Source organism: Ahaetulla prasina, chromosome 13 (assembly GCF_028640845.1).
Source record: "Ahaetulla prasina isolate Xishuangbanna chromosome 13, ASM2864084v1, whole genome shotgun sequence".
In the NCBI taxonomy this organism is placed as follows: Eukaryota; Metazoa; Chordata; class Lepidosauria; order Squamata; family Colubridae; genus Ahaetulla; species Ahaetulla prasina.
This window is the reverse complement of record NC_080551.1, coordinates 404,458-544,547: the sequence shown is the minus strand read 5'-3', so window position 1 is coordinate 544,547 and position 140,090 is coordinate 404,458. Positions and strand designations below refer to the sequence as shown.

Below are 140,090 nucleotides of genomic sequence, written 5' to 3'. Positions count from 1 at the left end.
TCCATAAGCACACTCTCACACACCCATATATACATACACACACATACTGTATATGTGTGTATAATTTTATTAAGAATGATTATAATAGTAAAATCTAATACAAACTAAAAGCAGAAAAAAATGAAAAAAGGGAAAGAGAAAAGAAAGAATATAATAAAGAGGAAACATATAACAGTATATATAATAAAGTGATTTCCAACCTTCGTTACAAGTATAAGTAAAAGTAGTGATCTTTATCTCCTCTAACGTTACAAACAATTACGGTATCTCTTAACCCAATATCCCATTTCTCCTTTCTTCTACTACTAAGAGTCTTAAGCTTTCATTCATTCAAATATTGTTATAGTATTTAATTTCCATTAATTTGTCCTTTGCCTCATTGCACCTAATTCTTGAAGACTTTAACAAGCCTCTTTTTTCAGTAGGGAATAATTATCCAGGTCAATCTCTTGAGTTGTCATTTTATTTTCCTATAATAATAATAATAATAATAATAATAATAATAATAATAATAATAATAATAATAATTATTATTATTATTATTATTTAATTTGTATACCGCCCTTCTCCCGAAGGACTCAGGGCAGTTTACAGCCAAATAAAATAACAATCAAGACACATACATTATTGCTAAAAACAATAATTAAAAAAACTTATTAAATTTGGCCCAAATTTTAAAGTACATTCAAACCCTAAAAAACTAATTAAAATTTAAAACCCATAAAATCATCTAAAAAATTAAAATTCAAGCCAGTCCTGCGTGAGAGAATAGATATGTCTTAAGTTTGCGATGAAAGGTCAGATAGCTGTCGAAGTCCAGGGGGAAGTTCGTTCCACAGGGTGGGAGCCTGTGTTTAAAAACTTAAAGTCTCAGCAAATTTATTTTATAAATCCAGTAATTCTAAGCCATTATCTTGGCCTGACAGTTGTAATAGCTTAGAAGTAATTAATGAGAAATGTTGTGTTCAAAAAGAGTGATTTGCAAACTTAGTAGCCTTTAAAAGTCTCATTGTGGTTGTGAGCAAGATGGCTAATCCTATTATCTCCCACTGATGGCATAGAAAACAATTGTCCTCTGGTCTCCTCATGAGGAGCAGCCACCTGGGTGGATTCTTGTCCTCCTATTATCCTCCCCAGTTCCTTGGTCTTTGCTGTGATCATGGGATCTACTTTTGCTGAGTTGTCTTCAGTTTGCTATACTTTCTCCAGAGGTCTGTAAGCAGGATATATTCTAAGGAATAAACAGACATCAGTCATGGACAGCAATGTCAGCAGGATACTAAGGGGACAACATAGTTCTACCAAATGCCCCCCTCCCAATCAAAAAATGGCATTGTGAACAAAGCAAACCTGAGCCACCTTAAAAGTCTGACACAATGCCCAGGCTGCCAGCACTCAGGACTGGCATAAGCCCCCAAGGGAGACCCCTGGCTGAGTTGTGATGAGGTAGCCCCAGAAGAGGCTGTAGCAACTCTCCTGCCTGCGGAAGAAAGCAATGCCAAGTTATTTATTCAGATATGCTACAACACACACACACACACACACACACACACACCCATGGAAAGAAGCTCAACAAAAAGGATACCAAAAGGAGACCGCCCACATCCCAGGCCTGGAAGTACCAGGGAAGAGCCAAGGACTGTGTCAAGCATTATATCAAAAGCCTCCAGCTATCCAGGTGCTGATGTAGCCAGAACTGGGGGGGAAAGTTCAGAGCCGATTTCCCAGCCTTAGGATGGGAACATGGAACAGCTGCAGCATGAACCAAGAAAGCTGGTTGATATTAAAGGAGTATTACATTGTGTGTAACAGAAATCTAGAGTCAGTGAATTCATACGGATGGGCATGGAAAACTTGTCATCAGATGAATTTGGAATTTTCTATTCTGGAAATGAAACTTACAGAAAAAGTGAAATAATATCATTGTCCCAAAAGAAAATTGCTGCAAATTAGAGATAATATATGACAAGCGTTAATTAAAATGAATGTATTGCCGAGAATTTTGTTTTTCTTTCAAACAATTCCCATAAAATTGGAGAAGAAATATTTTGAGAATTTGAATAAAATGATGTGGAAATATATATGGCAAGGGAAAAAAAGCAAGAATTAATATTAATAGTTAATATTAAACTGCTTCAAGACTCTAAGACTAGAGGAGGATTTGGTCTACCAAACTGGGAACTTTATCATCAAGCAGCGATGTTAACCTGGGTTAATGGATTTTATTGAGAAATACAAGATTATTGACTTGGAAGGACATGATTTGCAACTAGGTTGGCATGCTTTCCTATGGTATGGCAAAACAGGATACATGGATATTTTCAGAGACATGCAAGAAATGGCTTGTTAACAATATGGGAGAGAGTGAAAGAAAAACACTGCATTGAAATATCAATGTGGCTTTCAACGATAGAAGCGTTGACACATCCGAATATGATTAATATGAACAATATTGTATGTTATAAAGACATTTTAACTGAGAAGGGAGAGTTAAAACAGAAGCAAGAATTAGAAAAACAAGGGACTGAGACTGATTGGTACACAAGATTGCAAATACAATCAAGATATGATAAAGACTTGAAACAATATGGTTTTAATTTGGGGGAATCAGAGTTGGATCAGATACTGACTGGAAAGGATGAAAAAATTATTGCAAGTTAGACTAGAAGATGAAGTAAAAGAGAATGATAACTTGGGCGAAAATTTTTGGTTATGCAATAGAATTAGAGAAATGGCAACAACTATGGGAAAGGAATTATAAATTGACAATGGCAACGGCATATAAGGAGAACCTATATAAAATGTTTTATAGATGGCACATGCCACTAGAAAGACTAGCAAAATGTTTATAAAGATAAATCAGCTAAATGTTGGAAATGCTCGAATTTGCCGGGGTCATAGTATCATATGGGGTGGACATGTATAGAAGCAAAAAAATATTGGTTTAGAATACAGACATGGTTAAAGGAAATGCTACACAAATCTATAGAATTAAAGCCAGAAATTTTCTTATATGGTATTTTGCCAAAAAGATATAACAAAGAAGAAATGTATTTAATTATCCATGTAATAACAGCAGCAAGACTTGTATTTGCGCAAAATTGGAAGTTAGAGAGAATCCCATCAGAAGGTAAAGTAATAAAAAACATCTTAGATTGTGTGGAAATGAATAGATTAACTTTAAGAATAAAAGACAAAGAGGAATCGATGTATTTCAAGACATGGAAAAGATTTTATGTATGGTTAGAAAAGAGACAGAAATAAGAGACAATAAATATGATTCTGCGCATGCGCAAGATGGCGCTGTTCTGAAGACTCGGCTCCGGCGAAGAAAAAGGCCCCTCCGATGCTGGCAATGTCCTGGCGGCCCGTCTAGCCGCTTGCTGCCCCCGGCCCGGGAGATCTCTTTTCGAGCAGCCATGGGAGAGGTCTCTAGACCTTCTCTGATACATGGCTGCCGAGCAGGCAGGTAGGCGGGCGGGGGATTCGGAGGCCATGTTCTGAGGCTCGGAGGTGGGGCGATGAGTCGGCGTTTTCTAGCCGGCCGTTTTTCGGCCGATTCGTTTCGCTGGCGGGCCTCTAGCCATTGGACTCGTCTTCCGGCCCTCTTCTGACCATCGACTTCGGACTTTGGGGGTTTCAGCCTCTGCAACTTGGATGAGAGCGGAGGTATTACATCTACCCTTACTACTGCCATCGTCAGCCTTTTATATGGGCCTGGCCTCTTGGGGGGATAAGGCTGGAGAGACCTGGCCTCTGGGGTGGTTAGGATTTATTCCTGGCCATGTCTGGAGGGGGTTGTTGGAGGTTTGCGGGGAGATGATGGAGGCATTCCGGAGCGGCTCCCCTGTAACCAGTCTGTGGTTGTGACTGTGATAACATCATCCATGCCCCCCTCGGCCTTTTTTGGGACTTCTTTGGCCGTTTTTGGTCCTATTAGGACTTTTTGGGGGAGACAATGGGACTTATTTGGGGACAGAGGAAGACGGAGGAGGATGTGCCCAAGGACTGGAGTGCCATCTCCCCTCACCCCCGGTTCCAGGATGTTTTGGACTATACACTCGACAGAATACCACCTAGACTGTCATTTGGTGCCTATCGCTGTTCCATTCTGCGTCCGTCCTCATTCTGGACTAGTACCATCTGCTACCACCTGCCATTCGGAGATGGAGCTTTTGTTTTTGCCGATTCTTAGTCTCAGCTGCTACGCGCTATACTCATGAGGAACTCTTGCGCCTGCGAGGTGCCCCCGCCTCGCAGGAATGGCCCTCCTCACTACCGAGGGCCGGCCTCCATGACGGGTCTTGGGACCCACAGAGGTGGCATGCGAAAAAGAAGAGCTTGTGGGGTTTTTTAGAGAGGGAACTTTTAAGGGGTGGGAGGGTAAGGCGGGCAATGGGGTAACCCGTCGGGTGAGGCCAGTCTCTGCACATGCTCATGGCGGTCTTTCTTTATCAGGTTCGGAGGTTATGGGGTGGAGGTGTTCCTATTGATGAGGTGGTTCTATTGACACGGTAAGTGGGAGAGGCAGATATGGCGGGCGAGGGTCATACCAAGTTTCGGGAGCGCGTGCTCGATGTCTGAAAGCGATCATGCGCTCCGACCCTTGGACTTCTCCGTTCCCGGATGGTCAGGATCCTCAGAGCCGGGCCTTGGTTGATGTTGTGCAATGCTCGGTCCGTGGTGAACAAAGCCCCTTGTTTGTGATCTTATTCAGGGGTTCGCGGACCTTATAGGCATTACGGAGACCTGGTTGGGCACGGAAGGGGTGTGCCCTCGTGGAGATGTGCCCGCGGGTTTCCGTGCATTCCATCAACCGAGGCCCAGGGTAGGGGTGGTGGGGTGGCGGTTGTGATTAGAGAGAGTCTAGAGCCGAGGGAGACCACTGTGCCTCAGATTGCGGGTGCGAATCCTCTTTGTGAGATGGGGTCATAGGTGTCAGATGGGTTTGCTGATCGCGTACCTGGCTCCTTGCTACGTGACAGCTGCCCTGCCCGAGCTCCTGGAGGTGCTGGCGGGGTGGCAGTTGAGACCCCAGACTTTTAGTCATGGGGACTTTAACTGCCATCTTCCGGCCCGTCATCGACAGCTCGGGAGTTCACGGCTTCCATGACGGCCTTGGACCTGACCCAGGTAATTGATGGCCCTACTCACATTGGGGGTGGCACTCTGGACCTGATTTTTCTCTCTGGTCAGTGGTTGAGAGATCTGGACTTAAAGGAAATAGTCACTGAACCTTTGTCATGGTCAGATCACTCTTCTTCGCCTGGACTCTCTGACCGCCATCCACCCCCGCAGGGAGACGGAGCCGATTCGTTGGTTCCGTCCCAGGCGCCTGATGGACCCGGATGGGTTCCGGACGGAGCTTGGGCCATTTCCTGAGGGTCTGGCTCACGGCTCGGCCGAGGAACTTGTTGCGGCCTGGGAACGGGCCGCGGCGGGGGCCTTAGACCGTGTCGTGCCTTTGCGGCCTCTGACCCGGCGCAGGGCCCAACCGGCTCCTTGGTTCTCCGAGGAGCTGAGGGGATGAGCGCGGAGAAGCCGCCTAGAGAGTTCCTGGAGGTCTAGCCGTTTGGAAGCTGATCGGACACTAGTGAAGTCCTATACTAGGACTTACCTAGTGGCATTGAGGGAAGCGAGGCGTAGCTACGCCTCCTCCCTCATTGCATCGGCAGATAACCGCCCGGCCGCCCTGTTTCGGGTGACTCGCTCCCTCCTTCATCAGGGGGAGCGGGATGACCCGTTGCAGGGACGGGCTGAGGAGTTTAACGGTTATCTATACGATAAAATCGCTCAGCTTCGGGATGGTCTGGACCAAGATTGCGGTGATGCGGGTGAGATGCTCGAGGGTGGTCTTGGCGACATTGTTTGGGATGAGTTTGACCCTGTGGCTCCCGAGGACATGGACAGGTTGCTGGGTAGGTTGAATGCCACCACGTGTTTACTGGACCCGTGCCCCTCCTGGCTGGTGCTGGCCACTCGGGAGGTGACACGAGGCTGGCTCCAGGCGATTACGATCGCTTCTTTGGTGGAGGGTGTCTTCCCGGCCGCCTTGAAAGAGGCGGTGGTGAGGCCCCTCCTTAAGAAGCCTTCCTGACCCAGCTGTTTTAGGTAATTATCGTCCGGTCTCCAACCTTCGCTTTGCGGCGAAGGTTGTAGAGAGTATGGTGGCATATCAGCTTCCCTTGCACCTGGATGAAACTGTCTATCTAGACCCGTTCCAGTCCGGTTTCCGACCCGGTTACAGCACGGAGACGGCTTTGGTCGCGTTGGTAGATGATCTCTGGAGGGCCAGGGATAGGGGTTGTTCCTCTGCCCTGGTCCTATTAGACCTCTCAGCGGCTTTCGATACCATCGACCATGGTATCCTGCTGCGCGGGTGGGGGGGATTGGGAGTGGGAGGCACCGTTTATCGGTGGTTCTCCTCCTATCTCTCCGACCGGCCGCAGTCGGTGTTGACAGGGGGGCAGAGGTCGTCCCCGAGGCGCCTCACTTGTGGGGTGCCGCAGGGGTCGATTCTCTCGCCCCTTCTGTTTAACATCTACATGAAACCGCTGGGTGAGATCATCAGTGGTTTCCGTGTGAAGTATCAGCTGTATGCGGATGGTACTCAGCTGGACTTTTCCTACACCGGACCACCCCAACGAAGCTATCGAAGTGCTGTCCGGGTGTCTGGAGGCCGTACGGGTCTGGATGGGGAGAAACAGGCTCAAGCTCAATCCCGCCAAGACAGAGTGGCTGTGGATGCCGGCATCCCGGTACAGTCAGCTAAATCCGCGGCTGAACATCGGTGGCGAGTCATTGGCCCCGATGGAGAGGTCCGCAACAGGCGTCCTCCTGGATGAGCGGCTGTCTCTAGAAGAGCATTTGACGGCCGTCTCCAGGAGAGCGTTCTACCAGGTTCGCCTGGTACGCCAGTTGCGCCTTTCTGGACGGGATGCCTATCACGGTTACTCACGCACTCGTGACGTCTCGCCTGGATTACTGCAATGCTCTCTACATGGGGCTCCCCTTGAGGGGCATCCGGAGGCTACAGTTAGTCCAGAATGCAGCTGCGCGGGTGATAGATGGAGCCTCGTGGCTCCCATATGACACCTATCCTCGCAGACTGCACTGGCTTCCTGTGGCCTTGCGGGTGCGCTTCAAGGTTTTGGTGACCACCTTTAAAGCGCTCCATGGCATTGGGCCGGGTTATTTACGGGACCGCCTACTGCGACCGAATACCTCCCACCGTCCCGTGCGCTCTCACAGAGAGGGTCTCCTCAGGGTGCCGTCAGCGAGGCAATGTCGTCTGGCGCCGCCCAGGGAAGGGCCTTCTCTGTGGGGCTCCCACCCTCTGGAGCGATCTACCCCGGACTTCGTCAGCTTTGGACCTTGGACCTTCCGCCGGGCTTAAAACATACTTATTTAATTGTGCAGGACTGAGCTAGATTTTAAATTTTGGGTTTTAAATTGGGTTTTATTTCTATTTTTAATTGGACGGGCTTTAGAATAAGTTTTTTAAATGTTTTATATTGTATTTATATTCTATTTATCTGTTTTTAGTGCCTGTAAACCGCCCTGAGTCCCTTGGGAGATAGGGCGGTATATAAATACGATTAAATAAATAAATAAATAAATAAATAAATAAATAAATAAATAAATAAATAAATAAATAAATAAATAAATAAATAAATAGATAAACAATGTTAATAAATGGAAAATAAATGAGAAAAATGGTTATGAAGAAATAGAAACCCAGATACTGCCAAAATAGATGGAAAAGGGGGAGGCGGGGTGAAGAGAAGATTATAGATATTTATTTATTTATTTATTTATTTAGACTTTTATACCACCCTTCTCCCGAAGGACTCAGGGCGGTTCATAGCCAAAGTAAAAACAACACAATATATACAGTAAAAACAATAATAAAAATCTTATTAGATATCAGGCCAGATTAAAACTATTAAAACATAAAAACCCCAAATTAAATCAAAATCTTAAAACTGCTAAAAATTTATTTTTAAAATTTCTATGCCAGTCCTGCGCGAATGAATAGGTAGGTCTTCAACTCGCGGCGAAAGGTCCGAAGGTCAGGAAGTTGTCGTAGTCCTGGGGGAAGTTCATTCCAGAGGGTGGGAGCCCCCACAGAGAAGGCCCTTCCCCTGGGGGCCGCCAGCCGACATTTATTTATTTATTTATTTATCAAATTTTTATACCGCCCTTCTCCCGAAGGACTCAGGGCGGTGTACAGCCAAAGATAAAACACAGAATATGTACAATTAAAACCAAATTAAAAAATAGCAAATTACAAAAAAAGGCTGATAATCAAAATTTAAATTTAAAATTTTTTAAAACAAATATTAATAAAACCCCAATTTAAAATCAACTATTATGCCAGTCCCGCTTGAATAAATAAGTATGTTTTTAGCTCACGACGGAAGGTCCGAAGATCAGGCACTTGATGTAGGCCAGGGGGAAGTTCATTCCAGAGCGTTGATGCTCCCACAGAGAAGGCCCTACTCCTGGGGGCCGCCAGCCGACACTGTTTGGCGGACGGCACCCTAAGGAGACCCTCTTTATGAGAGCATACGGGTCGGTGGGAGGCATAGGGTAACAGCAGGCGGTCTCGTAAGTACCCGGGTCCTAAGCCATGGAGCGCTTTAAAGGTGGTAACCAAAATCTTGAAGCGCACCCGAAAGACCACAGGAAGCCAGTGCAGACTACGGAGCAGTGGTGTTACGTGGGAGCCACGAGTGGCTCCCATTACTACTCGCGCAGCCGCATTCTGGACTAACTGCAGCCTCCGGGTGCACCTCAAGGGCAGCCCCATGTAGAGAGCATTGCAGTAATCCAACCGAGACGTAACCAGAGCATGAGTGACTGTGCATAAGGCATCCCGGTCAAGGAAGGGACGCAACTGGCGCACCAAGCAAACTTGGTAAAAGGCCCTCCTGGAGACGGCCGCCAGATGTTCATCAAAGGACAGCCTACCATCCAGGAGGACGCCCAAGTTGCGAACCACCTCCTTTGGGGCCACTAACTGTACTGGGGTGCCGGCATCCACAGCCACTCCGTCTTGGAGGGATTGAGCTTGAGTCTGTTTCTCCCCATCCAGACCCGTACAGCTTCCAGGCACTTCGACCAGGACAGGACTTCGACCGCTTCGTTGGGGTGGTCCGGGGTGGAAAAATACAGCTGAGTATCATCAGCGTATAGATGATAACTCACCCCGAAACCACTGATGACCTCACCCAACGGCTTCATATAGATGTTGAACAGGGTAGGCGAGAGAATCGACCCCTGAGGCACCCCACAAGTGAGGCACCTCGTGGACAACCTCTGCCCCCCTGTCAACACCGTCTGCGACCGGTCAGAGAGATAGGAGGAGAACCACCGATAGACGGTGCCTCCCACTCCCAAACCCTCCAACCGGTGCAGCAAGATACCATGGTCGATGGTATCAAAAGCCGCTGAGAGATCTAATAGGACCAAGGCAGAGGAGCAACCCCTGTCCCTGGCCCTCCAGAGGTCATCCACCAACGCGACCAAAGCCGTCTCCGTGCTGTAACCGGATCAGAAGCCGGACTGGAACGGGTCTAGATAGACAGCTTCCTCCAGGTGCCGGGGGAGCTGCCACGCAACCACACTCTCTACAACCTTCGCCGTGAAGTGAAGGTTGGAGACTGGACGGTAATTTCCCAAAATAGCTGGGTCCAGGGAAGGCTTCTTCAGGAGAGGTCTCACCACCGCCTCTTTCAAGGCGACATTGTTTGGCGGACGGCACCCTGAGGAGTCCCTCTCTGTGAGAGCGCACGGGTCGGTGGGAGGCAATCGGTAGCAGTAGGCGGTCCCGTAAGTAACCCGGTCCTAAGCCATGGAGCGTTTTGGAGGTAGTAACCAAAACCTTGAAGTGCACCCGAAAGACCACAGGTAGCCAGTGCAGTCTGCGCAGGAGCGGTGTTACATGGGAGCCACGTGTTGTGCCTCGTCCGCTTTCCCCGCAGCCGGGCCCGTCTTATCTGCTTCCGAACGCTGAGGAATGTCCTAGCATGTCTCCCGGCCCCAGCCCTGGCTCCATGCCCAGATCGGCCGAAGAAGAAGTGCCTCCAGCCCCCAGCCCTGGCTCCATGCCCAGGCAAACGGAGCAGCAAGACCCCTCCCCCTCCCCCACAGCATGTGAGCCTGAGGAAGGTCAATTACCAACAGCTGCAGACTGGAGTGACCCTCGCTTCAGGAGAATTGATAGGCGGCGTCAACAGAAGGAAGGGAGGGGCAGGCCTTAATGAGTGCTGAGTCATGGAGCCACACCCCATGGCCTATATAAAGGATCTGCTTTCTGGCATTCTCTGAGTCAGGCAAAGTCTACCTTATCTTGCTGAAGTCACTTTCTGGTCTCCTGCCCACCTTGAGAACTTTGCTAGGACTTTGGCAGAGCTGCAGAGGCACGCCTGATTCGGATTTCCCTGACCCGGTCCTCAGCGGAGGAGTGGGACACGACACCATGACCGGCTCCCTCTATCACCCGTGCAGCTGCATTCTGAACCAACTTAAGCCTCCGGGTGCTCTTCAAGGGGAGCCCCATGTAGAGAGCATTGCAGTAATCCAAGCGAGAGGTAACCAGAGCATGAGTGACCGTGCATAGGGCATCCTGGTCTAGGAAGGGGCGCAACTGGCAAATCAGGCGAACCTGATAAAATGCCCTCCTGGAGACGGTCATCAAATGATCTTCAAAAGACAACCACCCATCCAGAAGAACACCCAAGTTGCGCACCCTTTCCATCGGGGCCAATGACTTGCCCCCAACAGTCAGCCGCAGCTGCAGCTGACTGTATCGGGGTGCCGGCATCCACAGCCACTCCATCTTGGAGGGATTGAGCTTGAGCCTGTTTCTCCCCATCCATACCTGTACAGCTTCCAGAAACCGGGACAGTACTTCAACCGCTTCGTTGGGGTGGCCTGGGGTGGAGAAGTGCAGCTGCGTATCATCAGCGTACAGTTGGTACCTCACTCCAAAACCACTGATGATCTCACCCAGCGGCTTCATGTAGATGTTGAACAGGAGAGGCGAGAGAATCGACCCCTGCGGCACCCCACACATGAGGCGCCTGGCGGTCGATCTCTGCCCACCTGCCAACACCGTCTGCGACCGGTCAGAGAGATAGGAGGAGAACCACCGATAAATGGTGCCTCCCACTCCCAAACTCTCCAGCCGGTGCAGCAGGATACCATGGTCGATGGTATCAAAAGCCGCTGAGAGGTCTAATAGGACCAGGGCTGAGGAATAACCCCTGTCCCTGGCCCTCCAGAGATCATCAACCAACGCGACCAAAGCCGTCTCCGTACTGTATCCGGGCCGAAAGCCGGACTGGAACGGGTCTAGACAGACAGTTTCCTCCAGGTATTGGGGCAGTTGACGTGCCACCACGCTCTCTACAACCTTCGCCACAAAACGAAGGTTGGAGACCGGACGATAATTTCCTAAAACAGCTGGGTCCAGAGAAGGCTTCTTGAGGAGGGGTCTCACCACCGCCTCTTTCAAGCGACATTGTTTGGCGGACGGCACCCTGAGAGTCCCTCTCTGTGAGAGCGCAGGTCGGTGGGAGGCAATCGGTAGCAGTAGGCGGTCCCGTAAGTAACCCGGTCCTAAGCCATGGAGCGTTTTGGAGGTAGTAACCAAAACCTTGAAGTGCACCCGAAAGACCACAGGTAGCCAGTGCAGTCTGCGCAGGAGCGGTGTTACATGGGAGCCATGTGTTGTGCCTCGTCCGCTTTCCCGCAGCCGTCTTATCTGCTTCCGAACGCTGAGGAATGTCCTAGCATGTCTCCCGGCCCCAGCCCTGGCTCCATGCCCAGATCGGCCGAAGAAGAAGTGCCTCCAGCCCCCAGCCCTGGCTCCATGCCCAGGCAAACGGAGCAGCAAGACCCTCCCTCCCCACAGCATGTGAGCCTGAGGAAGGTCAATTACCAACAGCTGCAGACTGGAGTGACCCTCGCTTCAGGAGAATTGATAGGCAGCGTCAACAGAAGGAAGGGAGGGGCAGGCCTGGATAAGTGCTGAGTCATGGAGCCACACCCCATGGCCTATATAAAGGATCTGCTTTCTGGCATTCTCTGAGTCAGGCAAAGTCTACCTTATCTTGCTGAAGTCACTTTCTGGTCTCCTGCCCACCTTGAGAACTTTGCTAGGACTTTGGCAGAGCTGCAGAGGCACGCCTGATTCGGATTTCCCTGACCCGGTCCTCAGCGGAGGAGTGGGACACGACACCATGACCGGCTCCCTCTATCACCCGCGCAGCTGCATTCTGAACCAACTGAAGCCTCCGGGTGCTCTTCAAGGGGAGCCCCATGTAGAGAGCATTGCAGTAATCCAAGCGAGAGGTAACCAGAGCATGAGTGACCATGCATAGGGCATCCTGGTCTAGGAAGGGGCGCAACTGGCAAATCAGGCGAACCTGATAAAATGCCCTCCTGGAGACGGTCGTCAAATGATGTTCAAAAGCCAACCGCCCATCCAGAAGAACACCCAAGTTGCGCACCCTTTCCATCGGGGCCAATGACTTGCCCCCAACAGTCAGCCGCAGCTGCAGCTGACTGTATCGGGGTGCCGGCATCCACAGCCACTCCATCTTGGAGGGATTGAGCTTGAGCCTGTTTCTCCCCATCCATACCTGTACGGCTTCCAGAAACCGGGACAGTACTTCAACCGCTTCGTTGGGGTGGCCTGGGGTGGAGAAGTACAGCTGCGTATCATCAGCGTACAGTTGGTACCTCACTCCAAAACCACTGATGATCTCACCCAGCGGCTTCATGTAGATGTTGAACAGGAGAGGCGAGAGAATTGACCCCTGCGGCACCCCACACATGAGGCCCGATCTCTGCCCACCTGCCAACACCGTCTGCGACCGGTCAGAGAGATAGGAGGAGAACCACCAATAAATGGTGCCTCCCACTCCCAAACTCTCCAGCCGGTGCAGCAGGATACCATGGTCGATGGTATCAAAAGCCGCTGAGAGGTCTAATAGGACCAGGGCTGAGGAATAACCCCTGTCCCTGGCCCTCCAGATATCATCAACCAACGCGACCAAAGCCGTCTCCGTACTGTATCCGGGCCGAAAGCCGGACTGGAACGGGTCTAGATAGACAGTTTCCTCCAGGTATTGGGGCAGTTGACGTGCCACCACGCTCTCTACAACCTTCGCCACAAAACGAAGGTTGGAGACCGGACGATAATTTCCTAAGACAGCTGGGTCCAGAGAAGGCTTCTTGAGGAGGGGTCTCACCACCGCCTCTTTCAAGGCAGCAGGGAAAACCCCTTCCAACAAAGAAGCATTTATAATCCCCCGGAGCCAGCCTCGTGTCACCTCCTGCGTGGCCATCACCAGCCAGGAGGGGCACGGGTCCAGTAAACACGTGGTGGCATTCAACCTCCCCAACAACCTGTCCATGTCCTCAGGAGTCACAGGGTCAAATTCATCCCAAACAGTCTCGACAAGACGAGTCTCCAACCTCTCACCTGGATCTACCCAATCTTGATCCAAGCCGTCCCGGAGCTGAACGATTTTATCGTATAGATAACCACTAAACTCCTCGGCCCGCCCTTGTAAGGGGTCCTCCCACTCCTCCTGATAAAGGAGAGAACGGGTCACCCGAAACAGGGCGGCCGGGCGGTTATCTGCCGACGCAATGAGGGAGGAAACGTATAAACGCTTCCCTTCCCTCAATGCCATTTATTGTATAAATGTACAATCATAAAATGATGGATTGGGTAAAATAGAAAAGAAATTGAAAAGAAAGTATATATTATCAGAAGATTGGAGTTGCTCGGATACCAAATAAGGGAAATAATATACATCAAAGAAGAAAGAAAGAAGAGAGGAATAGAAAGTAAGATAGAGGAGGTGAAGGAGAGAGAGGGATGAAAGGAAGGAGAAGGAGAGGAAGATAAGTTAAGGGATAAGAGCAGGAGAGAGGGTGAGAAAGGAGGTAAAGAGAAGAGGAGTGGGGGAGAGGAAAGGGAAGGAGGTATGAGGAAGGAGGGGAGGAGGAAGAAGGGAGGAAAGGAGATGGAGGGAGGGAAAAGAGAAGAAGAAGGTTTGTTGTAAAACGAAGGGAAAGAAAGGGTAGAAGAGCGACTCCAAAGATAATTAAAAGGTTTTATTTTTGTGCTTTCTTTAGAGAGAATATGTATGATTATCTATGAATAAGAAAATGTACATTTATATGTATAAGAAAAATAAAAAATAAATAAAACTTTTTACCAAAAAAAAAAAAAAGGAAGAGCCAAGGACTGTGTCAAGCATTATATCAAAAGCCTCCAGCTGTTCAGGTGATGATGTAGCCAGAACTGGGGGGAAAGTTCAGAGCCGATTTCCCAGCCTTAGGATGGGAACATGGAACAGCTGCAGCATGAACCAAGAAAGCTGGTTGTTGTTAAAGTAGTATTACATTGTGTGTGACAGAAATCTATTCTGGAAATGAAACTTACAGAAAAAGTGAAATAATATTATTGTCCCAAAAGAGCCTGCTACCTCTGCAATCCACTCAGTAACAGAAAAATTGACATCAGGATTCAAGGACATCACCCAGTTATAGGTATCAACAATGTTATCTGGAAATCGAATCATGGCAACAGGACTTCTTTTCCTTTTTGGGTTGAAACAGTTCTGTTTCATTTCGACTAAAGAAGGTGCTTGGATAAGCAGCAAAACATTCCCATGACTCAGCTTCCAGACAATTCTACCTGGATGACTGAGAAGCTTCATCAACATACACAATATTATTTTGAGCCATATAAGCTTTCTAAATAAATAAACACGCACAGACAGAAATCTTGCTATGCTGCCTCACCCTGGCAGCGATGAATAAAGAACTATCTGTATAGTTATTAAAAATTGATACTGACTTGATAGCATATAATCAAATCAACCACTGAAGAACTGGTTGATACATTCTTTGTATCACAAGTAATAGGCAACACCAAAAAGAATATTCTAATAATTTTTGGCAAATTTAATGCAAAAGTTGGAAAGGAACTGTACTGAGACAAAATAGGGAATTTGGACTGGGAACCCACAATTTGTACAGAAAATGAGCTTTACGTTATTAACACATTATTTCAATAATTCAAATAACAACTATGCATCTGGAAAATGCTGTAATAAAATATTTTATGCTGCAATAGATGATGAAGCTCTCCGCTGAATGGCAAAGCAACACCATTCACTGAAATACACCCCAGAAATAATCTAGTCTCTATGAAATATAATCTTAAACCTACTGCAGAAGAACAGACGATTATGGTTAGAAACACATTCAGAAACCTAGATTTTCTGGACAGAAGTGGGAGGAAATGCAGAAAGGAATTTAAAGGATGCAACAGAGGAAGCTAGAAAGCCAAAGACAACCCTGGAAGGAATCAGAGAACCAGCCAAAGAAATGGCCAAGGAAGGAAGATTGGCCAAAGGCGGAGGAGAGTCTAACTCAAGTGGATTCATCTGCATTATATTCTTTTATTCTCTTTCAAGTTCTCTTCGGTATTTTTTATATGTTTTCTTTTAAGTGTTCCATGGTGGTTGGTGGCTGTTTCTCCACTTAGCAGCTCAGGACTCAGCTACCAAAATGATTTTTGTTGTGCAAGAGAGGTGTCATTGACCCCGCTTGCTTAGTAGTGCCAAAGTGGCTTTTTAGTTCCTCGTACATGTAAGAATTCAAAATAGAACTCAGTGAGAATGAAGGGGAAAAGAAGGCAGAGCTGAGGTTAAGTGCAGAGTTGTTATTTATTTATTTGTCAAGAATGTATTAGGTAATTTATATAATTATAAGCATGAATTGAATAAAAAAATAGATAGAGGAAACATTAGGACAGGGACGGTAGGCACGCTGGTGCTCTTATGCTCCCACCTTATCTCACTTGAATTCCATTGACAACGATCATGGTTGTCAGCTTACCTCAGATCAATGTTTAAGAAAATAAAGACCCAACTACATCATTTTGAAGAGATTGGTAATTTTTACTAAACACGTCAGATTGCAAACAAAGCTAAGCCAGAACTGAAACTATACTAAAACCACAGATGTCATATCCTCTCCTGAACCCTCCTCCCACTAAAGTTCAAACAGTCATAATCCAATGTCGTCTTCCTCCTTGGCCATGTGTAGTTTCACTTCCGATATTCTCCCTCTGTCAATCTTCTGGATGAAATGTGAAGCAGGCAACTCCCGTTACATTCACACACCAAATCAGTTCAAACGTCTGTTTGAAAGACTATCTCCCCCACACACATGCAATGTCAGCCGAACGCTGGCAACAGTGCAAACCTCCCCCCTCCTCCATAAATCATGTAAGACATTCAGTAAGAAGAAAACCTTTAATGAAGTAATAAAACAGTAAAACAGTCTAGTAGGTGAAATACACTTAAATAAAATGGAGCTGACATTCGGCCCTCCTTCGAAAAAGGATGTTAGTCCTGGAAAAGAAAAATGTTAAGGTTTATCAGGATATTTGTCATAAAATTGTGTTAGCTTTTTGGGGGCACGAACATCTTCTTTGTTAACCCATTCTGCTTGTGATAGAGGAAAGTGTTTCCAAGCTCCCAAATATTGGATTTTATTTCTATATTTTCCAGAGTCTAGGATTTCCTTAACTTCAAAATGTTCCCCTTCTATGAGGATCGGTACAGGGGCTTTAGTAGGATTAGCCCTAAGGGGGGATGTGTGTTCAGGTTTGACCAAGCTAACATGGAAAAAACTGGGTGAATTCTTCTCAAATATTTTGGCAGTTCTAGTTGGACAGTCACTGGATTAATGATTTTCAGAATGGGGAATGGTCCCACATATTTGGGTCCAAATTTTTTTGATTTCTGTGTAGTTTGCAAATATTTAGTGGACAAGAAAACTTTATCTCCTACTTGGAATTTTTTCTCAGGAGCTCTCATTTTATCTGCTTGTTTCTTGTGTGCGCGATTTGCATCGTCTATTGCTTTGCGTGTAATTTTCCATGTACTTTGCAATTGCTCTATCCATTCAGCCAGTGATGGAATTGATGGTTTTTGTTCAGGGAGTTCAGGAATGGACAAATTCTTGACCTGAAGTCACTTTGAACGGGGTGAACCCAGTGCTGCTATGAAAAGAATTATTCCGGGCAAAATTTTTTATTTTCCATAATAATTCCCACAATTTGACCAGTGTACAATACAATCACTTATCCAACAATCAATCATATACTCAAATTATGCTCAATCAGGCCTGCTCGACCGCCACTCCCTTCCTTAATCCTTTCTACCCTTCTCATCCTTCTTCTACTTTCCCCACCATCCTTCTCCTCGCTTTCCTACTTCCCCTTCTGTTTCCCAATTCTCACGACCATCCTTTCTAACCCTCTATCTTCCCCTCCTTCTTCTCCTCCTATCCTTTCTTCTCCCTCCCTTCTTTCCTACCTACCTACCTGCCTACCTACTTTCTTCCTTCTTTACTCCTCTTTCCTTGCCCTTTCCCTTCAGGAGTGGTTACCGAGCAGTCCCGACTTTACACCATTCCAACTTGTTTAATTCTACCATTATTCCTGTACAATGGCAATCAATCAATTTATAATCTTCCCCTTCCCCCCCACCATTTTCCCCCTCCCCCCCCGAGACTTCCCAGAACAGAATACAGGGTATAGTAACTAACAAACATAATCTAAAATATAACATAAAACATATTCCATTTCACACCATCACACTATCAATTCCCTTCTTTCTTAAACTCTAATACATAGCAATTCCTAACTTCACTCAAAAACTAATTGATATTTTTTAATCTGATACTTATTTTGAATATAATCGATCCACTTTCTCCATTCCAAAATATATTATTCTTGTGTATAGTCTTTCAAGTAGGCAGAAATTTTTGCCATTTCTGCTAAATTTGATACTTTACTAATCCATTCTCCAATTGTAGATAAGTCTTCTTTCTTCCAATATTGTGCAATCAATAGTCTTGCAGCAGTTATTAAATTCAAAATCAGTTTTGTCTCTATAACAGTACAATCTGGAATTATTCCTTATAAAAAGAACTGTGGCACAAACTTGATCTTCTTTTTCAAAATGTTCTGCATAATCCACCATATTTTAATCCAAAAAGCATTAACTTTTTTGCAAGTCCACCATATATGATAATAGGTAGCATCCTCACAATCACATCTCCAACATTTTGCTTTCACATTTGGATACATACATGACAGTTTTTTAGGATCTAAATGCCATCTATAAAACATTTTATAAAAATTTTCTCTTAAATTTTGTGCTTGCGTAAATTTAACATTCCTCACCCAAATTTTTTCCCATGTTTCTAACATTATAGGTTGTTGAAAATTTTGTGCCCATTTTACTATACAATCTTTAACCAACTCCATTTCTGAATCAATTTCAACCAATGCATTATATAATCTTATTATTATATGCTGTTGACCTTGATCTTTTATTTGTTTTACCAAGTTATCATCCCTTTGCCTTATACCAATTTTCTGATCTATTTTCCATCTAGATTGCAATTGTCCATACTGGAACCACATATAATTTCTCCCTTCAATTTCTCCCTAGATTTTAACTGTAATTCCCCTTTTTCCATAGTCAAAAGCTCTTTGTAAGTGATAACCTCCATTTTTTGAAATATATTTATATTCTCTATCATATGTCTAGGGATAGTCCATATTGATATCTTTCCATCTAACTTATATTGATATTTTTCCAAACCCTCAACAAAGCACTTCTGACCATATTATTCTTAAATATCTTATCAATTTTCTTGTCATATAATACATATGCATGCCAACCATATAACAAACCATAACTTTCTATATTCAAAATCCTTTCCTCTGTTAAATTAATCCAATCAGAAATTAAAGCTAAAACAACTGCATCATAGTACAATTTCAAGTTAGGCAATTTTAAACCCCCTCTTTCCCTAACGTCTTGCATTATTTTTAACTTTATTCTCGGTTTTTTATCCTTCCATACAAAATTACTAATCCCTTTTTGCCATTCTTGTAAATTTGCATCTTTCTTTCTTCAATATTGGAATCATTTGAAACAAAAATAAAAATCTAGGCAAAACATTCATTTTTATAGCTGCCACTCTTCCCAACAATGATAATTGTAACTTCTTCCAATTCTCCATTTCTTTAATTACTTTTCCCCACAATACCTCATAATTATTTTTATATAACTTTACATTCGATGCTGTAATATATACGCCTAGGTATTTAACCTTTTTAACTACTTCATATCCAATTATTCTTTCTAGTTCTTCTCTCTGATGTGTATTCATATTTTTAATTATCATTTTTGTCTTCTGTTGATTCACTTTAAACCCAGATACCTTACTATACTGATCAATTGTCTCCTTTAGATATACAGCTGAATGTATTGGTTGAGATAAAGAAACAACCAGATCATCTGCAAACGCTCTTAATTTATAATCTTGATTTTTAATTCTAATTCCTTTTATTCCATCTAAACCACGTATATTACTCAATAATATTTCCAAAGTTAGAATGAATAATAACGGTGACAAGGGACATCCTTGTCTAGTCCCTTTCTCAATCTTGAAGGATTCTGTTAATCCACCATTTACTATTATTTGAGCTGTTTGCTTTCGATATATAGCCTTAATTGCTTGAATAAAATAATCCCCAAATTGCATTTTTTCTATTACTTTAAACAAAAACTGCCAATCCAATTTATCAAAAGCTTTTTCCGCATCCAAAAAGAAGAGTGCTGCTGAGACCTGGCTGTTTCTTTCCAAATATTCAAGTAAATTTACAATTTGTCTCATATTATATATTTTTTTTAAATTTTATTTTATTTACATTTATATCCCGCCCTTCTCCGAAGACTCAGGGCGGCTTACAGTGTATAAGGCAATAGTCTCATTCTATTTGTATATTTACAAAGTCAACTTATTGCCCCCCCAACAATCTGGGTCCTCATTTTACCTACCTTATAAAGGATGGAAGGCTGAGTCAACCTTGGGCCGGGCTTGAACCTGCAGTAATTGCAGGCTTTGTGTTCTAATAACAGGCTTCTTAACAGCTTGAGCTATTCCGGCCCTTAACAGATATCTCATCTGTCTCCCCTTAATAAATCCTGTTTGATCATTATGAATTAATTGAGTCATCAGTGGCATCAATCTATTCGCTAGTATCTTAGCAAATATCTTATAATCAGTATTTAAAAGCGATATTGGCCTATAATTCTCTGGTTTAACACCATCTCGATCTTCTTTAGGTATTAATGAAATAAAAGCTGTCCTCCATGAAAATTCTCCTTTGTATTCTGTTAAATAACTCCTTATGTGGTACAATCATCTCATTTTGTAAATTTTTATAATAAGTAGTTGTCAAGCCATCTGTACCTGGTGCTTTATTCGCTTTAAGCTGCTTAATTGCAAACACTATTTCCTCTGAAGAAATTAATTGATTCAACTCTTCCCTTTGATCTACTGTAATTTCTAAGATACCGTGGTCCTGTAAATATCTATCTATATCTTTATCATTAATCACATCTCTAGAATATAACTTAGTATAATATTCTAAAAAAGCTTTTTTAATCAAGTTTTGCTATATACTTAACATAACATAACAACAGAGTTGGAAGGGACCTTGGAGGCTTTCTAGTCCAACCCCCTGCCCTGGCAGGAAACCCTACATCATCTCTGACAGATGGTTATCCAACATTTTCTTAAAAATTTCCAGTGTTGGAGCATTCACAACTTCTGCAGGCAAGTCGTTCCACCTATTAATTGTTCTAACTGTCAGGAAATTTCTCCTTAGTTCTAAGTTGCTTCTTTCCTTGATCAGTTTCCACCCATTGCTTCTTGTTCTACCCTCAGGTGCTTTGGGGAACAGCCCGCCTCCCTCTTCTTTGTGGCAACCCCTGAGATATTGGAACACTGCTATCATGTCTCCCCCAGTCCTTCTTTTTATTAAACTAGACATACCCAGTTCCTGCAACCGTTCTTCATATGTTTTAGCCTCCAGTCCCCTAATCCTCTTTGTTGCTCTTCTCTGCACTCTTTCTAGAGTCTCAACATCTTTTTTACATCGTGGCGACCAAAACTGGATGCAATATTCCAAGTGTGGCCTTACCAAGGCATTATAAAGTGGTACTAACACTTCACGTGATCTTGATTCTATCCCTCTGTTTATGCAGCCCAGAACTGTGTTGGCTTTTTTAACAGCTGCTGCACACTGCTGGCTCATATCTAAATGGTTATCCACTAGGACTCAAGATCCCTCTCACAGTACTACTATTGAGCAAGGTACCATATACGGTACTGTGCATTTTGTTTTTGGCCTAAATGTAGAACCTTACTTTTTCACTGTTGAATTTCATTTTGTTAGATAGCCCAATGTTCAAGTCTGTCAAGATCTTTCTGTAACTTGAGCCTATCTTCTGGAGTGTTAGCTATTCCTGCCAGCTTGGTGTCATCTGCAAATTTGATGAGTTCCCATCTATCCTCGTCCAAGTCATTGATGAAGATGTTGAAGAGTACTGGGCCTAAAACAGAGCCTTGGGGTACTCCACTGCATACTTCCCTCCATGTGGATGTAGTTCCGTTGAGGACTACACGTTGAGTGCGTTGGTCAGCCAGTTCGAATCCATCTGGTGGTGGTGCTGTCTAACCCACATTTTCTACTTTATCTAGTAGTAGGTTATGGTCTACTTTATCAAATGCTTTACTGAAGTCAAGTAAATTATATCGACAGCATTCCTCTGGTCTACTAATTTTGTCATTTTGTCAAAGAATGCGATAAGATTAGTCTGGCATGATCTGTTTTGACAAACCCATGTTGGCTTTTGGTTATTACTGTTTGCTTCTAGGTGTTTGATTCGTTGCTTGATTATCTTTTCCAGAATCTTCCCGGTATTGAGGTCAGACTGATAGGTCTGTAGTTTCCTGGATCTGTTTTTCCTTTTTGAAGATGGGAACTACATCAGCTCTTTTCCAGTCCTCGGGCAGCTCCTGTGCTCCAGGATCTTTGAAAGATATAGTTCAGTGGTTCTGAGATGTCTGCCAGTTCCTTCAGAACCTTGGTGTAATCCATCCGGTCCTGGTGATTTGAACTCATCTAGGGTAGACAGGTGTTCACTTACCATTTTCTTCCTATTTTAACTTGTATTTCTAATCTGTTTTCTGTAGTGCTGTTTTGATAGGTTGGATTGTTTTTCCTTTTGTGTAAAGACAGATGCAAAATATGAGTTAAGTAGATCTGCTTTCTCCCTGTTGCTTGTCATCTTCTTGCCACTTTCTCCCAGCAATGGGCCAATTGTTTCCTTGACTTTTTTCTTGTTTTTAACATGTTGGAAGAAGCTTTTTTTGTTATTTTTTACTTTTGTCGCTAGCCTTTGTTCATTGTGAGCTTTCCTCACTTCATCTTTACAGGCTCGGGCTATTTGCTGATATTCTGCCTTAGTTATTTGCCCCTCTTTCCACTTTTTATATTTGTCCTTTTTGTCTTTCAATTTGTCAGATAGTTCTTTATGCATCCATGCTGGTTTCTTTTGAGATCTATTATTTTTCTTCTTCATTGGTATTGTGTTAGACTGTGCTTTTATAATCTCACTTTTCAAAATTTACCAAGCTTCTTGAGTCGTTTTCCCCCTGAGGATTCTCATCCATTGAATCCTTCTCAAGCTCTAAGTTTATTGAAATTAGCTATCTTAAAGTCCAAGACTCTAGTTTGACTTTGTTCTACTACTTGTATTTGCTTAATGTCGAATTCCAATATTGCGTGGTCACTTGCCCCCAAGGTTCCTGTAGCTTCAACACCTTCTATCATTTCATCTCTGTTAGTGAGAATTAAGTCCAATATGGCTGATCCCCTTGTCACCTTCTCTATTTTTTGGGAAACAAAGTTGTCTGCTAGGTTTGTTAGGAACCTGTTGGATCTTCCACTTGGTGCAGAGTTTGTTTCCCAGTTGATGTCAGGGTAGTTAAAATCCCCCATTACTACTGTGATGTGCTTCCTACATACCTTAGTTAGCTGACTAGCAAAAAGTTCATCTACTTCCTCTGTTTGGTTGGGTGGCCTATAGTATAGACCTATGGCAACTTCCTTATCTCTATATTCTATTTTATCAATTATACGTCGTTTCTGTTTCTTTCTTAATAAATATGCTAACCACCTTCCAGGTTTATTAGAATTATTAAACAAATTATGTTTTGCATATTATAAATTAGTTGCCACCTGATCTGCCAATAACATATTAAATTGACCTCTTAATATATTTATTGACTCTTTTATTTTACTATCTCCTGGATTACATACCAATAACTGCTCCTTCCTTTTAATTTCCTCTTCTAATTCTTTTCGCTTTTTCTGCAATCTATTTCTGTATTTATTATTCATATCTAATAAAATTCCCCTCATATAAGCCTTGCTGGTGTCCCAAACTATCTGTATAGGTGTCCCTTTATCCATATTCAAAGAAAAAAATTCCTTCATTAGAATTTTACATTCATTTACATTTTGTTCGTATTTAAACAAATTCTCATTCATCCTCCACGACCTCCTGGCCTCCTTTTCCCGATCTAGCGCAATCCAAACCGGGCTATGATCAGACAAAGTTCTAGAACAAATTTTTGTCTTCTTCACTCTGAAAAACAAATCATTAGTAATTAAAATAAAATCGATCCTAGAAAAAGATTGATGTCTATCAGAAAAAAAATGTAAAATCTCTCTCTTTTTCATTGCGTTCTCGCCATACATCTCTCAATTCTAAATCTTCCATCAAATCAAAGAAGGCCTTTGGCAGTTTTACACGATTGGAAATATTTCTAAGACTTCTTTTATCTTTCTGGATATCCATCACTCCATTCCAATCACCCATTAATATATGAGTTTTATAATCCCAAGATGTTATTCTTATAGACACAAGAACAGTTTTTTCCCGAAGGCCATCACTCTGCTAAACAAATAATTCCCTCAACATTGTCAGACTATTTACTGAATCTGCACTACTATTAATCGTTTCATAGTTCCCATCACCAATCTCTTTCCACTTATGACTGTATGACTATAACTTGTTGCTGGCAATCCTTATGATTTTATATTGATATATTGATCATCAATTGTGTTGTAAATGTTGTACCTTGATGAACGTATCTTTTCTTTTATGTACACTGAGAGCATATGCACCAAGACAAATACCTTGTGTGTCCAATCACACTTGGCCAATAAAAAATCTATTCTATTCTATTCTACCACTTTTTCTTGAGTTCAACTCTGGTCTGAATTTGGAACTAGAGTTTTAAGCCTGAAACCTTTTGAATTTAGACTATTGCATCAAACTAATATTTTATGTGTACATCATTATATCATTCAGGAGGTTTTCATATACTTCACTGAGATCCAGGGTTTCTTCAAACATTCTGTCTTTATTGCTGAGGCTTGTAATTATGGGCTTGCTTAGAGCCCCTACAGTTATCAGTGATTCAGAAGTAGAAAGTTTTCTGTGACTAATTTATTTTTTTGCTTGAGTGAACCAATTAAAAAAATTAGGGGAAATAGTTATCATTTTGTCAAAGTCCAATTCTTTAAAGAAATGCAAAGTTGGAAGGGAACTGATTTGCACAGCCTTACTCAGTACAGCGAGGAGATACAACCCATCTAACAAGATTGAACATCTAAGAGACTTAGTTCTGATGGAGTGGCTCAGGTGCTGGCCCTGAAACCAGGAAACGGTGAGTTATGTGTCTCCCTAAGGCATGAATGCCAGATGGGGGACTTTGGGCCAGTGACCCACTCTCAGCCAGACCCACCTCACAAGGTTGCTGTTGTGAAGATGATAGGAAACAGAATATTTAACTGTGTAGTAAGAGAGGGAAAAGAAGGATAAAACTATAATAAATATTATTAACAGTAGTCCTTGCTTAAGGATGAATTGCAATTGGCAACTTCATTGCTAAGTGACGTGGTCAAAGTGAGTCTTCATCTGTCCATACTGTTTTAAGATGGTGGTTTCAGCTGTCCCAGTTGCTATTGTTAGGCAAATCCCATATGATCACAACATCAGAGATTGCAAATGGTGATCATGTGATTGCGGGATGCTGAGATCTCATAACAGTGAGCCGGTTGCCAAGTGCCCAGATTTGTGATTACATGAGCAGGGGGTGATGGTTGCACCTACCAGGACCCACTTAAAGACTCCCTCATTCAACACCATCTTCAATTTGGTTGCTGAATGAAAGGTTGTTCAATGAGAAGTGCCTGTATTTTCATCTAATCTAAAAGATTAGATTCTATGGGACTTCCGCTTTGGCTCCGCTTTGTGAAGAAGCAGCTATGATTTAGCTGCTAACTCCCTAGTCTGTAAGCTGTCAGGACATCGTAAATCTGAGTCCGACAGCTGGATTCTTTCCTTCGGGTAAAGGAGGAAAGTTGAGGTTTGAGGTAGAGATGCCCTAATAAGCTTTTAAAGCTTGTGGGAAGTTCTCCTTCTATAACCTGATAAGCTCCTGGCTAGGAGAGGCATTTGCCTTTATGGCGAACAAACGAAGCGTCCAATTTCCACGACAGGAATTGTTTTAATGATGGATTGGAACGTGGACGGAGCAGAAACTGGCGTTCTAGCACCTGTGTGCCCCTGAGGATTTATTTGCTGCGAAGATAGGAGAGAAGAAAGCAAATGGCGGTTTTGTGGAATGTGTGTTCTGAAAACGAAAGTAGAAATGCTTATTAACATCTAGTGTTGAAATAGAAGAAAGAAGATACACAGAAACATACTGACTAAACGGAAGATATGAGAATTTTATGATTTAAATTTTTTCTTTTTCTTTGGGATTATACTGATTTAGAAGAAAGATTTTTTGAAATTTTTTCTTTTCTAAATATTTTTTCTTTTCTATTGACCTGTTATTAAGTTATATTTTTTAAAAAAAAAAGGCTTTTAAGCAAATAGTGCTAAAAGTGTGTTGAAAAAGAAGATATATAGGAAGATACTGACTAATTGGAAGAAATGAGAATCTTATGATTTATATTTTTTCTTCTTCCTTGGGATTATAGTGATTTAGAAGATAAGTTTTTTGAAACTTTCTTTTATAATTTTTTTTCCTTTCTTTTTCTTGGTCTATTATTAAGTTATCCTTTTTTTAAAAATGGCTTTTAAGCAAATAGTGCCAAAAGTTATTAAAAACTTTGAAATTTCTTCAGCTCAGGATTCAAAAATTAAAAGAAGAAATCAAAAGGAAGTAAGAAATTTTTACAGGAGTTTTGGAGAGTCACTTTTAGAAATAGATCAAAATTTGACGAAATAGAAAGAGATGTTGGATTTCAAGGAAGTGGTGGAAGAGCAGAAGAGGAAATGAAAATGGTAAAGGATGCAATTGCAAATATTAAGTTCTTGTTTTCAGATGCAGGATGATCTTGCAGAATTTAATAAAGCTAATTTAGAGCTGCAAAGGAAAATAGAAGAAATTCAAAAAGATCAAAATAATTGGAACTTAGATAATAAGATGGAAGATATAAAGGCAAAGGTAGATAGGGCAGATGAAGAAAGAGTAATATTACAATATAGATTAATGGAATATGCTATAAGGGTGATGGGGTTGAAACAAAATAGGAAGGAAAATTTAAAGGAGATTTTACGCAAGCCTTTGCACAGATAAAGGTGTGGAGCCAGAAGATTTTGAGATTAATATTGAAAGAATTTATCGTGTTAATTCTTGGTGGCAAGACAAAATAGAGTACCTAGGGATGTGGTTATTTATTTTACAACTAAAAAGGTTAGGTATGAAATTTTGCAAGCCTTTTATAACAATAAATTTCAGATATTGGGACAAGATATAAAAATGAAGGAAATTCCTCCTAAAATGTTAAGAAACAGAAGAGAATTTGCTTTTTTGGTGGATGAGCTTAAGAAATATCAGATACATTTTAGATGGGAAGTCCCAATGGGTTTGTCAGTGAATTTTAGAGGTAGAAAGTATTTTCTTAATTCTGTTATGAAAGCGAGACATTTTTATATTAATGTTTTAAAGAGTGGGAATCCTTTGTTGTTAGATGCTAAGTTAACTGGTTTGGAAATGATGGAAAATAGAATGGGAGAGGGGAGGAATGTTTAAGATGTGAATAGGATGATTATGGTTAATTTTTGGAATTGATCTGTTTAGGATATAAATTATAGGATTTGTGTTATTTGCTATTTGTATGGTATAAATCTATAGGATGATATTACTCAATTGTGAAGGTTGAAAAGTGAAATTTATGAATTTAGATAATGTGGATGTGATGATTTTAATTGTTTAATGTTATATTGTGGATGTAGTCTAAATGATTATTTGTTTGATATTTGATTGATGGAGTAGTATTGGAAGATTGAATATTAAATCTTATGACAATTGAAGAAATATATAAGTGATGAAAACTTGAATTTGAGAAGCTGGATTGTAATTTAAGAAATGGATTTATGAAATCTGAAAGAATATACAAGTGGTGGGAAAAAATTTGAACTTTAGAAGATGGACTAATTTTAAAATGGACTATAAGACTATAAGAAGAATGGACATTAAATGTTATGGCAATTGAAGAAATATATAAGTGATAAAAATTTGAGTTCGAGAAGATGGACTGTAATTTGAGAAATGGACTTATGAAATTTGAAGGAATATATAAGTGGAAAAGAAAAAATTGAATCTGAGAAGATGGATTAATTTTAAAATGGACTGTAAGAAGAAGCAATATGTGAAGTTGGTATTGTTTCTTTCTTTTTATTATTCTTTCCTATCTTTTTATTTTTATTGTGAGGATCTATAGTTTTAAATTTTTTAAGGTGGGAGGTTATGTATATTTTGTATACTTTAGTTTGTGATTGTTGGTTATAATACCCGGTATTTGCTCCGGGAAGTCTGGGGGGGGGAAGGGGGGGGAAGGGGGGGAAAATGAATCAACAAGTGATACATGGACTGATTATTAATGTACAGTAATTTTTGAAGACATGAAATTAAAAAATTTAAAATGATATTGGGGATGCTCGACTGCCATTTCGGGAAGAAAAGGAGAGAGGAGTAGAAGGAGGGAAGAAAGTAGATAGGAAAGTGTAGAGAAGGAGAAGGGGAATAAGAGGGTTAGATAGGGTGGAAGAAGGGAGGAGTGGAGAAGGAGGAGAGGAAGTAGTAAAGTGAAGGGGATGAAGGATGGGAAAGTAGTAGAGGGTAGAGAGGGAAGTTGTGTAGAAAGGAAGTGGCAGTCGGGCAGGCCTGAATTAGTAATAAATAAAAATTAATGATTAATGATGGATAATAGTTTGTACATAAATATGATGTTGAAAAATGGAAATAAAAAAAAAATATTTATAGAAAAAAAAATCTATTCTATTCTATTCTATTATTCTTTTATATAAAATTTTTCTTGTTGTTGATTTGGTGCATAAACTCCTATTAAAAGTATTTTTCTCCCCTCCAATAAAAGTTCAATGGCAATATATCTTCCTTGATTATCCGCCTCAATTAATGTTGCAGATAAATTACTCTTTATATAAACAACTAGTCCATTCTTCTTTTCTGTAGCAGATGCAACAAAATGTATTCCCAATTTTGAATTTATCAAATATTTCTGGTCTGATGTTCTAATATGTGTTTATTAACCGCCAGGTCCGCGGTTAATAAAGCCCCCCTGATTTCAGATCTTATTCAGGAAGGGACCACAGACGTTATGGGCATTACGGAGACCTGGTTGGGCACCGAAGGGGGGGTCCCCCTAGTGGAGATGTGCCCACCAGGTTTCCGAGCATTCCATCAGCCGAGGGCCCAGGGTAGGGGTGGCGGGGTGGCGGTTATCATTAAGGAGAGTCTCGAGACGAGGGAAACCACTGTGCCTCAGATAGCTGGGTGTGAATCCCTCTACGTGAAGTGGGGTTGTAGGACTCAGGTGGGCTTGTTGGTCACGTGCCTGGCTCCTTGCTGCGTGACAACAGCCCTGCCTGAGCTGTTGGAGTTGCTGGCCGGGTTGGCAGTTGAAACCCCTAGACTGTTGGTCATGGCGGATTTCAATTTGCCATCAGCCGGCGTAGCATCTTCGGCAGCTCAGGAGTTCATGGCTTCCATGACGGCCATGGACCTGATTCAATTAATTGACGGCCCTACCCACGTCGGGGGAGGCACCCTAGACTTGATTTTTATCTCTGGCCAGTGGTCTAATGATCTGGTTTTAAATGATTTAGTTGTTGAACCTTTGTCATGGTCAGATCATTTTCTCCTTCGTCTAGACTTTCTGACCGCTACCCACCACCGCAGGGAGACGGAACCAATGCGTTGGTTCCGCCCCAGGCGCCTGATGGACCCGGAGAGGTTCCTGACGGAGCTTGGGCCGTTTCCCGAGCACCTGGCCCACGACTCGACTGAAGAACTAGTTGCGGCTGGGAACGGGCCGCTGGAGCTTTGGACCGTGTCGTGCCTTTGCGCCTCTGACCCGGCGTCGGTCTCAACCAGCTCCTTGGTTCTCCGAGGAGCTGAGGGCGCGGAGAAGACGCCTAGAGAGTGCCTGGAGATCCAGCCGCTCTGAGGCTGACCGGACACTAGTTAGGTCCTATACTAGGACCTACCTAGTGGCAATGAGGATGCTTGCCTCACGCTTCCTCCCTCATTGCGCCGGCAGATAACCGCCCGCCGCCCTGTTTGGGTGACCCGCTCGCTCCTTCAACAGGAGGGGCGGAGGACCCCTACAAGGCGTGCCGAGGAGTTTAACGTTATCTATACGACAAAATCGTTCAGCTCGGGACGGATTGGATCAAAATTGGGTAGATCCAGGCGAGGGTTCCGAGACCCGCCTTGTTGAGGTGGTTTGGGATGACTTTGATCCTGTGACTCCGAGGACATGGACAGGTTGCTGGGTAGGCTGAGCAGCCACATGTTTACTGGATCTGTGCCCTCCTGGTTAGTACTGGCTACTCAGGAGGTGACATGAGGCTGGCTCAGGATTACAAATGCTTCCTTGCGGAGGGGTCTTTCCGCGGCCTTGAAAGAGGCGGTGGTGAGACCCCTCCTCAAGAAGCCTTCCTGGACCCAGCTGTTTTAGGGAATTATCGGCCAGTCTCCAATCCTTCACGGCGAAGGTTGTAGAGAGTGTGGTGGCATGTCAGCTACCCCAGTACCTGGATGAAGCTGTCTATCTAGACCCGTTCCAGTCCGCTTCGGCCGGATACAGTACGGAGACAGCTTTGGTCGCACTGGTGGATGATCTCTGGAGGGCCAGGGATAGGGTTATTCCTCTGCCCTGGTCCTATTAGACCTCTCAGCGGCTTTTGATACCATCGACCATGGTATCCTGCTGCGCGGTTGGAGGGGTTGGGAGTGGGAGGCACCGTTTATCGTGGTTCTCCTCCTACCTCTCTGACGGACGCAGCAGTGTTGACAGGGGGCAGATCGACCCAAGGTGCCTCATGTGGGGTGCCGCGGTCGATTCTCTCACCCTCCTGTTCAACATCTATATGAAGCCGCTGGGTGAGATCATCAGTGGCTTTGGGGTGAGATACCAACTGTCGCTGATGATACTCAGCTGTACTTTTCCACCCCGGCCACCCCAGTGAAGCTGTCAAGTGCTGTCCCGGTGTTTGGAAGCCGTGCGGGTCTGGATGGAGGAACAGGCTCAAACTTAATCCCTCCAAGACGGAGTGGCTGTGGATGCCGGCACTGCACAGTCAGCTGCAGATGCGCTGTCTGTCGGGGTGAGTCATTGGCCCGATGGAGAAGGTACGCAACTTGGGCATGCTCCTGGATGGTCGGTTGTCCTTTGAAGACCATTTGGCAACCGTCTCCAGGAGAGCTTTTTATCAGGTTCGCCTGATCCACCAGTTGCATCCCTTCCTGGGCCGGGATGCCTTATGCACAGTCACTCATGCTCGCTACCTCTCGCCTGGACTACTGCAATGCTCTCTACATGGGGCTCCCCTTGAAGAGCACCGGAGACTTCAGCTAGTTCAGAATGCGGCTGCACGGGTTATTGAGGAGCGGTTCGAGCTCCCACATAACACCCATCCTGCGCAGACTGCACTGGCTACCTGTTGTTTTCGGTGCGCTTCAAGGTATTGGTTACCACCTTTAAAGCGCTCCATGGCTTAGGACCGGCTATCTACGGGACCGTTTACTGCCGCCTCTATCTCCCATTGTCCCATTGCGCTCCACAGAGGGACTCCTCAGGGTGCCGCCAGCCAAACAGTGTCGCTGGCGCCCCCAGGCCTTCTGTGGGGGCTCTGACCCTGTGGAACGAACTTCCCTCGGACTTGACAATTACCTGACCTTAGGACCTTTCAGAACTTAAAACTTATTTATTTCGTATGGCTGGACTAGCCTGATTTTTATCTCTAAATTTTAATTGAATTTATGGGTTTTTAAAGTTTTATAATTTTATGCGGGAGTATGTTATTTTAACATTTGGGCAAATTTAAATTAGTTTTTAAAGGGATGTTTTTAACTATTGTGTGTATCTGTATTTTATCTGCCTGTTCACCGCCCTGAGTCCTTCGGGAGAAGGGCGGTATACAAATTTAAAAAAAATATTCATTCATTCATTGTAAACATACAATGTCATTTTTAAATTGCTTCAAATAATGAAATATCTTTCTTCTCTTTTGTGGTGAGTTTAATCCATTAACATTCCAAGATAATAGTCTAATTGCCATTATCAGCGATCGGAAACTTTTGAAGCATCAGCCACAAATCATATCTTTCTTTGGGCCTTGCTCCTCCCACTGTTTCCATCTTGGTAGTAGCAGATTGAGCCTGTTGAGCCTTTTCTTCTTGTTCCTTGCGTTTGACAGCCACTCGTCATCCTTGGCTCTTTTGGAATCTCTGATCCCATCTTAGACACATCCAACACTTGTAAAAGATCTTCTTCCATTACTATCACTTCTTTTTCTTTAATTTCGCCTTCCTTTCTCCTACCATCCGGAGATAGTGGACTTCCAGCTTTAAGCACATAAGCATAAAACTCTCGTGCTTTACTGACTGTATTAAGACGATGTGCTTTCCCTTCATAGTAAACTATTATACTAGTTGGGATGTCCCATCTGTACTCAATCTGACGTTTTTTAAGTTCGTTCACCAAAAAAGCAAATTCCTTCCTACGTCTCAACGTTTTTGGGGGAATTTCCTTTAGTATTAAAATATCTTGGCCAGCCGCTTGAATCTTGTCTCCTTTAAAAGAAGCTTGTAAAATCTCATTTCTCACTGTTCTAGTAGTAAAATAAATGACAATGTCTCTCGGAAGGTTTCTTTGTCTTGCTATCCAGGAATTCACACGATAAATTTTGTCAATATGAAAAGCCACATCTGCTGGCCGAACTGCCAAAATTTCTGCAAAGGCCTCAGAAAAAATTTGCTTCAAATTCTCTTGTCTATTCTCTTTCAGACCACGTATTCTTAGAGCAAATTCCATAGCTCTATATTGTACCAAAACAATTTCATTATCAACTTTATCCATTTTACTTTGAACTGCCTCAATCTTATTTTCCAATTTTAAATTAACTTTCTTTATTTCTTCTACTTCCTGCTCCAGTAAAATCACATTTGATGCCAGACCCTGTACTGCTGACACCAAACCTTCCTTAACTTCTTTATTTCCAATTTGAATTTCTAACATCTGTTTTTTCATCTCTGACATTTCTTCTGTAATTCATTTAAACTTATCTTCTATCTGAGAGGTTTGCAAATTCATAGCATCATTAAGAGATTCTTTCATAAAATCTTTCAAATTATCCTGAAGTAATTCCAAATTTAGTGATTTTGTATCTGCTGTATGTGCTGGAGAAACTCCCGATGTTGATATTCCTGGGGTTTTTGTTACAGTTGTCTTTAATTGTTTTGCTGCCATCTCTTAAAATTTCTCTTTAACTTAATGTTACATATATATCTTCTAAGTCTTTTAAAGAAACAGTCTCAATGTCTCTTCCCCCTTCTCTTTACAATGTTTTAAAAAATCTCCAGCTGGTCTTCAGCAATAAACAGCAAACAGTGAGAATTGTAACACTTTCCTTTTCAACTGCTTAGCTCATTAAAGAACAGCCGCCATTTTCGCTTTAAAGTCAACTCCAAAACTTTAAAAAAAAAATAACAACAGGGAATTGATTTAATTACTTGCTTTTATAGTTAGAGCTCTCCTGTTTCTGTTCAGTCTGGTATTTTCTTCTTTAAGTTAAAATTGGTCGCAGCAGTTGGTCGCGGCAATTAGGTCTGCCGAAGCAGGAAAAAAGCCTCAGATCTGGAGCGCTTTGAAGTTCTGAGGGGACTTAACCCTTCGAGCCCCCTGGTGTCTTCCAGGAGTTCTAGGGAAGCTCTACCTCTGCTTCTTTCGCTCACCTCCTCTTCTTCGCCCGAAGAGGGGGAATTCTGAACCGCTGGGCAGCTGATTGTCGCTGTCTTAGCGGTCCAACACGATCCAGAGGTTGGTGATCAAACAGATCACCTCCATTGCCAACGGAGCCAACCTGGAAGTCTGAACAGAATTATTGTAGGCTACTTCCGCAAAAGGTAATAGGTCTACCCAAGTATCTTGTTGATAATTAATGTAACATCGTAGATATTGTTCCAGTACCAAGTTCGAGCGTTCACAACCTCCATTAGTTTGAGGATGGTGGGAGGAGCTTAATCCTTGGGCGGAGCCTATCAGCCGCAAAAACTCTTTCCAAAATTGAGAAGTGAATTGCACCCCCCAGTCTGAGATTATCCGTTCCGGAACTCCATGGAGTCTGTAGATGTGTTGCACAAACAGCTTTGCCAAAGTTTTTGAAGAAGGTATTTTGGAACATGGGATGAAGTGCACTTGTTTGGAGAACAGGTCAGTAACCACCCAGATTACTGTATTGCCTCCACTTTCGGGTAATTCCACTATGAAATCCATGGATATTTCTTTCTGGCCAGGCTACTGTTTGCAGCAAACCAGGAGGCTTCCCTGGTGGTCTTTTAGCTGCTGCACAAACAGGGCAGCTCGCTATATAGGATTCAATGTCCTTCTTAAGTCCTGGCCACCAAAATTGTCTTTCAGGAGGCGTAAGGTTTTCACGAACCCAAAATGACCAGCCATTTTAGCATCATGACAATGTAGAAGTATGACCTCCCTCAGAGATGCAGGGATGTACAACTTTGCCCCTACCCAAGCCAGTCCATCACGAAGAGTGCACTCATGCGAATGGGCTAAGAACCAGTCGTCCTTGTTTAAGGCTTCCTTGAGCAAATTGGTGAGATCTTCTGGTAATGTTGGATTGGTATGTGCTTGGGTATGAGTAATTGCTGGGGCCGCTAACTGTTGCACTGGGAGTATAGGTCGTGCTACTTCCTTGCGAGTACTGTTGTACTGAGGCAAATGGGAAAGGGCATCCGCCAGAAAATTCTTCCCCCCAGGAATGTATCGTAAAGAAAAATTAAAGTATTGGGCCCATCAAGCTTGTTTTGGCGATAGTTTTCTAGGAGTTTTTAGGGCTTCTAAATTTTTGTGATCAGTCCATACCTCGAAAGGGTGTTTGGCCCCCTCCAAGAATTGTCTCCATGTTCTGAGAGCCCAGTGCACTGCAAAAGCTTCTTTCTCCCAGATGGCCCATCTCTGCTCAGTTTCAGTGAGTTTACGAGATGTGTATGCGCACGATTGTAGCTCACCTTTAGCATTGTTTTGGAGTAAAACTGCTCCGACTGCTACATCGCTAGCATCTGCTTGAACCACGAATGGGGATTCCATGTCAGGGTGCTTGAGGACCAGCTCAGCGGCAAACAATCGGTTCAACTTTTCAAAAGCGGCCTGACAGTCCATTGACCACTCCAGTGGTAAGGATGGTTTGGGTTTAATATTTCCTCTTGTTTTGAGGAGATTGGTGATTGGCAGGGCAATGTCAGCAAACGAGGGAATGAACTGGCAATAAAAGTTAGCAAAACCCAGAAAGCTTTGTAACTGTTTGCGGGTGAGAGGAGGTGCCCACTCCAGTACTGCTTGGACTTTGGCAGGGTCCATCTCCAACCCGTCAGAGGAAATACGGTATCCCAGATAATCGATCTTCATTTGATAGAATTCACATTTAGACAATTTTGCATAAAGTTCAGCGGCCGGTAATTTTTTGAGTACTGCTCTTACTAGCTTCACATGCTCCGCCATGGTCTCTGTGTAGATAAGTATGTCACAAGATAAACAAGAACCCCTTTAAACAAATGTTCATGGAACACTTCATTTATTAGTTGCATGAAAACTGCTGGGGCCCCTTGTAACACAAATGGTAGGACTCGGAATTGAAAGCAACCAAGGGGACAATTGAACGCCGTTTTCCATTCATCCCCTTCTTTTATGCGCACTCTGTAATACGCTTCCCGTAAGTCCAGTTTGGTAAAGAACTTTCCTTTGGCCAAGTGGGCGAGCATGTCTTTCATAAGAGGCACGGGGTATACATTTTCCACGCACACACAGTTCAGGTTTCTATAGTCAACTATCAAGCGAAAGGTGCCATCTTTCTTTTCCCGGAACATGACTGGGGCTGCAATCTGAGGCCTAGCCGGTTGAATGAATCCTCGCTCCAAATTTTTATCTATGAAGTTCCGTAATTCTCCCAATTCCTTCTGGGTCATGGGGTAAGATTTTGGTTTCGGGAGTTTCACCCCTGGTAGAATGTCTATTGCACAGTCTGTGGGCCTATGGGGAGGCAGCACGTCAGAGGCCTTTTCACTAAAAACCTCTCGTAGGTCCCAGTACTCTAGGAATTTTTTCCTCCCCCTCCAGCCGTTCAAACATCGACCCCAGTATCTCAGGGGGATTGGGGTCAGGGGTTTTTTAAATTATCTTCTTCTTTTTTTGTGCCTTTGTGCGGAGTCGCAGCACTCCTGTTCTCTAGTTTATTTTCAGGTTCCATTTTCGGAGCCACGAAAGACCCAGTACGAGAGGCTGGTCCATCCCTGGGGCCACTATGAAGTTTATGATTTCTCAGTGGTCTTCTATGGTCATCTCTAACCATAGAAGATCACTTTGTGTTCTGTCACAAAGTGGGCTGGGCCTCCCCCCGCCACCGACCCATCTAGCTGGCAAAAGGCTATGGGCCTGCTCAATGTTTTTAGTCTTAGTTCCATTTTCTCCACCACCTCGGGGCTGATCGGGTACACCCAGAGTCTAAGAGGGCTAGCATTTCCCCCTGCATTCCTGAGGATGGGATGCACAGTTTTACTGGAACGGTAACGGGGGGCCCTTTCCAACTTACCAGGAGATCCTCGTCTGATTCCAAGGATGGCTCGCTGTCATCTGACCCGGAAGGAGTCCCAAGTTCCTCCTTAATGGGAGGAATGTTCTTGGTGACATCCGCTCCCCTTTTTGTGGCCTCTCACGGTTTTGGTTCCACCTGTGCCATTGCTTTCTTGCCACTAGGGCCTCTGTGGCTCAGGCTGGTAAGACAGTCTGTTATTAACAGCAGCTGCTTGCAATTACTGCAGGTTCAAGCCCCACCAGGCTCAAGGTTGACTCAGCCTTCCATCCTTTATAAGGTAGGTAAAATGAGGACCCAGATTGTTGGGGGCAATAAGTTGACTTTGTATATAATATATAAATGGATTAAGACTATTGCTTGACATAGTGTAAGCCGCCTTGAGCCTTCGGAGAAGGGCGGGATATAAATGCAAAAAAAACCCCAAAAAACTAGGGGTCATCTTTGGCGGCAGTTTCACACGACAATCAGCCGCTCGGTGGCCTTCCTTTCCACATCTGAAACAGCCCGTGGGTTTTGCTTTCCATCCTCCGCTGCAACAGAATCTTTGGCCGGTTCCCTCTGGAAATGAGTTAAAGAGGTTTGCTTTAACTGTTTCATCATTACATTCTTTACCATTAGATCCTTTTAGGAGTGGGATGGATCTCGAGTCTTTAAGTTTGTTGTTTACAAAATTATAGAAAGTGCGATTGGATTTTGTGCGCAGAAGGTCTTCTTCTTGTTTGATGTGGTAATTGGTGTATTCAATCTTTATTTGGTTGCATGTGTTTTTGTAGCAGTTTCTGAAGTTGGCTACATAGCCAGTTTTGTTTTTTCGCCAGAGGGATTTTTTTTTTGGTTTGGAGCTTTTTTATTGATATGGGTAATTTGTTTTTCCTGATTTTGGTGGGGGTTTGTGGTACGTATAGTTTAATGACTCTATTGACTTCAAGTAGGAAAACACTATAGTGGTCTTCAGCAGTGATACAGTTAGAGAATAGAATTTGCCAGTCAAGAGATGAGAGATCGGTGTCTATCAGTTCATAGTTGGCTTTTTTGAAATTGTAGTTTGGTATATCATTATTATGGAGATTATTGTAAGGGCATATATTGAGACAAAAGTCTATCATGCCGTGGTCACTGTTGGAAAAGGGTTCTTTTATTTGTAGTCCATAAATTGAGTTTGCGTTGTTGCAGAAGATGAGGTCAAGACAGTTGTTGAGTCTTGTATTGTTAGTTACTAGTTGATCAAGACCTAGATTTGTAACAACATTGTACAGGGTAGTATGGATGAGTTCAGTTGTACATTCGTTTGTTTTCCAATTATTAAGAGGAAGGTTGAGGTCACCCAGGAAGATGAGAGGATAAGGGCAAGAGGCAGCCCATGTTAGTAGTGTAGTTAACTTGTTCGCATGTGCGATGTCGTAGTTGGGGGCTCTGTAAGCATAGCAAGAAGCGAAGTGTGATGTTAAAGGACAGTTCGCAGACAATAGTTTCTGGAAGAGCGAGTTTTGTGCAACTTGAATATTTTTTAGTTTCAGTGACTTTTTGTAAAAGATAGCCACTCCACCTCCCCTGCGGGTTTCGCGATCGGACCGGAAATCATGATATTCTATGTCTGAAATGATGGAGTCAGGGAGGGATGAGTTCAGCCATGTTTCGCATACAAATATAATGTCGAATGTACCAGTATTTAACAAGAGGAGAAATTCAGGCATTTTGTTTACAATGCTTCTTACATTTATCAGTTTGCATTTAAGTTTGGCAGTGCCTGGTATAGAGGAAATAAGGGGCGTACGTACCTAATTTTGGATGATGGCTGGTTGAAAGTTCTGTACGACGGATGGTTGGATGTTTTGAGTGATGGAGGGTTGGATGTTGGGCAATTGATTGTAGGTTTTTCTTTTTATGCCGTCAGCATGGTAGTCAATGTATAGGTTGGATTCACCTTCATCTTGCCGTTGTTTGAGTTCTGTGCAGAGTTTGCGGGAGCGGATCCGTTGCAGAAATGATAGATCAGGCCGTGATCTAAGTTTGCTATGGTAGGGATTGGTTCTGGCAATGTGAGTTTATAGCATAAATGAACTTTTGTTTGCTGGTCTCGTTTATGCAGATGACGCTACAGGATCTAGGCACCACTGATCCATCACTGTTTTTGTATTCTGGTCCATCCCTGGAGACTTCGATTATTTCGTCAGGGAAGATGGTGCGTGTATAGTTTTCAATGATGTTACGAACCTTAGTTCACTGGTGTTATCTAATCCAAATAATATAGCATTTTGACGTTTTTGTTCTCTCTCAATGGTATCTTTTAATTAATTAATTAATTGATTAATTAATGATTAATTACTGCAGCAGAGGCCACAATCGAGGAAACTTCATTCTAAAGACTTTGTAAGAAATAGTTTCCGAACAGACAATAAATGGCCAAAGAGCCCCCAGTCAGCTGGAAGCATTGGATAATAAGGTGGAGGGGGGTAATGGCTTGAGGGAGTTGTTCAGACCACCTGAGACAGATCAGTAGAGGAAAAAGGAAGGGTTGGAACAGCAGGTACTAGAGGAAATAAGAGGACATTACTGCCACTACTGCTGGAGAGAAGCCTGTTGCTTTCGGCAAAAGCCCACAACCACCAACTAAGCCGTAATCCTGAGCAGGCAGCCCAAGGAACAACCCAGGCAACAAGGAAGAAATCTTGGGACTGTCCATCTTCCTCTGAAGAATACATCTTTCTGCCAAGAAACTTGAAAAATCCAATCTTCACCCTGACCTATTTTCAATCAACTACAGTCTGGTGTGACATTTAGCTGTCACCATAGATTCAATTGTGGTTAAGGAGGACATTAGCTGTCAGAGTTGATAATCATGGTTTCTTGTAGGACAAGAAAAAATGCACTATAGATCGAAAATTATCAGTTTTTTTAAGGTGGTATTTATGGATATCACATATTTGGGAGCGCATTGTTATTTCATTCTGGCTACCTTAACAGGCTTAACCCATGTCATCAATCAAATGACAAACGTTTGCACAAAATTATAAACAATACTGGGATCTTAGTCTTCACTCACCTTGGTTTTCTTCTTGTGCTTTGGCACAAGTAGATAAGTAGCAAACCACAAGTTTGCTGGTTTTTAATGCCAATTTGTGTAACAGCACTCTTCATCTACATTTTAGCCGATTGAATTGTGCAGAATTAAGTTTTGAACATTTTAGATTTTAAATATTACAATATAATTCAATGTTATCGTGACACATCGGGGGAGTCACACTGGACTTGATTTTTATCTCTGGTCAGTAGTTGAAGGATCTGGTCTTGAGGGATGTAGTCACGGAACCTTTGTCATGGTCAGATCACTCTCTCCTTCGCCTGGACTTTCTGAATGCCACTCAACACCGCATGGAGACGGAACCAATACGTTGGTTCCGTCCCAGGCGCCTGATGGACCCGGAGAGGTTCCGGATGGAGCTTGGGCCATTTCCTGAGAGTCTGGCTCACGGCACGGCTGAGGAACTAGTCATGGCCTGGGAACGGGCTGCGGCTGGGGCTTTAGACCGTGTCGTGCCTCTGCGGCCTCTGACCCGGCGCAGATCCCAACCAGCTCCTTGGTTCTCCGAGGAGCTGAGGGGGATGAAACGCCGGAGAAGACGCCTAGAGAGTTCCTGGAGGTCCAGCCGTTCAGAGGCTGATCGGACACTAGTTAGGTCCTATAGTAGGACCTACCTAGTGGCACTGAGGGAAGCGAGACGTTGCTACATCTCCTCCCTCATTGCGTCGGCAGATAACCGCCCGGTCGCCCTGTTTCGGGTGACTCGTTCCCTCCTTCACCAGGGGGAGCGGGATGACCCATTGCAGGGACGCGCTGAGGAGTTTAACGGTTATCTATACGATAAAATCGTTCAGCTTCGGGACGGTCTGGACCAAAATTGGGTGGATCCAGGTGGGACGCCGGAGAGCGGTCTTGTTGAGATTGTTTGGGATGAGTTTGACCCTGTGGCTCCCGAGGACATGGACAGGTTGCTGGGTAGGTTGAATGCCACCACGTGTTTACTGGACCCGTGCCCCTCCTGGTTGGTACTGGTCACTCATGAGGTGACATGAGGCTGGCTCCAGGAGATTACGAATGCTTCTTTGTTGGAGGGGGTCTTTCTGGCCGCCTTGAAAGAGGCGGTGGTGAGGCCCCTCCTCAAGAAGCCTTCCCTGGACCCAGCTGTTTTAGGTAATTATCGTCCGGTCTCCAACCTTCGCTTCGCGGCGAAGGTTGTAGAGAGTGTGGTGGTATGTCAATTTCCCCGGCACCTGGATGAAACTGTCTATCTGGACCCGTTCCAGTCCGGCTTCCGGCCCGGATATAGTACTGAGACGGCTTTGGTCGCATTGGTTGATGATCTCTGGAGGGCCAGGGATAGGGGTTGTTCCTCTGCCTTGGTCCTATTAGACCTCTCAGCAGCTTTTGATACCATTGACCATGGTATCTTGCTGCACCGGTTGGAGGGATTGGGGGTGGGAGGCACCGTTTATCAGTGGTTCTCCTCCTATCTCTCCGATCGGTCGCAGACGGTGTTGACAGGGGGGCAGAGGTACTTTTCCACACCAGGCCACCCCAACGAAGCTATCGAAGTGCTGTCCCGGTTTCTGGAAGCCGTACGGGTCTGGATGGGGAGAAACAGGCTCAAGCTCAATCCCTCCAAGACAGAGTGGCTGTGGATGCCGGCATCCCGGTACAGTCAGCTGCGACCGTGGCTGACTGTTGGGGGCGAGTCATTGGCAGAGGGTGCGCAACTTGGGCGTCCTCCTGGATGAATGGCTGTCTTTTGAAGACCATTTGACGGCCGTCTCCAGGAGAGCTTTTTACCAGGTTCGCCTGGTTCGCCAGTTGCGCCCCTTTCTAGACCGGGATGCCCTATGCACGGTCACTCACGCTCTCGTGACATCTCGTCTGGATTACTGCAATGCTCTCTACATGGGGCTCCCCTTGAGGAGCACCCGGAGACTCCAGGTAGTTCAGAATGCGGCTGCGCGGGTGATAGAGGGAGCCCCTCGTGGCTCCCATGTGACACCCCTCCTGCGCAGACTGCACTGGCTACCTGTGGCCTTCCGGGTGTGCTTCAAGGTTTTGGTAATGATCTTCAAAGCGCTCCATGGCATAGGGCCGGGCTATTTACGGGACCGTCTGCTGCTACCGAATACCTCTCACCGACCCGTGCGCTCTCACAGAGAGGGACTCCTCAGGGTGCCGTCGGCTAGGCAGTGCCGTCTGGCGACACCCAGGGGAAGGGCCTTCTCTGTGGGGGCTCCCACCCTTTGGAACAAGCTTCCCCCAGGACTTCGTCAACTTCCGGACCTCTGAACCTTTCGCCGCGAGCTTAAAACTCATCTATTCATCTGCGCAGGACTGGACTAGATTTTAGATTTTAAATTTAAACTGGTTTTAATGGGTTTTATTATGTATACTGTTATTTTTAATTATTCGGCTATTTGGAATAAGTTTTTTAATTGATGTTTTATTTTGTATTTATATGTATTTTTTATCTGCCTGTAAACCGCCCTGAGTCCCTAGGGAGATAGGGCGGTATAAAAATACGAAAAATAAATAAATAAATAAATAATTCAAAGTGCAGCCAATTACAGATCAAAGCCCCCAAATACTCAGCCTAGAAAGCAGAATTAGGCAGAATTCACTAGCTCGTACAGAAAAATTGGAAACTTAAGGCCAGAGAAACAAAAGCTAAACTAAACACAATATTCTTGACCAGTCACTTTCTCAGTTACTGATTTTTCCTGCAGCAAAACAGCCTTTGGTTTCGAGGCTTATTCCAGGATTCCTCAGAGCCTGCTGAGGTAGGAAAGCACATGCAAAATAACCCCAGAGAGGGGCTGGGATAATCTGATTCTGTACATAACTAAGAGAGGCCCACATCTTGCTGAGGGAAGGTAGGTTGAGAATAATCCTGCAGGAAGGGGCCTATAATCTAAGTAACTCCTGAGAGCTTGGAAGGCAACCACATGCAAAAAAAAAAAAGGGGGGGGTGTCACTCTTTTTCTACATAAACCCAATTGTATTCCTCTGATTGTGAGCTGCTGACAGTCATTTGCTCAAACAAACAAATAATTGTCATAGTTTAAAGTGACTTTGATCTTATTTCCTGTCTTTCAACAGGTCTTCGCTCATGGGACATTGACCTTCAATTCTGTGACCTGAATAAGCAGCTCAAACTCTTTGTTACGTGTCATCTTGCTCACTTTTCATCAGAGGTCAAAGGTCAGAGTCCATTTCTTCATCTTTTGACATTCCAATAAGCATTGTGGATAAGATACTGATAACCAGCATAGGACCCACTTAAAAGGCAGAAATCTCCATAAATTGGTCGGCTTGCATGGAGTCCCCACTTGCCCCTAGACTTCTGCAATGCATTCCACAGGGGGCTGCACTTTAAGTGATCCAAAATATAGCGGTTTGTCTGTCAGCCCCCAGGAGGCAGATCCAGCAGTTTTGGCTGCAGTCACTTGACGGCACATCACTGGCCCTGGTTAAAGAGATGCTTGTCAACTTTCGCACTGGCCAAAAACACTCTGGTTCTGCTGAGCAGTTGAATGCTGATCGCTTTTGGTCTGCCCAGATCAAATTAGACTGTGAATTGTTAATTTAATATTCATTTTCAAAATTGGCCTTCCCCTAGGCGGGTTTTCTTCTTCAAGCATATGACCAGAATTATATGTAATATTCCTGAGATGGTTGCACCATAATTTTGTGTAAGACACTTGCAAATACTAAGCTTATGTGTGTTTGCTCAAGAGTAAAGCAAATAAATAAAGCAAATCGGTTGAAACTTTTATCATATCCTTCGTTATTAATAAGTAAGCGGTTGCATATTAATCCCAAATCACATGAGAAATTGATGTATTATTATAGCTCAAAATAACAAGGAATATATTTTATGGCAATTGGGCTAAACAAAGGATTCCTACTTTAAAATGGTGGATTTTAATCACTGTTTTAAAGATTTTAGGAGGTTGTCTTTTGAGTTTGACATGTTAATACGTATTTGGAATTGGCAACTAAGCATTGTGTCCTTGATGCTTTGGCATTTTCATTTTTAGCTTTTTTAAAGAGAAACTGTGGTTGAATAGAAAGTAAGAATTCATTTTTATGAAGTATTAAAAATTGAAATGAAGTTATTATTATATTCCAATTGATCTGTGAAAGGAAGAATTGGAATATCTGATTTTGGAAAATCAGTAGGTCAAGATATTAAAACGTGAAATATATTTCCTATGATTTAGCAATGAAATTAATTCATAAGAAAATACAGATGAAACTCAAAAAATTAGAATATTGTGCAAAAGTTCATTTATTTCAGTAATGCAACTTAAAAGGTGAAATTAATATACGAGATAGACTCATTACATGCAAAGCGAGATAGTTCATGTCTTGATTTGTCATAATTTTGATGATTATGGCTTACAGCTCATGAAAACCCCAAATTCACAATCTCAGAAAATTAGAATATTGTGAAAAGGTTCAATATTCTAGGCTCAAAGTGTCCCACTCTAATCAGCTAATTAAGCCGTAACACCTGCAAAGGGTTCCTGAGCCTTTAAATGGTCTCCCAGTCTGGTTCAGTAGGAATCACAATCATGGGAAAAACTGCTGACCTGACAGTTGTGCAGAAAACCACCATTGACACCCTCCATAAGGAGGGAAAGCCTCAAAAGGTAATTGCAAAAGAAGTTGGATGGTCCCAAAATGCTGTATCAAAGCACATTACTAGAAAGTCATGTGGAAGGGAAAAAGGTGGAAGAAAAAGGTGCACAAGCAGCAGGGATGACCACAGCCTGGAGAGGATTGTCGGGAAAAGGCCATTCAAAAGTGTTGGGGACTTTCACAAGGAGTGGACTGAGGCTGGAGTCAGTGCATCAAGAGCCACCATACACAGACAGATTTTTATTTATTTATTTATTTATTTAATTTATTTCGATTTTTATACCGCCCTTCTCCCGAAGGACTCAGGGAGTACAGCCAAGTAAAATTCAATATATAAACATTAAGAGAAATTAAAAAGCATATTATAATGTGGCCGAAATTTTAAAACAAATTAAAATCTTAAAATATAAATAACCCCAATAAAAATTCAGTCCAGTCCCGCTTGAATAAATAGGTACGTTTTCCTGGACATGGGCTTCAAATATCATATTCCTCTTGTCAAGCCGCTCCTGAACAACAAACGTCAGAAGCGTATTATCTGGGCTAAAGAAAAAAAGAACTGGTCTGTTGCTCAGTGGTCCAAAGTCCTCTTTTCTGATGAGAGCAACTTTTGCATCTCATTTGGAAACCAAGGACCCAGAGTCTGGAGGAAGAAAGGAGAGGCTCACACTGCAAGATGCTTGAAGTCCAGTGTGATGTTTCCACAGTCTGTGTTGATTTGGGGAGCCATGTCATCTGCTGGTGTTGGTCCACTGTGCTTCATTAAGTCCAGGCTCAATGCAGCCGTCTATCAGAAGATTTATCTATTATCATCTATAATCATCTATTACAATGTCCTTCTGGTCGAAGACTACTTCAGCTTCAATTGCAACAATACACGAGCACACAATAGATTTAAGCTTAATGTTAACCGCTCCAATCTTGATTGCAGAAAATATGACTTCAGTAACAGAGTTGTTAATACTTGGAATACACTACCTGACTCTGTGGTCTCTTCCCAAAATCTCCAAAGCTTCAATCTAAAACTGTCTACTATTGACCTCACCCCATTCCTAAGAGGTCTGTAAAGGGTGTGCATAAGAGCACAAGAGTGTCTACCGTTCCTGTCCTGTTTCCTTTCTTTATATTCAATTAATATAGTTATTACATACTCATATTTATATGTATGCTTATATATTGTATAGTTATTTCATGCTTGTGCTTATATATACTGTGTGACAAAATAAATAAATAAATAAATAAAAATAAATTTTGGAGCACTTCATGCTTCCTTCCACAGACGAGCTTTATGGGGATGCTGACTTCATTTTCCAGCAGGACTTGACACCTGCCCACGTTGCCAAAAGTTCCAAAACCTGGTTCAATGCCCATGGGATTACTGTGCTTGATTGGCCAGCAAACTCGCCTGACCTGAACCCCATAGAGAATCTATGGGGCATTGCCAAGAGAAAGATGAGAGACATGAGACCAAACAATGCAGAAGAGTTGAAGGCCGCTATTGAAGCATCCTGGTCTTCCATAACACCTCAGCAGTGCCACAGGCTGATAGTTTCCATGCCACGCCGCATTGAGGCAGTAATTGATGCAAAAGGGTCCAAAACCAAGTACTGAGTACATATGCATGCTTATACTTTTCAGAGGTCCAATATTGTTCTATGTACAATCCTTGTTTTATTGATTTCATGTAATATTCTAATTTTCTGAGATTGTGAATTTCCGGTTTTCATGAGCTGTCAGCCATAGTCATCAAAATTATGACAAATCAAGGCGTGAACTATCTCGCTTTGCATGTAATGAGTCGATCTCATATATTAGTTTCACCTTTCAAGTTGCATTACTGAAATAAATGAACTTTTGCACGATATTCTAGTTTTTTGAGTTTCACCTGTATTATTTTAGAAGAACACCTCAATAATTTTTAAAGGGAAGATATTAGAGTTCCTATGACCTATGCTAATGACGTAAGAAATTTACATTCTTAATACGGTATATGTCAGAATTTGTCATCTTATGAAGAGTTTTGGTTTTTCCAGCTTTGCAGCACAGAAGGTAATGCTGTAGAACTGGAAAAAATGTTATTATTTATTTATTTATTTATTTATTAGATTTCTAGACCGCCCTTCTCCCGAAGGACTCAGGGCGGTGTACAGCCTTATTTAAAACACATAGATACACAATACAAATCCCAAATTTAAAATACATTTAAAATGAAATATTTAACCAGCCAATTTAAACTAAAACGGTTGAAGACCGATATAAAACCTTTAGAATATAAAATTATAAATAAATTAGTACAATTAAAATTAAATTAAAATTAAATTAACTAAATATTAAATTAAAATAAATATTTAGGCTAGTCCCGCCCGATTGAATAGTAGAGTCTTCAGTTCCCGCTTGAAGGTATGGAGGTCGGGAAGTTGGCATAACCCTGGAGGTAACTCATTCCATAGGTACGGTGCTGCCACAGGGAAGGCTCTCCCCCTGGGGGTCACCAGCTGGCACTGTTTGGCTGATGGCACCCGGAGCAGGCCCGCTCTGTGGGAGCGCACAGGTCGTTGGGAGGCTATCGGTGGCAGAAGGCGGTCTCATAAATAGCCCAGTCCTAAGCCATGGAGCGCTTTAAAGGTGAGCACCAGCACCTTGAATTGCACCCGGAAGGCTACCGGCAGCCAGTGCAGGTCGCGCAGGATAGGTGTTATGTGGGAGCAACGTAATGCTCCCACGATTACCTGCGCAGCCGCATTCTGGACTAGCTGGAGCCTCCCGGTGCTCTTCAAGGGGAGCCCCACGTAGAGAGCATTGCAATAGTCCAGGCAAGAGGTAACGAGGGCGTGAGTGACCATGCGTAAGGAGTCCCCATCGAGAAAGGGGCGCAACTGGCGCATCAGGCGAACCTGATAGAATGCTTCCCTGGCGACGGCCGTCAAATGTTCTTCTAAAGACAGCCGATCGTCCAGGAGAACGCCCAAGTTGCGCACACTTCCCCTGGGGGTCAGAACTTCACCCCCCACAGTCAGCGAAGGCGTAAGCTGACTGTACCGGGACGCCGGAACCCACAGCCACTCTGTCTTGGTAGGGTTGAGTTGGAGCCTGTTCCTCCCCATCCAGACCTGCACGGCCTCAAGACACCGGTCCATCACCTCGACAGCTTTGTTGGGGTGGTTCAGGGTGGAAATGTACAGCTGAGTATCATCAGCGTACAGTTGATAATCCACCCCGAAACCGCGGATAACCTCACCCAGCGGCTTCATATAGATGTTGAACAGGAGAGGCGAGAGAACCGACCCCTGAGGCACCCCACAAGTGAGGGACCTAGAGGTCGATCTCTGCCCCCCTGCCAACACCGTCTGTGAACGGTCAGAGAGATAGGAGGAGAACCACCGATAAACGGTGCCTCCCACTCCCAATCCCTCCAACCGCCGCAGCAGGATACTATGGTCGATGGTATCAAAAGCCGCTGAGAGATCTAACAAGCTGGCTCCAGGGGATTACTAATGCTTCTTTGTTGGAGGGGGTCTTCCCTGCCGCCTTGAAAGAGGCGGTGGTGAGACCCCTCCTCAAGAAGCCTTCCCTGGACCCAGCTATTTTAGGTAATTATCGTCCGGTCTCCAACCTTCGATTCGCGGCGAAGGTTGTAGAGAGTGTGGTGGCACGTCAATTATCCCAGTACCTGGATGAAACTGTCTATCTAGACCCATTCCAGTCCGGCTTCCGGGCCGGATACAGCACGGAGACGGCTTTGGTCGCGTTGGTTGATGATCTCTGGAGGGCCAGGGATAGGGGTTATTCCTCTGCCTTGGTCCTATTAGACCTCTCAGCGGCTTTTGATACGATCGACCATGGTATCCTGCTGCACCGGTTGGAGGGATTGGGAGTGGGGGGCACCGTTTATCGGTGGTTCTCCTCCTATCTCTCTGACCGGTCGCAGACTGTGTTGACGGGAGGGCAGAGGTCGACCTCGAGACACCTCACTTGTGGGGTGCCGCAGGGATCGATTCTCTCGCCCCTCCTGTTCAACATCTATATGAAGCCGCTGGGTGAGATCATCAGTGGCTTCGGTGTGAGGTATCAACTGTACGCTGATGATACTCAGCTGTACTTTTCCACACCAGGCCACCCCAACGAAGCTGTCGAAGTGCTGTCCCGGTGTCTGGAGGCCGTACGGGTCTGGATGGGGAGAAACAGGCTCAAGCTCAATCCCTCCAAGACAGAGTGGCTGTGGATGCCGGCACCCTGGTACAGTCAGCTGCAGCCACGGCTGACTGTTCGGGGCGAGTCACTGGCCCCAATGGAAAGGGTGCGTAACTTAGGTGTTCTCCTGGATGGACGGCAGTCTTTTGAAGATCATTTGACGGCCGTCTCCAGGAGAGCCTTTTACCAGGTTCGCCTGGTTCGCCAGTTGCGCCCCTTTCTAGACCGGGATGCCCTATGCACAGTTACTCATGCTCTCGTGACATCTCGCCTAGATTACTGCAATGCTCTCTACATGGGGCTTCCCTTGAGGAGCACCCGGAGGCTCCAGTTAGTCCAGAATGCAGCTGTGCAGGTGATAGAGGGAGCCCCTCGTGGCTCCCATGTGACACCACTCCTGCGCAGACTGCACTGGCTACCTGTGGCTTTCCGGGTGCGCTTCAAGGTTTTGGTAACCATCTTCAAAGCGCTCCATGGCTTAGAGCCGGGCTACTTACGGGACCATCTGCTGCCACCGACTGCCTCCCACCGACCCGTGCGCTCTCACAGGGAGGGACTCCTTGGGGTGCCGTCCACCAGGCAGTGCCGACTGGCGACACCCAGGGGAAGGGCCTTCTCTGTGGGGGCCCCCACCATCTGGAATGAACTTCCCCTGGGACTCCGTCAACTTCCCGACCTTCGAACCTTTTGCCGCGAGCTTAAGACACATCTATTTATTTGCGCAGGACTGGGCTAGGATTTTAATTTAATGTAGTTTTAATGGGGTTTTATTATTTTAATTATAAATTTTGATTTGGCCTTATTCAATAAGTTCTTTAATTAGTGTTTTATTTTGTATTTATATTTGTGTATTTGTGTTTTTAATAGGCTGTAAACCGCCCTGAGTCCCTTGGGAGATAGGGCGGTATAAAAATGTGATTAAATAAATAAATAAATAAATAAGGACCAGGACAGAGGAACATCCCATGTCCCGAGCCCTCCAGAGGTCATCCACCAACACGACCAAAGCCGTCTCGGTGCTGTAACCAGATCTGTAACCAGATCTGGAACGGGTCTAGAAAGACAGTTTCCTCCAGGTATTGGGGAAGCTGATATGCCACCACACTCTCAACAACCTTCACCAAAAAGCGAAGGTTGGAGACTGGACGATAGTTTGCCAATACAGCTGGGTCCAAGGAAGGCTTCTTGAGGAGGGGCCTCACCACCGCCTCTTTCAGGGCGGCGGGAAAAGTGCCCTCCAACAAGGAGGCGTTGGTAATTCCCAGGAGCCAGCCTCGTGTCACCTCCCGTGTGGCCAGTACCAACCAGGAGGGACACGGGTCCAATAAACGTGATGGGATTCAGCCTAGCCAACAACCTGTCCATGTCATAGGGAGTCACAGGATCGAACTCAGCCCAAATACTATCCACAAGACTCGTCCCCGTCCCCTCGCCTGGATCTATCCAATCAGTGTCCAGCCCATCCCGGATCCAAGCGATTTTATCGGACAGATACTGTACAAAATCCTCAGCATGCCCCTGCAAGGGGTCCTCCCGAGCCTCCTGCGAAAGCAGGGAGCGGGTCACCCTAAACAGGGTGGCTGGGCAGTTATCTGCCGATGCGATAAGAGCGGAGAAATAGGTATGTTTCGCCGCTTTTATCGCCACTAGATAGGTCTGAATATAAGACCTAACTAGTGTTCGGTCAGATTCGGTACGGCTGGACCTCCAGGCACTCTCTAGGCGTCTTTTCCGGCGCTTCATCTCCCTCAACTCCTCATTATACCAAGGAGCTGGGCGAGTTCGGCGCTGGGTCAGAGGCCGCAAAGGCACGACGCGATCCAAAGCCCCGGCGGCCACCCCTTCCCAGCCACCAGTTCTTCGACCGAGTCGTGGGCTAATTCCCCAGGAAATGGCCCAAGCTCCGTCAGGAACCTCTCCGGGTCCATCAGGCGCCTGGGACGGAACCATCGAACCGGCTCCATCTCCCTGCGGCAGGGTGCAGCGGTTTGAAAGTCTAGCTGAAGGAGTAAATGATCTGACCATGACAAGGGTTTAACAATTAATTCCCCTAAATCCAGATCATTTAGCCACTGTCCCGAGACGAAAATCATGTCCAGAGTGTTACCCCCAGTGTGGGTGGGACCATTAACTACTTTGGTCAGCTCCAAGGCCGCCATGGAAGCCATGAACTCCCGAACTGCCGTTGACGATTCTCCCACCGACGGCAAGTTGAAATCCCCCATAACCATAAGTCTGGGGGTCTCAACCGCCGTCCTGGCTATCATCTCCGACAGCTCGGGCAGGGCTGCTGCCACGCAGCAAGGAGCCAGGTACGTGACCAGCATGCCCACCTGCACCCCACGGCCCCACTTAACCAGAAGGGTTTCACAACTGGCTATCTGCGGGACAGTGACCTCCCTCGGTTCTAGACCCTCGTGAATAACAACCGCTACCCCCCCACCCCTACCCTGGGCCCTCGGTTGATGGAATGCCTGGAAACCTGGTGGGCACATCTCGACCAGGGGAACCCCCCGCTTCTGCGCCCAACCAGGTCTCCGAAATGCCCATCAGGTCCGCCCCCCCTCTTGAATAAGATCAGCTATGAGGGGGGCTTTATTTATGACGGACCTGGCATTGCATAGCAGCAACCGAAGGTCCAGGTTCCTGGGGACATAGCCACTCGGGAAATGAGACAAGCTTGGGGGCCCGGAGCGCACAATCGCTCGCAAACAGCGAGAGCGTACTCCCCGCACATGATATGAGCCCCCCGCTTCCGCCATATCTGCCCCTCCCTCGTACCGTGCCAATAGATAAGCCCTTAAATGGTTGAGTTTTAACCTCCTCCACTACCTCCGTATCCAAGACCTCCAAATCAGGAACCCTAGCAGGGACCAGCCTAACCCCCCGTGGGTGTCCCCCCCCCACCCAACCCACCCTCCCTCCCCATAAATGGCTTATTTAAAAATTTAATAAAACACATATTTAAAAAACCCCTAAGCCTCTTTTTTGCTGCATGCCACCTCTCCGGATTCTAAAATCCGTCATCAAGGTAGGCCTTCGATGGGGTTGATGGAAATATCATCAAGTTCAAAAAAGGCATACATAATAAAATAACGCTGTACAAAAAGTATTATTATTTATATTGTAAATCACTATGTTGACCATTGCATTATTCTCCATATTGGTTTATTGTTGCCCAAGTAATCCTCTCATCAATGATTAGAAATGAAATTCTAATAAAATCCAGTTTAGAGAGGTATAGAGAATGAAATATTGAAATTATTCAGGAAAACTCTGGGAATCGATACAGACCAGATGTTGCCAATGTAATGCACCTCACCAAATAAGTGAGGTGCATCACTTGGATTCTGGTTTTATTTCATACATAAAATATTAAAGAAGTATACACGGCTATTTCTTTACTGTTCTTTATTTCCGGTGGCATCTGCATTGAGCCCTGCAAGGTGGAGGCTTCTGGCGTTCCTTCAATTCAATCGCTTCTCTGTTGGGACCCCAGAAGCGCCCCTTCCCTGCAGCGACGTTGGCCTTTGCAATGAGGAGGACCCGCCCCTCCGCCGTTCTGTGGCTGAACTTTTCACCCAGGCCCCTTTTTTATTGATTTTATTGTAATTTCTGGGAGCCCGCAAGCTGAGTAAACGGCTGCTGCTGTGGAAAGCCAACCAGAGCCGGCGCTGAGGCGGGAATCCGAGTTCGGGCATCCCAAGCAAAGGCGTCCCGTACCCCAAAAGGACCCCCCGCCAGACCGAGAATTCAGGCAGCCAGCGGACCTTTCGGCGGAAGGCGCCGGACGTCCAGCGCCTGAAACTTCTGTCTTTGGGGCGTCCAAACCGGCGGGGGGGGGGAGGCAGCGCTGCGCCATCGGGGCCGGGGAGCGAGACCGCCGCAAGGCGAGGAGCGCCTTAGCGGGCGGGCAGCTGGCGGCCTGGCTTTCGAGCCTCCCGGCAGGAAGACCGCCGGCCGGTCCACGCCCCTGTCTGCGCCGGCCTTCGGTCCCCAGCTGCGGCGGAGGAGGGCGCCCATCTCCGCCTTCTCGCTCGCGGGCCTCGGCGTTCAGGCGGCGCCCAGCGGCGGCAGGCGCGGCCGCGGCTCACAAGGGGTTACGGCTGCCTGGGCGGGCGGCTCCTCCTCCGTGCGCTGACAGCAGCAGCAGCAGCAGCTGTCTGGTGCTCCCGGGCCCGCCGGCCGGCTAGTCGCCGCGGGCATCCGAACGGGGGGCGGTGCCGGCAGGGGACCCCGCGAGGAACGCCCGCCGCCGGGCAGGTGAGGCGGGGCGCGCGGCGGCGGCATTTGCGGAGAAGCAAGCGGGCGGGCGGGCGGGCGGGCGTCCCCTCGGCGCATCGGGGCGGCCCTGATCGTCCGGCGCGAGGGAGCTCGCCTCCGTTAGCTCCCCCAGGATCTGCCGCGTTGGGGCCTTTGGGAGGCAGGGAGGGCGCGGCGGTCCGCGAGGGGCGCGCCGAGCGAAGCTTCCTCAGCCGCGGAGAGGCGGCATCTGCCCGCCGCCCTGCGGGGAGGGCTCCTCGGCCAACGCCCGCCGGTCTCCCGCGGGGAGGGAAGCCAGGGAACTTGCTGCGCGCTCTCGCCCGGCGCGCCCACTGCGGCAAATCCCGCAGCTGGCGCCCTCTGCTCCGAAGGCCCGGCGCCCCGCCCATCCCCGGGGCCGAGCAGCCGGTCTCCAGCCGAGGGGTCTCCTGGCCGCGCGGCTGCCTCCCCCTCGAGCGCCGAGGACGCGCCATTGCCCCGGGCGCCTCGCCTCCGGCCTCCGCAGCCATGCCGGGCGTTGGGGGCCCGTCCCTCCGACGATTGGCAGAAGGGCAGGAAATCGGTGTGGGGCCCGTGAAAGAGGCTCCGTGGATCGGGCAAAAGGAAGGAAAGCCCCCCCAGGCCTCGGCCCCGAAAGTCGGAAAGCGCCAGGAGGGCCGCCCTTCTCCTTCCCGGCCGGGGAAGGTCACGGGCAGGCAGGCACAGCGTTGAGCCATCCGCCGGTGGGCTCCTCCGGGGCCTCCGCCCAGGCCCTCAAGGGAAGGCTGGCCAGGGGTGGCGCCTGTCTTTGGGGAGCAGAGCAGACCTGCCTTCTGGGCTCCCCTTAAGGGCCCGGCTCCTACAGGGGTCACTGACCCACCTCCCTTCCCTCATTCAGGCAGGCCAGGCCAGAGCAAATTGGAGTTTGGGGGCAAATATCCTGCCAAGATTACAGGAGAACCTGCTGCCTCCTCCGAAGGAGGGATCTGGGGCATCTTCCACTGGCAGAGAAAGAATTCTTGCCCTAATCGCCACAGGGTAGAGCAAGGAGCCCCTGCGAAGATGCTGCTCAGGGGATCTTTGCAATCCGGAGCTTGATCATTTGCTGAGCCTGCCAAGAGTTTAAAGATGCTTCTGAATCTATTATCTCCTGCCTGGGTAGACCATCGTTCCCATTCTTCCCACTCTGTGAAGGTTACTGGTGGGAGCAAAACTCAGGCGGGAACTTTACACTTTCCAGTTTCAGGTTGCACATCAACCATTTGGAGGTGAAGACAAGGTCTAGCTGCTAGACTCTTAGCATATAGCCACCTCTGTGGATTGGGTGTGAAATTTTGTGTGACAAACCCATGGTTGCCATGATACAGTGAATTTCCAATCATTCCCAGAAATTCCTACTCGGAGGTCGATATCCCACAGCACAGATAGTTGAAAGAACTGGATCCACTTGGCAAGACCTGATTGCGATTCCCAAGTTTTCTCTAAGCTCAGTGTAAGCAGGCCATCCTTCACAATTCATCATCTCCACAAGAGGTCAGTGTTAGATTGTCCCAGATGACCATTAGCATCTTATCACTCTTATAGCATCTGGCAAAAGCAGGCAAGCAGATCTAAGACAGCAGTAGCCCCATTCCCAGGAACCGAGGGTTACCAGGCCCGCTTGCTCACGCGTGACACGTATGGGCAAAGGTCTGTCTGTCTCTCCCTCTGTCCATCTGTTTAATCTATCAAATTTATAAGTCACTCGTGTCCCTCACAGAGGGACTCAGCATTTACCAACAGCAGTATGGGCCCAGACTCCCTTCATTTGGACACTGTGCTGAGGCAGTTTGGTCTGAAAGGGACCAAACAGCCCATTTCCCTCCCCTCGCCACCACCTGCCAAACCTCACCTTCCAGTTTCTCCTGTCTTCCATTGGTTCCAAGCCAGCCCCAATTGGTGATCACAGAGTCGGCGATATTCCTTCTCTGCCACTCCCCCAATTGCTTTATACATCCCTCAGGGGAAGGTAACCATCTTCAATAATACCAGCCCATACCAGTACCTCACCTCCACCTTGCTGGTGTCTTGAGTAGAAGTGGAGCTCTGTGCCCCTTACTGAGCCAGCCATGGGCCCTTCCATCTTGTCTGTCAAGAGTCACTCTCATCTTACTGGTCTCTAAAACCTTTGAAAAATCTGTCTTCAGATATTTCTTGGCCCATTCTTGCCGTTTCAACTTCAGCTTCAATCACAACAATATAAGAGCAAACAATAGATTTAAACTTAATGTTAACCGCTTCTATCTTGATTGCAGAAAATATGACTGCTGTAACAGAGTTGTTAATGCTTGGAACACACTACCTGACTCTCTGGTCTCTTCTCAAAATCCCCAAAGCTTTAACCAAAAACTGTCTACTATTGACCTCACCCCATTCCTAAGAGGTCTAAGGGGCGTGCATAAGAGCACAAACGTGCCTACCGTTCCTGTCCTATTGTTTTCTTTCATTATATCCAATCAATATAGTTATTACATACTTATGCTTATATATATATATATATGTTTATATATTATATAGTTACTTTCATGCTTATGCTTATATATACTGTTGTGACAAAATAAATAAAATAAACTTATGTGCCTTGTTCAGTGGTGGTCGGGTTTCATCCTTCCTTACCTTGGCCATGTCTCTGGGCACTGAACACCTTGTACTTCTGGGCACTTCAGGTAGGTTGCAATTCTGGAATATGACAGCACTGGAGGATAATGGATTCCTAGTAGTTTCACATTTGATTCTTCTCAAATTTTTGGCAGTTAATTCGCATCTTTTGTTCTCAACACATTTCTTGTGGCCCTGATGACTATTTACAACAAAACATTTAATGGTTCTGTGATCACACCCCAATTTCAAGAGTGCTTTATTCCTCTGAAAGACTTTTTACAATTATTGACTTATCAGAGTCAGTTAAATCTCTTTTTTTGGCCCATTTTGTCTGAGGAAAAGAAGCTGCCTAATAATAATTGGGTGTTGATCTCCTTAGGTCACATCCTCCCTCATTTACACAAATACACATCACCTGAATGTGCTTATATTCACTAAGCATTCCAGTTTATACAGCTTGGAGGTAGAAATATGCATAAAAATGATGATATAGTCAACTTAGTCACTTGTCAAATAATTCTGCACGCAATATAATTCATCGGAGATTCTGTTCTGAATCTATTAAATTCCTCAAATATTGTATTTGAAGGAGTGAACATCAAATTTTCTATCTTAGCAATGTAAAAAAGATTGACTCATGATTTGGTTTTACAAGATGCTGGCATTATTTTGAGAAAAAAATGGAAATCTTTTAATGGCAAAAATGTCAGTATGTCGACAAACCTCTAAAACAACTCTGAATCTCAAACAAAATTATAAATAAATTTCCCATTTGTTCAAATAATTTCTGAAGCATATCTGATATGATTATTTTTTTTCCTGAAGATTGCTGTAACTAGCCCCTCCTTGCCATTTTTCTAATATGTATATTATAAACCAAAAAAGAAAATATCTCAAGCAAGCAAAAGTAAAATACAAGCCTGCCCCACTTTTTTCCTTTTTATCTTTCTGTAGCTTTAACAATTTTCTTTTAGTAGAACTCAGTAAGCTACAACAGCACTACATCTCCAAGTCTAATTCATTAGCTTTTTTGTTATATATACTCCACCAATTAGATGTAATCTTTAACATGAAATAGAAAGCATTGCCAAGGAAGTCTGGTCTCTTTAACAGGCTTGGAGCAAATTTATGCCAAAGCACTTTTGTTAAAAGTAAAAATGATATAAATAAGGTTTTTTGAAAAAAACAAAGACTACCCCTAATCCATTTTAAAATTTCTAAAATATTTTCTTTTTTTTTTTCCTTAAATCAAAGTTTCTTTCTCTTTCATTTTTATCTAATCCCAAAAGAAGGTTTAGCTCATTGCAAGGAATCTTATCTTTGCCAAAAAAATAAATCTGTACCTGTAAGATTAAATACTTCCCAGAGTGATTAAGAAATGAGGAAGGTGGGGTTTAATGCCCTATAGCTTACATCAAAATTAAGAGCACAGGTAGAATCATGGAATTTCCAGCAGTTCATCTTTCAAACCCACTGCAAAGCTTCCTTTTCTGCAGTTGACTCATGAGGAGCTGCTGTCCAGAGTGCAATTTATTATACAATTGATCTGACAAGATCACATCAACCAGAAACCAGCTTCCAGACAGTGCTCATAGCTCCTTCAAAGACGTCAGCCTGCCATAATTTCCCACCAGAAGCCCTGAAAACCAAGTGCAATTTCCTTGCAGTTGGTTCATAGTTTAGGAGAATGAACAGGAGAAAATATCAACAGGAGCAGTCATAATCAACTCTGGACATGATAACTTTCCAATAGCCTTGAGTGTTGAAGCAAACGGGACCTATTTTGGCAGATCTATGTTGGAAAACAAAACTTCTCTCCTTCTCTCCAGGTCAGAGGACCCTCCACCACCAGAGTGAGGACCTGGACACAGTCATCTTAGTCAATCCTGACGAGTGGAGCGCTGTGTCAGAGGTAAAAACAGACAAGGCCAGCATGTCTGCTTTTATCAGAGTTTCTGCAACAGAACTGTACCATGGCCTGTCAAATGTGAGCTAAAATGTGTAAATGTCTTGAGCCATTCCAACGGTGTGCTTAGCTATGGCATCCAGGCCCTGCCTTCTAAAAAATAAGCGGACCTCCTGCTCTTCCTCTTTATTTAACTGCAGTGTATTGATTCTCCTGAACAATTTTGGGTGAATATGAGTCCAAAAGCATCGCAGAGCTTGGCAGGTTTTTCTAAATCTTAGGGGAGGTGGGGCACTTCTGTTATAAAATTCTGAAAACCCAGAAGTCGCAAACAGGAAACTGAAATCCATCTCTGATGTGAACAGGTCCGTTCTTTGATATGTGACCCTTCTGCCCACAAGCTGCTAGTCCTGTGTGGGCAAAGCTCTGACCAGGGAGGTGATTTGATTCTGCAGACTGGGACTTTCACCTACCAGAAACTCACCGGGATATTTGCAGATCCAGAGGTAAGCTTCATGAATGGGTGAACTTGGATTCCAATTGAATCAGGTGTCTTTATTCCCTTGTCACTAGTCCCTTCTACCTTGAATTTAATTTTGGAAGCCTAGTAAATTATTTGTCTTAAGCCATTAGTTACCTTCGGCACTAGCAATTTGAATTGTTGCGCATATACAATTTTATATGGCGACTCGCCACATGGCATTAATTCAAAAATATTCAGCATGTTTTCCATCATCTAAAATGTATAAATTATATATTCCAGAGATCTTGGATACTTTCTTAGACTCTTTAGAAATTCCTTTCAAGTAGTTGCTCTTCTGGTCACTATAGTGATTAAATAGTATCTTTATGTGTATCATTCATATAAATGTACCATAAATTTATGTCTATATTTCATATAAATTTAATAAATAAACATGTTTCTACTAAAAATAATTGTAGGTTATCTAGGAGTAACAGACAGATCTATAGATTATTGATTGGTTGTGTAGTATTTTTTTTTTAATTAAGATGAATTTGCATAGTATTCACTAAAATATCTTTTGAACTTAATCAAGAAGATTTCATTATTATAACCTGTTTTAAACTCTTGTAGGTTGCCCAGCTTCGCAGTAATACCGATCCAGCTTCTAAAACCTCCCTCACCATATCGTGCTTGGGAGAAGGAGATTGGAGAAATCTTCGACACTCCAGTTTCCAAGACCGTTTTTGTCTGAGATTTAATCCTGATCCAGTCCTGCCCGAGATGGATGGGATATCTGAATTTGCTGAATATGTCTCTGAGACAGTGGATGTCCCGTCCCCCTTTGATCTTCTGGAACCCCCAACCTCGGGGGGGTTTCTAAAGCTCTCCAAGCCCTGTTGCTACATATTCCCAGGAGGAAGGGGGGACTCTGCTCTCTTTGCTGTTAACGGATTCAACATTCTGGTTGATGGTGGCTCAGACAGGAAGTCTTGTTTTTGGAAACTGGTCCGACATCTGGATAGGATTGACTCAATTCTCCTGACCCACATTGGAGCTGACAATCTCCCAGGTATTAATGGACTCTTGCAGAGGAAGATTGCTGAGCAGGAAGAAGAGCAGTCACAGGGCTCCACTAACTACAGTGACTGGATAAAAAACCTTCTGTCCCCAGAGCTTGGGGTGGTTTTCTTCAATGTTCCTGAGAAGCTTAGAATGCCAGAGTCATCCATGAAAGTCAAAAGAAGCATTGCAGAAGCCAGCCTGACCCTCCAGTATCTCAGCAAGCTAAGCATCAAGCCAGAGCCTCTCTATAGAGTGGTCACCAATACTGTTGAGCCAATCACTCTGTTCCACAAAATGGGTGTTGGGAAATTGGACATGTACATCTTGAACCCCGTCAAAGAGAGCAAAGAGATGCAGTTTCTCATGCAAAAGTGGACTGGAAACAGTAAAGCCAAAACAGGCATTATCCTTAGCAATGGGAAAGAAGGGGAGATTTCGGTCCCCTATCTAACATCCATCACGGCCCTTGTAGTGTGGCTTCCCGCAGGACCAACAGAAAAAATTGTACGTGTTTTATTTCCAGGAAATGCACCACAAAATAAAATTTTAGAAGGTCTTGAGAAACTCAAGCATCTTGATTTTCTGAAATATCCTGTAGCTACCCAGAAAGATATGGCTTCTGTCACACCCTCTTCTATGCTTAAACAGTCCAAGATTAAACAACGGTCAGACAGTAAAGAGAGCCTCAAGTTATCGCTTAAGCCTCCTACAACAAAGGTAGTTGCTGAAGAGGGCTCTAAAGAGATGAAGATGGAGACAGTAAAAGAGGCTAAAACTGAGAGAAAGGGGAAAGAGCATTCTGAAATGCTTCAAGAGAAACCGATTAAAATAGAGAAAGTAAAAATGGACTCCAGCGATGCCCTTAAAGCTGAGAAAAGAAAACTTGGCAAAGACAAAGTTGGCAAAAAACATCCGAAAGAGAAAGTTTCTAAACTGGAAGAAAAGAAAGACAAAGAAAAGAAAGATGTTAAAAAGGAGAAGAGAGAGATTAAAAAAGATGATGGGAAGAAAGAAGAAAGGAAAGATTCAAGGAAAGATGAAAAAAAGAAAGAAGCTAAACCAGAGTTGAAAAAAATTTCTAAGCCAGACTTGAAGGCATTTACCCCTGAAGTAAGGAAGACTTTATACAAGGCAAAAGTTCCCGGTAGAATAAAAACTGACAAAATTCGTACCAAAAGTGAAAAGTGCACCACTGGAGAACAGAAGTCTCCAGCTGTGCCAAAGAAACATGACCAGCCTCAAGGCCCACCGTTTATGACTGAAGAGAGGCTGGTGTTATCTTCACCAGAGGACCTGACCAAGGATTTTGAGGAGCTGAGTTGTGAAGAGCCAAAAGAATCTCATCCTGCATCTGCTCCTTTAGTGACAGAGGCAATCTCCAAGCATGCAGAAAGGCAGGACCCCGGTGCCCTGGCTGCTGAAAGCGGGGTGCTGATATCCAAAGCGACCAGTAGTTCAGGATTTCCTTCTCTGGCCATGCCAGGGGTGGAGATGGCTTCCCCAGAAGGTGAGGTGATGGAAGCAGGCAAATCATCTGAAAAACCTGATGAGAAAGCAACCTTAGCAGAGCCTCTTGGGCAAGAACTGGAGGAGAACGTGGGAAGGAGTGTTGGAGAATTTCCAGGAAAAGGGAAAGATCAGATACCGTCACATAGGGAAGAAAAAACTGCTGCTTCAGGAAGGGATTGGATGTCCCCAAGAGAAGATACAAGCTTGAAAAAGAAAGATGTGTTTAAAAAGGCAGAGCTGGAACGGACATTAGAAGACGATGTAAAGGCAAAAGGCGAAGAGTTAGTTAAAAAAAAGCTTTCTCAAGTTCAGCCGCCTCAAGGCCCATCTTTGCTTTCTGATGGGAAAGGAAAAGAACACAAGACAGAAAGAGTGAACTCAAGCAAAGTACCTGGGAAGTCACCAGGGATAAGGGAAAGGGAGGACTCTCATCTGGGAAGCATGCCTTTCCCATCAGGAGAACATATTTCCTACATTCAAGACGAAACCATTCCTGGCTACTCAGAGACAGAACAGACCATCTCAGATGAGGAGATCCATGATGAGCAAGAGGAGAAGATGGCACATTTCAAGCCAGACATTGGCAGTTATGACATTGCAGAACCAGATCAGACAGACACCTTTGAAGCTGCCAGTGGGATCCAGACTCTTACAGGGCCTGAAGTTGCCAAAGGGTATGCTGGACAGGAACCTGAAATCCTTGCCTATCCTGCAAATCTTGTGGCAGCCCCTTTGGCAGAAGAGGAGCATGTCTCTTCGGCAACATCCATTACAGAATGTGACAAACTTTCCTCCTTCGCCACTTCTGTCACTGAAGACCAATCAGTCGCATCAATCACAGCACCACAGACAGAGGAAACAGGTAAAAGTTCCTTCCTGTTGGATACAGTGAACAGCATACCTTCTTCTCGAACAGAGGTCACTCAAGGCCTAGATTACGTACCTTCTGCTGGCACTATTTCTCCCACATCTTCCCTAGAGGAGGACAAAGGCTTTAAGTCTCCTCCTCCAGAAGATTTTCATAGTCAAATAGAAAATGAGAAGAAACTTGAAGCCTGCAAGAAAGTTTTGCAGCAGCAGCAGCAGCAGCAGCAGCAAGAAATTCCACACTTTGAGAGGCCTTGGCAAGCAGAAGAACATTATGATGCCCTAGTATTTTTACAGCAAGGGCCCCTGGGAGATAGTTCAAGTGAAATATCTATGGAAGGACCTCAAGATACTACCCTTCTTTTGAGCGAAGCAAATGCACACCTGCTGCAGGTACAACAAGGTTCTGGCGATGTTGAAGATCGCTGTGTGAGCCCTGATGATAGCACAGTCAAAATGGCATCCCCCACCCAATCAGGCCCCACTAGTGCAGGGCACACACCTTTTCATCAATCCCCTATAGAGGAAAAATTGGACACTGCAAAAGCTGAGATGTTTGAAAAGGCAGCAAAATCTCCTGTAATGGGGATTGAAACAGAAAGACCCAGCAGGGCAATGAATGTATCCAGAACATTTGAAGGTGAGAGGGAGCATCATGAAATCAAGGAGAGGTGCCTTCATGACGTGCCTGGCCTGGAAGCAGCAGCCATCCTGTGTGCAGGATTTTTATCTGCACCGAATGAAGACAGGAGCCAGCATTTGGAGAAAGAGGAGTTAGCAATAAGCTTCTACCACAAACAAGAAACTATTGATATTTCTGACTTGGATCTTCCCACTAAAGATAACCTTCTAGAAACCTTAAAAGATGCATCATCTAAAAATGTTGGCACTGCTGAGGAAGCATCCCATGAACATGTTAGTCCTGGGACTGAGGAGTTCACTGCTTCAGAAATACCTCTGCCAAAAGGATGGGGAGCAATTTCAGACATATCTAGAGATGAAAAGTCTTCACAAATCATTAATTTACCAAGTGAAGAAAAGGCATCTTCTTTTACAGATGAAATTCCTCGGAAGACATCATGTTCTGATAATTTCATTGAAATATCTCAAGAGGGTTTGCATTTGACAGAAACGGACCTAAAGCAAAAGGAGTCTGCTTCTCCAGAAGATGGTAAATTTGTTCTGAGTCTTCATGAAGAAACCCCTTCCTATTTATTCAAAGAAGAAATTTCTCCAAAAGATGCTACACTTCTGCTTATAAAAGAGAGCCCCACTACAGAAACATCATCGGGCATGCTTGTGGAACAACTATCTCCTAAAACTAAACAGCAAGCTTCAGCGGATGAGAGCCCAAGTACAGATGAAAGATCAGAAGCTGATATCAAAGAGGATGCATGCAATTCCTCTTTAAACTTTCAGCAAAGTCCATTTCTAGATGCCACCATAATAAAGCCTTCAGGAGATCCTTTTCGGGAAAATGAAAGATCAGCTTCCTTAACAGAAAAACAAATTTATAAGGAACTGTCTCCCAAACAAACATCTCGAGACTCAAAGTTGTCCAGCTTCACATCAGTGAGTCCAGTTTTAGATAGCAGTGCCTTGGAAGTTTCATCTGGAGACAAAGAACTTTGTAAATTTCTAGGAAAGAAAGAGAAAACAAATGAACTATATCCAAAGATAGAAAATCCTTATCTGAGAGAAATAAATTACGAGAAGAAAGTGTGGTTTCCAGAGGTAATGAACGAAATACCGTGCAAAGAACAGCAACTGAAATATGACAAAGAAAAGGGAGAGTCTACATTTTTGGATGATGAGGTAGCTAAGAAGGAAGAAAACATTCACTCTGTGGAGAGTGAAGATATTCTCAAACAGGATAGTTTGGATGCTAAACATGGCTCCTTTCAGGAAGACCCTGCCAATGAGAAGGATGGCTTTTTATTTGTAGATGACAAGCCTATGTTGAAAGAAAAGCCAGCTCCCCAAGCACATCCTAATCAAGGTGTTTTGAATTCAGAGAAAGTTGAACTTTGTAGCTTTGAAAATAGTCCCTCTTTTGAACTTGAAAGTGAGCCAAAATCAAGTCTGGAATGGGCTTTTTTGTCCTTTCCACCCGAGGCTAAGACGCCCATTTCAGTACAAGGAAAAGAAGAACCTCTCCCTCAATCTAATCAAGTAATGGAGAAAGTGACCCTGCAGCCATCTTTTGACCCCATGAGTGAAGCTATGGAGTCCCAGGAGGGAAAGCAAAATGCTGATGAGAAATCACCTGAGCATCTTTATGATTGCACAGATGGCAGTAGAAAGCAGCCAAGAACTTCTGCAGCTCTTCTGAATGCAGGTGTAGGGACAGAGGAGAATAAACAGTTTTATCCTGACCAAGATTGCAGAGGAAGCAGGGATCTTGATATCTTTTCACAAGATGCACACTCCTTTGGCCAAAGCATATGCTCTGTGTGGTCAGATGCTCTGGACCCCTCCGGTCCTTTGGAGTTGCATAATTCCAAAGCAAAGGCAGGTGAGAAAGGGCAAGAGAATGAAGAGAGGGAACCAACTCCCTACCCTCATGAAAAAACTTTCCAGTATGCTGATGTTTATAGGAGTGTGGTAATGTCTGATGTTGGCCATCCTGGAAAGGATGCAGTGGCCAACAGTACTCAAGCATTGAGACCTCAGAAGGAGGAATTGCTCTACTCCATTTCCTCCAAAGAAGAAGATTCTTACCTCTCCACTCCTACTGAGAAAGAACTCTCATCCCCAAGTTCTCCAAAGATTACGATGAGGCAATCCTTTAAGTACACAGAGGTTACTGAACAGTGTTTGCAGAATCCACATTCCATGACATCCTCAGACACACAGTCTAGAGAAAGCCCACTCCCAGCAGAAAGCCCAGTGAACCTCCAGCCTGCCTCCTCTTTGGGAGATACGACCTTCAGGGACATGTTTAACCAGAAAGATCTAATCATCTCCTCTGAAAAGATGAGCCCTTCGGATAGAAAACCCAGTAAGGAGCAGGAATCCTCAACAGGTTTTCATCCTAAAGACATTTATTATGAGAAAGCTGAAAGAGAAGATAGTGCTAGTGACTCAGAGTTGGAGAAAGGTGCCAAGGAGACATCAGAAAAAGAATCAGAATCTCCAATGGTGAAGCAAAAAGAATTTTATACTGTTTCAGAGAAGGGCAACATCTCTGTCCCAGGGCAAGAAGTCTATGATGGATCATTGGGAGAGGGAAGTCACTCCAAGCAAACAGCCAGTGACAGCCTTGCCGATCCCAGCAGGCACGAAGGGGGCTCAAATATGTCACAGGTGGCCATTGAGCAACACGCCAAGGAAAAGGACCTCTTGGAAAAAGCCTGTGATGATGTTGACCCCAAAACCTTTTTACTTTCAGCCTCTGCTAAAGACAAGGACTCCCCAAAGGGACCCGTCCTCCTTCCTAAAGGGCTTGATTGTTCTTCCTCTGGATTTGAACTTTCCTGCCTGGAAAAGCATGAGCCATCCATTTTGTTCAGACATGAAGCCCATTTCTCCTCACACTTGGAGCATAAATCTCTCATCTTAAACATGCCTGAACCTGCTTCTTCAGGAAAGGGCCAAGAAGATGAATACTTAGAAGTATCAAAAAAGGGGGATTCCCCCTTTGTAGAACTATATGAAGAAAAAGGAAAGCTCCCCTTGTGGACATCCCCAGAGTATCCAATTCACAAGCAATCATCCACCCCCCCTGAGGAACCTTTCTCAGGGACCCCTCTCTCTGTTGGGCAGCCTACAGGTGGCAGCCCCCTCCCCAGCTTCCAATACATCTCAGGGACCCAAAGCCCACACATCGCATCTCCATTGTTTTCAGAAGAGGATGTAGCCTCTGCCAGCACAAAGGCCGGGCGGCCATCAGAAGCCACTTGCGCAGTTGGCTGTTGTCCACAGCCAGCAAGCCCCCAAGAATGGCCAGCAGCAGTCACTCCCCTTCCTAATGTCCTGGGCGGTTCTCTTCATGGTCAGCAGGAGGCAGGAGCAACAGCTAATGGCCCTACAGAAGTCAGCCTTAGTCCACTCACTTTCTATGATTCATCACCCAGTTCAGAGAAATCTAGGGTGGGGGAGGAGCAAGAGGAGGTTTGTGCAAGACAGAGCCGTCCCTTGTCCCTGGTGAGCCCTTCCCAGGAGGACTTCCCAAGCCCTCGGTTGAGCAGCCAAAGAGAGGAGCATGGGGACCCTTGCCAAGGGTCTAACTGTGGGCAGAAATCATATGAGCGTAAGCAAAGAAAGGGTGAATTATCTCCATCATTCATCAACCCAAGTCCTCAAGAAGACAGTGAGTTTTCACAGGTTACAGCGCCTATTTCAGTAAAAGGAAAGCCACATTCAACTCATGGTGGCCATAGACCAGCTACTTCTGCTGTGGAAGAAACTCCTCCCACCTCTGCCAGCGATTCAGGAACTTCTCAGTCAGACTCAGATGTTCCTCCTGAAACAGAGGAATGTCCCTCTATTACAGCAGAGGCAGCCCTGGACTCAGATGAAGATACTGATTATCTCCCAATAGACAAAGCTGCAGGCAGTTCCCAGCATGGCACAAAGTCTGGCCAGGACCCACAACCTTCTTCCTTGGCAGATCCTCAGCCTCAGCCTCCACATCCAGATGTCTGCATGATGGATCCTGAAATGCTGCTGATTGAGCAGAACATGAACAGACTTGACAAGCTATCCAAGAAGGGCCTGAAGGATAAAAATAAAGCATCGAAGAAGCTATTGGGAAAGTCCAAGTCCTCTTCCCCGTACCAGAAAGTTGATAAACCACTACTTAGTCCCATGAAACAACCATCTGACAGGTCTTCAAAACCGGGGATGGCTAAGAAAGAGAAACTGCTCAAGCCACGCATGGAAGACCGAGAGGAGGGTTCTCGAAATGCCCACACCAGCCCTGGCAAGAACCTCATCAATGTTGTCAAAACTGGCCCAGGTAAGAATGAACAGAGGTACAGCAGAGATTGGGAAGGTTCGGATCCTCTGGAGGGATGATGCTTTGGGCAGAGGAGCTGAGCTTCATCAACCCTTTAGTGCTTCTGAAAGGTCAGCCTCGTTGTCAGGAGACTTTGTGGGGTCACAAGAATTAATGCAATACACAGCATAGAACCTGGTCGGTTCCTCCCTCCTTTATTAGCAATATGGGGGTGGTTACTACTTTCATTTTTATCCATAAAATGTTTTAGACAGAATTAAATTAATTACAGGGGCTAAACAAGCCAGATGCCTCCTCCTTCCTCCATTGCTTTATCTGCCTTTCTGACTACTAGTGAAGCCCCAATAAGTGCCATTCTCTCATATACCCCTTCCCTTTTATGAGGGGTTGGGGTCATTTCCCCCCAGCCTTTGTTTCATTGATTTCTGCATAGCAGAGGGCCTTCTTTGGCTCACTTCCAGATCCAGACAAAAATGCAACTTGGTGCTATTTTCCTAATTAACCTATATGGTTGCAGAGTTAGCATTATTTTGTAAGCCTTCTCTTAACATTATTTCATCTTTTCTGACCAAACTGTGACTCAGTGAAACCAAATTCTTGCAACCAAATTCTCAGAGCCCACTTGGACGATGAATTCCTTCTGGTGTCCTTATCTGTGCTCATTGACATCCATGGATACCATTCCCACCTTATGGCAGGAACCATCTTGAAAATCTAAGCAGGCAGGTTGACCACAAATAGACACTTTTCCTTTTACCTTCTTTCCTTCTTTTAGGGTCTCTTTTCTTCTTTCTAGCTGACCCTCTTTAAAGATGCCTCAGAGGTTGGTTCCCCAAGGTGTTATCTCCAATTCTCTGCCTGCTAGACAGCCAATTCTTCATCTGCCTTCACATCCCAGGGTGATATTCTTGAACCCAGACTGGGTCCGAACCTGGTAGGATTGAGAAAATTGTTCAAAGTTGATGTCTTCTCTATATTAGTTTGGCTATTTTAAATCAGATCCTGAATCCTGACTCGCAGTTCCCTGATCCCTTTCTGCTGATATGTATGTGATGCGACATCATAGTGATACAAAATCTCTTCTTTAAAACTCCCACAGTGCTTCATGTCTCTGCTGAAAATTTAATGAAAATTGTTAAGTGAACCTGGGAGCTAAACATGCAGCCCCTTCCTTCTGAAGCCATTGATCGGCTGTTGTATTCAAAGCCCCTCTGCCACCTTCCAACCCAGTTTTAGTAAAAAGGTGAAGCTCAGGTTTGGCTTGGCCATGTTTTGTCTAAGTAGCACAAAAGCTAACCCTCTTCTAAAAAAGCAGAGATAGGTGGCTCCTCCTCCTCTGTTTGCAAATCCTGTGGCTGTTAGCAGGAGAGTTAGAGCCAAATTCTGGGCGAGGCTAGGGGATGATTACCAAAAAGGCTGGATCCAAAGAAGGCCTTCTTAAGGAAAGGCAGATCAGACCAGATTCTGCTTTTAAGGCTGCAGGTGTAATCCAAGTTCCGGTTACCATGTTCCCACCTGTGTCCTACAAAAAAAGCCAGGAGGGGCACAAGTCAGACCTGTTGTGGTCATGTGTCCTTAGAGCCCACAGCCCAAAAGTAGCCGAAGCAACAAGCAACACAGCCGAATAGGCATAGTAAGTACGGTAGCCAGACAGGAGAAGTAGGTTGCCAACTGAAAGGCTGCCAGTACAGTGAAGTATGCTTTGTCCTCTTACCTTCTCAATCTAGGCTCAAATCAGAGCTCATACCCATGTTTGTTTAAATTGACTTCTAGTCTTCTTCTACCAGCATGCCAAATGTTAACTTTGGTCATTTCGTCTCCCATAGCTCATTAGAAAACCAAGGAGGACCTCAAGATTGGTGCCCTCAGAGTTGGGGGCAATTCTGTCGAAAGACATAGATTGCCTCCTGATGCCAGAGGCCAACCAGGGAATCGACAGAACTGCCTGGCAATTAACTGGGAAACTGCTGAAGCCCTCTCCCTCCCCCATCGGAAACCCTCCCTCATGCTTTTGCTGCCCTAGTTCCTGGCTGCCAGTGAGTCTCAACTTGGCCAGGAAGTTTAAAAGGCTAGATAGAAGGCCTTCCAGATCCAGACCAAAGCAAATACAAGGTCCAAAGTGTATCCACCCTCGTGGATTAACCTAGAGATTACCTGGGGTAAACCCAGGTGCTAAATCCTGCCCCAGGGCTTGGAAAGTGAGGTCAAAGACAAGGAAGCTCCATACCAACTCAAAGATTAAGTCAAGGGTGGCCCACAAACAAGAAGTTATTCAACTCATCCCTATGATCCAAGGTTAAATCTATAGCAATTTGCATCCTGATATTTAGAAAACAGGACCCCTGGTCACAAGGAAGGTCATATACGATCACTGCCACTCCTTCCCATCAGCCTGGCTTTGATGGTGTTGTTTAGAACCTGAAACCCGAAGGATGTCTGAAATATCACCAATATTGGCCAGTCGGGTTTGGTCCTGGTCCACTACTCATCCATAGCCAGATGATGAATGAAAGGAGGGGGAGAGGGAGGAGGAGGAGGAAGATACAAACATCAGGCACACGTTTGTCAGTCAATTTTTCATGGAACATTACAAGATATATTGCCACATAGAAACCAATAAGAGCCTTCTTGTGATATTACCTGCTCTTTATAAACTTGACAGGCTTCTGTTCCCTAATCCTAATGAATCCAGGATTAGGATCCTTTGTTAAGGAAGATCCAAGGCTTATTCACTGCTTTTCCTTGTGTTTTCCTGCTCTTTGCAACTAGCTGATTAAATGACAGTCTCTTTGCCCTGTCATGGAATAAGAAGACACATGGACCTCAAGGATCTCTTCAGAACTAGATCTTCATTATGAATGTACAAAACAGCTCATCGTACTTGTCCATTTTCCAAAGGGGTCTCTGGACAAAGTGACAACTTTTCATATAACATGCTTGACCCAAAATAAATCAGTATTAATACTGATGAAATAGGCAGCATCCACCCAAGGTGCTAAAATGAGTTAAATTATTTGGGTTTACCTAACATATTTGCAAAAATAGAATTTGGGTTAACCACTAAGCAAATTAAGCCCATGTAATGTGAAGATAGCTACCGTGATCTTGAAGCTGCGCCCAGCTTCCTACCAGTGCTTAGACTGCAGGGCTGAGGACAAGATTAAGTAAAAGGACCTGGAGTGAAAATTGGGGCCTGGAGCTGCTGAAAAGAAATGGCTGTTGGCATGTGTCTGTGGAGATACTCAGTCATCTGGGTCAGGGTTGTCCCCTCTTGCTTTTTCAAGAGGCAACTGGACTTTCTTGTTTTTCTTTGAAGACATTTGGCTTCTCATCCAAGAAGCTTCTTCGGCTCTGACTGGATAGAATAGAATAGAATTTTTTATTGGCCAAGTGTGATTGGACACACAAGGAATTTGTCTTGGTGCATATGCTCTCAGAGTACATAAAAGAAAAGATAACTTCGTCAAGACTCATAAGGTACAACACTTAATGATAGTACAAATAAGCAATCAGGAAACAGTATCAATATAAATTGTAAGGATACAAGCAACAAAGTTATAGTCATACAGTCATAAGTGGAAGGAGATGCGTGATGGAAACGATGGAAAGATTAATAATAGTGCAGATTTAGTAAATAGTTTGACAGTGTTGAGGGAATTATTTGTTTAGCAGAGTGATGGCGTTCAGGAAAAAACTGTTCTTGTGTCTAGTTGTTCTGGTGTGCAGTGCTCTATAGCGTCGTTTTGAGGGTTGAAAGAGTTTATGTCCAGGATGTGAGGGGTCTGTAAATATTTTCACAGCCCTCTTTTTTTTTTTATTGAAAAAGTTTTAACAAACAAAAACATTGTTCCCCTTTTCCCCCTCCCCCAAACCCCTTCCCCTCCCTTCCCCCGGCTTCCCAGGTCAATCACAAGGTATTGTTATACATAAACCAAACATAGAGTAAAATTTTCCCTTCTAATCCAATTATTTATTTATTTATTTATTTATTTATTTAAATTTTTATACCGCCCTTCTCCCGAAGGACTCAGGGCGGTGTACAGCCAGGATAAAAAACAGTAAATATACAAAGTTAAAAATATCAATTTAAAATACCTATTCAATAGTGGCCGAATTAAAACCGTCAGATTGACCAACCTAAAATACCCCATATAAAATTACAAAAGATTAAAAAATTTAAAATTTAAAATTTAAAAATCAGTCCAGTCCCGCTTGAACAAATAAATGAGTTTTTAATTCCCGGCGGAAGGTCCGAAGGTCAGATATTAAACGCAAACCGGGGGGAAGGTCGTTCCAGAGAGTTGGTGCTCCAACAGAGAAGGCCCTTCCCCTGGGGGCCGCCAGCCGACACTGCTTGGCGGACGGCACCCTGAGGAGACCCTCTCTGTGAGAGCGTACGGGTCGATGGGAGGCATACGGTAACAGCAGGCGGTCCCGTAAGTACCCGGGCCCTAAGCCATGGAGCGCTTTAAAGGTGGTAACTAAAACCTTGAAGCGCACCCGAAAGACCACAGGTAGCCAGTGCAGACTGCGCAGGAGCGGTGTTACCCGCGCAGCTGCATTCTGGACTAACTGGAGTCCCCGGGTGCACTTCAGGGGTAGCCCCATGTAGAGAGCATTGCAATAATCCAGACGGGAAGTGACGAGAGCATGAGTGACCGTGCATAAGGCATCCCGGTCCAGAAAGGGACGCAACTGACGGACCAGGCGAACCTCATCCAAATCTTTTCATTTAACTGAATGAATTTCATTCATTTAACCTCATCCAAATCTTTTCATTTCCCAACCCCCCCATTACATAAAATAATACTTCCTAATTATTCAAAGGCAATCTGATATTTCTTAATCTGATATCTGTTTTGTAAATAATCAATCCATTTTTTTCCATTCAATTAAATATCTTTCCTGCATATTGTCTTTCAAAAAAGCTGAGATTTTAGCCATCTCAGCCAAATTAGTAACTTTCAATATCCATTCTTCTATTGTAGGTAACTCTTTTTTCTTCCAATATTGTCCAATCAACAGCCTTGCTGCTGTTATTAAATTCAGAATCAATTTAGTCTCAATCCCTGTACAATCCGTTATAATTCCCAAAAGGAAAAATTGCGGCAGGAACTTTATCTTATTCTTCAGGACATTTTGAATAATCCACCAAATTCTTATCCAAAAGGCCTTAATTTTCTTGCAAGTCCACCAAATATGAAAATATATAGCGTCATCACAGTCACACCTCCAACATTTCGCTTGGATATCAGGATACATACATGATAATTTTTTAGGATCTAAGTGCCATTTATAAAACATCTTATAAAAATTTTCCCTTAAATTCTGTGCTTGTGTAAATTTAACATTTCTAACCCAGATTTTCTCCCATGTTTCCAACATTATTGGTTCCTGAATATTCTGTGCCCATTTTATCATACAGTCCTTTACCAAATCCTTTTCTGAATCTATTTCAAGCAACACATTATACAATCTCTTTATATGCTCCTGGGTCTGATTTCTAATTTGCTTTATTAAATTTTCCTCCCTTTGCATTATACCCATTTTTTGATCTTCTTTCCATCTAGCGCTTAGTTGCCCATATTGAAACCAAGTATAATTCCTCCCTTCTTCATTTAATACCTGTAATGATAATGGTCCGTGGTTAATAAGGCTCCCCTGATTTGAGGCCTTATTCAGAGGGAGTCCGCGGACTTTATGGGCATTACGGAGACCTGGTTGGGCACAGAGGGGGGTGTACCCCTGGTTGAATTGTGCCCTCCAGGTTTCCGTGCATTCCATCAGCCGAGGGCCCAGGGTAGGGATGGAGGGGTGGCGGTTGTGATTAAAGAAAGCCTAGAGCCGAGGGAGTCCAATGTGCCTCAGATAGCTGGTTGTGAATCCCTCCTTGTGAAGTGGGGCCATAGGAATCAGATGGGTCTGTTGATCACATACCTGGCTCCTTGCTGCGTGACTACAGTCCTACCTGAGCTCCTGGAGGTGCTTGCCGGGGTGGCGGTTGAGATTCCCAGACTTTTGGTCATGGGGGATTGCAACTTGCCATCGGCTGGCTTGTCATCAACGGTGGTCCAGGAGTTCCAGGCTTCCATGACGGCCTTGGACCTGATTCAAGTAACTGATGGCCCTACACACACTGGGGGAGGCACACTAGATCTGATTTTTATCTCTGGACAGTGGTTTAATGATCTGGAATTAGGAGATTTAGTGACGGAACCAGATCATTTTCTCCTTCGCCTGGGCTTTCGGACCGCCACTCACCACCGCAGGGAGACGGAGCCAATGCGTTGGTTCCGTCCCAGGCGCCTGATGGACCCTGAGAGGTTCCAGATGGAGCTTGGGCCGTTCCCTGAGGATCTTGCCCACGGCACGACCGAAGAACTAGTTGCGGCCTGGGAACGGGCCGCGGCTGGGGCTTTGGACCGTGTCGTGCCTTTGCGGCCTCTGACCCGGCGTAGATCTCAATTGACTCCTTGGCTTTCTGAGGAGCTGAGGGAGATGAAACGCCGGAGAGGACGCCTAGAGAGTACCTGGAGGTCTAGCCGTTCCGAGGCTGATCGGACACTAGTGAGGTCCTTTACTAAGACCTACCTAGTGGCATTGAGGGAGGCGAAACGTTCTTACATTTCCACCCTCATTGCATCAGCAGATAACCGCCCGGCCGCCCTGTTTCGGGTGACCCGCTCCCTCCTTCATCAGGAGGGGCGGGATGACCCCTTACAGGGTCATGCTGAGGAGTTTAACAGTTACCTATACGATAAAATCGTTCAGCTTCGGGATAGTTTAGACCAAAATTGCGATGATCCAAGTGAGATGACGGAGACGCGTCTTGTTGAGGTTGTTTGGGATGAGTTTGATTCTGTGGCTCTCGAGGACGTGGACAGGTTACTGGGGAGGTTACATGCAACTACACGTTTACTGGACCCGTGTCCTTCCTGGTTGGTGCTGGCTACTCAGGAAGTGACACGAGGCTGGCTCCGGGGAATTATAAATGCTTCTTTGTTGGAAGGGGTTTTCCCCGCTGCCTTGAAAGAGGCGGTGGTGAGACCCCTCCTCAAGAAGCCTTCCCTGGATCCAGCTATTTTGGGAAATTATCGTCCAGTCTCCAACCTTCGCTTTGTGGCGAAGGTTGTAGAGAGTGTGGTTACATGGCAGCTTCCCCAGTACCTGGATGAAGCTGTCTATCTAGACCTGTTCCAGTCCGGCTTCCGGCCCGGTCATAGTATGGAGACAGCTTTGGTCGCGTTGGTGGATGACCTCTGGAGGGCCAGGGATAGGGGTTGTTCCTCTGCCCTGGTCCTATTAGATCTCTCAGCGGTTTTTGATACCATCGACCATGGTATCTTGCTGCACCGGTTGGAGAGTTTGGGAGTGGGAGGCACCGTTTATCGGTGGTTCTCCTCCTATCTCTCTGGCCGGTCGCAGACAGTGTTGACAGGGGGGCAGAAATCGACCGCGAGGTGCCTTACTTGTGGGGTGCCTCAGGGGTCGATTCTCTCCCTCTCCTGTTCAACATCTATATGAAGCCGCTGGGCGAGGTCATCAGTGGCTTTGGGGTGAGTTACCATCTGTACGCTGATGACACGCAGCTGTACTTTTCCACCCCGGGCCACCCCAACGAAGCTGTCGAAGTGCTGTCCCAGTGCCTGGAAGCCGTATGGGTCTGGATGGGGAGAAACAGACTCAAGCTCAATCCCTCCAAGATGGAGTGGCTGTGGATGCCGGCACCCCGGTACAGTCAGCTGCAACTGCAGCTGACTGTTGGGGGCGAGTTATTGGCCCCAATGGAAAGGGTGCGCAACTTGGGTGTCCTCCTGGATGGACGGCTGTCATTTGAAGACCATCTGGCGGCCGTCTCCAGGAGGGCCTTTTACCAAGTACGCTTGGTCCGCCAGTTGCGCCCCTTCCTTGACCGGGATGCCTTATGCACGGTCACTCACGCTCTTGTCATTTCTCGTTTGGATTATTGCAATGCTCTCTACATGGGGCTGCCCTTGAAGTGCACCCGGAGGCTTCAGCTAGTTCAGAATGCAGCTGCGCAGGTAATAGAGGGAGCCATATGTTGCTCCCATGTAACACCACTCCTGTGCAGGCTGCACTGGCTGCCTGTGGTCTTTCGGGTGCGCTTTAAGATTTTGGTTACCACCTTTAAAGTGCTCCATGGCTTAGGACCCGGGTACTTACGGGACCGCCTGCTGTTACCTTATGCCTCCCACCGACCCGTACGCTCACACAGAGAGGGTCTTGTCGTGTCCCACTCCTCCGCTGACGGCCGGGTCAGGGAAATCCGAATCAGGCGTGCCTCTGCAGCTCTGCCAAAGTCCTAGCAAAGTTCCCAAGGCAGGCAGGAGACCAGAAAGTGATTTCAGCAAGATAAGGTAGACTTTGCCTGACTCAGAGAATGCCAGAAAGCAGATCCTTTATATAGGCCATGGGGTGTGGCTCCATGACTCAGCACTTATCCCGGCCTGCCCCTCCCCACCTTCTGTTGACGCCGCTTATCAATTCTCCTGAAGCGAGGGTCACTCCAGTCTGCAGCTGTTGGTAATTGACCTTCCTCAGGCTCACATGCTGTGGGGGAGGGGTAGGGGTCTGGTTGCTCCGTTTGCCTGGGCATGGAGCCAGGGCTGGGGGCTGGAGGCGCTTCTTCTTCCTCAGCCTGTCTGGGCATGGAGCCAGGGCTGGGGCCGGGAGGCATGCTAGGACATTCCTCAGCGTTCGGAAGCAGATAAGAAGGCCCCAGCTGCGGGGAAAGCGGACGAGGCACAACAGGTCTACTCAGGGTGCCGTCCGCCAAACAATGTCGGCTGGCGGCCCCCAGGGGTAGGGCCTTCTCTGTTGGAGCTCCTACTCTTTGGAATGAACTTCCCCCTGGTTTACGCCAATTGCCTGATCTTCGGACCTTTCGCCGTGAGCTGAAAACACATTTATTTATTCAAGTGGGACTGGCTTAAAAATTTTATTAAATTTTATTGGGGCTATGTATGAATTTTAGGGTTTTAAAATTGACTGTTTTAAATTTCGGCCATTTATATAATTATGCTTGGTTTTAAGTTTTTTGTTTTAATGTGTATATTGTATGGTTTTATTACTTGGCTGTACACCGCCCTGAGTCCTTCGGGAGAAGGGCGGTATAAAAATCTAAATAAAACTAAACTAAACTAAAAAAAACTAAAAAACTAATTGCAATCTACCTCCTTCAGCATACAAAAGTTCTTTATAAGTAATCATTTCCTGTTTCTGTTCTATATTTATATTCTCTATTGCATGTCTAGGGCTCGCCCATATAGGAATCTTATAGTCTAGTTTATAAGAATATTTTTTCCAGACCCGCAAAAGAGCACTTCTCAACACATGATTCTTAAAAGCCCTATCCACTTTTTTTTCATAAAATAAATACACATGCCATCCATATAACAAGTCATAACCTTCTATATTCAAAATTCTTTCCTCCGTTAAATTAAACCAGTCACTTATTACTGAAAGGGCTACTGCTTCATAATATAGTTTAAAATTAGGCATTTTTAGGCCACCTCTTTCCCGTGAGTCCTGAATTATTTTCATTTTAACCCTCGCCTTTTTACCTTGCCATATAAATTTATTAATCCCAATCTGCCAATCCTCCAAATTTTTATCTTTCTTAATTATTGGTATCATCTGGAACAGAAACAAAAATCTAGGTAACACATTCATTTTGATAGCCGCAATCCTCCCCAATAGTGATAACTGCAATTTTTTCCAGACACTCATATCATTCTGAACTTTTTGCCATAGCAAGTCATAATTATTCTTATAAAGTTTCTTGTTCGATGAACTAATATAAACCCCTAAGTATTTAACCTTTTTTACCACCTCAAATCCTGTTATTTTTTCTAGTTTTTGTTTCTGTTGTATAGACATATTTTTGATTATCACTTTTGTTCTGATTTATTTTAAATCCTGATACCTTTCCATATTTATCAATTGTTTCCAACAAAAATCTACTTGAATTTATAGGATTTGTTAAAGTAATCACTAGGTCATCTGCAAAAGCTCTAACTTTGTACTCATATTGTCTAATTTTAATTCCCTCTATTTTCGTTAACTCTCGTATTTTATTCAATAATGGTTCCAGAGTCAAAACAAACAATAATGGTGATAAAGGACATCCCTGTCTCGTTCCTTTCGCAATCTTAATAACTTCTGTCAGACTACCATTTATTATAATCTGAGCTGTTTGCTCTCCATAAATCGCTTTAATTATTCTAACAAAAGAATCTCCAAATTGCATTTTCTCTATTAATTTAAATAAAAAATCCCAATGCAATCGATCAAAGGCCTTCTCCGCATCCAAAAAAATAAGTGCTGCTGAAGTATTCTTCTTTTCCAAATATTCCAATATATTAATAATCTGTCTAACATTATTCCTCATCTGCCTCCCTTTTAAAAAACCAGATTGATCAGTATGAATTCTTTGTTGTAAAACTAACATTAATCTATTTGCTATTATTTTAACAAAAATCTTATAATCATTATTTAAAAGTGAGATCGGCCTGTAATTACTGGGTTTAGAGCAATCTTGCTCCTCTTTTGGTATCAATGAAATAAAAGATGTTTTCCATGACGGGGGTATTCCTCTCCTAGTTGTATCTGATTAAATAATTCTTTAAGTGGGCCTAGTATTTCATCCTGTAGTTTTTTATAATAACTTGTGTAAGACCATCTGTACCGGAGGTTTTCCCGATTTTTAATTGTTTAATTGCCTCCACTATTTCTCCAGTAGCTATCGGCCGATTCAACTCCTCCCTTTGTTCTAATGTTAGAGTATTAACCTTATAATCTTCCAAATAATCATAAATGTCCCTATTCGATATTTTATCTTTTGCATATAGAGTAGTGTAAAATTCTGAGAAGGCCTTTTTAATTTTATCCTGTTGATATATCTCTTTACCTTTATATTCTATTTTTTGTATGACACGTGCTTTCTGTTTTTTCCGTAAGTTATATGCCAGCCATCTTCCAGGTTTATTTGCATTACAGAAGGTATTATGTTTAGCATTTTGTATATTCGTTGCCACCTGGTCTGCCATTAACATATTAAATTGACTCTGTAATATTCTTATAGCCTCTTTAAGTTTGTGATCTTGTGGGTTTTGAATTAATAATTGTTGTTTCTTTTGAATTTCTTCTTCCAAGTATCTATGCTGCCTTTGTTTATTATTCCTCTGCCTATTGTCCAAATATATCTTTATACCTCTAATAAAAGCTTTACTCGCCTCCCACACAGTTCCTTTAGGTGTCCCCTTATGCATATTAAAATCAAAAAAATCCTTCATCTGTTTCTTACAATGATTTACATTATCCTCATATCTAAACAGATTTTCATTCAGCCTCCATGTTCTACCACCTTTTTTCTCTTGTAATAATTCCATCCATACTGGGCTATGGTCAGTTAAACACCTCGGAAATATCTTCATTTTCTTCACCCTGGAAAGCAAGTCATTAGAAATTAAAATAAAGTCAATACGTGAAAAAGATTGATGCCTATCGGAAAAAAAAGTAAAATCTTTCTCATCTGGATTCCGTAACCTGCATATATCTCTAAACTCAAAGTCTTCCATCATTTCAAAGAAGGATTTTGATAGTTTTGCATGTTTAGGTATCTTCTTAGAAGAGGTTCTCTTATCATTTCTTGTATCAATTACTCCATTCCAGTCTCCTAATAAAATAAACGAACTGTAATCCCAGAGGATCAACCTCTCATGTAACATTTTATAAAACTTTTCTTGTTGCTGATTAGGTGCATAAATACCTATCAGCAAAGTGTTTTTTGCATCTATCACCAGTTCAATAGCAATAAATCTTCCTTGAATATCTGCCTCAATTAACTTAGCTAGTATATCCTTCCTGATATATACAACGATTCCATTTTGCTTCTTATCCAAAGCTGATGCAACAAAATGTTTACCTAATTTTGAGTTTATTAAGTATTTTTGGTCTGATAATTTGATATGTGTCTCTTGCAGGCAAATCACATCATTTTTAAATTGTTTCAAGTAGTGAAATATTTTCCTTCTTTTCTGAGCTGAATTCAAACCTTTAACATTCCATGACAAAATTCTATTTGCCATTACTGGCCTCCTGAAGCTTTGAAGCAGACAATGGAAGATCCTCCTCCGGTATCTTCCGTCTAGCTCCTCCCACAGCTTCCATACTGGGATCCTGACTTTTACTTTGAGACTGTTGCTCTTCTTTACGCTTAAGAGCTCCTCTTGTCACCCTTTGCTCTTGTGGTTCCTCTGATGCTGGCAGCAATGAAGCCTCTTGGATCACCACGCCTCCTTGGATCTCTTGAAGTTTTTCTATCACTTCTATTTCAACTTTCAAAAATATTTTGCCTTTAAAACAGTGTCAATTCTATATCTCTTCCTTGATAAAATACTGTCAGACAAACTGGCACCTCCCATCTGAATTGAATCTGGTGTTTTTTAAGTTCTTGTGTAAAAAAAACAAATTCCTTCCTATCTCTTAACATCTTGGAAGGAATCTCTTTCAGGACCTTCAGCTCCTGTTCTCCAATTTTCAAAGTTGTCTGATATGCAACTTGCAAAATCTGATTTCTCATAGTTCTTTTCACAAAATAAACCACAATGTCCCGAGGAAGCTTTCTCTATCTTGCGATCCAGAAATTAACTCTATATATTTTATCAATTTGGTAAGCTACTTCTTGGGGTTCCACTTCAATAAATTCAGCTAATGCTTCTGATATGATTTTTCTTAGGTCCTCTCCTCTCTGTTCCTGCATACCACGGATTCTAAGAGCTCCTTTCATAAGTTTATATTGCAATATCACAACCTGATCTTCATTTTGATCCACTTTTTTCTGAACACCTTGCATTTTGTCTTCTAAGTGCTTATTTGACTGAGAGATCTGTTGCATCTCTTCTTCCAATCCCTCAATTTTTTTACTCAAACCTTGAACAGCAATCATAATATCTTCTCTTATTTTTGCATTAAAATTTTCCATCATCTCTTTTTGCCTATCTTCAGAAAGTTTTAATTGTTCTTTCAATATATCCTCAAGATTTGGTTCAGATCCCCTTCTTCCAGAAGGCTTTAAAGGTTTAGCTGCCATTCTGTCTTCAAAAGAATCAAAAATTTAAACTTAAAAACTTTCCTTTACTCCTTTCAGTATAAGAGAGCTCCGTTTATAACACTCCACAAATAATGCTACTTGGTTGTACTAAAAAATTCACTTTCGCTTTCAGACGCCATTTTAAAAGTCAATTAATCAGAGACAAAGACAAGTTTCAAATTTCAAAAGCGGGAGTCAGTGTACTTGCCGTGTTGTTTCTACTTCAAAGATCGAACGCTTGTGAAATCCCCGTCTGCTTAGAAAATCAATCAATTTGACAAGTCCTTTTGAGCAGAAGTGACTCCTACTCCCTTTTCCTGAAAAAACAGGAGCACATTTGAAGTCGGAGTATAATGAGGTTCGATGGGACCTGAAATCCAGAAAAATTAGCTCTTAAGAGCAAACCCCCTGGAGAGATCTATCACTCCCCCACAGCTCTGCACACCCCCTTTTGCTCAAGGGGTATGTTAAGGTCAGTTAACAGTGATTTATACTGTTTCACTGACTTTTACGATCTTCTAACGTGGAGCGCCTTGTTAGAGCACCCTGCAGGAGTGGTGACATCACTGGAAGTCAAAGCCCTATTTTTGACTCATGCAGTATACAAGTCCTCAATGGAAGGCAGGTTGGTAGCAATTGCTTTTTCTGTAATTCTAATCATCCTCTGAAGTCTGTGTCTGTCTTGTTGGGTTGCGGAACCAAAGCAGACAGTTATAGAGGTGCAGATGACAGACTCAATAATTCCTCTGTAGAACTGGATCAGCAGCTCCTTAGGCAGTTTGAGCTTTCTTAGTTGGTGCAAAAAGAACATTCTTTGTTGTGCTTTTTTGATGACGATTTTGATGTTAGGATGGTGGGGAATGGAAGGATTCATATATTCCTGGTCATTTCCATTCTTTTAGAAAGTCGTGAGGCCACTTGGAGGTATTCAGGATCACTTGACTCATTGAGAATTTGAAGCTATGCTTTCTGCAGGATGCTTTCTGCAGGATGTCCTTTCACCAAAAGCCTACACGCTGTGTTCAACAGTGAAGAGTTACAGGGCAGAAAACATTCTGCAGAAAGCACAGCTTCAAATTCTCAATGAGTCAGGTGACCCTGGGTTCAAAAATAAACCTCCAAGTGGCCTCAACTAAAAGAATGGAAATGACCAGCTGTCTGCAAGGAATATAAATTCTTCTATTCCCCACCATACAGTCATTGCGGTAGAAGCTTCTTAGATGAGAAGTGAAGTATTTTCAAAGAAAAACGAAGTCCAGTTGTCTCTTAAAAAACACCTTAGGGCAATTGAGCTTTATTTAGACTATGGACTTCTCTTTGTGTGAGCAGAGATCTTGAATGCGGGTGGCTGCCTCTGCCAGGCTCTGAGTTTGCAAGGCCCAAAAGAGGACAGGACAGGAATTGGCCAGCCGAGATGTCAGTCTGAGGAGGGAGGGGGGGAAAAAGGGGGAAAATGTTTTTGTTTTTTAAAACTCTTTCAATAAAAAAAAAATTAACAAAATGAAGAAAAATATAAAAAAGTGCAAAGAAAGGAAAATAAGAATTTTAAAAAAGATATATAAAATAATTACTAACCTCCTTGTCAAGACAAGTACAATGTTAGCAATTTATTACTTTCTCTGACATTTCAACAAAATACCTCTTCTATATCTCATCTCTTAGCTATAAAGAAATAAAGTCTCATCATTAGGATCTATCAGCAAAAGTTGATTAAGGGTTACCAGAAATAACATCATCCGTGTCTCCACTTTCATGCCAAAATGCATGAGAGCAAACTTTTAGTATCTGAAAGGAGCCCAACTGAAGGGAGAGACCTTCAGGCCTTTCAGGATTAGAGGAGCTGAGGAATAGTACCCTTGCCCTGTGATTTACTGGACAGTCTAGAAAATGCCTGGTTGTCTCCTCCAGAATTGTATATTGGAAGTATAGCCATGGGAGAACGAAAGCTCTGCTGGAGGAGCCCATGATTTTTACTGCACGCCTTATTAATGCCTTTGATCTGACCAGAACATTCTCCCGTGTACTTGAGAAAAGCCAAGGAAGGCTTCCTTTTTAGACACAGCTAGAAGTGAAGAGGCAGCTAGCCACTTTCCAAGTTCATGAATATAGAAGACCTCACTAAGAGGAATGATCTTCACAAAAGCATACACTATTGGACTTTTCCCTCTGGGTAGTTCATTTCCTTCTCCAGTGTAGGAATAAGGGAGAGCTCCAGCTTCAGTCCTATGGTAATCCATGCAGGGACAATTTCCTTGGACACTGGGAATCTGCTCATGACTTAGGTTTTTTGGCTGAAGAAAAAAAAAGATATAACAAAGTTCCTGTCTCCTGATACTGGAACTCAAAGAGCGCTTTCTGCATCTGAATGTTAGGAGATTAAGGTCAAACAAGAGGAAGGGATTTGTTTACACGCATACCACATTTTTAACTTGTGGAGTTCAGTACCACAAGATCTAATAATGGCTTTAAAGGTGGATCAAGCAAATCCGTGATTAAGGCTACTAATGGACATAGATTATTTTCAGGAATAGCGATGGCACCAGCTGATGGAAAGCATACATATGAAAGTGCTCTTATGATAGTAGAAGACCCCATGTGGGTGTCACTTTAGCCACTTGAATTGTTACTGTTTTAGGGGTAACTGTAAGGGTAGTCGCTGTCTCTTGAGTTGCAGTCTTGAGGATTTTATACAATTCAGGTGGGGGAAAGAGCAGACAGAGAACAGTCTTCTAACCGTCCCCTTCCTTCCCTCCCAGCAACAATGACTTTGGTCTGGCCAGCAAGGAGAATCCAAGGAAAGACTCTTGTCTTTGGGAAAATCTTAGAAAATCATTCACACATGAGCTCTGGGAGCACCAGAGAACTCTGGAAATCTATTGAAAGACACAGGGGATCTGGGCCCCAGTGACGAATGTGTCTCTCCTTGACCCTAGTGGACCTTAGAGACAGACTCAGCTTTACCATTCAAGAGGTCCTCTTGGAAAGAGAAAGGAGGGGGAGGAGGGGATCAAGCTGGGAGTCTGGGGCACTTGCCCGAAGGCTCTCAACCTTTGGGAGTTTGTAAAAGAATGCCTACCCAGATGGCTTCATTTCTTATGTTTAGTGATCACAGTGGAAGGAAGCTTTTTCTGCAAAAAGTAAACAAGATGAGAGCAATAATTTTCCAATTAATGGAAGCTAAGTTTATGTTTCTAATATAAACTTAAGCAGCAAGCCCAGATCCTGAAATATATGGAGTTTTTCCTGATTTTCAACTGGTCAGCTGTCAAGAAATGGAATTCTGGTTCCCATTGCTAATGGAAAGAATACACAGTGACCTATGGTAGATCTTGGCAGAAACAAGGGTGGGATGGTTCGGTGTGAATTGGCACAAGGTGTGCTACCCCTAAGTGGCAGGGAGAAAAAAATGAGCCCTGTTCCAGTCATGTTTTATGTCACACCAACTTATCTCACAAATATGGACAGGAGGGCACAGCTCCCTTCCATGGCTGATTCACAGCCCTAGTATGCTATTTGCAATAAGGAATTTGTAAACCGCTATTGAGACCAATAAATGCAATCTGTGCATTTGATAGAAGCATAGAATCACATGGTTGGAAGAGGCAAGGCAGGAGTCCTCATATAACCTGAGAAATAGTTGTCCAATCTTTTCTTGAAAACCTCCAGCAATGGAGCGTCCACCATTCCAGGAGGCATGCTAATATTGTCAGGAAATTCCTCTTTATTTCCAGGTTGGATCTTCCTCTGACAAGCTTCCACCCCTTGTTTCTTGTCCAGCCATCTGGTACAGCCTTTCAAGTATAGGAAGACTGCTGTCATGTCTCCCCTCAGTGTTAAGCTGAACATACCTATCTTGGAGAGCAAAGAGCAATCTTTGTTGCTCTTCTCTATACACTTTCTAGGGCCTCATCTTTTTTGTATCATGTTGACCAGAACTAGATGCAGTATTCCAAGCGTGGCCTCACTAATAGAGCAGTACTATCACTTCGTGTGATCTTGATGCCCTCTGCTGATGAACTGCAATGGCTTTTTTGGCAGCTGCTGGCTCATATTCAAAGAGTGATCTATTAGGCCATCTAGATCTCTGTCAAAGTTACTAGTATTGAGCCAGGTACCCTCTATTCTATACCCTATGCATTTGGTTTTTCTTATTTAAGGTTTTCTAAACGTAAGATTTTACTTTTCTCATCACTGAATTGCATCTTGTTGGATAGGGCCCAATGCTCAAGTCTGTCAAGCTCCCTTTTCTGAAGTAGGGTTAGTAGCCATTCCTATTCTTTTGGAACTATTCTAGTCTGCCAAGGCTATTTGGCAAAGTCCAGCTTCCACACCACCAGTTTTCAAGAAACTGAACTATCTCTCCTAGGTCTAAAAGAGGACAGCAGAAAGTTTATTTGCCTACATTTCTCAGCAAACTTTTATAGTGGAAGAGATCATGCAAATCTAGATCAATCTCTATCTAGGTAGTTCATATGGGAGAGAAACTGTGTGCACTCCAGCATCGTTATACAACTATCATTTCGGTGGTTATGAGAAAAAACGATGCCCAAGAAGTTTGCTTTCCACCAAAATGGCACTAAAAAGAATTTTAAAAGATGCAAGTTCAGATCCTCAACCTTGTGTGTGAATGTGGACAGAATAGCAGAATGCTGGTTACAGCCAAGCAAATTGTCCTTTGGTTACTGGGATGTGTCCTGCAAGGGTTGCCTTTGCTTCATGGGGGTTAGAAGAATCCAGGAGGGGCCTTGCAGCCTGGCCAAGCTTTGGGACTATTTCTGGCCCAGTCCCAAGGTCTAAAGGTTATCTAAAGGATCAGTTGAAGTTCTGTTTTATGAAGTGCCTAGCGTACTTTTGCTATTGCAGAAGGTCAGATTTAGTAAAGTGTAAAAAAAAATAGATGTTTCTTAGACTACCTGTTTCTTCCAACCAAATAATAAGAAAAAGTTTCCAGTTGTTGCATCCTTTATCAAAAACCTCCATTTTCTCTCCACAAGTTTTCAGCAGCCCCAAAAGCTCCTCCACATCACCTGGACCACCTGTCTACATGGACTTGGCTTACATCCCCAACCATTGCAGTGGGAAAAACGCAGATCAAGAGTTCTTCAGGAGAGTCAGAGCTTCTTACTATGTTGTCAGTGGGAATGACCCCAGTAGTGGGGAACCCAGTCGTGCTGTCCTGGATGCCTTGTTGGAAGGAAAAGCCCAGTGGGGGGAGAACCTCCAGGTAGGTGCCTGGCTGGCCTCCATTTCTTCAGGATTGGTGGTGGCCAGAATTTCAGTGCAGTCCACAGCCTTTTCACACATGGCCCATATCTATTGTTTCCCCAGGTAACTCTAATCCCAACACATGACACAGAAGTGACGCGGGAGTGGTACCAGCAGACACATGAGAAACAGCAGGAGCTGAAGATCATGGTCTTGGCCAGCAGCAGCACCGTGGTGATGCAGGATGAGTCTTTCCCTGCATGCAAGATAGAGTTCTGAGGTCTGAGCTTCCCCTCCTCTCCTTCCCCTCCCACGCAGCATTTGGAAGACCCATCTGCTCCCCACCGCTTGATTTGTTGCCTTTCTTGAGTGTCAGCTGAACTCAGCAGGAGCAGCACTCCATCCATGTGTGGTTCTTGCTTGCCAGAGCCCCTGAGACCTGTCCCAGACGCCTGGATACATGTGCAGAGTGGCCCCACCACTTGTTTGCTCTCCCTGGAATCGCTACCAAGGAGTTTGGTTCCCTTGATTTGGTTTGTCTGCCTTGTCTTTGCCCTGTTCCTTCTCATCCCATGACTGAGTTCCCTGCTGCTGGATTCGTGGATCTGGCTCTTGCGCAATCCTAGGAGGGAATGTTGGGGACCAGGCTGGAAGAGGACAGAGGCCTGATGGAGAAGGCAAGGCTCGACCTCTAGAGGTGGCCACAAGGCCCTACTTTCTGGGGAAGCTGAACAGACAAGACCGTCTCAAGAGAACAGACCTAAAGTGGCAAATGCTACTTTGACAACCTCAGACCCTTCAGAGAGATGGCACAATCCATCTTCCCCTCTGCGGCACAATAATTTGAATGGGGGAGGTTCCTGTGATGATCTGTGCCCAGGCTGCCCTTTTGCCCTTGTTCGAGGGCCTGAGGCTGGGATGGCGCCTGCCACTCCACCCACAGCTCTCATCCACTCAAAAGCCCAGCTGAAAGGAAAATCTTTCGCTTTCTGGATCAGCACATCCAGGCAAAGCTGTCTGTGCCTGGGATGGTCTGGCAGTTGAGGCAGCAGGCATTGGGAGCTGCCCGGTGCAGTGCTGAGCAGGTTGCAAGAAAGCCTCCCTTTGTCCTCTGCAGGTATAGATCAGCTTGGAAGAAACAGATGATACCTGGCGCTCTTCAGAGGAGAGGGCGGATGAGGAGAAATAGAGTAGTGCTATTTTTTTCTGGTTATTGTTTAATTTATTATTTTTTAATGACGTGTACTTTTTTATGTACAGGTATAGTAGTTTTGCATTTGTGTTTAAAATGTTTTGACTTTTATTGTAGGCTCTTAACTCCCAGGTCACAGGGTACTCATGTTTCTAAATGCTGCAAACTGACAGAGGATGAAGAATTATCCCTCCCCCCCGCATCACTTTGGTAACACACATTTGAATCCTTCGGTCTGCAGGAGCCCAGGTCAGCCTTGGGACATTTGGTCCTGGATGAGGGGAAATGCCCTTTGTGGTTCTCGTGGCTTGAATTGCTGCCCTGCTGATTGGTGTTTAGCTGGCAGACCAAGTGTACGTCTGTAGTTAGACAAGTGAATGTACTGACCCACTTATGAATGTGTCTTGGAAGCTGAAGCTAATGGGGGGGGGAGGGGGACCAAGAACTGTTCCTCTTAGGCAGTACAAGGACTCTGACCCATCTGTTCCTCCTCCTCTTCCTCACAGCCCTGCCTGAGAGTCACTCCAATATTTTGTAATTTTGAAGCAAGCTTCAGCAATCCCCCCTTGCCCATTTTATGGCAAAATTTATTAAAATTATTGCTCATGAGAACCAATTTGATCTTTGGCAACCCAAGGAAAAAAATACCGCTTCTGCTGTTCCTGCATGTGGCAGTTAGTACCCAAGTACTCCTGGTCCTCTGACTCACTTGGCCTCGTGGCAAAGAAAGAGAAGCCACCCATCTGCTGAGTGTGGTGGAAGTCTCACCTAAACAGCACAGTTCTCCTCTGGCCCTTTGGCTCCCTGTTAGATCTGTCCCCCTCCAACATCTTGCCTTCCTTCATTTCTGTGTGCAATACGCTGTAATGCTAATAACCGCAAAGGAATGGGTCTGTGCTGACCAATAAAGCAACATTAACCACATGATTTGTGTGAGGCTCTTCCTCCGGCGCACTGGTGATCGCAAGGTCAAGCGAACCATTTCGGCCCAGCAAGGCATGGCTCCCTTATTTAGTTATTTAAGTGGGGTGCTGCTCCTCTCGTTTGAAGGTGCCTGGCCACAAGAATGGCCACAGAGTGGCCCTGTGACCCCTGCCTCAATCCACCCACAGCTGGGCACGTTAAGAGTTAGGAATGTGAAAAAGCTGAGGTTGGTCCTAAACGGGCTGTGGAATAGCTTGATGTTGTATGTAAGACGCTCAGAGTCAATGGCTGGGTTCCCATAATGGGGATGCAGCCAAGGCTGATCCTGGAGGAGAAAGCAGCACAGAAGGAATGGCTCTGCTGCGGATCTCGCTTCTTTGGGGCTGTGAGTCTGCCTGGGAAAGGGGAACTAGGGCTCACCCAGCCTTCAGGTGGGGATTTCCAACTTTCTCTTTGCTTGCAGTACCCACCATTGTTCTCTCTGTCCCCCTCCCTTCAGATGCTGGCAATGTAACAGCTGGGCAACACTTTCTCTTAGAGGTTGCACAGATCTCCCCCTCAGCCCCCCCAAAGATCCTGAAGAACTCAAATTGGGCTGAAGAAAGGAGCAGAGAGAAATTGCCAGTCTTTATGGGCAGAGATTCCCACGGATTTTGGGGTCAAGAAAGAGGAAATTGGAGGGATCTGATTTGGGAGCAAGTTTGGGGGAAGTGAGAGAGGCCTTAAACAGGGCAACTAAAACAACAGCCCGCCAGTGAAGGCTAGTCAGCCAATGTGAAGAAGGAAGGCACTTCAATATGACAAGCATCTGCGCTTGATCCTGGCCACACCTAGAAGGGATGAGCCCTTCCTCACATTTCAAAGAGTTTGAACTCCCCCACTTCAGGCCCCCAGCCCAGCGTGGTGAATGACCCCTCAAGCATTGCCACAGAATTTGGAGGTGCTGGGCTGCTTCTGTTCGAGTAGCACATAATCCTGGCAAAATGAAATAAATGAAGCGGAAATTATCCTGGCAACATCCCAGGCTTTTCGGCATCCTGCAGCCGACGTGACCAGATAGGTGGCCCAGCCTTATTTTTGATCCCGAGCCTGGCCACTAGGGCAATCTGTCCTCTGATCCCAGAGGGCCTTGTAGGCCTTGTAAGCAATTTCCCTGCACTGGCGCTTCTCATAGATTGGTGTTCCCCCTCCCTGGTATTCTCAGGACCCAGGATCTGAGTTGTGCACAGGACTGTAGCTAGTTCAGCCACTCGCCCACCTCTGCCTCTTGGTTGATCTCAGGGAGTTTCCGCCTCCTCTGTGCTCTGCACTCAGGCACAGTATAGCAGCAATCAACGGGCGGGTCGGGGGGGTGGGGAGGAGAAATTGGCCAGAAGTGCTGATGGGGAGAACTGAAATGGGCAGCAAAGGACACTCCCGGGTCAGAAGTGATCTTTGGGGCAGCTGTGGTGTGCAACAGCTCTGAGTCATCATAGTGTTTAGAAGGACTTCTTTTGCCATTACTGTATGTGATCTGCCCATCCTCCAGTTGCACAGATTCTCTAACATGGCACTTTTTTATTCCAGCCGTCTGTTTCCACCCTTCGTGCAACTCAATCAGAGATTTCAGCACACCACCTTTCCTAGCAAGCCCATCCCCACCCCCCACCTTAACGGCCATCTCAACATCCATAAGTCTGTTTGTCCATAGAGCCTCTGACTTGAACTCCCTCCACTGGGTACAACCAAACAGGGTGCCCTCCTCCCTTCATTCTTCCCCTTCTGCAAGAAAAGGACGGTTAGAAAATTCTCCCCATCTGCCTGACTAGGGGAAAGGGAGCCCAGTGTCTGCCAACGAGAAACCACCATGCCTTGCAGCTGTGGCAAGAATGCCACAGGCTCTCCCGCTTGAGATAACACCCACAAGCATCTCTCCGATCTGCAGTCCCACCTGGCGTGCAAAGTCCCCTGGGCTCCCTCCACCTCACAGTTGCTGCAGCTCAAGCATGGAATGTTATAGCAGTCCACTTTTAACTTGCTTTTTCTGCCTCCTCCTTAGATGCAAACGGTCGACTAAAAAAGCACGGCCAGAATGACCACACCAGACTTTGGAGAAGCAGCCTGTCTGGAACCATTTCAAGCCATTGCCAAGAACCGTGATCCTCAGTCCTCCATTCAGACTGAAGTTGCTTGCCTTTCTGCAGGCTGGAGCCCCTGGAATGAGTTGGCTGGCTCCTCCTGTGCCCACCTGCCTCCCTGCGGCTTCCTTTCCCTGGAAGGACCAATTTGTTCTCCTCCTCTGCAGAGCATCTTTGGAAAATGAGGGAAAGCTGCTCGAAGAGCATCCTCAGAACCACCCCTAAACTTCCTCTCCTGTTGTGGAGCAGGCAGACTTCTGGGGCACATCTGTAGGGGGTCTAATTCCGAAACCCAGCTTCTGGGGTTCTTGTGAACAAATCTGGGCAAAGATGATGCCTCAACCATGCCTCCCTCTTCTTTGACTGGAGATTTGTAGAGATCGGGCAGCCCCTGGCCAAGCCTTGCTCCTTAACATCCTCACCTCCCCTGGCTTTCCAGGGTTCCTCCAGCTCCTTCAAGACAAACTGCTCCTGCCCAGGGAGGCTCTGCTCTTGGGCCCCTTTTCCACATTCTCTCCTGCCTCGCCAGAGAAAGAGACCCCTGTCTAATGAGGCACCACGTCTCAGTCCAGCAGAGAATAATGATGCAATCAGGGCCAAGAGTGCTTTACTACAGATTGTACAGACAGCACAAGGATTTAGAGAGAGTGTCATAATTCAGAAAGAGGGAAACACAGAAATCTTAACCACCAACACTTTGGACATGACATCTGCCCCCCTCCCTCCTCCCCGCAACCATTGATGCGAAGAATATATTACTATTTGCATTTGGTAACACCATCCATCCACCCATCCAGCCTGATTTGTATATTTCTAAGAAAACCTGGTTCACTTGGTGGTTCCAGCAAGGCTGGAAAGGGGCTTCAGGAAAGGGGCTTCAGGGAGCCAGTCCGCTTTCTACGCCATCCAAAGCCCAAAGCCACATTGATCGCTGCTTCAGTGGCCTCACCATGGAAAACCTGGAGTGAACAGTCTACCTGGGCTGCTCCTGAAGCTTCCTCAGCTCCACTGTGGCGATGTGGCTCCATGTTGGAGTCTTCACCACTCTGGGCTTTTGCTGGTCGAATGGCAGTCTCCCAGGTGTTACCGAGGAGCAGAAGATACCTTGCACCCCTCTCCCCAGGCAAGGTCCCTGGGCCCCTTGCTCGGGGGCCATTTAAGCAAGATCCCTCACACCTCTTTGCTGTTCAGCCCATCTGGGCCTGGCTCTGGGCCCCATAGGTCCCACAGCTGCCCCTCTCCCTCCTTTGACTGCTCTTCCTGCTCAGTTGGGGCTGCCTCCAACCGATTTTACTCTGGCCCCGCCGCCTCCTCCTCGCTCACTGCCAGGAGCTCCCCCCAAGGAATGAAGCCTTGCAGGCCCCCTTCTTCCATGCTGAGCAGTTCCTCACTGGGGGGCTTGTCAGCAGGCTGGTCCTCCTGGAAGCAGCTGGCCAAAGAAGGCAAGGGTTCCGTGAAGCCTTTGCCAGTGGCCACATCGAACAGGCTGCTCCCCTCTGCAAGGCAAACATAAGGGAGACTGTCATGGGCAAATCCCTGGCCAGGATCCCAGTGTAGCACGGTCTCTGCAGCACCTTCAGCCAGAAGGAATCAAACACACACACCCCAGACCCTCCTGCATGAGCAGCCCCACTTCCTGCTCTCGTATTGGCTGCCCAAGTGCTCACAGCTGCAAAAGAGAAGCTGGAATCTGGCAACGTTGTCACCCCTTCAGTTCCCTGAGCCAGCCACCGCCTGGTGAGACTCCCCCATCTTCTGGCCACCTCAAAGCCTTTCTTTCCCATTCTCCAGCCTAGGGCAATAACCACTCGTTCTCACCCAGAAAAAAAGGCCATTTCTGCTCCTTTGCAGAAGTTTCGGACAAGCAGAGCAGCAATGTGAGGCCTCCCCTAGTTCCGTTCTGTTCACTAGCTTTATGCGGCTGCCCAACTCACAAATCCCAAATCTGCAGGGCTCAAATCAGATTGACACCAGTACAGAAGTCCCCCCCCCCCACAATCATTTCAGATGGGCACAGCCAGCACCCTAACTCACTTGCAGCTCAGAGGTCTGGGTAGGCAAAGCCATTGCTCCTGGGGCCTCTGGAGCCATGGCAACAGCTCCTTTGGAAGGTTTTCTGCTCATGTTGGAAATTTATGGCTGCTGGGGTGTCTCACATGGACTTCCTTTGGGGAAAGTCTTCAGCTCTTCCAACAGGTGTCTTGCGTTGCACTCAGAGCAAGGCCAGAAGATTTAGCCAAGGTTACTTGCACAAACTCTTTCTTGGTTTGTCGACCCTGGTGCCCCACAGATGGGAAGGTGGGATGGATACCGACAGAATCAGGACTGCTTCTGTGGGTGGTTTGTGAGCCTAGCTTGGCGATCACACAGCGGGGTGCACACAATGCTCAGATGCTCTGCCTACCTGCTGCCCAAGGTTGGTGCTGCAGTTTTAGCTGACATGCAACCAGGATTGCTCAGGCACGGAGACCAACAAGAGCTTTGTGGTTGGCTCAGTGGTTATGGACCTCTGATGGAGCTGCCTGTTGCAATTAAGACTGGAAGGGAGGCTGCTGAGACAAGCCAGCTCTTCCCATTGGCTCTTGCGATCTGTAACAAACTTTCAGCTCTTACCCCAATTGAATCATGACCCTCCCTCCCTGTGCTGTAGCAGCATCCAGGACCTGCTGGACACTTAATCCTCATTCACTGACATCTGACCTTCCTTTGAGCAGCTCCAGGAGTGGAGGGGAAGATTTCAGAACTCTAAAACTTGCCCAATAAAAGAAGCCCCTGAGGGGGCGGGGCTTGAATTCTGCAGACATCTTTGCCATTTGGGCTCCCCGGCAGATTAAAGAGAGCCTGGGGCGGGGGAGGGGGGGCTTTAAATAACCATGATGCTGTTTGTTTTGTCTTGGTGTCCCTTTGGATGTCCTCCTGCTTTGGTATCCATTAGCCGGCAATACAATAATTTCAGAGAATCCCCCTCATGTCTGACCCTTTTCACTTGTTCTGTTCAATACCTGCAAGCTGTCTCTGAACTAGACATGACGGCATGTCTACCACAAAGAGAAACCAAACCAATACAGCTTCGGGGTCAGAGTAACCTCCCAAGGGGTTACCTGTGCAGGGCCTCGGCTGAGAGTCGGCACAGCTCCCGGACAGAGCGGTCAGGAAATCGCTGACCTGGCGAAGGGAGAGGCAATTGTGCAGCGTCTCCAATGGGTAGATGCTGGGCACCATGGAGCAGCCTTCAAACCCTGCAGACCAAACAGCAGCATCAGTGTCAGGGAACCTGCTTCCATTCCGATCACCCCAAATGTCAGCAGCAGCAGCAGCAGCAGCTCCAGCTCTGACCCTTTCTGAGCCTCTCAGAAGGACACCCCCCACCCCCACCCCTGTCAAAGCAAAAGAGCGACAGAGCAGATAGCTTCCCCTTAATGCTGGAGGTTGGGGGGGGTGCATCTTCAATACAAGCAGCCGTCTCCCAGGCCCCATCATTTGGGGAGGGGGGCTGCTCCCAGGCCGCAACCTTAACGTTTTTGGGCCAGAAACCATTGGACAGTCCAGGAAATGCTGCAGCAACAACAGCAGCTGGGGAAAGTGCCTGTCTGCAGATGCCCCCAGGCTTGTCCAGAGCGGCTGTGCTGCATAAAAGCCAAGGTCTCATTCACTGACTTTGTTTACATCTGTGCTGTTTCTATAGCTTTGTGCCATTTCTCCCTGTTTTATCCTAGAGAAAATCTGTTAAGGAGGTTAATGCTGGAGGGCAGCACTATTTGGGGTGCATTGAGCTGTGGTAGCAGCTAACCCTGGGAGCAGCTATTGGGGGCAGACAGAGACCGTTAGGACTGCCTCTCCTTTTCACTCTTTCATGAAAAGTGATTGGCGGCTTTTTTAAAGGCGGCTTTGCACTCTAACGGAAGAGAACTAAAACTGAGATTTTAAACAGGAGTGACCTCACAGCCAGCAGGAGAGCTGCCCACCCCACCCATTGGGACTTAGTGGGGAAAGCAACAGGTCATGGGATGGGTGGGGGAGGAGCTTCTTCTTCCTTCCTTCTGATTTGGGTAGGAATTTCTGAAACAAGATGCTTGGCTCATATGCTCCTCAACTGGTACAGAGCAGAACAAATAAACCCAGAAAAAGCTATGAAGGACACACTTTGGTACTTATACAAATAGGAAGCAGACCACATAACAATTTTTTTTTTGGGTGTGGGGGGGAATAAGAAATTGAATGAGAAATATGCAGGGGTGGATTATAGCTCAATGCCCATTTCCTAAAATACAAAAGAACTTTCGGGGAAGGAGATTTCTAATTGTGTTATATCTTGCAAAATAGCAAAACCAGCCAAGTGTCATTGTTTTTTTTGTGGATCCCTACACCAAGGCTGCTTAAGATGGGATCTGAGTAATTAAGATTTGCATTTTGGAAGGGGGAGCGAGCCTCTTAACAAAATGGTTTCCCTCTCAAACAGGAGACAGGAAGAGGCTGGCCTGGACAACAGAGGGTCCTGTGGTGGCCTTTCAGGTGCTTGTGAACAGCAGCTCCACAACGGGCAGAACAAAACTGGGCCTCTGGTGGCTCAACAGACTAAGCAGTCTGTTATTAACACAGCTGCTTGCAATTACTGCAGGTTCTAGTCCCACCAGGCCCAAGGTTGACTCAGCCTTCCATCCTTTATAAGGTAGGTAAAATGAGGACCCAGATTGTTGGGGGCAATAAAAGTTGACTTTGTATATAATATACAAAGTGGATGAAGACTATTGCTTAACACAATGTAAGCTGCCCTGAGTCTTCGGAGAAGGGCGGGATATAAATTCAAATTAAAAAAAAAAAACACCAACTCCCCACATTTAAAAGAAATCTCTGCAGGGCTGTTGCATGCTGTTGCTGAAGCCCCACAAAAGGTTCCCTCCTCCCTCTGAGCAAAATGGGAGTGGACCCATGTGGCACAGCCAACAGCCGAGAAAGGAAACCTGCTGCTCATACAGCCAAAGAGCTGTAATTTAGGTGATGAGCAGCCACTTTTCTTTTTTGGCATAAACTAGAGGAAAATCTGCACAGAGCTCTCAGAAGCTCCATGTAGGTTTCTGGGCTGGGCTGTTCATGGCCACTGTGGTGAGAATCTCATTCCTTTTGCTACAGTCTTTCACTCTCAGCATTTGCAGCAAGGTAAAGTTGCCCACCACTCAGTCTCAGATACCTTCCAGAGAGTTAGTCATGCAAGGACTGAGATCTGGATGAGCTTTGAAACAAGGCAGAAGCGCTTCCTCCCACTTGAGGTCAGCAGGTACTGCCTCCCAGGGATGTGGGCTGGGCCTTGAAGCACAGGGTCTCTGCCAGGCTTAGCGGGTGCTCTAATGAAGGAGGCCACCTTCCTTGCCCTTCTGAGAGAATGACCAAAACTTTACGCCAAAAAGTTGAATTGTTAAGACCTTCAGGAATATCTGAGAGACTTTGAAGAACCCAGATCAACATGACATCTCCAAGACAGAGTGGCACACTTGTGTCGTCTCCATATTTTGTCCCCTTCCATCACAAGATTTTAAAAATGACACAATGTGGAGTACAAAACCTTGCAAACATTGGAAAGATTCATGTATGTGCTTCAGAGTAAGCCACCTGTCACCTCTGAACGCCTTATTTATAGCTAGGAAGCCCACTCTGATCATGACTGCTAAAAGGGAACCTTAATTCAGAACAATGAAAAATATAGTAAAAGCCCTTAAATAGATCTTCTCCTGTTTTATCAGGATTTTGCTGTCTTTGGGAAACTCCCCACCACCATTTAAAAGGAACTCTTGACCAGGTGAAGGCCCCATTCCAGGGGTGAAATGCTTCCGGTTCACTTTGGTTCAGGCAAACCAGTAGTGATAAAAACTACGGGTAAAGGCGAACCTGTAGTTAAAAAAAGCTACCGGTAGTTTAAAGTTGAACCGGTAGTTTAAAGCTACGATCCAACAATCAGCTGGGCCACACTGCTTAGCTTTGCTAAGCTAAAATGCACGGCACAGCTGATCTCTGCCCCACCCCCCACTGTTCTACTTACCTTCCCAAGCCTCCCTTTCGAGTGTACTGTGCATGCGCGCATGCGCACCACACGCCAAAAAGAGGCTTGGGGAGGTAAGTAGAATAGCGGGAGGGGGGGAATCAGCTATGCTGCATGGTTTGGCTTTGCTAGAAAGCAGGAAATACTGCTTTCTAGCAAAGCTAAACCGTGCGGCACAACTGATAGTCAGATTGTAGCTTTTTTTAACTACTGAACCAGTAGCTTTTTAAATGTGCAGCGCACATTTGGTGCACACTGCATGTGCACGCACAATACGTGTTTGGTGAACACTGTGTTGCAGCACCGTGTGCTTGGCACGCAGCGTGCATGTACAGCCAGCGAACCAGTAGCAAACTGATTCAGATTTCACCACTGCCCCATTCCTGCTCTGGGGAATGACCTTGTCCCACATCCTTCCCCCATCTGTGTTCCAGAAAAGTGCTTCTATGCTAAGGCAAAGGTCTTCAATATGAACAGGATGTATGTGTGTGTGTGTACACTTTGTCGGACTTTCGCAGGGTAGATGTTTCCCCTTCCTCAAAAATCTCCTTCTAATTGAGCTCAAGCCTTGGTGACTTTGTCCGTCGGTCAGTGGACATAATTTCTTGACAAGGTGCAGAAGTGACCCTGCCCCTTAAGCCCACCCTCGTTGTGGTGGCCTCCTTCTGAAAAGAGCAGACAGTGCGGTTGTGAGGCAACACAAGACAACATTATACAAGACAACCAGTCACAAACATACAGCAAGAGGTGAAGACACAGCAAATGCAAGGTAGGGGTAGCTGAGAGGGGAGTCTCAAATTAAGAAGCAAACGTACCATTAGTTGGATGCTTTGCAAATGACACAGAAAATCTCTTTATGGCTGGCATAGATAAGAGCTCTGGGAAAACAAGAAAAAACATCCCTTCAGTGTGTGGGGGGGTGTCAGTTGGCCTTTGCCAAAGCTGCTGCTGGTGGGGAAGCACAAGGGAGGGGCACAAAGGGGGAGAGGCAGCGGAGAAGGTAGGCTAAGCTCACTGGATCCCCAAAATTGTACTGAAAGGTAGGACAGCCTCTTCAGGACACTACGGATGTCCAAGCCCAACTTGAAGAAAAGGAGACAGGACAGAGAGCACCTCTGTTGGCATCTCTTCCCAGCCTCTTCCCTGCTTCAGGCACTAAGAAACAGAGTTAGTGGCCAGCCCTTCCCCACCAGCGAAGCTCAACCAAGGCTCTGCAATCCAAGCCAAGAGCCCAGGACAGGCTGGAGGGTGCCTTCACAGACCAATTATTGGCTGCATCCACCCGTTTAAACTTAAGGCTTATTTATAGGAGGCAGGGTTAGTTTATGGTCTTATTCTGGTCAATATATGGTTTGGTGTGTTATATGAACCCTGAAAGCGAGTTAACTCAGCAGCCACCTAATACCAACTGTGCCAGGACTGCCTCGGTGTCTAATTTCTCCCTTCAGTCCTGTTTGAGGCAGCAATTCCACAACAAAATCTGGAGGATTCTCACATCAGAGAATTTGGCATCAGAGGCCAGATTCCCTTGATGGCCCACCATTCCCAACTTCTCCCAGACCTTCAGACTGACCACACGGTAGAGCTCTTGAAGTGTCTTCCAAAACTATAGACTAACAACAGCCAACCCAAATTCAAACCGACCGAAGCTTTGCTTGAAGGGGGGAATCTCTTTACAGATCCTGAAAGGAGCTGCAGAATCAGGGGAGGGCAAGAGTACAACTTTGGGTTTCTTTGGGCAGGAGAGCAACGTCCAGCTTTTCAATCAGGGAGGAGGCACTTCTTCTGGGCTGACCTTAGGGGACCTGGGCTTCTCTGTGACCCCACCACCACCAGCCCTCATCCCTGCCGGTTCCGAGAAGTGGAGTTGCCCTCCCCTGCACCTTAGGGCCATCTATACTGGAAGAACCAGGTTTCATTTATTCTTTTTATAAATATCTCAAGGCAGCAAATGTACTTAATGCTCCCCTCTCCTCCCCTTTTCCCCTCAACAACAAGCCTGTGAGGTGAGTTAGGCAGAGGTGGAGTGACTGGCCCAAAGTCATCCAGATGGCTTTCATACCTAAGGCAGGACTTGAACTCACCGTCTCCTTGTTTCTAGGCCATCATCTGACCCACTAGGTCAAACTGGCTAAACGTTCTGACAGACCAAACTTTCTCAGAATACCAGGACTTTTTATTAGTACTGGCAGTTTATTTATATTATGCCTGGTAGTGAAATAGAGCGTATGCCATAGAGAATCAGGTTCAACTGAAGTGATCTTCGGCCAGAATAATAATTAAATATTTGTAATTCCCTGTCCTCCAATCATCCTCATCCCTGTTCTTTGAACTTGTTCTAGTCTCTGACTCCTTCTTCATATGTGGTTTCCATAACTAGGTGCTTCAGAAAGTTTTTACAGATGCAAGTTATCCTTGCAAATATGCATTGAGAAATTCCCCACAGGCCTTGTATGGCCAGAGTCCCCATGGGCCTCTTGGGGGGGGGGCTCTCAACTACCAATGCCCTCCAGTGACCTTCCACCTGCCTCTTTGAACAGCTGCCAGGTACAAGCAGCAGCCTGGGCAGAAGAGAGAGGCCAGTCTTTCCCCACATCTCCAGCAACTCCCCTCAGCCTCCACGCCAAGGCGGCCCTGGTTCCCTGGCCCCAAATCAGAAGGCGCACCTACCGTCTTTGTACAGAAAGCTGGAGACAAACTTTTTCCCATGGCTGCGTGCATAGTCCTGAAGATTTGGGGCACTGGAGGAGCCGCCCAGGACTGTGGTGCTGAAGAGCCTTGAGCATGGTGACCCTGGAAAGCAGAGCAGAGTTTTTGCATCCAAGATGGCACTGCTGAAGGCTACCTCGGTGAAATGCTCTCTAATGGTTTCTTTATTTTTAATTATGCTCTGCGACTCACTACGGATTTCTTACTCACGAGACCATCTGCTAAAAATTAAGCAACGTTTCTTTAAGGAGTAGCTTTCTGTGATCTCACCCTCCCCTTTACAAACCGGAGGAGATCCTAACACAGGAAGAAGCAATTTCCCTGAAGCCATGGATTACCAAAAAAAACCAAACGGAGAAAGCGAAGAAGGAGAGGTAAACGAGCAGGAATTCTAATCAAGCCAAGAAATAATAGATATAAATCTCCTCTGCCTTCAATTTTCTTAACCAATGAATGTTCACTTGTTAATAAGATGGATGAAATATTCCTCTTAAACAGATACAATTCTGATTTTTACAATTCAGCAGCCCTATGCTTCTCTGAAACCTGGTTAAATGAATCAATTGAAGATAGCAGCCTGCATATCCCAGGATTTCAGATTGAACAATCAGACAGAATTACAGAAACACCTGGTAAAAAGAAGGGAGGAGGCTTATGCTTATATATCAACAACAGCTGCTGTCAGGATTTAACCATAATATACAAATTCTGTGACGAAAACCTAGAGACATTATCAACTGCAAACCATACTATTCGCTTCATGAATTTTCCTCATTTCATCTAATTGCTGTTTATGTCCCACCACAAGCCTGTGTAAACAAGGCATTACAAACTCTAGCTGACCAAATTATGGAGGCTGAAACCAAATACCCCGATTCACTGGCCATTATTTTGGGAGATCTAAACAAGGCAAACTTAAGGAAAGAGCTACCAAAATACTTTCAGCATGTCAATTATCCCACTAGAGGCAAGAATACTTTAGACCATTGCTACACAATATTAAAAGTTGCTTATCGGTCTTTACCACGAGCAGCTGTAGGACACTCTGATCATTGCATGATTCACTTTGTACTTGCTTACAGGCAAAGATTTACAACCATAAAACCAACAATTAAATCAATGAAAACCTGGACTGAGGAGGCAAAATTAAAGCTACAGGCTTGCTTTGACTACACTGATTGGAATATTTTTGAAGATACCTCTGCAGACCTGGATGAACTCACAGATACTATAACATCATATGTCAGCTTCTGTGAAGACCTATGTGTCACAAAGAACGTGTGAATATACAGTAACAATAAACCTTGGTTCACAGCTAAACTTAAGCAGCTACGTTGTTCCAAAGAGGAAGCCTACAGAAAAGGTGATAAAATGCTGTACAATCAGGCCAGAAATGTATTAACAAGGGAGATCAAAGAAGCTACTCTGAAAAGCTAAAGAATCAGTTCTCAACAAATGAACCAGCAAACATGTGGAAAACCCCTAAAAATATCACTGGTTATGGCAAACCTCCTTCCCAGGCTGAAGGAAATCAACAATTGGCAGAAGACCTGAATGTGTTTTACTGCATGTTTGAAAGGAAACATGCAGAAAGCCACCTATCTCCACAACCCCCATCTCAGACACACCAACAACAGCCAAGCCTCCTACAACTGACCCCATCCCATTGGGTTCACAACCCCTAGTGATCACAGAAAAGGAAGTACAAGACCTATTTCACAGACAAAAGCCAGGAAAAGCTCTAGGCCCAGACAAGATAACTCCTTCTTGCTTAAAAGTCTGTGCTGACCAATTGGCCCCCATCTTCACCCATATTTTCAATAAATCGCTAGAGATGTGCTATGTTCCTTCTTGCTTCAAATGCTCTACTATCATCCCAGTGCTGAAGAAGTCCACCATCAAGGAACTGAATGACTACAGACCAGTTGCTCTAACTTCTTTAGTCATGAAAATCTTTGAAAGGCTAGTGCTGTCCCACTTGAAAACCATCACAGATCCGCTGTTAGACCCCTTGCAATTTGCATACCGAGTAAATAGATCAACAGATGATGCTGTTAATATGGCTTTGCACTACATTCTACAACATCTCCAAAGACCTATGCAAGGGTCCTCTTTGTAGACTTTAGTTCAGCATTCAACACCATCATTCTAGACACTTTTCTAACTAAGCTAAACCAGCTACAGGGACCTGAATAGACATGTAAGTGGATCACAAGCTTCCTAACAAACTGGAAGCAGCAGGTGAAGCTAAGCAGAATCACATAAGATACCTGTACAATTAGCATAGGGGCCCCCCAAGGCTGTGTGCTGTCCCCACTTCTCTTCTCTCTGTATACCAATGACTGCATCTCTAACGATCCATCTGTTAAACTACTGAAGTTCGCAGATGACACAACAGTGATCGGTCTCATTCAAGACAATGATGAATCCGCATACAGACGGGAGGTTGAACTACTAGCTTCGTGGTGCGACTGGAACAATCTGGAACTGAATACACTCAAAACCACAGAAATGGTGGTAGACTTTAGGAGAAACCCTTCCATACTTCCACCTCTCACAATACTAGACAACACAGTATCAACAGTAGAAACCTTCAAATTTCTAGGTTCTACCATATCGCAAGATCTAAAATGGACAGCTAACATCAAAAACATCTTCAAAAAAGGACAACAAAGAATGTTCTTTCTGCGCCAATTCAGAAAGCTCAAACTGCCCAAGGAGCTGCTGATCCAGTTCTACAGAGGAATTATTGAGTCTGTCATCTGCACCTCTATAACTGTCTAGTTTGGTGCAACCCAACAAGACAGACACAGACTTCAGAGAATAATTAGAACTGCAGAAAAAATAATTGCTACCAACCTGCCTTCCATTGAGGACCTGTATACTGCACAAATCAAAAAGAGGGCTGTGAAAATATTTAGAGATCCCTCACATCCTGGACATAAACTGTTTCAACTCCTACCCTCAAAATGACGCTATAGAGCACTGCACACCAGAACAACTAGACACAAGAACAGTTTTTTCCCGAAGGCCATCACTCTGCTAAACAAATAATTCCCTCAACACTGTCAAACTATTTACTAAATCTGCACTACTATTAATCTTCTCATTGTTCCCATCACCCACCTCCTTCTACTTATGACTGTAACTTTGCTTGTATCCTTACGATTTATATTGATATTGTTTCCTGATTGCTTATTTGTACCCTATGACTGTAAGTGTTGTACCTTAGAACTGTTGATGAATGTATCTTATCTTTTATGTACACTGAGAGCATATGCACCAAGACAAATTCCTTGTGTGTCCACACACTTGGCCAATAAAAAATTCTATTCTATTCTATTCTATTCTATTCAATTCTATTCAATTCTTTTTTTATGTATATATCACTGTTTATCAGCTATTCAAGACAGTCCTTTCCTATTATTTACACATATTTTAGTTCTATCTACTTTTATTTATCTACCGTTCCTATTTTCTAACTATTCATACCATTTGCTCCAGACCTTATAATATTCTGTGTCCTCTTTCACTTTAATTTGTTTTGTAAGTTTTTCCATCTCTGCACATTTTAATATTTTTTAAATTAGTTCTTCCTCTGTTGGTGGGTTTTCACTCTTCCAATTTTGGGCACAGGCTATACGTGCAGCTGTCAATATATGGAGTATTAAATATTGCGTATCTTTTGTAGAATTTTCTGTTGGAATCCCTAATAAGAATTGTTCAGGCTCTCCCTTTATTGGTTTCTGTATTATTTCCTGTAATCACTTTTTAATTTTGGCCCAGAATTGTTTCGCCACTGGGCAGGTCCACCAGAGATGATAATATGTTCCATAATTGCTCTTACATTTCCAACACTTTGGTGAGTTACTGAGGAACATCTTCGCTATTCTGGCTGGTGGAAGATGCTATCTATGAAATATTTTCATCTGGTTTTCCTTGTATGCTGTCGATATTGTCAATTTCATGTTTGTTCTCCACATCTTTTCCCACTTCTCTAATTCTATTGTATGGTTAAAATTTCTCACCCATTTAATCATGGTATCTTTCACTATTTCCTCTTCCATTTTATACCGTAACAAGAAATTCTATGTTTTACTAATTAGGTTTTGGTCCTTCCCATATATTATATTATCCAATTCATTTTATTCCAATTGTATCTGATTAATCTTAGAGTCTTCTAAATATTTTGATCTGATTTGGAGATACATCCACCATTCAACTTGTCTATTCAAATCCTGTTCCAATTCTTGTTTCGTTTTTAATTTTCCCAATTCATTTAATATATCCCTGTATCTAATTATTTTAGTCCCATCTATTAAATTTGGGTGTGTTAGTATTTCATTGGGGGAAGCCCAAAATGGTATATTCATATAGTGTTCTTATTTGATTTTATTCCAAATTAATAGTAATGAATTCCTAATTATATGTCTTTTAAAATACCCCTGTGTTTTGTATTTTTCACCCCAGGAGAATTCACGCCATTCTACCTATAGGTCGTGGCCTTCTATCGTTCAGATTCTTTGGTTTCCCAGCTCCATCCATTCCTTTAACCATGTCAGGCTTGATAATAAATTTCCCAATCTGGTAGGGCTATTCCAAGAGGAATGGGATTTTAATGCAGATTATCTGGCCACTAACAAAATGGCATTTCATTTTAGCGTCTCATAAATCAAATTCTTGAAAACAGTAAAATTTAAGAAAGTGGGAAGTTTTTCTTAACCAATTGTTATCCATCATTCCCCTCAACTTTTTTCTCTGATTATGGTGAGTTCTAAAACCATTTCCCAAGTATTGGGATGTTGTTTCTTAAATCTCTAATTATTTACAAAGCACTTTATTTTCGATTATCCTGAGTCAAATTTTGGCATCTGAGTGAATTCAGAATATGAAGACACAAGAGGCTCCAAATGAAAATCTGAATAAAGAAGGGGAAAGCATGTAACAACTGTTGATGAATGTATCTTTTCTTTGATCTACACTGAGAGCATATGCACCAAAGACAAATTCCTTGTGTCCAATCACACTTGGCCAATAAAAAATTCTATTCTATTCTATTCTATTCTATTCTATTCTATTCTATTCTATTCTATTCTATTCTATTCTATTCTATCCTATCCTATCTCTTCACCTCTCATGCATAAGCAAAAAATCCCATTGCACCAGTGAGCAGAGTCCCCTCCTCCTGGGTCCTGCCAGAGGATGGCTCAAGAGATCCAGGAGACAGTGGGGAGAGGGGGTCTTGCCAGCTCTAGGACAGGAAGTGGCTCCAAGCTTTGGGCCAGCTAAAAACAAATGGACGGCAGCCGACCTTGCCTTGTGCACAAAGAGCATCGGCAGAAAAGAGTTGTGGACTGTGACTGGTCCTGGGTAGCAATAATGGAAATGGAGGGGAATTTTTCACATTTGGAACACCTAGCCAGAAAAAAATAGAGGGACACAATACTCAAGAAGCTGTCCATACGCCTAGGAGGAGCCCAGGGAAAATCCTCCAGCAAAGCTCAGAATCAGCTCACAGGAATCTCAGGACTTAATGCCTTTTAAAAGCAGCTTATCAGCTTTGCCAAAAGATGCCCTCCGTGCAGGATGCTTCCTTCCTGGGCCACAGCCAGGCCCCCTTGGCTGCTGTTCTCCTCTGGCCAGAGAGCCCCCAATGAGGAAGGTAAGCATGGCTTCTCCATTGGAGGCCCTTTGGGGTGATCTGCCCACTACTGCCATCACATGGGGCTTTGGCTGGCTGCTGGTTTAGGAGTGTCTGGGCACCGTGCAAGTCGGTCTTGGGACATCTCTGCAGTTTTTTGGTTTGCCATTCAATTTTGGGGCCTGGCCCGGGGTGGGGGGGTGGCATCTCAGAAAGGAAAGGCAAGTACCTTTCTTGCCTCACCTTTCTGAGATGCCCCACCCCACTCCCGGCCAGGCCCCAAGACCAGGGGTGAAATGCAATGGCAGTGGGTGGTTCGGAGAAACGGTAGCAAAAATCCCTGCCCCACCCCAGCTGAACCATGCGATCATCAGAAGGGTTTTTTTTTACTTTTAAAAGCATTTTTTCCTTCTGCCAAAAAAAGCTTTTAAAAGTAAAAAAAAAAAACCTCTGATGATCGCACGGCTCAGCTGGGTGCTAAGAACTGGGGGGGGGAGAATCTGTTTTTCCTCCCAGCAGGCTCCCTGAAGCCTGAAGCCTGCTGAGAGGAAAAACGGATTTCCCCCCCCCCCCACCTGTTTTTTGGTGTGGATAGCAGGCTTCAGGTAGGCTGGGCGGAAAAACGGGGTGTGTGGGGGAGTCATCTTTGAGAGAGAGAGAGAGAGAGAGAGAGAGAGAGAGAGAGAGAGAGAGAGAGAGAAAGGAAGGAAGGAGGGAGGGAGGCAGGGAAGGAAGGAAGGAAGCAAGGAAGGAAGGAGTACAAACCTGGCACTAGACGCAGCTTCAGAGGATAATCCAGGGCTGGAAGGGACCTGGAGGTCATCTAGTCCAGGGATCTCCAACCTTGGTCACTTTAAGACTTTTGGACTTCAACTCCCAAGTCCACAAGTCTTAAAATGGCCAAGGTTGGAGACTTCTGATCTAATCCAACCCTGCTCCAGCAGGACATTGTTAGTGAGTTTCTGTCTTTTGATCCCCCAGTCACATAGCCACACCCACCCAGTTACATGACTCCCCAACAAGCCACACCCACCAAGCCACGCCCACAGAACCAGTAGCAAAAAAAATTAGATTTCACCCTTGCCCAAGACTGAGTGCCAAACGAGCTTGTTCTGGTTTTGGGATTCTTCCCCTGCTTTGGGGGCCAGGATGTGAAAACTCTCACAGGGAGGGGGTCTGGATGGGGGCCAGGTTGCCTGCTAGAGATTAGTATTGATTGCTGGTGAGTTGTGTGTGTTTTAGCTGGGCTGTTTTCTTCATCTGCCTGGAGCTGCTGTATTGTCCAAGGTGGGCAGCCACCTAAATTCTGTAACCAATGAAGGACAGAGTGGCCTGGCACCAGCCGGACACATCCCAACCCAAATCTCCTCTTTCTGTAAAGCTGGACTTTCCTGGGAAACCTGAGCCATTTCTTGGCGCAAAATCTCCAGCAGGAAAGCATACAAGATGGGAGACTAAAGAAAAAGCACAACCAAATCAGGGAGAGACCCAAGCTGTGGATTATGCTTACTTAGCTTTTACATTTGCTGGGTTTTTCTGGCTCAGCACGATGTAAAATATTGGCATAATGTATGACTTTTTTTTACCACGCTCTCCAATACGGGCTTGATCCAGGACTGCCCAAAGGGCAGCTTGTGCCAAGAAAAGCCCTTGGCTGCCAGTGGCCTCACAGTTCTGGCTTTCTTTTCCCCACTGAGTGGGAACTTCTGCCCTCATTCCTCCCCAGCAATCAAGAACATTCTCTGCTGCCAGCCTCAGATCACTGGCAGCCTTTTCCACATCTAAAGTTGATGGGATTTTCTGGAATATTTTTGTCTATCTTGAAACTTCCTTGCAACCAACTGGCAGCCTTGTTGAGTAGGTTGTTGGCACCGGCTCTTCCTGAGAGGGCTGCTCAAAAGCTCAGCTATCCCCACCCCACCCCACCCCCAGCCTCCTTGCAACCATCCTACCCTCCCAGGGAGAGAGGGAGAGGAGGAGGAGGATTTCCTTGGCCCCAAGGAAGCCATCTCTCAGGCTTTTTTGCAGGATGGAAGGCAGACAAGCAGTTGTCAGCATCACCTCCCAACAGGGTGGCTTGTGCCTGCTCATAAATTCTCCTTGCAGGGACGGTTTCCTTCCACTGAACTTCCAGCATGCTAAGGCCCAGCAATCTCCCTTCAACACCCCACCCCTTCCAACAGTTCAGCTCTGGGCTCAGGCACGAGGAGAGCGGAGGAGGCTGTGGGCCACCATACTTCACCGAAAGATGGCTGCTTCCCTGAGCTTGGAAGCGGCCCAGCAGCATAAGCAGGCCGATGATGCCCAGCAGGGGCCAGGCCCCACAGCAGTCTTCCAAGGCAACCCAGCTAACGTGGCTTCTTCCCAGGCAATCTGCAAATGGCAGATTGGGGTTGAGGGTCACTGAGCACTTCAAGGGCCAGGGAGGCAGTTCCCCTTCAAAAGAAAAGGGCGAGGCAGGAGAAAAAAGGAAGATCCTGCTCTCCAGTCGAGATGTGATGCTGCTTTATCTTCAACTGAGAACAGGCCTCTTCCTCAATTGGGACTATCACTAACTCCTCCTAACTCAGCCAATCTAACTCCAATCTTCACAGAAGGGAAGCTTCCTTGGTCTGAGGATGGACAAAGACCCCACAAAGCAAACCGAGCAGACTTCCCCACAGTTCTTCTCTTCAGCAGGAGCACCCCTCCTTCTCAGTTGGATCAGAGCCACTTCAGAGGCTAATAAATGCTGAGTGGCTGCTCCTGCCTCCTGCATCTCGGCTCCCCAGCTGCTCCAAGCTCCCCTCCCTGCGTGTATGTCAGGCCAATCCAAAAGGGAGCAAAAAGGGTTTTTTATGCTTTATACCTAAGCCACTCTGTTTCCCTTCTGACGAATGCCGGGCATAGGAAAAGAGCCGGTACCCGCCGGATTTGGATGACTCAGACAACACCTGCAGAAAGGACACATTTGTAAAGCCAAGAGAGCCAAAAGAGAGCATCCCCCACCCTTCAAAGGAAGAGAGCACCAACCCTGCCTACGTTGCAGCTGAGACGCATTGCTCCCCCTCCATTTCCAGCTTCCCTACTCACCTCCATGGAGCCAGCCTTGCGATTCCGGGTTAAGGGTGACCGGCGCTGGATGCAGACCGGCTCCGAAGGCTGTGAGGACCGGGCCTCCACCCTGTCTGTCTCATCACTGCCCTTGGACTCAGCCAGGTCCTCCAGACTCCCCTGCTCTGGCTTTCTGGCCTCCTTCTGTAAGAAAACCAAGGTTGTGATGTTCCAAGCAGTGGGAACCTCTCTCTGGGCACCGGAGCTGCCTTGCTAACATGGGGAAGGAGAAGCAAGCTTGCCGGTTTTGGGCTGCCGAAACAGGAGAGCTCTCCTTCCTTGCTTTTGCAGCTTGGTTTTTTAATACATTTGTACCAAAGTTTTCTCTTTAAGAGGAAAAGAGAGATAGAAGTATTGTTAGAGTAACAAGAAAAGGTTGCAGCTGTTTCTCTGTCATGAATGATGCCCTGTGTGTGACCGGAAACGCCCGGCTTTGGCATCCAGCTGCCCCCCAAAGAGAGGAGGTTCCCTGGATACAAGCTCACCTCTGCAGAGGCCGGGCGAAAGCCGCATCCCGCTGGGGCACTGCCTTCCTCCTCGCAGCCTTTCACTCCAGGACTGAAATGCAGCTCCACGTGGAACCTCTCCTTAGATGATGGGTCCTGCAGATGCCACACAGTGGATGAGACGGGCCCAAGAGTTCAGCTGGCTCAGCTCTGGCCGGCCCCGCCCTCACCTGGTTGTTGTCCTCATACAGCATGATGACAATCTGGGTCATGTAGTTCAGCTCTGAAATGGCTCCCAGGTAGTCCATGGCCCTCTTCCACTGGGCATCTTTCGAGGCCTGGCATGGAAGGGAGTGGAAGAGGGAGGCCAGACTGAAGTCCTGGCAAAGCCGGGCAGGGAGCCCTGAGTAAGGGGGCCTTGGGGAGTTGCTGCTGGATTCCCTCCCCTCCTGGCAACTCCCCTTCCTTCTGCGGCCCCACAGGACTCCAAAGCCCATCAGGCGGTCAGCTGCCCCTCAAGAGACCAGGACCAAAAGGAGGCTGAACAGGGAGCCGCCAAAGAACAGCCATCTCTGGAACAAGCGCCCTGGTCCCTGAAACTGGAGGGCTCTGGACTCAGAAGCCTCTGTCAGTGAGGCTCATGCTGAGAAATGGAGGCAAAGCTCTGTGCAACACCCTGAATGTGGCAGACCGAAGTGTTCAAATGGTTGCTCCCAGCTTACATCTAGCAGGCCTCCATAGCGGAAGATGCTAAGCAGGGAATGGACGTGGCTCTCACTGGTGAAGTACAAACGTGTCCGGACGTGGCGCCCTGGAGACAGGACTCCCCTGGAATACCTGCAAGCAGACCGGCCAGGCAGCCAGAGTCACCCTGCTGGGCAGGCAGGGCTGGGTCACAAAGGCCCCCAAGCCCCCTCTGCAAGCCCAGGAGCACAGAGACCCGGGGCGTCATCAGCTGGCTTCCCATATTCAGATAACCCAGACCAAGCCCACCCTGTCAGGGGCAAATTGGGCATCTGTCTTACAAGGGGTGCAGCTTGTTGACGGACTCGTCCTCGTGGGTTCGCTGCAGGTCCAGCTGGATCTTCTTGATGAGAGGGAGGCAAAAGCCCACCGCAATCTCCAGCTTCTCCTGCTGGCTGATGCCATACTCCTGCGAAAGGCCAGAGTGCTCAGCACAACACAGCCTGACGGGAGTGGCTCAGCGGCAGAGGAGCGAGGCTTGCTCCATACCTGAGGGATGACGATGTCCGCCAGCGCCTTGGAGAGTCGGAGCAGCTCATGGGTGCCTTCCAGCTGCAGGCCAGCATTGTGTTGAATGTCGTACTTGACACAGTCATAGATGTCGGGGATCTTGCTAATATCGTAACGTCGGTTCTTCAGTCGGAAGTCTTGTTCCAGCTTCCTCCAGCGTTGCAGCATCAGCTCCAGGGTCTCACTGTGGTACAGCTGCAAGTCTGCCAAGCCAGAAAAACCCATCAGTGCCACATGAAGGGACAGATCAGCTGAACCCTGGATGGCAGACCTGCTGTTGCTTACAACTCCAGGATGTCCACAAGCAGCAACCCCAAAAATGTTGCTGCCCAAGGACCATGTTTGGCTTTGAGAATCCAGAAAAACAAACTCTTTTCTGGGGGACCAGAAGAGCAAATGCTCTTTGGAGAGAGGAGCCAAATACAAGGCCTCCTAAGCCCTGGGCCTCTTTCACACTTCCCAGGACTTTGCCCCTTGGCCCCAGCTACACTTCAAGAGTTTTATTAGAAAAGCAAAGAAGATCCACCATCCCAGAAGCGGCCCACTGTGGCATGGGCCACGTCAGTGGTGGGTTGCTACCGGTTCACACTGGATCGGGGAAACCGGTAGTAGTGGCAGCAGGAGGCTCCACCCACCCACGCGGACGCTTCTGCACATGCACAGAAGCATCGTGCATGCCCATGAGCGAACTGGTAGCAATAGGTTTTGAAACCTGCCCCTGGGCCAAGTCCATGCAACTCTCGCTTTTCTCCACTGCAAAGGAAAAGACTTTAGTACCAGCAGACTTAGGGTCCTCCAGACGTTTCTGGATCTGGGAAGTGAGGCTCTCAATCAGCTCAAAGACTTGTTCACAGGTCTCCACTGGATTCCCAATGATTCCCATGGACTTGATGAGTGATGTACTGCCTGTTGGCGCCAGCTGGAGAGAAATCAGAGCAAAGGGTCAACAGTGCCCATGAGGGACCAACCAGGCTGCTGCCCAGATTTGGGCCAACTGGCTCCATGATGCTCAGCTGGCATCTCTGGAGTTTAGGACTTGAAAGCAGAAGCCATTGGGAAATGCAGTCTATTTCACCCCGTCTTGAGGAATGCAAGAATCCTGACGGGGCATTTAATTGGAAGTCAGAAGCCCTGATTGGAGATGCCAAGTATTAGCAAGATTTGAAAATACTGGCTATAACTCAATTGGCTTTGAATTACAGTAGTAAGAATATATAACATAGTATCATAGGGTTGGAAGGGACCTGAGAGGTCTTCTAGTCCAACCCTTTGCTCAAGGCAGGAGACCTTATACCATCCTGGTCGAATGGTTGGCTAGTCTATTCTTGAAAACATCCAGCAATCGAACACCCACAACTCTGGCAGGCAAGCTGTTCCATTGATTCAATCGATGATTAATTAAATGTGCAATTATTGCCATTACTCCTATGTCAACTTGTATTTGCACAATTCTAGGTTTATATACCCTTATTACATTATTCTAATTGGATGCCAGTGAAGAGATGCCCAACCTATTTTTGATAAAGGTTAATTTCTGACAGTTTTTAAGATAAGCAAAAGAGAGAGAGAGAGAGAGAGAGAGAGAGAGAGAGAGAGAGAGAGAGAGAGATGACACATCCATAACTCATCCGTAAACTCTCCAAGCTTCTAGTAACTCAGGTTTGTTGAAAATTGAATTATGTTACAGTACTTAACAGGAATCACATGCAGTCCTAACAGTTCCTGGGCTGCTCTCCCTCCAGAGCCGTTGATATGTTTATAGAGCTGTTCTCGTTCCTGAATGCCTTTCCCTGACTTGTCGCTATTTACCTGATAGCTCCATATTGGGGTGATCAGAATGATTTCCTTTTTTAATTCTTTAACACCCATTAAGGAGGCAATATGTCAGGAGGCATTCAAACCTTGCAGAGGAATGGTTAGTTCCTCAACAGGCTTTGGTTTGGCAATGCTGTCTCTGTTGTGCAGTTGAGCTAGATCCCAGGTGATGGTGAATCAAAACCGTCTTTGTTCTGGGATACCACTACTTAGAAACCTGTTACAAGACCTCCCTGGATGGATTCTTATTAAAGGGCTGTAAACCCCTGGGGGACAGTAAAGTATGACAAAGTCTACAGCATTCCCTCCTCAAGGGAAGCCTTCTTCTTCTTCTTGGAAAAATGAGCTTTAGCAAGAGATGCCCCCAGCAGGTGGTTTTGGATCTGGCTGGCTGCCCTCCTCTTTCTTGTCTCCTCCAGAGAAACTGTGTATAAAATGCAGCCTTCAATAAGAAATGAATCCTGCTTAATGTATTTTTACAAGGAGTATTTGTTCTATTGTTGGTGGTTATCAACAATAGAACAAATACTCCTTGTAAAAATACATTAAGCAGGATTCATTTCCAAAAAGGCAAGGATAAGATGGTCTCATGGCAAGTTTGATTTCTAGAGGCTTAATGTACACCTCCGTGCAGTTTCCTTGACAACCACACAGAAGTGGATGGATTTGGCCTTCTGCTAGGATTGTTTGATTTCCATGTTTAGGGACAGCACGAGGCCTTAGCAGTTGAGACGCTGAGCTTGTAAGCTGAAAAGCGGGCAGCCCAGGTTCAAGACCCAAGCACCACATCACAGGATGAGCTCCCGTTACTTACCCTAGCTCCTGCCAACCTAGCAGTTTGAAAGCTTGCAAATATGAGTAGATAAATGGGGAAGAAGCTAACAGCATTTCATATTTTCATGCAGGCCACATGATCACAGAAGCATCTTTGGACAATGTTTCTCCCTTGGATAAGAAACAGAGATGAGCTCCGCCCCCTTGAGTTGGAAACAACTAAACAGGGGAAACCTTTAAAGGGTTTTTGGCACAGCCTGGAAATCTCCCATCAAATCAGTCTAAGCCTGACCTTGTTCATCAGGCAAGGCTACTGCTGTCACCTGCTGAGACGGCCCTGCAGATTCCTGAGAAAGAAGCTGCCTTGGCTGACTGGCCGGAAGCAAGAGGATTCAGCAAAGCATCATTCCAGAGTTTTTCACACGACTGGACAGCACAGAGAGACACCAAAGTCCACCTTGAGCCATGGGATCAAAGGGACTTCATCCCATTGAACTTCATCCCATTGAAGTCCAAGAGACAGGAAAGGGCCACCATGTAATTCCCAACACATTATGCTGCCCCAGCATTACCTCGTGTCCAGCGTAGCCAGAAAATCCACATGGTAGCTCTCTCTCCCAGCAAAGATAAGAAACCAGAGCAATCAAATCTACTTTGAAACCAGGGGCTGGGGGCCGGATCTGGCCGCCCTGGAAACAGTGAAGGACCAGCCCGCAGTGCCTCTGCCAGCAAAAATGGAGCTCGGGACGGCTGCGTGCGATCCTCTCAAACTCCATTTTCTCTGGCAGAGGGTTGCAGGAGGTCATTACTGCCGAAAACTGAGCCCGTTTTTGCTGGCAAAGCACTCGGCCCACCAAAGGCACCCCCGACACAAGTGATGTCAGGCTGGCCATGCCCACCCGAGACCCCCAAGGTCAAACACAATCCTGATGCGGCCCTCAATGAAATCGAGTTTAAATAAATCTAGCAATGGAGAAATAAGATAATTAATTGATGTTATTGTAAGAGATTAGGAATTAAGGGTGGTTAGTAATATGTTTATGTATGAAGAAGAAAATAAGATAAAGAAAATATGGAAAGAGAATATTATGGCTGAAATTGAATACAGAGATACGATGTAAAATGGATTTGAAAAGAGAACAACATGGCTGAAGCCGAAATAATAAGATATGGTTAAAAATGATTAATTTGTGATAAAGGATTATATAAAAGAGATGAATATGGAAAAAATGGGAAGATTAGAATAGATTATAAAAATGATTATGTATAAGAAGTATAAGATGTGATCCAGTAAACACTCTGTTCATAAAATATGTATGATGAAAGAAAAATTCTAATAAAACTTGTTTACAAAAAAAAAATATGAAATCGAGTTTGACACGCCTGTTCTACACGATATCCCAAAGAAAATCTAAACAAAAATGCATCTAAAGAATATTGTTTCTTCCCCGTGGCTGAGTGGGCATCTTGCCCAGGGAAAGGGATTCTGGAGCTGGGTGACCGCAGTCCAGCCCTCAGACTCCAGGCCCTCTCAGTGCCTGACTTCCCTGGTTAAGTGGGGCCTCCTGTGACCAGCCAGGGTTTAGGAAAAAGGCTGCGGCCTTCACCACCACCCTAAGCTCCCCATCTTCATCTTGAGAGCAGGTGAACCACATCAGGCCAATCAGGCCTTGTCTGCCAGAGCCCTTTCTTGGTGGCCAGAAAAGACCTTTGCAGTTCTTTGAACAGCAGCCTTGGGAAGGTCTTGGCAGAGGCACTTCCAACAATTCCTCTAGCAGCTGGTGCTCTTTTGTGCCTCCACAGAGACTGAAACGTCTGCCACAGAGCAGAGCTACCATGACCAGTTGCCACAGACCACAAAGGCCTTGGAGCCGTCCTGTTCAGCCAGAGCAGCAGCAAAAGGCCATAGCAGCCCTATGGCAACCCCCTTCGGCTTGCCTTTCTGATTGCTACTAAAAGCTGGGACCTTTTAGCCATTTTGCTGGAATTGGGGTGCCCACAAAAGCCTTTCTCAAGGCCAAAGAAATGCACCTCCATCACCTTTTCATAGTCCTCTGCGCAGAACGAGGCGTCTTTCTGCATGATTTCTCGCAGACGAGCCTTCACCCGGTGCTGGCAGCTGCTGAGGGAGTCACTGTCGCTATCCAGCAGGCCGTTCATGTTGGCACTCTTCACCATTTGCACTAGGATGGGCGTCAGCTCCCCCTCCAGAGCAAGGAGGCCCTGTGGGAAGACATGGCTTCAGCCTCCCCCCTCCCCTGCTCCACTCTGCATAGGAAGCCCCTGCAGGGCTCTTGCTCTAGCCAGGCAGAGTGCTGGGGGGACACTGAGGGTAAGGAAGGGACCCAAGCCCTCCTATAGCTTCTGCTGGCCTGACTGGAATTCTCCCTCCTAAGAACCTTTGCAAATGCTGCTGCCGTCATCTGGACTCTGCCCTCATCGGAGGCGTAGATCTTGAGATCGTGGCGGTAGGTGCTGTGTAGTCGAAGGAGGCCACAGCCTGGAAAACCAGCATAGTCTCCTGGACAGGAAAGAGAAACCCTGTGGCTATTCCAGAAGTGTGGGCATTTTATTTTTGCAGTGCCCTCTTCAAAAGGCAGAAAATCCACTGAGCGGGCAGGGTTGTCAGGGCTGCAGGTCAGAGTATTGGAAGAGACAGCATCTCCAAGCAGATAAAAAGGAGGCAAGATGGGTAAGAAGAGCTACAAACATCCAACTGGAGAAGCCCTAAATTCTCTTCCTGTCAAAACCAGCCAAAAACTTCACAGCACATGCCCAAAAGTCCTCATGAGCACTAAAGAAGCTCATGGTTCACATGCCCAGTTTCCAGTCACCATCATTCTTCCCTCCGCTTTCTGCTCTTTGCTGGCTGGCTGTCCAGGAAGATTGTGGGGTTCTTTTCTGCTTTGAGACCAGCAGCTGTGCTGCAGGCATGGGCTCAGACTCAGAGGAGCCGCCAGCTGTCACTGGAGCCCCACTCCAAAGCACAGAAGACCAGCCTGGCTCACAGCAGCAGCCCCCTCCAATGACTTATAGGCGTCCATGCCGTCCTCTTGTAGTTCAACCAAAAAGAAGAGCTGGGTACCCGTTGTGTCAAGAAGGCCTGAAGGTGCCTGGTTTATCTGCAATGGACCTTCTGTCTTTTGGCTTGGGAGAGAGAGGGAGATGAGATCTCCCCCAACTCACAACGGGGAAGGGGCCACAAAGCAGTTAAGAGTGCGAGGGAGAAGGATCTGGCCCAAAGGCCACATGCATGATAGAGAAGTGGGGAACTGCCAAAGGTGGTGTTGTGGGAAGAGAATGTGGGCTGAGGCAGCTTTAGATGGGAGAGGCCAGGAGTTCAGGGCTGGCTGTTTGTTTCCTGCTGCCCATGCAGAACCATCATTCCAATGACCAGAAGAGAAGGAAGCAGGGTGCCAAATCACAGCTCCTAATGGGAGGCTCAGGAGGGAAATCTTGAGGACAAGCAGAACTGACCCCAAAAGGTGCAGCTCAACCCTCAGAGGAAGCCAATTATACAGAACATCAAAGATCTACTCTATTCACAAAAGTGTTCAATAAACTTCTGAATTCTTAAGACCACTTGATCAAGAAAGGTCAGTTCCACTCATAAGACCATCTTGCCTGATGAGAAGTTTTGAGTATTCAGAAGTTGGCTTGCTGCCCAGGACCATGGAGGCTGGCTGGGACTTCCAAGGCAACACCAATCAGAGCCCTTAAGATCAACAACGCGCTGCAATCCAATTCCACCAACCAGCCCAGAAGATCCTTTTGGTGCAGATGCAAAGGCCAAAGGACGCTCTTCCTCCTTCTGAAGGAGGTTTTCTTTCCAAAGGACCCCACCTTGGAGGTGGCTACCAAGATGCTGTCAGCTGCTGCTTCTGCTTCCCCCTAGAGCCAGCAAGCAAAGCCCAGGCTCACCTTGGCCCCCTGGATACATGCAGCGGAAGGCTCGGCCCAGCTCCTCTGCTTGCACTCGGCCGGCAGGAGTCAGCTCACCCCCCCACTTCAGTACCAAGAGCAAAGATGGGGAGGCTTCCTTGAGATCTGCACATAGAGAGAACAAGAGTCATCTCCTGCCAGGACTGGGGAGGAATGGCAATAGCGCTTAGACTTGTACATACCGCTTTATGGTGCTTCACGGTGTTCTCTGAGTGGTTTACAGCCTCTTGCCCCCAACAATCTGGGTCCTCATTTTACCCACCTCAGAAAGATGGAAGGCTGAGTCAACCTTGAGCCTGTGAGGCTTAAACTGCCAACTTTCTGGCAGTTGGCAGTCAGCAGAAGCAGCCTGCAATATTGCATTCTAACCACTGTGCCACCACAGCTCTTGAATGAAGACCTACCACCCACTCTTCAACCTCCAGACCAGAGCAGAGAGGCAAGAACTGGTGAAACCGGATGAGGAGAGGAGAGAAGGTTGCTAGGGACCTCTGAAGCCTGGAAGCTTCACAAAAGCAACCTCAGTTCTGCCCCCACCCCCATCCTCCTGTCAGTTGGCACTTTCCCCCTAAGTGGGGATTGTTTGGCAAGTGCAGCGGGGGAGGGGCTACTGCTCCCCTTCTTCACAAGGGTTGGCATTTCAACTGAAGCTTTCTTAGCTTACATTCTCATTTTCCACATTGCATGAATGAGTGAATGTGACCCCCTATTCGCCCATCACTCGAATGCCTCTCCTTGTGTCTACAGATGTATGCATGCAATCAGGGTCTTCATCCTATGAAATTGGCAGGGTTCTCCTGCAACCCCCATCTTTCCCCACAGCTGCCTTCATGCCCCCTCACTACAAGACCCCAATACCTGCCTTCCTCCTCATTGGATGCCTTCAGGTGCCCATGAGGAAGGTAGGTCAGTTGCACTTTGCGGTTGATTCCAGAGAAGTGCCCGTACCTGCCAGAATCACAAAGGGCCATGAAACATCTGGCTTTACCCACCACAACTAGAGAAGCTGCAAGGGCGCCCAACTGCCTCCCTCCTGTCCAGGGTTCTGTTGTGGTGTAGGAGGAAGTGCCCCCAGTCAGAGGGAATCCATTCTTTCTGGGGACATGCGAGAAAGTGCAAGAGTTGCTTGCAAGGGTGATCTTACTCTCCCAGAGGTTTGGGGGGGGGGACGACAGAGGGGCCATGGAGACAAGTCCCTGCTCACATTTCCAACACGGTCTTGAGCTGCTCCAGTTTTGACTTCTGTTCCTCAGCCACCGCATCCCCGAGAGTGCCCTGCTCCTGCACCAGCAGCCGAGCAATGTCCAGCACCTCCTGTCGGGGCAAAGGCTTGCTCAGGTCTGTGGGCCCAAGGGCTCTAGGAATCAAAGGCACAGGCTCCTTAGCCACATCTCTTGGCCCCCCAACCAGGGGCCCCCATCCAGGAAGACAGACACGACTGACCAATGGAGGGTGAGAGCTTCACCTGCATGGCTCCTCTAGGACCAGAGGGAGCCACAAACTCACCTGAAGCTGCTCCGGCTTTTTCAGCTTCAGCTTCCCAGTTTTGTAGCCCTCGTATTTTTCAAACAGAACAAAGAATCTGGCAACATCAGAAGCAGAAGCAAAGCAGGTTACTGACATTAGAGGTTGTTTGCGACATTTATGCATGCTCTTTCTTGGGAGCTCATTTTGTCCTGGGACCTTTTGTCCTACAGAAGAGGCCCCGGCTCCAAGACACCCAGGGACTCCACCATACCTGGGATGCTTCACTTCCATCTTCATCTTTTGTTTGGGGGTCCGATCACCATGCCTTATAACTGCAATCACACACCGTAGCTCCATCCTGCAAGAGAGATGCCTGAGCTCATAGGATGCCCCCCCATCCCTCCTTCTTTCCTACAATGGCCAAGGCCTCCTCCGATCAGGATGTCTCAGCCCCGGAACCTGGGAAGCCAAAGCTGAAAGGACTCTCCTCTCATAATGCTATCCACGCATGAAGGAAAAGCCTTGCGTGGACTCTCTTTCTCTCTCCTGAGCTCTGAAAACCAGCCAACCATGGCAGAGAATGCAAGACCCATGTGTGCATCCTAAGTGGATCTCTAATTGGAAGCAAGCTAATCAGCCTGCAAGAAGGCTTCAGAGATAAAGGAGAAGCAGCCTTCCGCACAGCACCAGCTGGGAATGGGAGCAAGGGTCCCGAGACTGAGAAGCTGCCAAGGAGCGCTGCCTTAATTAAAACCAGGCAACGACTTTATTTTAATCCAAAGCTTGAGATGCTATTTCATCTTTCTTCGTTTAGAAATGTGAAGATGGCTCGAAGTTAGAACAAGACAGGAAATGTTAGAAATAATTGGAAAATTCTATTCGGAGCTATACAAAGATCAAGATCACTCAAAAGGGACTCACAAAAGAGGAAATGCCAGGTATCTTAGTGGAGGTAAGTGGTGGTTAGTGGAGGAACTATCAAGTGCCATAAAATCAATGAAAATGGTGCTGGGGAGAATAGCTGCTATTAAAATGAATGTTTTACCTAGATTTTTATTCCTCTTTCAGATGATACCAATAATTAAGAAAGATAAGAATCTTGAGGAATGGCAGATGGGAATTAACAAATTTATATGGGAAGGTAAAAAAGCTAGGGTTAAAATGAAAATAATTCAAGATTCTCGGGAAAGGGGAGGTTTAAAAATGCTCAATTTTAAATTATACTATGAAGCAGCTGCTCTCTCTGCAATAAGTGATTGGTTTAATTTAACGGAGGAAAGAATTTTGAATATAGAAGGTTATGATTTGCTATATGGATGGCATGCATATTTAATTTATGACAAAAAAGTGGATAAGGCCTTTAAAAATCATGTGTTAAGAACTGCTCTTCTGCGTGTTTGGAAAAAAATACTCTTATAAACTAAATTATAAGGTTCCTATGTGGGCAAGTCCTAGACATACAATAGAGAATATAAATATAGAACAGAATCAGGAAATGATTACATATAAAGATCTTTTGTATACTGAAAGAGGTAATTTGCAATTAAAATCTCTGCACGTACTAAAAGAAGAAGGGAAAAATTATACTTGGTTTCAATATGAGCAACTACGTGCTAGATGGAAGGAAGATCAGAAAATTGGTATAGAGCAGAACGAGGGAAATTTGGTAAAGCAAATTAGAAATCAGTCTCAGGAGCATATAAAGAGATTGTATAATGTGTTACTTGAAATAGATTCTGAAAGGGACTTGGTAAAGGACTGTATGATAAAGTGGGCACAAAATTTTCAGGAGCCAATATTATTGGAAACTTGGGAAAAAATTTGGGTTAGAAATGTTAAATTTACGCAGGCACAGAATTTGAGGGAAAATTTTTATAAAATGTTTTATAGATGGCATTTAGATCCTAAAAAATTATTGTGTATGTATCCAGATATGCAAGCAAAATGTTGGAGATGTAATTGTGATGACGCTACATATTTTCATATTTGGTGGACTTGTAAGGATATAAAGGCCTTTTGGATAAAAATTTGGTGGATTTTACAAAATGTTTTGAAAAAGAAGATAAAGTTCCTGCCGCAATTTTTTCTGTTGGGAATTAATTCTGTTGGGAATTATTACGGACTGTACAGTAATTGAGACTAAATTGATTTTAAATCTAATAACAGCAGCACGATTATTAATAGGACAGTACTGGAAGAAAAAAGAAGTACCTACAATAGAAGAATGGATGTTGAAAGTTGCCAATTTGGCTGAGATGGCGAAAATATCAGCCTTTTTGAAAGACAATACGCAAGAAAGATACTTAAAGGAATGGAAAAAATGGATTGACTATATTCAAAGTAGATATCAGACTAAGAGTTATCAGACTGCCTTTGAATTATTATGATGTATTGTTTTTGATTGTTTCGGGGGAAGTTAGGAATTGATGATTGTAGGGGTATAATTAAGTTGGGACGAAATTTTTTTAGCATATGTTTGTTTTATTTTTAACTATACCTTATGCTCGTTCCGGGAAGTCGGGGGGGGGGGAGGGGAGTTGTGAAGGGAGGGGGGAGGGGAGGTGGGGGGAAAGGGGAAAAAAATTTCCTGTAAAACTTTTTGAATAAAAAAAAAATCAATGAAAATGGTGAAGCTTCAGGAAATGTTACGGTGAAATGCTGAAAGCTGGTGATCACAGTTTACAAAAGATACTAGCAAAACTACACTCAAGATGCCTCAGAGAAGAAAAAATACCAAATCAATGGAAAAATGCTGAAGTGATTCTTATACATAATAAAAGGGCCCAAAATGATTTAAAGATCTATCACCGATAAGGCAAAAAGAATGTTGAGAACGTTAAATGATGCACAGCCAAAGAAGCAGGCAGGCTTCAGAAGTGGATACAACACAACGGATCACATTATTGAAAGGCACAACGAGTACACCAGGCCTCTGTGCATGGCTTTCATTGACGACGAAAAGGCATTTGACTCAGCATTCCAGCAAGCAATAATTAATGCATTGCTCAACCAAGGTGTAGACACTGCTTACATAAACATCTTACAATCAATATACGAAAAAACATTGATGACAATTTGTCTTAATGATCTTACAGTGGAAATTGACATAGAACGAGGTGTATGCAGTGGTGGGATTCAGCCAGTTCGCACCACTTCGGGAGAACCGGTTGTTAACTTTCTGAGCAGTTTGGCAAATTGGTTGTTGGAAGAAATCATTAGGGCAGAGAACCGGTTGTTAAATTACTTGAATCCCACCACTGGGTGTATGATAACACGACACAACCTATCGTTTTCTCAGCCTGCCTTGAAGAAGTATTTCACAGACCAGGCTGGGCAAAAGATGGAATAAAAATCAATGGTGCCTATTTAAATTACTTAAGATTTGCAGATGAAGGTGTTTTCTTCTTGCAAGTCCCAGAAGAACTACAAAAACACATACAAGAGCTGCACAGGAAAGCTATTTGGCTTAAAAATAAAACTGAAAAAAAGGCAGGTTATGTTTAATAAATTTACCAAAGAAAGAAAAAAAATTATATCTGGTGAAGAACTAGATGCAGTAGACATATACCTTGGCCAGAGGATTTCAATGGAAGATGATACAATAAAGGAAATCGAACTGCGTGTTAAATGTGGTTAGCAGGCATTTGGCAAGAACTTTCTCCCCCTCTGCCTGAAGAGAAAAGGTTTTGATCAGTGTGTGCTACCTGCTCTAACATATGCCAGTAACACACAGACACTCACATCACAATAATACAAGAGCTAAGAGTGGCACAAAGAGCCATGGGAAGATACATGCTCGGCATCACAAGACAAGATAGAAAGACCTGCACATGGATTAGACAACAAACACAAGCATATGAGTCCATCAAGAGAGTCAAAGAATTGCAATGGAAATGGGCTGGTCACATAGCAAGAAGAACTGAGGCAGATGGACCAAGAATGGCGGTCATAGAATGGATCTCACTTGATAAAAAGCGTCCATGAAAGAGACCTAAAACAAGATGAAGAGACGACATCAGGAAGTATTGTGGGCCCAATTGGCAAAAGAAAGCTCAGGACTGTATTGGTTGGAAACATGCGGAAGAGGCCTCCATCCTGCAGTGGATAGACAATGACTAAGATGATGATGATGATGAAATTTAGAATATTAGAACTAAAAAATCTCAAATTTAAATTTTTATAGAACACAGGGTTCTTTATAGAGGGTGGCTCAGTTGGCTAAGACTCTGACCTTGTCGATCGAAAGGTCGGCAGTTCAGCAGTTCGAATCCCTAGTGCCGCGTAACGGGTTGAGCTCCCGTTACTTGTCCCAGCTTCTGCCAACTTAGCAGTTTCGAAAGCACGTAAAAATGCAAGTAGAAAAAATAGGGACCACCTTTGGTGGGAAGGTAACAGCGTTCCGTGTGCCTCTGGCATTGAGTCATGCCGGTTACATGACCACGGAGACGTCTTTGGACAGCGCTGGCTCTTCAGCTTTGAAACAGAGTTCCCTAGAGTCGGGAACGACTAGCACATATGTGCGAGGGGAGTCTTTACCTTTACCTTTAGAACATTTAAGCTTTTACAAAAACCCTTGTCTTTTTAAAGATTCTGATGACCAAATGCCACCTACATTTGCAATTGCTGTTCCCACAGCCCCAGAAAATACTGCTCCATTTTTCTTCACCATCACCAACAAGCAGGGAAAGAGAACAGCTGGAACATCCTGCCCTGGGCTCTCCGGCCATGCTTACTGGTCTGGCCTCCCCCTTGGCTTCCCTAAACCTCCTACAGCCAACCCTCAGAACTTGGGCACTGATTTCAGCTGAATTCCAGGAGCTGGTGTGGGCCTTCAGCCCAAAAGGGACCCCTCCAAAATCTTAGACAGAAGGGCAGCATTTCCACCTGATCTGTTTTTATTACGAACACTTCCAGGGACTGAATTTTCTGTACCCAGAAGCTCCTGCGCATTAATACCAATTCCACATCTTGTTGTTATCAGAAAATCCAACAATACTGTAAATAGGGCCCCAAACCTACGTGGTCTTTCTAAAAAAGATTGTGCCTCCTACTGACAGGCCAACCTTAGGAGCCATCATCACAAGCCGTGACCAGAAAGGGAAGCATGGCCAGCACAGCCCAACACTAACATTGTCCCTGAAGTGGTGGGCACAATCGGGATGTCTTCTGCTTCCGTGGGGATGGACCAGGGGATCTGGAACTGGGGAGCCATTTCACGCATGATGATGTTCCTGGCAGGGAGAGGAGGGACTGGTTGGAAACCACCTCTCCCACTTTTGCAATAGGGCCACCAGCCCGAGGCAGACTGGATTCAGACCATTCGTGCTCTGGTCCCCTCCTCCCCCCCTTCCATGAGGGGACAATCAACCGAAGCACCACACACCCAAGGAGCTTGGCACAGTCATCATAGTACTTCATAGAGTTCTTCACAAAACTGAAGCCGTTGACATCACAGACGAAGGACTGGCCGTTGGCCCGCAGTAAGTCAAAGCCACACACTGTCTGCTGCAAAGGGTGAGACGAGACCCAAGGGAAGTGACACAGGGCTCTTCGAGGCACTCTACCAGCCGAAGGAGCCCCTCAGCCCCACCCTACCACCCTGGCCAGGGGATTGCAGGAGGAAGCGAACACAACAGAGAGAGAGAGAGCCCCCATTTCTCTGTCACATAGTTTTAGCAGGGAGATGCAGGGACAGGGCGAAGCAGCACCTACAGCCTGAGCCGTTGGAGCCAGGGAAGAACGTTGACCTTACTCCATTTGAGGAGGGGAGGGTGGCCCCAAGACCATTTGAGGCTTTAGCAACGAGTGCTAAGAATTTCAGGGAGGGCTCCAGGAGGCCACAAGTCAGAGAGGAAGACTAACCTTGAAGGCCACACAGACTTTTCGGGCCACCAGCTTCTCTATGGCTGTTAACATAACTGGGTACCGGATCTCCTTTCCTTCGCTATCCCGTTCCACCTTCCCATCAAGAGCAGGGGACTTCCGTGCCTCGGCGTGTGCGTAGTCGGGACCCACCGTGTAGACCTGAGGTGAAAGAGCACCAGCAACATCACCCCACTCAGAGCTGCCAAGAACCTTGGTGACCAGGGTGCCTGCCCAGCTCAGAGAACTCCTCTCAGCAGGTCCCCACAAACACCCCCTCCTACCTTGACATCCGTGCCATCTGTAGGCATGAACTCCTCATAAATATACGATCCGGTCTTCCGTACACTGCTCTCTGGAGAGTAGACGCTGCTGCGGCTCCCAATCTGAAACAGTTCAGGAACTCAGCTAGCGATGCAAGCTGCACCTTAAAAAAGATGAGCCACAAGCTCTGGAGCAGCTGATGCCTCACACAAAGAGGCAAGAGACACCTCCACCTGGACAGACAGGAATAACAAAAGCCCGGGAACGTCTCCTGCTTTGAGGCACAAAATGTAATGGATTCCTTATGCCAGGATTCCCCAACTCCTCCGCCCCGGCCCACTACCTGTTGCCTCTTTCAAACTGGTTTGCGCAAGCAATGGGCAAGTGCGCATATACACAAAGCTACACTCATAAGAATGGCGGGCACTTTAGCTCACGCGTGAAACTCCACTTGCCCAAGCAGAGGGCGCTCCTGTGCGAAGTTTCATTTATAGGATTCATGCGAGCACAAGTGCCCTCTGCTCAAGGGCCTCCACTCGCACAAATGGAGCTTTGCGTGCATGCAAGCACCCTCTGCTTACACGTGAAGGTCTGTTAATGCGACTGGAGAACCGCGTGCACCTGCTGCTCACACCAAAGGAGTTGTGTGCACATGCATGTGCCTACCACTCACACACCCTCCCCACCCCCCCGTACCGGCCAGGCCACCAAGGTGGAAAGGTTGGAGACCGCTTGCCTTATGCCACCACTTATTTCCTACCAATGGTGTTTAAAATGGAAAAGATGAAGTTATTCCTGTTGTTCAATGAAACTAAAGTACATTCCTATGTACATAACCTCAGTACCTTCATTCCAGCTGAGCCAAATGAAAATTGCTTTAATCAAAATCTTAATCAACTTCTGGAATTCAGATTTCCACTTTACTGAATATGCAAAAGAAGGAAAGGTAGCCCAGAAACGCTTTACCTTAATTTCTCAAATCTGGCACCTGAAAGGGAAAACTCAACCACAATGAATTGGAAGACCCTGGTGCCAGTGAATCACCCCTTCAATATTTAACATTGATTGTCTCTTTTGCTTTGGTTTTAACTGTGAAAAAGCATTATTCACACCATCTCCTGAAATAGAGATGATAGCCAGGTACACTGCTAGTGGGACTGCCCCTCATGAGGCAGATGGTGCCCCAGCCAAAGCCACAGTCTTCTCACCTTGCGGAAAAGGCGCTGGCTGCCCCCGCCAGCCGAAGAGGGATAGTAGATGTAGACGTTGTGGTCCTCAGCACTGACCGGCTTTTCCACAAAGGGCTTGGGGAAAACGGCCCCATTGACCTCCACCTGGTCCTCCCCCTCCACCAGACTGCATTCTGCACAAACACACAGGGCCTTCAGAGACAGGAAGTTGACACACACACCCTCCATTTTCCCTGGGCACACCTGAAGATGAGTCAAGGGGGCTAACTGGTGGTGAGTGGGTGGAGGTAAACCTGTAGCCTAACAGAGGATCAAGGAAAACATAGTGCTAGTCTAGACCAGTACTGATGATGATACCTAGTTTGGGTCATGAAACGTCTGCAAGAAACCCGCCAAGCTCAGAGAATACCAAAGACTCCTCATTTGAACCTCAGTTACAAATACCTTCCTTTATCAGTCAAGGAAAAGAGCAGCTTTTAGCAAACATCAGCCTGCAAAGCCGAGTTCTGAGCCCTCCTGGTGCTTCTTTGCGTACAAGATACAAGCCGCTTCCTCTCCTGAGGGCATCGGCCAGTGGCCTAGGGCATCCTTAAGGCCACCCTTCCTCTAATGCCAAGGCTCTCCTGGCAATGCTCTAGGCAACAAAGGAGACGGCCCTGCACAACATCCATTTCCTAGGTTTTCACAATGCCTCCTAGCCCTCCCCAACCAGGTTACACAAATCCAGCCAGATGTTGCACATCCTCAGGCCCTGGTCTACACTGGGGGTTTAAGGGCAACCCAAGGGGCACCTTCCTGCTTACCCAGCAACTGACCCCCTTGCCTTGTCTCCAAAATGGGCCAGGGAGGAGGCTCAGCACTGCTTGCCCCACACTCACCCTCTGGGCAATCGGGGTCCCGATTGAGCACCGCATAACGAGGCAGGTCTACACCCTCCTCCTGCAGGATCCGGTACACCTCCCGCCTACAGAGGATGGAAACACAGGCAGGGGTCTCTGGCTGAGGAGACATGACTGATGCCCCACCAGGTGACCAAAGCATATCTCAGCTTGGCCACATTCGGACCAGAGGATAACCAGAGGGATTTGACTTCGCTCCAGTCTGCCTCGCTCTTCCCTGCTGGCGGTGGTAGCCCAGTTAAGCAAATTCCGGCTTCTAAGCTGCTTCCACCCAAAATGACTCAAAGATCTGATGCAGATTCAGCCCGCTACTGGAGGCACAACGTACCATGCAGCCCATAATACCCCAGCAAGTGTATCCACATACACAACCTACCTGTCCTGGATGTAATATTGCATATCAAGGTCGTTAATCAGAAAAGGGTTGCGGAGCTTGGCATAAGCAACGGCTTTGTCCAGAGGGAACCCTGGAAGATTCAGGGAGGAAAACCATGTTGGCCACCAGCTGAGCACCCAGGAGGAAGAGGAGCCGGGACGCCAGCTGGCCAACCTTTGGAGTGGAAGGAGATGAGGCAGTCGCAGGCCGGCCACTTCTCCACCGGCTCATTCAGGATGACATCTTCCCCCATGATCACCACCGCAATGTATTCAAACTTGCACAGCCGCTCCAGGATTTGGGTCATGGGCTTGGATTTGGATTTTTTGCTCATTGCGCAAATGCCAACCACAATCTGCCGTTCTGGAGGCTGCAAGAGAGCCACAGCAGCAGTAGTGTCACCTTGGGCAGTGGGTGGTCTGGCAACACCTGGCTCTTCCTTAAAGTCAGGCACAAAAGCAAAACGGGGGGACACAGGAACACCCGCAGGCCCGAACTAAGGAGGACTTCCAAGAGAAGAGGAAGGGGCTCCACCAGGGGGAGCCTTCCCTGCTAGAAGCCCCCAGAAGCACAAAAGGGGCACAGGGCAAATCTCCACACACACACCCAGCCCCCCACGCCCCCGTGATGCCCTCCGGGGGACTTCCAGCCCACTTCCCTGGGCGCCGGGAGGGGGTGGGCAGTCAGCCCTCCCCGCTTCCCACCGCCTCAAAGCCAGCACGGCTCCTTCCCAGGCAGGCGGCGACCAAAAGCCCCTTTACCGACTCTTCCTCCTCCTCCTCCTCCTCCTCCTCCTCCTCTTCATCCTCAAAGAAGGGCAGCTCCTCCATCTTCAGCTCTGCTCCCGGGAAGTCCACCTCCTCATCTCGGCAGCCCAGGAAGAACTTAGCCGCGGAAGCGCCCTCCTTTAGCTCGGCCGTCCAGGACGACATGCCAGATCGCGCAGCCAACCATCCCGCTCTGCAACAAGCAGGCCGGCGTCACCAGCTGCCGCCCAAGGAGCGCCGCCCGCCCGCCGCCCGCCGCCCGCCGCCCGCCGCCCGCCGGAGCCTTACACTGCCGCATCCTTCGGGCTGCGGACGGACTCCGGAGGCGGAAGAGGGCCGAACGGCGCCCGGCCTGTCCGCCCGATCTTCGCAGCCTGCCAGGACGGCGCGCCTTCGGCCGGCGGGGCCGTGGGAGCCACCCGGAAGCGCTCCCGCTCCGCTCGGGCACCAGTGGGCAGGCGGGCCGGCCTCCCGGACGCGCCAGCCCCGCCTGCCAGAGCGGCCGCCGGGCAGGGAGGCGCTTGGCTCGGCCGAGGCTCCGCCCGCCTCGCCCGGGGGAAGAAACTGGTCCAACCCCGGCCGCCCCTGCCCCCGCCCCGGCCTTCCCGGCGCGCCCGCCGCCCCCGCCCCGGCTCTGGCAGCCGAGGAGCAGCCTTCCCCTGCCCTGCGCTCCCCGGCAGGGACGCCTATCGCCCGCCCAACCGAGGCCCCGAGGGGCGGCGGGCGAGGGCGCCTCCGGGGCAGAGAGCGTCGGACAGCGGGTCGGTTTAACCCCGGGCAGGAGCCGGGCGGGGGCGGGGTAACCCCGAGTCAAGTTGAGCTTGCGAAGGACTCCAAAGGTCGCCGAGCGCAGCTGGCAGCGGTCACCTTGACACACCTGCCCGCCCGAGGGAAAGCAAGTCCAGCGGAGGCCCTGCCTCCTGGTCCTCTAGATGGCAGCCAGCCCCGCCCCTCCGGCTCCCAGGAACTGCACCGGCTCTCTGCCACCTCATTCCTTTGGCCCGTTGCTCTAATCTCGGGTGCTTGAAACATTGCCTGTTTCGTGTGTCTTTCATGGCGTCAGCTCCCCCACTCAGGTTTGCATTCTCTCCATCCTCTCTGCCTCTCCATCGCTAAGAGAAACGTTGAATATTTTGGGAAGATTGAAATTGGAAGGATACCTTGTGCATCACCGGTGTTGGGAGGGGCGGGCGGGGCAAGCAACCGCAGTTGCAAATAGGGTGACCAGCGTCTAGGGGAAATGCAAGCGCAGGTGGGTCTTCTAAGATTTGGTGGGGAATAAGAATGATGAAGAATAAGGGGTCCTTGGGGCTCTCGGAGCTTGGTTGTTTTCTTGCAAATGTTTCATGAGCCAAACCAGGCAACATCATCAGCACTGCAAGAAAACAACCAAGCTCCGAGAGCCCCAAGGATCCACCCCTCATTTCAACTCGGTGCTACAAATATTTTCCTTTATTGATGCTGGAGAGTATAGGGAAGGGGAACCTATCATCACTGTCCTGGTGGGGGGGGGCTGTCATATTGCTCTCATCTTGTCCCTCCCCCAACTGGCTAAAGGGAGCTTGTTTACACCCCAGTTTTTTTAGCAGCTCCCCTTCAGGGAGCTCCGAAGGAGGCACCCTCCGGCTGTGCAGTCGAACACCTTTCTGAGGGTGTCTCTCTTGCTAGCAAACTGGTGGAGGAGAAATCCGACATGCCAAATATGCAGGAGGGGGCAAGAGATGGGCTACACTACCCTGGTTGACCAGTCAGTCTTCTTTTCCCACGGGGAGGCTCGTCAACTGGAAAATACCTGCAGCCACCAAGGCAGCCACCCAAAGGTTCCCCCATGCAGTGCTCTTCAGCCGCTGGGGAGTTCAGCGGGGCCTCTGCCCTTGGGGTCCCTAGGCACCAGAAGAAGGAGGGGTCTGCAGAGAACAGTGCCGGGTGGGGCGCTGCCTCTGACCAGAGCAGCAGCGGGTCTGCTCAGCATTTCTCAGCACAGCCGCTTGCTTATCTTCTTGCCTGGGGAGGTCAGTTTTGGGGAGGTCGGCTGAGGACCTTGGATGAGAATCATATCGCACACGGAAGCTTCATTCATCCCCGTGAAATATCTTGGGGGACAAACTAGATCAGCTCAGCGTCAAAGTACTGCGGAACTGCCCAGGGGCTCGTTTGTTTGCTTGTCTCTTCGCTTCTTTTATTCTCCTCTGCATATCCCGGGGCGGGTGAAAAGGTGCCCAGCCGGGAGCGGGGATGAAGGCAGCAGGTACCAGGCAGACTCGCCTAAGGGGACGAGGAGAGCCTTCTCCAGAGCAGCCAGATTCCGACACCGCCGCCGCGCTCAGGAGCCGCGCTGGGGGAGGAGAAAGGAGCGCTGAGCCCAGGATATAGCTGCGGGGATCGAGGGCCGGCGGTGGGTGGCAGCAATCGGAGGTCGCCTGCTGCCCCCGCTCTCACGGGCCGGTGGGGGAAGGGTGCCCTGCCCTGCCCGGCGCTGTCCAGGTGGGGGTCGGTGCTGAAGCGCGCTCTGGACGCCGCAGCCACGCGCGGCGCTTCGGGCGAGGCCCCCGGGCTGGGTTGGGCCGGCCGGGCCAGCGTTAGGGCGGCGTAATCTCCGCGCTCCCCTCCCCGCGAGCCTTGCATTGGCGGCGTGTCTCCTCCCGCCTGGCTGTGCGAAGTCCTCGCCCGCCTGCGGCTCGCCTTCCTGCTTCGCGCCTTCGCTGCTCAGACTCCCCGCGGTAGCACCATGTCCAGCACCTTCGCCCGCGCCCTCTCCGCCCGGAGATCCGCCGCCCTCCTGGCCGCGGTGGGCGCCGCCGGCTCTCTGGGTGCCGGCTTCCTCTTCTCCCGTGAATCCGTCGGCCCCTCGGAGAGGACCAAGCGCCGCCTCTACCCGCCAAGGTATGGCTCCAGGGCGACTAGGGATGCCCTTGAGGCGGCGACCCCCGGGAGGGCTTCCTCAGAGCTGGAGCGCGGGGCCTAGGATGCCGTGGCTGAAGGCCGGCGGTCCCCCGTCACCTCGAGGAACCAGGTCCCCTTCTCGGACCCTCCGTGAACTGAGGAGCGTGCCGCTCCCTTTTCTGTCGCGCCGCAACATTGAGACCGTTGGGCTTGGCCTTCGGACCAAGAGAAAGAAGGACTCTGCTTTGCCTCTGAGCGACCTCCAGAAAGGTGGGGGTCAGGGCCGCCAACCGGACTCCTGCCTTTCCAGACGCCCAGGGGTTGTTTCCTCTCCCCAGCGCAGCTAAAAAGAAATGCAGTTGGCTTATGCTCTGGAGCCCTCTCCGTGTTAGCTCTTTCCGGGCCTTAGGGCTGCCGGGCGGGCTCTGGGTGTCCCGCATCCCACAAAACAGCACTAATCTAGGGATGATTATCCTCCCAAGAAGGGGCCTGGAAGCATCTCCCAACCCTGAGCAAAGCCCTCCAGAATCCCTTCGGATACAAGCAGGGGCCAGGCTGTTCTGGGGCCAAGCACGGGTCCGCAGGTGCAAAGCGAGCCCAGGCTTCTGGTGCAGCTCCCTCTTCCTTATCCGCAAAGGAGGAATGGAGCCCAAGTCCCGCCCATCTTTTGGGCTGCGGCTGGAGAGACCAGCCAGCTGCAGGCTGTTCTCTCCTGAGAGAGAGCCTTACGGGCCTAGGACTGGTGTGCTGTGATTGTTCCGGTTGGAGGGAGAACACAGACAGAGCCCTTCCAGCACCTCCCCAGCCCCTACCCATTCCTCAAAGCATCTTAGAAGAGTTGAAGGGCCCTCTAAATTGACAATAAGGTCAAGAGAAAGCAGCTTCCTAAGCAGATTAAGGAAGGGAACTTAATGCAAGCATTACTCTGCTGCTGGATTGTGAATTGGGGTCATCACAGTTGCTTAACTACTCCAGGTTGAAATGAGATGTCCACCTGCCTAAGCCTCAGAGGAAAGGGTGAATCAGCAGAGTAGAGAAGATTCTCCAGCTTCTGAGTGGCAAGAGCTGAGAGACCTTACACCAGGAAGTAGGAAGAGAGGAAAACAAGCAGCCTCCTAGGTGGCCCTTCCCAGGACTATGAACTAAAGCCGAGTCCTGGCAGAACTGGAATCCAGGTGACCTGAGATTGAACCACATTTAAGCACAGGCTGCTTAGACCAGCCAGCTTCTCCTGTTTGCCACTCCGGGAAGTCTACAAGCTGCAAAACAACGAACTCCCCATTCTGAGCCCAATGAGGCAATTTAGTCAATTGCGGTCTCTTTCTTATTTTTGTTTCTGATGGTATTTTTTAAATGTTTTTATTAGTGAGTCATTGGGAGTCAAACAGCATACTAATCTAATAAATATTTTAAATAGAATTGTTTCACTTTTACCTTACCTAGGCACCCTCTGCCTGCTAGTTGGCACTTAACAAAGTAGTTGATCTTCATTAACGTGCAAACTTCCCTTGCTACTGGCCCAAACCGATGGTTCTCAACCTGGGGTCCCTAGATCCCAGGGTGTGTGTGATCACAGGGAATCCGCCAATGGTGGGATTCAATTTTTTTCACCGGTTCTGTGGGCATGGCATAGCTTGGTGGGCGTGGCAGGGGAAGGATACTGTAAAATCTCCATTCCACCCCCACTCCAGGGGAGGATTACTGCAAAATCCCCATTTCCTCCCGATCAGCTGGAACTTGGGAGGCAGAGAATAGATGGGGGTGGGGCCAGTCAGAGGTGGTATTTACCAGTTCTCTAAACTACTCAAAATTTCTGCTACCAGTTCTCCAGAACTGGTCAGAACCTGCTGAATACCACCTCCGGAGTCCGCGAAAGCTTGACGAAATGTTATGACTTAAATCTTGAGTGAAGTCTTGGGGGTCCGTGTCCACAAAAGGTATTTAAAAGGGGTCCATGGTGAAGAAAAGGTTGAGAATCAATGGCCTAAACAAAGCAACTCCCAGGGGAGAGAGCTTGAAGAGCTTATTCAACTTTCGAAAGGAAGTGCTTTGCAAGCAGATGCCATGACAATTCTCCTTACTGCTACTGGGGCTGATGGATCCAGATTGGGGGAAATTCTCCTAGTGCCTTTCCCTGTGGTATTCAACCTGCAGCGGGTATCCAACACTATAGCCAGCAATACTATGTCACTAGGAGGGCATGGGAGCCAGTTTGGTGTAGTGGTTAAGGCATTAGGCTAGAAACTGGGAGAGTGTGGATTCTAGTCCCACCTTAGACACAAAACCAATTGGATGATTTTGAGACAATCCTGTTTCTTGGCCCTAGGAAGAAAGAGAAGGCAATGGCATAGCACTTCTGAAGTCTTGCCAAGAAAACTGCAGGGACTTCACCAGGCAGTCCTCAGGAGTCAACAGTGACTCAAAGGCACCAAAACAAAAAGGCTGCTGACAGAAGACAGAGAAGCAGAAAATTTAATGGCTCTCCACCCATTCTTGGATGGAAACAAGATTGGCTGCGCATTAACCCTTCCCATTCTTGTTGGTCACTCTCCTGCCTCTGCTGCTGGTGTATACTCTGCCATAAAGGTGTATAGTGTATGCCTCAGTGTGGAATAAGGGAGGAAACACTAACTGAACACGGATACGGCTAAAGATGACCTAACTCTGGGCTGGGATGAAGGGTCAGGTTTCCCTAGCAGAAATAGGAGGCTACCAGGGCTCACCTGTCAGGGACAAGGGAGGAAAGAGCCAGTGTTGCTCCAAAGGCATTGGAAAACCCTAGAAGCAGAGGAACAAAACAAGTGTCCAAATGCTCTACCTGAAGGATAGAGAAAGAAAAGATGGGAATGGTTCAGGCCAAAAGGCAGAAACCTCTGGTCATTTTCACCCTGCCCTTTCCACCATCTCCTACAGTGCCGAGTACCCTGATCTGCGCAAACATAACAACTGCATGGCCAGCAACCTGACACCAGCCATCTACGCTCGGCTCTGTGACAAAGCCACACCTGCTGGCTGGACCCTGGATCAGTGCATCCAGACTGGGGTGGACAATCCTGGACATCCCTTCATCAAGACAGTAGGCATGGTGGCAGGAGATGAGGAATCCTATGAGGTGAGTGCTGAGAGGCCCGTCCTCCTTGCCTATCAAGCCTTGAGCTTCTTGAGATGATTGCTAACAAATGGCCCTCTTATGACTCCAGGTTTTTGCAGAGCTCTTTGACCCTGTAATTGAGGAGAGGCATAATGGCTACAATCCACGTACCATGAAGCATCCCACAGATCTCGATGCTCGTAAGGTATGCTAACTAGGGGCCTGCGAGGAACTTCAATAGAGCTTTATTGGCAAAACTGGTGTTAGACTCTATCACAATCCACACATTTCTCTCTGCAATGATTTTAATGTACAGTTACCCAGAAAAAGGAAAATGTGGGTACACTCCAAACAAGTCTTGAATCTCCTAAATTATATCAAAATGGGGAGCATGTATTGTTGGAAAATTTATTTCTAAGATGCAACGCCAGCACAGCAAAATATATAATGTAACTTGACAAAGTATGTATGGAAAGAAAGGGTTATCTTTAAAAATAGCAGAAATACAACAATAAATTGTAAACCAAAGTCCTTAAACACTCTAAAAAAGAATTCAACTGTAAGATGTTAATGGAAGCCCATCAGGGAAGGAGCCTATTTACTTTCAACCAATGGACCAGCACTGTCCCCCCCCCCCATTCAGAAGCATCAGCACCTGCCCTTAACCCCTCACTCCCCAGAAAGAGGATCTATGACTTGCTTCTCCCACAAAGTTCAGGTACATTGCTCAGATTCTGGTTACAGAAAATCCAGTGCCAGCCAACCCAGAGACCCTGAGAGGTTGAACCAGCCCTTAAACTTCCTGTGTGGGATCCACAGCTCAGTGCAATGTGTTCCCAAGCCAGGTGTTAGCCACATTTGCACATCAGAGTAGAGTGCAGTCTCCAACATTTCCTGCTTGGCGGACTGGCAGTGGCAGGGGAGTGGATGGTTTCATGCGTACAACCTAATTTTGTGCATGTACAAATGGAGCTTTGCGCACTCACTGGCACTTGTTTGGCACAGATTGATATGGGTCCGCAGACCAGGGTTTGGGGACCCCTGGAGAAGAACTTGAGCCATTAGTCAAATGAGTCATGATAAGGGTATGAGCCACTGTGGCAAGGTCTTCCTGCCCAAAGTAGGGTTGCACCATGTCCTCTACCTCCTATTCAGGCTGGACTACAAATCCAGGAGGACACACACACACCAGTCATAGTGACTCTCTATGTATTAAGGGATAACATTAGAGCAGGCAGAGATGCCTAGTCTACCACCCATAGTATTGTTTTGCTTGGGTTCAATTTTAACCTGTTCTGTCCCATCCAGAGCCTTGCATCAGGGCAGGATTTCAGTGATCTCCAGCATGGCCCAGACTCATGGCATACAGCTCATTTTAGTTAGCCTACTGATTATATTGAACCCTGAACTGTTGAATTAATTCCCCAATGGCTTCAAGTAGATCTTCAAAAGTGAAGGGACGTAAAGATCAGTGGTACTCTATTTTGCCAATAGTCCCTGGTAAGGCAGGGACTATTAGGCCAGCCTCTGGAACTGACTGCTGAGGAAGGACTGGAACCATTGCATATTAGAGCCCCCAAACTATAACCGATTGGATGGTCCAGAAGGTTACCAGCAAAGATCACTGAGAGGCATAAGAGAACCAGGACAGTTACACTCCCCCTGCCCAGGTCCTGACAAAGGATATCTACAAGAACAGCCAGAGCCAGAGCCACCCATGTTCAGGACTGAATTCAGAATGCAGATGATCCATTTAGTCTAGAGCTGGGGGTCAAACTTGATTTCATTGAGGGCTGTATCAGGGTTGTGTTTGACCTCTGGGAGGGGGCGGCTTGATGTCACTCAGGGGTGCCTGTGGTGGGACAAGCACTCTGCCAGCGAAAACAGGCTCCTGAGCTCCATTTTCAGCTGGGATGGCCTCCTGCAACCCTGACAGTGAAAATGGAGCTCAGGAGGGCCACGTGCAGCCCTTGCAAGCTGTGTTTTCAGCTGGGATGACTCCTGCCACACTCTGACAGTGAAAACGCAGCCCTCCCAAGCTCCGTTTTCACTGGCAGAGGCACCGCAGGCTGGTCCTTCATTGTTTCCAGGGTGGCCGTGAGGACCAGATCTAAGCACCTTTGACACCCCTGCTTTAGAGCATTCCCCACTGACTCAAGATAATGCTGGTGCAGCCCTCTGTGGCCCCATTCTGAGCAGTGAATGTTCATCTCAGACTCCAATAGACATAAACTGAATGTATAAGCCCAAAGAGATCTGGAAGCCACAATGGTTTTTCTAAAAAGACAAAACTGCTCTTCTGCACACAAGCAACTCACCTGTCCAGCACAGCCTCTGTTGCTTCAGGGACTAGCCTGTCAAATAATATTGGTTAGATGTAGACTTATGTGCCCCTTCAGGAGCACAAGGTAGTAGAGGCATATGTAATACAATCTCCTTCTATTCCCCAAGAACAAGCTAGTAAGGTAGGCTGGGCTAGGGGGCAAGGCTAACGCAAAGTCAACCAAGGAACTTCTGTGACATTGAGGAGGGCAGAACCTGCCTTTTCCTGCCTCCCTGACTTCTCCCTGTCATAGACAGGGCAGCATTTCAAGAAAGGGGAGCCCCAGCTTCTTTGGGGGCTGCTGAGGCCAGGCTGACTGGGAAGGCTTCTCCAAGGCTGGTCCTCAGATCTCTGAGTATGCCACATTTTGCAAAGAGACACCGCTTGGTTAAGAGCTGCCTGGAATGGGCTCCTCTTTGCACGAGGCATTTAAATAGATAGCTATTCAATTAAACTGAATGAAATTAAAACCAGGGCCTTTTGCCAAGGATGGCAGTTTCATTGATCCTGCACTACAAGCTCTGGGAATCTATGGCTCCTATGTACAGCAGCCTCAACCCCTTGTTGGGGCTGGGGGGCGGGCACTGCATCCCAGAGCAGAGCAGTTGCTTTAAAGAGCAAGAAGAGGCATAGAGAAAGAATGATGAGCTCAGGGGGCCTTTGGGAAGAAGAAAACCAGAGATCTGCCTGCCTCAGCATTCCTGTGAGCAATGGGCGCATGTTCTGAGCACATGAAGTTTCATGGAAAAATGCTTGTGCTCTGTGCAAAGTGCTTTCCCCCATTTCCATGATTGTGGAAGCTTAGGAGCTTCTGCACCACCCAGGCCAGGGTGCAGCCTGGCAAACAGGCCTTTCCTCTTGCTTCTGCCTGGCCTCCAGCTGGGAGCTGGCTTCCTGCCAAGCTCTGAAAGCAACAGGAGCCCGCCAGCCGGCCAAGGGCGACAGGAGGGAGATCAAAGAGTGTGGCTGAGGAGCCCACCCTTCATCTCTTGTTCCTCAGATCAAGGGGGGGAACTTTGATGAGCGCTACGTCCTTTCCTCGCGGGTCCGGACTGGCCGCAGCATCCGTGGCCTGAGCCTGCCTCCAGCCTGTAGCCGAGCAGAACGGCGGGAGGTAGAGAAAGTCACAGCAGAAGCCTTGAACGGCCTGACCGGGGAGCTGGCAGGCAAGTACTACCGCCTCAGTGAGATGACGGACAAGGAGCAGGAGCAGCTTATTGAGGTGAGTGTGCCGGGTGGGGCAGGGCCCTGAGTAGACCCTCCTTGGTTGAAAGAAGAAGCCATGAGGAAGGAGAGCAGAGAAGATTAGACCCAGCTGATGGTACCTGTAGGCCCAGGTCACCTGTTGTCTGGGACCGCGTGCCAGCCATCACAACCGCTTCCTCAGCCCATTAGGCAGCAGGCAGAAGCTATGTCCTGGGATAAAATTCAAGAGACCCTAGCCGGGATGATCACCATCTTCTCCTCCTCCTCCTCCTCCTCTTCCTCCTCCTTCAGGACCACTTCCTTTTTGACAAGCCAGTCTCCCCTCTACTGACAGCAGCAGGCATGGCTCGCGACTGGCCTGATGCCCGGGGAATCTGGTAGGTCTCTGTGGATGCTTCTGATAGGGACAGACCAGGCTGGACAGATATTCCAGCCCCAGCCCCAGCCCCAGCCCCAGCAGAGGTGTCTTCCTGGGCAGAGGTCCTCTGTGGTGTGACTTCCTCTGGCAATGAAAAACATGGATTAGTGGGGGATTGGTATTGGCTGGGCCTTTCCCACCATAGCAGCCTCCCACTTTAAGAGCAGCTTAAAGCTCCGCCAAGATTTGTGAAGACCAGAGGCTGCCCAGGGAGGGAAGGGAGGTCTCACCACAGCCAGGTCAGTTGGTGTTACTCTCTCCTCATCAGCATCTTAACTCCTGATCAGGCACAACCATGAGAAAACCTTCCTGGTGTGGATCAATGAGGAGGACCACACTCGTGTCATCTCTATGGAGAAGGGAGGCAACATGAAGAGAGTCTTTGAGAGGTTTTGTCGGGGCTTGAAGGAAGTGAGTCTCCCCATCTCATCACTGAGACCTTCTCAAGGGGGCTGAATCAAAGGCTGCCAGAGAAGCTGAAGGGAAGGGGCTCCGCACCAAGAAAACGGGGTTAGGCAGGTGGGCAAACTGGGGATGTGGTGGTCACAGAGCACTGGCTTAGATGGATCCACTTACACTTTGTCTTTCCTCCCATGACCAGGTAGAGCGACTGATCCAGGAGAGAGGCTGGGAGTTCATGTGGAATGAAAGGCTGGGCTACATCTTGACATGCCCATCCAACCTTGGCACTGGCCTGCGTGCTGGAGTTCACATCAAATTGCCACTGCTGAGCAAAGTAAGGACCAAGTACAAGAAATGTCCCAACTGCTCCAAGCCACCTTTCCTTGGTGTAAGCCAATATCAGTGCTTTGACCTCAGAGCTACAAAACACACCAAGGTCTCACTTATCCCACCCCCACCACCGAGCTTTCAATGTGACCTTGCATTTCCCCCCATCATTACATCTCTACCCAGGACCACCGGCTTTCTAAGATCTTGGAGAATTTGCGGTTGCAGAAGAGAGGCACTGGGGGCGTGGACACAGCTACCACAGGGAACATCTTTGACATTTCCAACTTGGATCGCCTAGGCAAATCCGAGGTAACGCCCAGGTCTGGCTGGGTGCAAGTGCCTGAGTCATCTGGACAATTGTGGGCATAGGGGAAGGGCCTTGGGAAAGGAACAAACAGGACATACGGGCTGGGCCAGCCGACTAGAGGCTGCCAAGGGTCTGTCTGAACTGTTTCAGCTCAGTCCTCTATTTCATAGCACCCTTGCTTGTATTCCCATCCTTGGCAGGTTGAGCTGGTACAGCTGGTGATCGATGGTGTGAACTACCTGATTGATTGTGAGCGACGCCTGGAACGAGGCCAGGATATCCGCATTCCGGCTCCTATCAGCCAGTCCCGTGGCTGAGCCCAACCGGACCCCCCTGAAGCTTGAGATGCCTGCATGTTAGTCTTGTGGCTCTGTGTATCCTGCAGCAATCCCCATAAAGTCCTAATTGCTTGGCTTCCTTTGGATTACAGCTATTTTTTCTGCCCATCCCTGCGGGGCAGCAGGGAGGAGGGACCTTCTCGGTGGAAAAAAGAGCCCAGGCTTCTCTTCCGAATCCCGGGTTCCCCTTCAGAGGATGACAAAGGGGCCTTGAAAGGTTTGAGAGGAGTTGGCAGATTGGCAAAGCTACTCCTGTTCCCAAGATCTAGGAGGAAGACAAATAGCCAGAATCCTGGGGACGGGATAGCCATGCATGGCGACCGCAACCCAGAAGAAGACAGGAGGGCAGCAACATCTGAAGGCGCAAAGGACTCGCGCAATCCCTGCTGACAAGGCTTCAGCTTTTTCACCTTTTAAAAAATGCTTTTAAAAGTAAAAAAAAAAAAAGGCTCTGACGATCACGTGGCTCAGCTGGGCATTGGGGGGGCCAGGAATTTTTGCTACCGGTTCTCCGAACCACCCGCTGCCATTGGTACGGGATCAGTGGATCCGGTCCGAACTGGAAGCATTTCACCCCTGCTATCACTGCTTCTGCTCTGGGATGGCTGATCCAATGTCCCTGCATTTACTCCCCAGTCTGCAGCCATTTCCCCTAGCCTGGGATTACAGTTAACCTGAAGCACTTGGGTCAAGAGATCAGAGTTCTTCCTCAGCTGATGCTCTTCTGTCCCCAGCATTTGCTCTTTTCCTGGATCCTAGCTAGGATCAGCAGTCCAATAATAATAGTCAGCTCTCCAGTAGAAGCTAGTATGGAACGTTCCCAGAAAACAGACAAATGGGAAGGAGGGGGTGTCTCCTGGCCTAATGTGGTCCTTTCTGAGTAAAGTTTCATTTTGTCCGACCAAACCAGGAAAGAAAAAGGGGATAGAAGTCATACTTGAGATTTCAGAGGGAAATGTGCTATCTTCAAAGGCAGCGGGGAAAATGGAGCAGGAAAACAGGGAACAGGCCAATCAACCCGATACTGATGTTTGGAATACTGAAGTGGAAAGGACTTGGGAGGTCTTCTAACCTTAATGCCCTGCTTAAGGAAACCCTTTACTATCTCAGACAAATGGCTGTTCAGACTCTTCTTAAAAATATCCAGCGATGAAGCACCTATAACTTCTGGAGGCAAGCCGTTCCATTGGTTAATTATTCTGTCAGGAAATTTGTCCTTACTTCTGTTGCTTCTCTCCTTGATTAGTTTCCATCGCTTCTTGTCCTGCCTTCAGGTGCTTTGGACAACCCCATTTTCTTTGTGACAGCCCCTTAGATGTTGGAAGACGGCTATTATGTGCAGAGCACAAAGAGATTCATAGGTACTTTAAAACCAGGCAGCACTTAAAACCAAAGAATTCAGCAAAGATTGGCTCAGAACAACTTATTTATTTATTTATTTATTTATTCATATTTTTATACCGCCCTATCTCCCTAAGGACTCAGGGCGGTGTACAGCCACATAAAAACACAGAAATATACAAAATAAAACATTCAACTAAAAAACTTATTATAAAGGCCAAATATTTAAAATCAGATATAAATAGTAAAACCCAATTTAAAACCAAAGCTAAAATTTAGTCATTAAAAATTTAAAACCCTAGTCCAGTCCTGCGCAAATGAATAGATGTGTCTTAAGCTCGTGGCGGAAGGTCCGAAGGTCAGGAAGTTGACGAAGTCCTGGGGGAAGCTCGTTCCAGAGGGTGGGAGCCCCCACAGAAAAGGCCCTTCCCCTGGGCGTCGCCAGTCGGCACTGCCTGGCCGACGGCACCCTGAGGAGTCCCTCTCTGTGAGAGCGCACGGGTCGGTGGGAGGCATTCGGTGGCAGCAGACGGTCCCGTAAGTAACCCGGCCCTATGCCATGGAGCGCTTTGAAGATCATTACCAAAACCTTGAAGCGCACCCGGAAAACCACAGGTAGCCAGTGCAGTCTGCGCAGGAGAGGTGTTATGTGGGAGCCACGAGGGGCTCCCTCTATCACCCGCGCAGCTGCATTCTGAACTACCTGGAGTCTCCGGGTGCTCCTCAAGGGGAGCCCCATGTAGAGACCATTGCAGTAGTCCAGCCGAGATGTCATGAGAGCATGAGTGACTGTGCACAAGGCATCCCGGTCTAGAAAGGGGCGCAACTGGCGAACCAGGCGAACCTGGTGAAAGGCTCTCCTGGAGACGGCCATCAAATGGTCTTCAAAAGACAGCCGTCCATCCAGGAGAACGCCCAAATTGCGCACCCTCTCCATTGGGGCCAATGACTCGCCCCCAACAGTCAGCCGTGGCTGCAGCTTACTGTACCGGGATGCCAGCATCCACAGCCACTCAGTCTTGGAGGGATTAAGCTTGAGCCTGTTTCTCCCCATCCAGACCCGTAAGGCCTCCAGGCACCGGGACAGCACCTCGATAGCTTCATTGGGGTGGTCCGGTGTGGAAAAGTACAGCTGAGTATCGTCAGCGTACAGCTGGTACCTCACACCGAAACCACTGATGATCTCACCCAGCGGCTTCATATAGATGTTGAACAAGAGGGGCGAGAGAATCGACCCCTGAGGCACCCCACAAGTGAGGCGTCTCGGGGCCGACCTCTGCCCCCCCGTCAACACCGTCTGCGACCGATCGGAGAGATAGGAGGAGAACCACCGATAAACGGTGCCTCCCACTCCCAATCCCTCCAACCGGTGCAGCAGGATACCATGGTCGATGGTATCGAAAGCCGCTGAGAGGTCTAATAGGACCAAGGCAGAGGAATAACCCCTGTCCCTGGCCCTCCAGAGATCATCCACCAACGCGACCAAAGCCGTCTCAGTGCTGTAACCGGGCCGGAAGCCGGACTGGAACGGGTCTAGATAGACGGTTTCATCCAGGTACCGGGGCAGCTGACATGCCACCACACTCTCTACAACCTTCGCCGCGAAGCGAAGGTTGGAGACCGGATGATAATTACCTAACACAGCTGGATCCAGGGAAGGCTTCTTGAGGAGAGGCCTCACCACCGCCTCTTTCAAGGCGGCCGGAAAGACCCCCTCCAACAAAGAAGCATTTGTAAGCCCCTGGAGCCAGCCTCGTGTCACATCCTGTGCGGCCAGCACCAACCAGGAGGGACACGGGTCCAGTAAACATGTGGTGGCATTCAGCCTACCCAGCAACCTGTCCATGTCCTCGGGAGCCACAGGGTCAAACTCATCCCAAACACTCTCAACAAGACGGCTCTCAGACATCCCACCCGGATCTACCCAATTTTGGTCCAGACCGTCCCGAAGCTGAACGATTTTGTCGTATAGATAACCACTAAACTCCTCAGCACGTCCCTGCAACGGGTCATCCCGCTCCCCCTGTTGAAGGAGGGAGCGAGTTACCCGAAACAGGGCGGCCGGGCGGTTATCTGCCGACGCAATGAGGGAGGAGACGTAGCAACGTCTCGCTTCCCCCATTGCCACTAGGTAGGTCCTAGTATAGGACCTAACTAGTGTCCGATCAGCCTCCGAATGACTGGACCTCCAAGAACTCTCTAGGCGTCTTCTCCGGCGTTTCATCTCCCTCCTCTGAATACCAGGGAGCTGGTTGAGACCTACGCCGGGTCAGAGGCCACAAAGGCACGACACGATCCAAGGCCCCCGCCGCGGCTCGTTCCCAAGCCACGACAAGTTCCTCGGCTGTGCCGTGAGCCAGACCCTCAGGAAACGGCCCAAGCTCCGTCTGGAACCTCTCCGGGTCCATCAGGCGCCTGGGACGGAACCAACGAATTGGTTCCGTCTCCCTGCGGTGTTGAGTGGCGGTCAGAAAGTCTAGGCGAAGGAGGAAGTGATCTAACCATGACAAAGGCTCAATGACTAAATCCCTCATGTCCAGATCCTTCAACCACTGTCCAGAGATGAAAATCAAATCCAGAGTGCCACCCCCACTGTGAGTAGGGCCATCAACTACTTGAGTCAGGTCCAGGGCCGTCATGGAAGCCGTGAACTCCCGAGC

At 46.5% G+C, this 140,090-nt stretch overlaps 4 protein-coding genes across 10 annotated transcripts; 2 read left to right on the top strand and 2 right to left on the bottom strand.

Moving 5' to 3' along the window:
* Window positions 1-52,154: 52,154 nt before the first annotated feature.
* On the bottom strand, window positions 52,155-54,960 carry LOC131184743 (collagen alpha-1(I) chain-like). Its single transcript, XM_058156447.1, has 2 exons — window positions 54,952-54,960; window positions 52,155-53,102 (listed from the first exon to the last, which is right to left on the bottom strand). The coding sequence occupies exons 1-2, from the start codon at window positions 54,958-54,960 to the stop codon at window positions 52,155-52,157; spliced, it is 957 nt and encodes a 318-aa protein (XP_058012430.1).
* On the top strand, window positions 52,261-88,314 carry MAP1A (microtubule associated protein 1A). Its single transcript, XM_058155794.1, has 6 exons — window positions 52,261-52,317; window positions 56,766-56,848; window positions 57,208-57,348; window positions 57,939-65,706; window positions 83,815-84,044; window positions 84,149-88,314. The coding sequence occupies exons 4-6, from the start codon at window positions 58,089-58,091 to the stop codon at window positions 84,302-84,304; spliced, it is 8,004 nt and encodes a 2,667-aa protein (XP_058011777.1). The 5' UTR covers window positions 52,261-52,317; window positions 56,766-56,848; window positions 57,208-57,348; window positions 57,939-58,088; the 3' UTR covers window positions 84,305-88,314.
* A 553-nt stretch (window positions 88,315-88,867) lies between these two features.
* PPIP5K1 (diphosphoinositol pentakisphosphate kinase 1) lies at window positions 88,868-125,460 on the bottom strand. 6 transcript variants are annotated; one of them, XM_058155798.1, is made up of 29 exons: window positions 125,080-125,460; window positions 124,786-124,984; window positions 124,199-124,394; window positions 124,025-124,115; window positions 123,628-123,713; window positions 122,768-122,922; window positions 121,580-121,681; window positions 121,296-121,457; window positions 120,817-120,938; window positions 120,563-120,664; window positions 115,705-115,791; window positions 115,473-115,548; window positions 115,171-115,280; window positions 114,829-114,914; window positions 113,946-114,071; window positions 112,424-112,545; window positions 112,065-112,247; window positions 108,213-108,354; window positions 107,415-107,638; window positions 107,207-107,334; window positions 106,904-107,018; window positions 106,412-106,519; window positions 106,221-106,337; window positions 105,715-105,879; window positions 105,491-105,575; window positions 96,963-97,085; window positions 95,108-95,170; window positions 91,261-91,497; window positions 88,868-89,754 (listed from the first exon to the last, which is right to left on the bottom strand). In XM_058155798.1, exons 2-29 carry the CDS (start codon window positions 124,954-124,956, stop codon window positions 89,549-89,551), a joined length of 3,690 nt encoding a protein of 1,229 aa, XP_058011781.1. In that variant the 5' UTR covers window positions 124,957-124,984; window positions 125,080-125,460; the 3' UTR covers window positions 88,868-89,548. The 6 variants fall into 6 exon arrangements, with proteins under 6 accessions (XP_058011781.1, XP_058011778.1, XP_058011779.1 ...); XM_058155796.1 differs by having other exon boundaries at window positions 88,895-89,754; window positions 91,360-91,497; window positions 125,080-125,359; XM_058155795.1 differs by lacking the exon at window positions 95,108-95,170 and having other exon boundaries at window positions 125,080-125,362.
* Window positions 125,461-125,710: 250 nt separating this feature from the next.
* CKMT1A (creatine kinase, mitochondrial 1A) lies at window positions 125,711-136,185 on the top strand. Of its 2 annotated transcripts, none has more exons than XM_058155803.1 (9): window positions 125,711-125,867; window positions 130,588-130,786; window positions 130,875-130,970; window positions 134,089-134,310; window positions 134,586-134,671; window positions 135,000-135,123; window positions 135,314-135,448; window positions 135,628-135,753; window positions 135,952-136,185. In XM_058155803.1, exons 1-9 carry the CDS (start codon window positions 125,845-125,847, stop codon window positions 136,066-136,068), a joined length of 1,128 nt encoding a protein of 375 aa, XP_058011786.1. In that variant the 5' UTR covers window positions 125,711-125,844; the 3' UTR covers window positions 136,069-136,185. The 2 variants fall into 2 exon arrangements, with proteins under 2 accessions (XP_058011786.1, XP_058011785.1); XM_058155802.1 differs by lacking the exon at window positions 125,711-125,867 and adding an exon at window positions 127,414-127,674.
* The last annotated feature ends 3,905 nt before the right edge of the window (window positions 136,186-140,090 follow it).

Coding starts and splice junctions, on each gene's coding strand:
- MAP1A (XM_058155794.1), top strand. CDS start 58,089: ATGGATGGGATATCTGAATTTGCTGAATATGTCTCTGAGACAGTGGAT. Junction 65,707..83,814: donor TGTTGTCAAAACTGGCCCAG/GTAAGAATGAAC, acceptor TCTCTCCACAAG/TTTTCAGCAGCCCCAAAAGC. Junction 84,045..84,148: donor AGTGGGGGGAGAACCTCCAG/GTAGGTGCCTGG, acceptor TTGTTTCCCCAG/GTAACTCTAATCCCAACACA.
- PPIP5K1 (XM_058155798.1), bottom strand. CDS start 124,956: ATGTCGTCCTGGACGGCCGAGCTAAAGGAGGGCGCTTCCGCGGCTAAG. Junction 115,281..115,472: donor AAAAGCCGGAGCAGCTTCAG/GTGAGTTTGTGG, acceptor TTGCCCCGACAG/GAGGTGCTGGACATTGCTCG. Junction 105,576..105,714: donor GCAAGGCTGGCTCCATGGAG/GTGAGTAGGGAA, acceptor TCCTTTCTGCAG/GTGTTGTCTGAGTCATCCAA.
- CKMT1A (XM_058155802.1), top strand. CDS start 127,520: ATGTCCAGCACCTTCGCCCGCGCCCTCTCCGCCCGGAGATCCGCCGCC. Junction 134,311..134,585: donor AGCAGGAGCAGCTTATTGAG/GTGAGTGTGCCG, acceptor CTCCTCCTTCAG/GACCACTTCCTTTTTGACAA. Junction 135,124..135,313: donor TTTGTCGGGGCTTGAAGGAA/GTGAGTCTCCCC, acceptor TCCCATGACCAG/GTAGAGCGACTGATCCAGGA.